This window comes from Pelophylax lessonae (genome assembly GCF_965119305.1).
Source record: "Pelophylax lessonae genome assembly, chromosome: 5".
Taxonomy (NCBI): domain Eukaryota; kingdom Metazoa; phylum Chordata; class Amphibia; order Anura; family Ranidae; genus Pelophylax; species Pelophylax lessonae.
The window spans coordinates 238,687,377-238,831,555 of NC_138772.1; positions in this window are offsets into that span (position 1 = coordinate 238,687,377).

The following is a 144,179-nucleotide window of genomic DNA, read 5'->3' on the forward strand; positions in this document are numbered from 1 at the left end:
CAGGGCGATGCTCGAATGAAGAGCATACTGAGGAGGAGGAGGAATTTGATTGCGAATCCGAGGAGTAATCAGTTCCATTCTGATTAGATGGTCTCCCTGGGTTCCCTACTATCTTCTTTGGAAATTTGTTTCCATTGTGCCACTTGTATGCTCGGCCCTCCCCAAACGCATTCTTATCCCTCCAGAATGTTTTATCTTTCTTTTGAAGAATGGTTTCACCGTATTTTTCCAAATGTCTCTTTAGATTAGTTTCATAGTTAGTATATTCATTATGAGTTTTAAGGTGACTTAACTGTGTGTATATACTTTTCACTTCCTCGTCTAGTTTGTTCAGTTGTACTCGATACTCTCCCTGCAAAAGTTTAACCAAACTCTTAGAACACTTATTAAGTTCATTATCCCATTCCTTTTTCAAGGTAGGGGATATTTGGTCCAAAATCGGGAAAATTTGGATCCTAAGACCCATTGGATTGATGTTCTCCTTGATATATTTATCAAAGAATTTAGCATGTAGATGCAATGATGTCTTATTCTCCAAATTTTTTGTTAGATTAGAAAATAAACAGAAAAGATCTGTTTCGACTCGCTCCTTCTGGTGGTAGTCCTGTTGGATGCTGGACATAAGAGCATCCCAATCATCCCCCAAGAGGTCTCCCATTGTGGGGGAGAAAGAAAAAAAACCCCAGACACCACCCACACCAAACCCCCCAAAAACAACCTCACTACCGAAAGTTTTAGGATGGAAAGGCACTCATCCAAACGTATACGGGAGAAAGAAGTAACCCTCCTATAATTCCAATAATTCAAAAAATTCCATTAAATGTTCCCCCTCGTTGGTTCACCAATAGTTTCACCAATATATCGTGGAAGAGTTATTAACATTTTTTATACAAATATCATGAAAAAAGAAAGAAAAAAGGGGGGGGGAGAAGGAAAAGAAACAGGGCTCACCACCTCATCATCTGAGAAAAAGGCGAGGAAAGGGTGTGTTGTCCACCCAAAATAACATTACAGATACTGTCTCAGATCATGGGTGGCCTATGATTGCCATCATCCCGAATAAACCATGTTTTTCTCCTCTTGGTTTGGGATTTTTCGGGCAATTAGTTAAACTTTAAAAAGATATATAAAATATTTGAATATTTATTGAAAAAATATTTTAAAAATAATTTTTACAAATCACATGAACACATCAATGTGCATAGGTGATACTCACGACCACCATAATAGACAGATACAATCATAAAATCAATTGAAACAAAAAGAAAATAAACAGAATGTGTAGGGTATGAAGGGAAGGAGAAGGGACACAATACATCTCCATAAGGGGAGAACACCCCCTAGGGAGGAGGGAATCCAACGCGTTTCGAATAATTTCAAATGAACTTGTAGTTCAATTCTTCCTCAGGGAAATATTGTTGTCCCATTTCTGTGAAAAAGGAAAAAGAATCACGTGATTCATATACATACAATATGGCTTCAAGTGTGAATCTTCCATTTACAGGCACATGTTTATAACATTGTAAGCACCAACCATTTTATGTGTAGTTCTTCATACTGATCTGTTCATATGAAACATAGAATCCAAAGATATCTTCTCCAAAATTATTTGCAGAACCTCTTTGTCATATAAGGAAATATATGGGGGAAGAGAAATGGAAATCACCACCATAAAGTACACGGAGTCCTGTCCCAGTAGGACCACAGGGTAAAGATTTATCCAAACATATACGGTGCCTTAAAAGAAAAAACAAAAAAGCAAAATATGGTATGTCGGTATGTATCCAAAAGAAAAAATCTTCACTGTCCCAGAAAGAGAGAATGATAATCATCTCCCCAGGACTAATGAGCTCTCAAAGATAGGCAACAAAATTTAGAATTTAAATATAAATATAAATATAAAGAAAGAATGGATAAAATCCAACCAATGTATGTGTAATATGTATTAATTGGATACTCACAAAAGATCAGATATGTGGTGGAGTATTCCATTCAGTCGGAGTATATTTCCACTGATACAGCTTCAGAGGAAAAAGATTTACTCAAAAATAGCCAGAACCAATGGTAAAAAGGCACAAAACAAAAAAATTGATCAAACAAATTCCATCTCCAAGGACATCCATAGAGTTTCAACAGGAATTGAGAAGTTTGCTACCTCTCCTTGTGAGAGGCAAGGGAGAATGGCGCTGATAGTGGTCCTCGGCGTCTCCCTATACTGCCCATGCACGGTGGAAAACTGCGCTGGGTACCTCCCTCTACATGACGGCGACCCGGAAGTCCTCATCTGTGGTGAGACGGACCGGAAGTAAACAAACGGCACTCCGGAAATGACGCCAGAGATTTCCCCGTACAGTCATACACCAGGGAGATCAGAGGAAACTAAATGCCGCCGACACAGAAGGGGCGGGTCCGATGTAAGGGGCAAAACAACTCTGCCACTGTGCCTGGCCATCGCCAAAAGCCCGCCACATGTACAATGATGTAGATGGGTGGGCTTGTCTGTGCCGGACCGGGACATGGCACCATGTATTTCCTGAAAAAACCAACAGAGGTATGCAAATGGAGAAAGTAAAGGGAGAGAACAAACGATAAGTACCAGACAGATGAGTCCGATTTTGCACACAGGGAATAATAAGCAGAAATTAAGTTTACCTCTGCATTCCCAGTTTGTAAGCATATATAGAGCATAACATATACAGTATATATTCCATCTTGGTTATCATAAAATAGATTGATAAATGGATGATACCAGATGGGTATGGTTGGTGCTATATAAGTCACAAACATATGCCCATAAGGATCCCCAACAATGGATGAGCCATAGAAAAAGAAAAAAGGTACATAGATATTAATGTTGTTAAAGAACAATGGGTGGGTATCTAGTATCCCCTAGGAAGATCCATCCTAGCCAAAAGATACATAACATCAAAAGACATACAGTGCTGACACTGCGGCCACTGCAAATCTACAAAGACCTGGCCGTCCCTCTAAACTTTCAGCTCATACAAGGAGAAGACTGATCAGAGATGCAGCCTAGAGGCCCATGATCACTCTGGATGAACTGCAGAGATCTACAGCTGAGGTGGGAGACTCTGTCCATAGGACAACAATCAGTCGTATACTGCACCAATCTGGCCTTTATGGAAGAGTGGCAAGAAGAAAGCCATTTCTTAAAGATATCCATAAAAGTGTCGTTTAAAGTTTGCCACAAGCCACCTGGGAGACACACCAAACGTGGAAGAAGGTGCTCTGGTCAGATGAAACCAAAATCGAACTTTTTGGCAACAATGCAAAATGTTATGTTTGGCATTAAAGCAACACAGCTCATCAATCTGAACACACCATCCCCACTGTCAAACATGGTGGTGGCAGCATCATGGTTTGGGCCTGCTTTTCTTCAGCAGGGACAGGGAAGATGGTTAAAATTGATGGGAAGATGGATGGAGCCAAATACAGGACCATTCTGGAAGAAAACCTGATGGAGTCTGCAAAAGACCTGAGACTGGGACGGAGATTTGTCTTCCAACAAGACAATGATCCAAAACATAAAGCAAAATCTACAATGGAATGGTTCACAAAAACATATCCAGGTGTTAGAATGGCCAAGTCAAAGTCCAGACCTGAATCCAATTGAGAATCTGTGGAAAGAACTGAAAACTGCTGTTCACAAACGCTCTCCATCCAACCTCACTGAGCTCGAGCTGTTTTGCAAGGAGGAATGGGCCAAAATTTCAGTCTCTCGATGTGCAAAACTGATAGAGACATACTCCAAGCGACTTACAGCTGTAATCAAAGCAAAAGGTGGAGCTACAAAGTATTAACTTAACCACTTTACCACCGGAGGATTTTGCTGTCTTCCGTCCAGGCCACTTTTTGCGATTCGGCGCTGTGCGACTTCAACTGACAATTGCGCGGTCGTGCGACGCCGTACCCAAACAAAATTTACGTCCTTTTTTTCCCACAAACAGAGCTTTCTTTTGGTGGTATTTGATCACCTGTGCGATTTTTACTTTTTGCGCTATAAACAAAAAAAGAGTGTTTATTTTGAAAAAAAATGGATTTTTGTAAAATCTTACCGTAAAATCCTTTTCTCTTAGCTCATTGACAGACGTAGTCCTCGGTGATACACCACCTTCGGGTTATGTTGCCTCCACAGGAGCAGGACTAGACAGGAAATTAAAAAGCTCTGGCCACACCCTAGGGGCAGTCCCAGAGGGTATATCCTCTCTCTCTCTGCCTCAGCAAATCAGTTATGTGAAAAAGCAGTCTTTAGAGATTTTAACCCAACCCAACTCAAAAACAGAGGGGCGGGGACTACGTCTGTCAATGAGCTAAGAGAAAAGGATTTTACGGTAAGATTTTACAAAAATCCATTTTTCTCTAGCGCTCATTGACAGACGTAGTCCTCGGTGATACACCACCTTCGGGACGTCCCAGAGCAGTATCACAAATGAGGGGTGGGAAAATGGAAATCAAATCCCAATCTAGAAGGCCCAACCGGTGCCAACTAGAAGTTTACAAAGCTCATCCTTAATGATGAGACTCAACAAAAAAGAGAAAAAATTTTTTTTTTTTTTTTTCAAACAGAAAAAAACCCTCGAGGTAGACCACCGGTCTCCTCAAATTGCGGCCTGCAAAACCTTGCGGCCAAATGAGGCATCCGCCGATGCCGTCACATCAATTTTATAGAATTTTGTAAAGGTATGTACCGACGACCAGGTGGCCGCCTTACATACCTGGACCACTGACGCCTGATGGCGAAAGGCCCAGGAAGTACTGAGCGCTCGAGTGGAGTGCGCCCTAACAGGGAACGGAGGACTCTGACCCTTAATAGAATAAGCCTGTACCACCGTTTGTCTAATCCATTTGGCAATGGTCGCGGCAGATGCAGGCAAACCCTTTCTGGGGCCATCCGTGATCACAAAAAGTGAATCCGTCTTACGGAATGATTCCGTAGCTTTCAGGTATACCCTGATTGCCCGAACCACATCTAAGGAATGCAACGCATGTTCCCGATGATGCTTGGGCTGAGGACACAAGGAAGGTAGTACAATATCTTCATTCAGATGAAAATCTGAAACCACCTTAGGAAGAAAAGATGGCTTAGGATGAAGTACTACCTTATCCCTATGAATCACTAGGTATGGGGACTGGCATGATAATGCAGCCAGTTCTGACACCCTGCGAGCAGAAGTAATAGCCACCAAGAAGGCCACCTTCTGGGATAAAGTAAGCAAGGGAATCTCCCTGATGTTTTCAAAGGGAGGTTTCTGTAGAACCGACAAAACCAAATTAAGATCCCAGGGCGGTAAGGGCGCGCGGACTGGAGGAGCCAGGTGCCGCACCCCCTGGATGAAATTCCGCACCAAGGACTTGGTAGCTAAAGGTTTCTGAAAGAAGATTGCTAATGCTGAAACTTGACCCTTGATGGTGCTCAAGGCTAGCTTCTGCTCAACCCCTTGTTGCAAAAAGGCCAATATTCGAGTCACCGAATAGGTACGTGGAGGAAATCCTAAAGATTCGCACCACGCAATATAAGTCTTCCATGTGTGATAATAGACCTTGCTGGAAGTCGCTTTCCTTGCTTTAATAAGGGTAGGAATGACTGAAGTAGACAAACCTCTGTCCTTCAGTACTTGGGTCTCAATGGCCAGGCCATTAAACCCAGCGACTGTAAAGCATGATGGTAAATTGGTCCTTGAGACCACAGACACTCCCTGAGACGAAGTTCCCACGGAACGTCTGCGACTAGCATGTCCAAGTCGGCCAGGCCGGCTTGAGGAGGCCAGCCTAGAATTTCTAGGACCACTGGCGCTGATAGAATCTGAACCAGGCGTCCCTAGAGGTATCTGGCCCCGACCATCCGAGAAAGTCTGGTCGTTTTCTGTTCCCACACATTTATCAGATACCGGATTGTTATCAGGAAGGGTGATCTTTTCTGGTTGAACCTCAGGGACCGAAGTCACCCGACTAGAGGCTACTTGGCCTATCTGGTCAACCAGATCCGATTCCTGTGAGGTATAGGGACTAATCTTAGGAAAAGGTAAAGGAAAAGATCTATTCAGGGAACGGTAACTACCGCTTCCTGTAGTACTTAAATGTTGGAAGGGAAGAATCGCACCGGTAGTAGTGGTTGAAGCTCGATCTAATGTCCTGAATACCGGTGAAAACGTCCCCCCACCCTGAAACCGGGTGGGGGCACACCTTCAGGCTGTGTACTCCTTTGCTTCGGGTTTGGCTGGGTTGGTCCTCTGCTTGTCCGACCAGCCCTTCTTGAACCCTCCTGGAGGAGTCTTGCCTTTCCCGCTAGTACCAGCCGGGCGCCCTTTATGGGCGGTAAAGAAAGGTCCTCGCTTGTTGCGAGGTCCCTTAGCTTTAGCAGCCTGTGGCAAAAAAGTGCTCTTGCCCCCAGTGGCATCCTTGATGATTTCATCTAGGTTGGCCCCAAATAGACGATTCCCCTGAAAAGGGAGATTTGTCAAGGTCTTTTTGGAACCTAGGTCAGCTGACCAGCATTTTAACCACAGCACACGTCTGAGGATCACCGCTGACATAGATGCATGCCCTAATAAGGGAGTAGTGTCCAAGGCTGCGTCACAGATAAACTGTAGCCCTTGTATAATCTGTTCCATCAAATCAGATGTCTCCTGGGGAATATCTTTTCCCCTAAGGTCTTGGCGTACCATTTTCGCCCATTCCGTAAGTGTCTGGGAAACTAGACCAATAACAATTACTGGTCTAAATGCTGACCCTATCAGAGAGAAGATGGTGCGGGACTCTGCTTCCATCTTTCGATCCACCGGATCCTTAAAGGACGAAGTGTCCTCCACTGGGATAACCGTGGCTTTATTCAGCCTGGAAATAGGTGGATCCACCACTGGTGGTACCGTCCATTTCTTAATGATGGATTCCTCAAACGGATAGCGTCTAGCAATACGCTTGGAAATAGTAAAGGTACGTTTAGAATGCTCCCATTCTCCTTTAATCTGATTACCGAAACATTTGGGTACAGGAAAAACCTTCACCGTTTTGATGGGCTTATTAGTACCAAAAGGAATCTCTGTTTCAGTTGCCTCTGCCGGTAAAGCCTCAAGTTTTAAGGTTTCCTGCACTGCCACAACTAGTGCGTCCACCAATGCTTCTTCCTGAATTATAGCAGAAGAAGCGTCCTCCTCACTGTCTGAGGGGGCTTTACCTGGGATAACAGCCTTTGCAGAGGAACCTGCAACTGCAGTGACCATCTCTGAATTAGAGTCAGAGGTGTCAGATAGTATAGGGGTAGGCGGGGGTCGCTTCCTTGACCCCCGTCCCTGACAGGCCGCCTCCACCCGAGCCACCATAGACTCCAAAATTGCTGTAAATGACTCTACACTCTGTGCACCGGCGGGTCCCGTGGCCCCCTCGAGGGAAACAGGTGGGGGAATATGTGTGGCAGGGTCCATGATAATTCCAGTCACTTCCTGGATAATATAATTCAAAAATAAAAAACTTTTTTTTTTTTTTTCAGACCCCCAGCGCCACAAAAAGCCCCTTAGTGTTACCTGCTAGGGATCCCTATCGAGAGAGAGAGAGAGAGAGAGAGAGAGACCCCCAGGCTCACCACTTGATGCTCAGAGTTTAACTGCAACAGGTTACAGCGCTGTCTTGACAAACAGGAAGTCTTTTGGCTGGCTGCCCAGGAAGAAAGGAGGCGGCTCCGCCCCTCTGCACGCCTTCCGGCGCCTCCCCTAGCTCCACGAGGTGTTTGGATCACCTCAAACATGGCCGCCCCCATGCTGGAGACACGAGGCTACGCCAAAATGGCGGCTCGTGCGATCCAGCAAAAAAAATGGCGGCGGCCTGTACTGAATAGCGGTGTGCTGCAGGGCACACAACACTCTCTCTGCATGGGGATTTGGCGTGGTTGGCGGTACCGGCCCTGGCGGACCGCATGGCCATTCGGGAGGCCTGCTAATAGCTGGAGATCTGATTAGGAAGGCAGTCTACATGCCCGTGGCTTCTGACTGGTAGGTAGCTTATTCTTATCACCGTAAGATTCCCAGAATGCCACAGATTATAATCTTTTTAACATGTATACAATTAGATTGTTAGCTCCCAAACCAAGCCTCCTGGCTTTTTGCACATAAAATCACACTCAAAGTAGGAGGATCTGTGTCATTTATAGGATAGAGAGGGACTCTATCTTACCATACAGAGAGGGGCCCGCGTTCACCACAAGACCCGTCAGGGGAAAAGGGGGAACATACTACTCACCATACCGGAACCAGGCGGGCACCAACTCTTGACAGTACCCCTCTCCACCGGGGCGGGAGGGCTGTCGACCGATATGGACGCCGTGACTCATGGTCTTTGGCGTTTCAGCGAGACGTTTAACTCGCGGGGTCAGTCCTTTAATGGGACTTTGTCGCGGCCGACCCAGCGCGGAGCTATGGCCTGCACGCGCTCGTAGGCTGAACTGGGGTGACCACCGGATCTCAACATCCAGCCCGTCGCCCAGTTCAGCTTTCTTGCTTGAAGATCTCACAGGAACACTGGAGAAAAAAAGCTGTCTAAAAAATCCTTTAAGAAAAAAATCTTGCCAGGACCTAAGATCCCAGCAAGGTATCTAGGTCCTTACTCCTAACTAGACAGAAAATAACTGATTTGCTGAGGCAGAGAGAGAGAGGATATACCCTCTGGGACTGCCCCTAGGGTGTGGCCAGAGCTTTTTAATTTCCTGTCTAGTCCTGCTCCTGTGGAGGCAACATAACCCGAAGGTGGTGTATCACCGAGGACTACGTCTGTCAATGAGCGCTAGAGAAATAACAATATTTTTAACATTTTTTTATATGAAATTCCCCCCAAAAAAGATATAAAAACCAATTTTTTTAAAAATTTTTGGCCAATTTGTTTTCTGCTACCTATGTTTGGTAAAAAAAATCGCAATAAGCGTATTTTGATTGGTTTGCGCAAAAGTTATTGCGTTTATTAACAAAGGGAAAGATTTCTGTCATTTTTGGTGTTTTTTTTTTTAACGCGTAATGGCGGCGATCTGCGATTTTTTTTGTGGGACTGCGACATTGCGGCGGACAGATCGGACCCATGACTGACATTTTTGACACTTTTGGGGGTACCAGTGACATTACTGCAGTAATCAGTGCTATATATATGCACTGTTACTGTAAAAATGACACTGGCAGGGAAGGGGTTAATTTTATTGGAGAGGGAGGGGTTAATGTATGCCTGGTGCTTACTGACGTGTAGGGGGGAGGGAGGTGACTGAGTGAGTCATGGACAGATCGGATGTCCAGCTATGCTGAACAGTCCGATCTGTCAGTCCCTGTCACTATGGAGATCCGCCCGCTGTGTTTACACACAGCGGGCGGATCTCCAGACTCGATCCCCAACGATCGGGTAAGAGCAGCGGCAATCGCCGCTGCTCCTCCCCTGGCCCGACTCCCGCTGTGAATGAAAACAGCGGGAGCGAGCCTCCGGCGGCGCGCAAGCGCCGCCCAGAAGGGGGAGTGTCTGACGACGTAGTACTACGTCGTCAGACGATAACGAGCCACTCTGCCGCAGTAATATTACTGTGAGCAGTCGTAAAGTGGTTAAGGGGGCTGAATAATTTTGCACGCCCAATTTTTCAGTTTTTTATTTATTAAAAAAGTTTGAAATATCCAATACATTTCGTTCCACTTCATGAGTATGTCCCACTTGTTGTTGATTCTTCACAACAAATTACAGTTTTATATCTTTATGTTTGAAGCCTGAAATGTGGCAAAAGGTCGAAAAGTTCAAGGGGGCCGAATATTTTCGCAAGGCACTGTACCTGTCCCTATACTGAAAAGACAGTAATAGACCCTATACCGACATTGCAGCCCTTTAAATGACTTTTTTGGACATTAACAGAGCGATTTGTGTCACTGCTGACGATCTCTAACTGCCCCTACAGCACAGACTGGATACCTGTCCCTATACTGAAGAGACTGTAATAGACCCAATACTTAAATTGCAGCCCTTTAAATTACTTTTGTGGACATTAACAGAGCGATTTGTGTCACTGCAGATGACGATCTCTAACTGCCCCTAAAGCAACCACTGGATACCTCTCCCTAAACTCAAAAGATACTTGTAGACCTATACCAAAATACCATCCCTGAAAAGGACTTTTGTGGATCTTCACAGAGCTATTTGTGTCTAGCAAACTCTCCCTCATGAGCACAGCAGACCTCTCCCTACACTGGCAGAAAGCAGAATGTGAAATGGCCGACAGCTCAGGTCTATTTATAGGGTAGGGGGCATGTCCATGTGCTGAAATGTTTCAATTGGCTGTCCCGTTCCACCTGACGGCTGTGTCATGGGTCAAAGTTCTCCCCAATGTAAACTAATATGGCCACCGCGAACGACGCCATGTGTTCGCAAATTTGGCGGGTAGCGAAAAAGCAAAATTTGCTGCAAACCGACCGCCGGGCAAACCGCAAGGCCATCTCTAGTCTCTGCCCTGTGTTGATTTCTCTCAGTTTCCTCTTTATCGGCTACCGTTGGACAGAACCAAAGGTCCCATCTGGGGTGCCAAATGTTTTGGATAGGGACCAAAACAGTCTGAGATTATATCTGCCCCTCTCCTAATTTCAGAATATAGTTATGTGCGCACAGAGAATAAATCAAACGCTGACACAGTTGTCAGAGTAGTTTGTTTCTGTATTTATTTGTTCCTCTTTTGTCTTTATAAAGACTCAAGAAATTAATTCCAGGAAATAGTCATATATGATACGTATAAGGTGGTGATTGGATGATTGGAGTATCTGCAGTATGTGTCTAGGCTTTTCTTCCAGGACATGACAAGGTCTTCTATTTTGAGTGAAGTCTCTCTCTGGAGGTGCCATCTTGGATCCATGAAGGGAGGGGTGATCTAGCTGCATTTTGAGTAAGGTAGTAAATCTCAGCAATAACATATGTATATAAGGCATGCATCATAAGGTGAAATAGGCATTTCACTATAACCATTATTAACCATTATTACATCCATTACACTCCTGAGTACCCCTACCCAAAGACACCCCCAAAGAAGATGTCGTGTCTGTAGCAGGCGCGGATTTAAGCGTGACACCAGCTATTATTGTCCCACCTGTCCTGACCAACCTGGTCTCTGCAGGGTACAGCATGACACAGTGTAGGGCACACTAACACAGGGAAGATGTTCGATTGCTATCAACGTTTTGAGAGACCCTAAGCTGGAAAGTTGCAGTTCACAAAAAAAAGTGCAAAAAAAAAAGTGTAAAAAAAAAATGAAAAAAAGTAAAAAAACCCCCCAAAAAAATATAAAATAAAAAAGCCAAAAACAGTGGTCGTCTCAGTTATTTTTATGTTCTTCTACTCTTCCTACTGTACTTTTACTGTACTTTGTTTTTCATTCTTTTGTTAACCTGTTTCCCTTGCAGGTACTCGTCGGCTGCCGCACTGATTTTATATATTGTGACACAAACAGCGTTTGCGCTCAGCATATATGTATACCTCTGATGGCAGCGCTGTGGTAGGTTGATTTCACCACTGCAGTTAAAATACCTTTAACTGCATTGTCATGTATACCCGCCATTAAGAAGTGGGTTTGGATGTTTGGGAGGTTAATGGTGTGTATACTACATATTTTTCCTGCAGAGATTTCTGTTAGGTTCTCTTTTTTTCGTTCAGCCCACAGGCAAACAAGGACCAGCAATGTACGGACGGATCAGGCTGGTGGATCTGCTCCCTGTTCTGCCTGGCAGAGTCTTCACCCATGGTGGCAGTGATGGTACACTATTCGGCTCTTTTACGAACGCCATGCTCCTCTCTCCTACATGTGTCTCCCACACAGTCACACCCGAAGGAGGGGATATTAATAGGGTCCCCTTGGTCACTCCTGATTGGCTGGATGTTCCCGCTGTCTCCACCCTTTCGTCATATTGGGCGATTACTCGTTCTGCTAGGCAGGTCTGCATGTGGCGTGCTTTCCCGCGCGGTGCTGTAACTCTTCCCCTGCCATGCTCTTCTACTTTAGCCCACAGGGAAGTAGCTGCTAACTGGATCATGTCACTTGCCAGACATGCATCCACTCTTCTCAATTGCACTAGGGCCACAGCTGCGCCTTCCTTCACTGAAGCCAGCTATCCCTCCTTGCTTGTCAAGAGTAATATCCCGCTGTCGGTCGCACGGTCGATAGTTCTATTCCTAGCTATACATGTGCAATTTTCATCTTCCATACTGTCTCCGAAGCTAGCCCCACTGCCCCTCTCAGCATGGCCGACTATGATCCTCACAGTATTGGTGCAATTACTATACAGAATAAATGTCCCGCTGTCTAATGCACGGTCAACATCAGTATGCACATACACCCGGGCCCCTGGCACCTCTCTTCCCTTGCCCCTGGCCTCCATCTTCACCGCCCCCACTGGGACCACCGGCGTCCTCTTTTCTGCTCCCACTGGGGCCCCTGATGCAATCTTCACCATCCCCAATGGGACCTCTTCCTGTTAAGCAGTTGCAGCATTTATGCACTGTTACACTTTTTCCCCCTGCTCTCCATGTTCTGACAGCAGAGTACATTTCATAGTCCGTATCAAAGGCTCTCCTCAGATTGCAGGTTTTACTTGAGCATTTGCGTTGCCACAAGCAACCTTCCATATGCACTTCTAGCTTCATCCTACTCTCCCTGCCTCCCGCAGATCCGGCCCCACACTTGGCGTGACACTTGAACAACAGTTATGGGCACACAAATGGACTTTTTCCAACTTTTTCTTCTGCCATTGCCAGGGGCAACTGGCCCAGTAACCAATGGCAAAATACCAGATGAGCCCCCAAATGTAGCAGGATTTCCAGGCATTGGGCCTGTTGTGGTTCTGCCATTGTTACCGGTAACACTTCCAATACATTTAAGTTGAAAACCCAAGTGTGAGAGCTGAGACAATGACAATTCCGGCATCTTTGGTTTGTTTTGTTTATTTTGTGATGGGGATGGGAGAAGGGAATGAGTGGGATACTCCTCTGGCTCAACTAGGTTTAACTGGGACACTGTAGAAAAATGCCTGTTAGCGCTGTCCTGACGCCAGCTGAATGCCGACCAATGCTTCCTGGCGCTTGAAAATACTGTTTGCTGAACTGTGCTGAAACTTCGACTAACTCCTTGATTAACTCAGAAGATCCAGGACTGTAGTAACACTTGACTCTTGACACTCTGTCTAGCTCAAAAGTCCTGCGAATGGCTCCCTCCAGCCCTTCACTGACTGTGGTAGCTCCTTGTAACTGCTTGTCCTGCTGCAACTCTTAACACTGTACACTGCACGCTGTACACTGTACACTTAGCTCTCCAGGGCCCAACCGCTGGCGCCCCCTCTACCACTTCAGGGCCCTCTGACTAGACACCCCCTTTACACTAGCTGGCTCCTGGATCCCTGGGACCTTCACCAGAGTGCTACCCTCTACACTAGGCAGACCCTCGGGGGCAATTCACAGTACTAACGAAATTGGAATGCTTTCCTGGAACTGAACTCCTCTATCGCCACTGGTCCTCGGCACACCGGATCCTCTCTGCAGCTCAGCTCAGCTCTCTCTCTCGACTCTCAGGCAGCCACCCGAGACACCCGATCCTTCTGACAGGAGGAGAGACAGCCGTACCCTCCCTCCTGGGTCTCTGCTTCCCGCCAAAGACGCTGCCTGCGTCATGCGTTCCCCTCAGACTTATACCCACTCCCAGAATCCTGTGCGGCAGAGTCTCCCTTTCTGTTGCCACTGATTGGGTTTCCTCCACTGCCCAATGAGAACCCTTCTCATGGAGGCAGTGGGGAGACTCCCCAGCCTCAATAGCAACACCTAGGAGACATGACAGCCCAGCTGAAAATCATGGCCCTGCTGTTAGGCAGCCAAGGCCCACTATACTTTGCCTAGCACCTACCTTGTAGGGTGCTACACATATACTGACAAAACATACACACACACAAAAATTACATGTATACTGTCATTACATGCAGAAGAAAAAAAAATAGGTAATAGTCCTGCCCTCTGCACATTGCCTCCTCTTGAACCCTGCACGTAGCCTCCTCCTGAACCCTGAACCCTGCACGTAGCCTCCTCCTGATCCCTGAACCCTGCACGTGGCATCCTCCTGAACCCTGAACCCTGCACGTGGCACCAACATACAGGGGGCACACTAACCACCAATATGCAGGGCCACTGGTTACCAGTCCACGGGAGACATAATACATCAAGTAAAACATCTACAATGCAACTAAAAAAATCTCAAAAGCAATAAGAGAATCTTGTTAGCTGGTTCCCTCATATAACGTGCAACAATAAAAAGAAAAAAAAATGCAGCACTGCCCTACACTTCATCTATAAAATTGTACAATGGACTTAAAAGTGCAATGGTAACTAGAGATGGCCTTGCGGTTCGCCCAGCGGTCGGTTCGCGGCAAATTTTGCTTGTTCACTACCCGCCAATTTTGCGAACACATGGCATTGTTTGCGGCGGCCATATTAGTTTACATTGGGGAGAACTTTGACCCATGACAAAGCCGTCAGGTGGAAGGGGACAGCCAATTGAAACATTTCAGCACATGGACATGCCCGCTACCTTATAAATAGACCAGAGCAGGCGGCCATTTCACATTCTACTTTTTGTCAGCGTATAGTGTTGAGCGAACACGGACTGTATTATTCGTGTTCGTACCGAATAATTGGATTTTTGTTACCCGAACACGAACACGGACACTTTACTGTATATTCGGGTAAAAATCCGTGTTCGGTCGTTTTATTTCCGGGTTTTGCATGCTTTGGCGCTCTTTTCATGGCGGGCTTTCAACAGCCAATCAACAATCGTTTAACTGGTGTGCCTTAAGCCATCCCAGCCATGCCTGCAAATGTCTCAGTAGCTGTGATTGGCCGTCTGAAGCATGTGACCAAGTCTTTATAAGTTCGAGGCAGCCGCAGCGGCGTCATTATGCTGCTTAGATCAGGGACAGAGCACACATCAACGTGCTGGCTGCTGATTAGGGAAAGATAGGCAGGAAAAAACCATTTGTGTCCGGATAGAATTGAGGGACAGGTCGGAGTGTTTAGGCAGAGCGAGTTGTAGGCATTTTAGGGATAGAGTCTGCTGAATTATAGGGTCAGTGTGTTCTACAAACTACAATCGATATTGCTGTGTGGGGTGGGGTCTGCACTTAGTTCTCCTGATCTACGATCTCTTCTCAATCCTGTTAGGGACAGAGTCTGCTGAATTTTAGGGAAAGTGTGTTCTACAAACTACAATCGATATTGCTGTGTGGTGTGGGATAGGAGATAGGCAGGTGTCAGTGATCCACATCCATTTTTCTGTGTGTGGGCTGCAGTGAACACAATCTCTTTGGGGTGCAGTGAACACAATCCTTTTGGAGTGCAGTGAACAAAATCTTTGTGGGGTGCAGTGAACAAAACCTTTGTGGGGGTACAGTGAACACAATCTTTGTGGGGTGCAGTGAAGACAATCCTTGTGGGGTGCAGTGAACAAAATCTTTGGGGGGTACAGTGAACACAATCTTTGTGGGGTGCAGAGAAGACAATCCTTGTGGGGTGCAGTGAACAAAATCTTTGGGGGGGTACAGTGAACACAATCTTTGTGGGGTGCAGTGAACAAAACCTTTGTGGGGTGCAGTGAACACAATCTTTGTGGGGTGCAGTGAAGACAATCCTTGTGGGGTGCAGTGAACACAATCCTTGTGGGGTGCAGTGAACAAAATCTTTGGGGGGTGCAGTGAACACAATCTTTGTGGGGTGCAGTGAACAAAACCTTTGTGGGGTACAGTGAACACAATCTTTGTGGGGTGCAGTGAACAAAACCTTTGTGGGGTACAGTGAACACAATCTTTGTGGGGTGCAGTGAAGACAATCCTTTTGGAGTGCAGTGAACACAATCTTTGTGGGGTGCAGTGAACACAATCTTTGTGGGGTGCAGTGAACAAAATCTTTGTGGGGTGCAGTGAACACAATCTTTGTGGGGTGCAGTGAACACAATCTTTGTGGGGTGCAGTGAACAAAACCTTTGTGGGGTGCAGTGAACAAAACCTTTGTGGGGTGCAGTGAACACAGCCTTTGTGGGGTACAGTGAACACAATCTTTGTGGGGTGCAGTGAACAAAACCTTTGTGGGGTACAGTGAACACAATCTTTGTGGGGTACAGTGAACACAATCTTTGTGGGGTGCAGTGAACAAAACCTTTGTGGGGTACAGTGAACACAATCCTTGTGGGGTGCAGTGAAGACAATCCTTTTGGAGTGCAGTGAACAAAATCTTTGTGGGGTACAGTGAACACAATCTTTGTGGGGTGCAGTGAACAAAATCTTTGTGGGGTACAGTGAACACAATCTTTGTGGGGTGCAGTGAAGACAATCCTTGTGGGGTGCAGTGAAGACAATCCTTGTGGGGTGCAGTGAACAAAATCTTTGGGGGGTGCAGTGAACAAAATCTTTGGGGGGTGCAGTGAACACAATCTTTGTGGGGTGCAGTGAACAAAACCTTTGTGGGGTACAGTGAACACAATCTTTGTGGGGTGCAGTGAACAAAACCTTTGTGGGGTACAGTGAACACAATCTTTGTGGGGTGCAGTGAAGACAATCCTTTTGGAGTGCAGTGAACACAATCTTTGTGGGGTGCAGTGAACACAATCTTTGTGGGGTGCAGTGAACAAAACCTTTGTGGGGTACAGTGAACACAATCTTTGTGGGGTGCAGTGAACACAATCTTTGTGGGGTGCAGTGAACACAATCTTTGTGGGGTGCAGTGAACAAAACCTTTGTGGGGTGCAGTGAACACAACCTTTGTGGGGTACAGTGAACACAATCTTTGTGGGGTGCAGTGAACAAAACCTTTGTGGGGTACAGTGAACACAATCTTTGTGGGGTACAGTGAACACAATCTTTGTGGGGTGCAGTGAACAAAACCTTTGTGGGGTACAGTGAACACAATCCTTGTGGGGTGCAGTGAAGACAATCCTTTTGGAGTGCAGTGAACAAAATCTTTGTGGGGTACAGTGAACACAATCTTTGTGGGGTGCAGTGAACAAAATCTTTGTGGGGTACAGTGAACACAATCTTTGTGGGGTGCAGTGAAGACAATCCTTGTGGGGTGCAGTGAAGACAATCCTTGTGGGGTGCAGTGAACAAAATCTTTGGGGGGTGCAGTGAACACAATCTTTGTGGGGTGCAGTGAACAAAACCTTTGTGGGGTACAGTGAACACAATCTTTGTGGGGTGCAGTGAACAAAACCTTTGTGGGGTACAGTGAACACAATCTTTGTGGGGTGCAGTGAAGACAATCCTTTTGGAGTGCAGTGAACACAATCTTTGTGGGGTACAGTGAACACAATCTTTGTGGGGTGCAGTGAACAAAACCTTTGTGGGGTACAGTGAACACAATCTTTGTGGGGTGCAGTGAACACAATCTTTGTGGGGTGCAGTGAACAAAACCTTTGTGGGGTGCAGTGAACACAACCTTTGTGGGGTACAGTGAACACAATCTTTGTGGGGTGCAGTGAACAAAACCTTTGTGGGGTACAGTGAACACAATCTTTGTGGGGTACAGTGAACACAATCTTTGTGGGGTGCAGTGAACAAAACCTTTGTGGGGTACAGTGAACACAATCTTTGTGGGGTGCAGTGAACACAATCTTTGTGGGGTGCAGTGAACAAAACCTTTGTGGGGTGCAGTGAACACAACCTTTGTGGGGTACAGTGAACAATCTTTGTGGGGTGCAGTGAACAAAACCTTTGTGGGGTACAGTGAACACAATCTTTGTGGGGTACAGTGAACACAATCTTTGTGGGGTGCAGTGAACAAAACCTTTGTGGGGTACAGTGAACACAATCTTTGTGGGGTGCAGTGAAGACAATCCTTTTGGAGTGCAGTGAACAAAATCTTTGTGGGGTACAGTGAACACAATCTTTGTGGGGTGCAGTGAACAAAATCTTTGTGGGGTACAGTGAACACAATCTTTGTGGGGTGCAGTGAAGACAATCCTTGTGGGGTGCAGTGAAGACAATCCTTGTGGGGTGCAGTGAACAAAATCTTTGGGGGGTACAGTGAACACAATCTTTGTGGGGTGCAGTGAACAAAACCTTTGTGGGGTACAGTGAACACAATCTTTGTGGGGTGCAGTGAACAAAACCTTTGTGGGGTACAGTGAACACAATCTTTGTGGGGTGCAGTGAAGACAATCCTTTTGGAGTGCAGTGAACACAATCTTTGTGGGGTACAGTGAACAAAACCTTTGTGGGGTACAGTGAACACAATCTTTGTGGGGTGCAGAGAAGACAATCCTTTTGGGGTGCAGTGAACACAATCTTTGTGGGGTACAGTGAACACAATCTTTGTGGGGTGCAGTGAACAAAACCTTTGTGGGGTGCAGTGAACAAAACCTTTGTGGGGTGCAGTGAACACAATCTTTGTGGGGTGCAGTGAACAAAACCTTTGTGGGGTACAGTGAACACAATCTTTGTGGGGTACAGTGAACACAATCTTTGTGGGGTACAGTGAACACAATCTCATACTTCTGAAGCTTTGAGGGTGCTGCCTGTTCTATACTCCTCCTCCTCCTCTTCCTCATCCATCCTTTTAGGTGTACAAACAATAGTAATTGGGGCCTAGTGTGCTTCTGTACGTGTGAAAAACATACACTTTTTTTTGATCATATTTCCTATTCCGCTATTCAATAAAAACCTTTGGGGCTCAATTAAATTGCGGAATAGTCTGTGTCTGTACGTGTGAGATCCACCTTTCCAAGTTTTTGGGGTTCATCTCATACTTCTGAAGCTTTGAGGGTGCTGCCTGTTCTATACTCCTCCTCCTCCTCTTCCTCATCCATCCTTTTAGGTGTACAAACAATAGTAATTGGGGCCTAGTGGGCTTCTGTACGTGTGAAAAACATACACTTTTTTTTGATCATATTTCCTATTCCGCTATTCAATAAAAACCTTTGGGGCTCAATTAAATTGCGGAATAGTCTGTGTCGGTACGTGTGAGATCCACCTTTCCAAGTTTTTGGGGTTCATCTCATACTTCTGAAGCTTTGAGGGTGCTGCCTGTTCTATACTCCTCCTCCTCCTCCTCCTCATCCATCCTTTTAGGTGTACAAACAATAGTAATTGGGGCCTAGTGTGCTTCTGTACGTGTGAAAAACATACACTTTTTTTTGATCATATTTCCTATTCCGCTATTCAATAAAAACCTTTGGGGCTCAATTAAATTGCGGAATTTGCGGAATAGTCTGTGTCGGTACGTGTGAGATCCACCTTTCCAAGTTTTTGGGGTTCATCTCATACTTCTGAAGCTTTGAGGGTGCTGCCTGTTCTATACTCCTCCTCCTCCTCCTCCTCTTCCTCATCCATCCTTTTAGGTGTACAAACAATAGTAATTGGGCCTAGTGTGCTTCTGTACGTGTGAAAAACATACACTTTTTTTTGATCATATTTCCTATTCCGCTATTCAATAAAAACCTTTGTGGCTCAATTAAATTGCGGAATAGTCTGTGTCGGTACGTGTGAGATCCACCTTTCCAAGTTTTTGGGGTTCATCTCATACTTCTGAAGATTTGAGGGTGCTGCCTGTTCCATACTCCTCTTCCTCATCCTCCCTTTAGGGTAGGAAAAAATTTAATCGGGCCTAGTCTGTGTTTGTACGTGTGAGATACACAGTTTTTTATCCTATTCCGCTATTCAATACACACCCTTTTGGTGTAAAAAACATTAAATTGCGGCATAGTTTGCATATTTGACTGTGAGATACACCCGTGCGATACTGTTGTTCTTTTGTTCCGCTATTCAATAAAGACCTTTCTAGGGCAAGATCTTAAATTTCAGAAATATGAGGAGAGCGTGAAATAGGGGCCGTGGCCTGGGTCGTGGTGGTGCTGCTGCTAGAGCTCCTGTTGCAAGGAGAGGACGTGGTCGATCTGTGCCAGCTACACGCACAAGTGAAACACCTTCCAAGTGTGAGTAGGCGACAGAACCTGCATCAGTATTTGGTAGGGCATCATACGCCCCTAGAAGTGATGAGTAGTGTTGAGCGAACACGGACTGTATTATTCGTGTTCGTACCGAATAATTGGATTTTTTGTACCCGAACACGGACACGGACACTTTACTGTATGTTCGGGTAAAAATCCGTGTTCGGTCGTTTTATTTCCGGGTTTTGCATGCTTTGGCGCTCTTTTCATGGCGGGCTTTCAACAGCCAATCAACAATCGTTTAACTGGTGTGCCTTAAGCCATCCCAGCCATGCCTGCAAATGTCTCAGTAGCTGTGATTGGCCGTCTGAAGCATGTGACCAAGTCTTTATAAGTTCGAGGCAGCCGCAGCGGCGTCATTATGCTGCTTAGATTCAGGGACAGAGCACACATCAACGTGCTGGCTGCTGATTAGGGAAAGATAGGCAGGAAAAAAACATTTGTGTCCGGATAGAATTGAGGGACAGGTCGGAGTGTTTAGGCAGGGCGAGTTGTAGGCATTTTAGGGATAGAGTCTGCTGAATTATATAGGGTCAGTGTCTTCTACAAACTACAATCGATATTGCTGTGTGGGGGGTGGGGTCTGCACTCAATCCTGATCTACGATCTCTTCTCAATCCTGTTAGGGACAGAGTCTGCTGAATTTTAGGGAAACTGTGTTCTACAAACTACAATCGATATTGCTGTGTGGTGTGGGATTGGAGATAGGCAGGTGTCAGTGATCCACATCCATTTTTCTGTGTGTGAGCTGCAGTGAACACAATCTTTTTGGGCTGCAGTGAACACAATCTTTTTGGGCTGCAGTGAACACAATCTTTTTGGGCTGCAGTGAACACAATCTTTTTGGGCTGCAGTGAACACAATCTTTTTGGGGTGCAGTGAACAAAATCTTTTTGGGGTGCAGTGAACACAATCCTTTTTGGTGTGCAGTGAACACAATCTTTGTGGGGTGCAGTGAACAAAATCCTTTGTGGGGTGCAGTGAACACAATCTTTTTGGGGTGCAGTGAACAAAATCCTTTTTGGGGTGCAGTGAACAACATCCTTTTTGGGGTGCAGTGAACACAATCTTTTTGGGGTGCAGTGAACAAAATCCTTTGTGGGGTGCAGTGAACACAATCTTTTTGGGGTGCAGTGAACACAATCTTTTTGGGGTGGAGTGAACAACATCCTTTTTGGGGTGCAGTGAACAAAATCCTTTTTGGGGTGCAGTGAACAAAATCATTTTTGGGGTGCAGTGAACACAATCTTTTTGGGGTGCAGTGAACACAATCTTTGTGGGGTGCAGTGAACACAATCTTTTTGGGGTGGAGTGAACAACATCCTTTTTGGGGTGCAGTGAACAACATCCTTTTTGGGGTGCAGTGAACACAATCTTTTTGGGGTGCAGTGAACACAATCTTTGTGGGGTACAGTGAACAGAATCTTTGTGGGGTGCAGTGAACACAATCTTTGGGGGGTACAGTGAACACAATCTTTGTGAGGTGCAGTGAACACAATCTTTGTGGGGTGCAGTGAACACAATCATTGTGGGGTGCAGTGAACTCAATCTTTGTGGGGTACAGTGAACACAATCTCATACTGAAGGTTTGAGGGTGCTGCCTGTTCCATACTCCCCCTACTCCTCATCTAGCCTTTTAGGGGTACAAACAATAGTAATTGGGGCCTAGTGTGGTTGTGTACGTGTGATATACATACACTTTTTTGGGATCATATTTTCTATTCCGCTATTTAATCAAAAACCTTTGGGGATCAGTTAAATTGGGGGATAGTCTGTGTTGGTACGTGTGAGAGAGATCCACCTTTCCAAGTTGTTGGGGTTCATCTCATACTTCTGAAGGTTTGAGGGTGCTGCCTGTTCCATACTCCCCCTACTCCTAGCCTTTTAGGGGTACAAACAATAGTAATTGGGGCCTAGTGTGGTTGTGTACGTGTGATATACATACACTTTTTTGGGATCATATTTTCTATTCCGCTATTTAATCAAAAACCTTTGGGGATCAGTTAAATTGGGGGATAGTCTGTGTTGGTACGTGTGAGAGAGATCCACCTTTCCAAGTTGTTGGGGTTCATCTCATACTTCTGAAGGTTTGAGGGTGCTGCCTGTTCCATACTCCCCCTACTCCTAGCCTTTTAGGGGTACAAACAATAGTAATTGGGGCCTAGTGTGGTTGTGTACGTGTGATATACATACACTTTTTTGGGATCATATTTTCTATTCCGCTATTTAATCAAAAACCTTTGGGGATCAGTTAAATTGGGGGATAGTCTGTGTTGGTACGTGTGAGAGAGATCCACCTTTCCAAGTTGTTGGGGTTCATCTCATACTTCTGAAGGTTTGAGGGTGCTGCCTGTTCCATACTCCCCCTACTCCTAGCCTTTTAGGGGTACAAACAATAGTAATTGGGGCCTAGTGTGGTTGTGTACGTGTGATATACATACACTTTTTTGGGATCATATTTTCTATTCCGCTATTTAATCAAAAACCTTTGGGGATCAGTTAAATTGGGGGATAGTCTGTGTTGGTACGTGTGAGAGAGATCCACCTTTCCAAGTTGTTGGGGTTCATCTCATACTTCTGAAGGTTTGAGGGTGCTGCCTGTTCCATACTCCCCCTACTCCTAGCCTTTTAGGGGTACAAACAATAGTAATTGGGGCCTAGTGTGGTTGTGTACGTGTGATATACATACACTTTTTTGGGATCATATTTTCTATTCCGCTATTTAATCAAAAACCTTTGGGGATCAGTTAAATTGGGGGATAGTCTGTGTTGGTACGTGTGAGAGAGATCCACCTTTCCAAGTTGTTGGGGTTCATCTCATACTTCTGAAGGTTTGAGGGTGCTGCCTGTTCCATACTCCCCCTACTCCTAGCCTTTTAGGGGTACAAACAATAGTAATTGGGGCCTAGTGTGGTTGTGTACGTGTGATATACATACACTTTTTTGGGATCATATTTTCTATTCCGCTATTTAATCAAAAACCTTTGGGGATCAGTTAAATTGGGGGATAGTCTGTGTTGGTACGTGTGAGAGAGATCCACCTTTCCAAGTTGTTGGGGTTCATCTCATACTTCTGAAGGTTTGAGGGTGCTGCCTGTTCCATACTCCCCCTACTCCTAGCCTTTTAGGGGTACAAACAATAGTAATTGGGGCCTAGTGTGGTTGTGTACGTGTGATATACATACACTTTTTTGGGATCATATTTTCTATTCCGCTATTTAATCAAAAACCTTTGGGGATCAGTTAAATTGGGGGATAGTCTGTGTTGGTACGTGTGAGAGAGATCCACCTTTCCAAGTTGTTGAGGTTCATCTCATACTTCTGAAGGTTTGAGGGTGCTGCCTGTTCCATACTCCCCCTACTCCTAGCCTTTTAGGGGTACAAACAATAGTAATTGGGGCCTAGTGTGGTTGTGTACGTGTGATATACATACACTTTTTTGGGATCATATTTTCTATTCCGCTATTTAATCAAAAACCTTTGGGGATCAGTTAAATTGGGGGATAGTCTGTGTTGGTACGTGTGAGAGAGATCCACCTTTCCAAGTTGTTGGGGTTCATCTCATACTTCTGAAGGTTTGAGGGTGCTGCCTGTTCCATACTCCCCCTACTCCTAGCCTTTTAGGGGTACAAACAATAGTAATTGGGGCCTAGTGTGGTTGTGTACGTGTGATATACATACACTTTTTTGGGATCATATTTTCTATTCCGCTATTTAATCAAAAACCTTTGGGGATCAGTTAAATTGGGGGATAGTCTGTGTTGGTACGTGTGAGAGAGATCCACCTTTCCAAGTTGTTGGGGTTCATCTCATACTTCTGAAGGTTTGAGGGTGCTGCCTGTTCCATACTCCCCCTACTCCTAGCCTTTTAGGGGTACAAACAATAGTAATTGGGGCCTAGTGTGGTTGTGTACGTGTGATATACATACACTTTTTTGGGATCATATTTTCTATTCCGCTATTTAATCAAAAACCTTTGGGGATCAGTTAAATTGGGGGATAGTCTGTGTTGGTACGTGTGAGAGAGATCCACCTTTCCAAGTTGTTGGGGTTCATCTCATACTTCTGAAGGTTTGAGGGTGCTGCCTGTTCCATACTCCCCCTACTCCTAGCCTTTTAGGGGTACAAACAATAGTAATTGGGGCCTAGTGTGGTTGTGTACGTGTGATATACATACACTTTTTTGGGATCATATTTTCTATTCCGCTATTTAATCAAAAACCTTTGGGGATCAGTTAAATTGGGGGATAGTCTGTGTTGGTACGTGTGAGAGAGATCCACCTTTCCAAGTTGTTGGGGTTCATCTCATACTTCTGAAGGTTTGAGGGTGCTGCCTGTTCCATACTCCCCCTACTCCTAGCCTTTTAGGGGTACAAACAATAGTAATTGGGGCCTAGTGTGGTTGTGTACGTGTGATATACATACACTTTTTTGGGATCATATTTTCTATTCCGCTATTTAATCAAAAACCTTTGGGGATCAGTTAAATTGGGGGATAGTCTGTGTTGGTACGTGTGAGAGAGATCCACCTTTCCAAGTTGTTGGGGTTCATCTCATACTTCTGAAGGTTTGAGGGTGCTGCCTGTTCCATACTCCCCCTACTCCTAGCCTTTTAGGGGTACAAACAATAGTAATTGGGGCCTAGTGTGGTTGTGTACGTGTGATATACATACACTTTTTTGGGATCATATTTTCTATTCCGCTATTTAATCAAAAACCTTTGGGGATCAGTTAAATTGGGGGATAGTCTGTGTTGGTACGTGTGAGAGAGATCCACCTTTCCAAGTTGTTGGGGTTCATCTCATACTTCTGAAGGTTTGAGGGTGCTGCCTGTTCCATACCCCCCCTACTCCTCATCTAGCCTTTTAGGGGTACAAACAATAGTAATTGGGGCCTAGTGTGGTTGTGTACGTGCGAGATACATACACTTTTTTTGATCATATTTCCTATTCCGCTATTCAATAAAAACCTTTGAGGATCAATTGAATTGCGGGATAGTCTGTGTCGGTACGTGTGAGAGAGATCCACCTTTCCAAGTTGTTGGGGTTCATCTCATACTTCTGAAGGTTTGAGGGTGCTGCCTGTTCCATACCCCCCCTACTCCTCATCTAGCCTTTTAGGGGTACAAACAATAGTAATTGGGGCCTAGTGTGGTTGTGTACGTGCGAGATACATACACTTTTTTTGATCATATTTCCTATTCCGCTATTCAATAAAAACCTTTGAGGATCAATTGAATTGCGGGATAGTCTGTGTCGGTACGTGTGAGAGAGATCCACCTTTCCAAGTTGTTGGGGTTCATCTCATACTTCTGAAGGTTTGAGGGTGCTGCCTGTTCCATACCCCCCCTACTCCTCATCTAGCCTTTTAGGGGTACAAACAATAGTAATTGGGGCCTAGTGTGGTTGTGTACGTGCGAGATACATACACTTTTTTTGATCATATTTCCTATTCCGCTATTCAATAAAAACCTTTGAGGATCAATTGAATTGCGGGATAGTCTGTGTCGGTACGTGTGAGAGAGATCCACCTTTCCAAGTTGTTGGGGTTCATCTCATACTTCTGAAGGTTTGAGGGTGCTGCCTGTTCCATACCCCCCCTACTCCTCATCTAGCCTTTTAGGGGTACAAACAATAGTAATTGGGGCCTAGTGTGGTTGTGTACGTGCGAGATACATACACTTTTTTTGATCATATTTCCTATTCCGCTATTCAATAAAAACCTTTGAGGATCAATTGAATTGCGGGATAGTCTGTGTCGGTACGTGTGAGAGAGATCCACCTTTCCAAGTTGTTGGGGTTCATCTCATACTTCTGAAGGTTTGAGGGTGCTGCCTGTTCCATACCCCCCCTACTCCTCATCTAGCCTTTTAGGGGTACAAACAATAGTAATTGGGGCCTAGTGTGGTTGTGTACGTGCGAGATACATACACTTTTTTTGATCATATTTCCTATTCCGCTATTCAATAAAAACCTTTGAGGATCAATTGAATTGCGGGATAGTCTGTGTCGGTACGTGTGAGAGAGATCCACCTTTCCAAGTTGTTGGGGTTCATCTCATACTTCTGAAGGTTTGAGGGTGCTGCCTGTTCCATACCCCCCCTACTCCTCATCTAGCCTTTTAGGGGTACAAACAATAGTAATTGGGGCCTAGTGTGGTTGTGTACGTGTGATATACATACACTTTTTTTGGATCATATTTTCTATTCCGCTATTCAATAAAAACCTTTCTAGGGCAAGATCTTAAATTACAGAAATATGAGGAGACCGTCAAATAAGGGCCGTGGCCTGGGTCGTGGTGCTGCTGGTAGAGCTCCTGTTGCAAGGAGAGGACATGGTCGATCTGTGCCAGCTACACGCACAAGTGAAACACCTTCCTCAAGTGTGAGTAGGCGACAGAACCTGCATCAGTATTTGGTAGGGCATCAAACGCCCCTAGAAGTGATGAGGCCAGAACAAGTTGAGGCGATAGTAGATTGGTTTGCTGCTGACAGTGCCTCCAGTTCCTTCACATTGTCTCCCACCCAGTCTACTGCAGAAAGGTCAGAGTTGGCACCTGCAGCCAATGTCCAACCGTCTTTCACCTCACCCCCTTGCAAATCAGGCCAGCAGTCTGAGCCCCAAGCCATACAACAGTCTCTTATTCTTTTTGAGGACTCTGTCAGCAGGGTTTCCCAGGGCCATCCACCTAGCCCTGCCCCAGAAGTGGAAGAGATTGAGTGCAGCGATGCCCAACCACTTATTTCTCAAGATGAGTACATGCAAGGATCATCGCAGCACGTCTCCGATGATGACGAAACGCAGGTGCCAACTGCTGCGGCGTTCAGCATTGTGGAGACCGACAAGGAGGGCAGGGGTGAAGACTGGGTGGAAGATGATGTGGAGGACGATGAGGTCCTCGACCCCACATGGAATGAACGTCATGCAGGTGAACTGAGTAGTTTGGAGGAAGAGGCGGTGGTCGCACAGAGCCACCAGCACAGCAGAAGAGGGAGCAGGGTGCAGAAGCGGAGCGGCCGTGCCCTAGACACTACGCCCGCTACTGCCCAACGCAGCAAGGGAACGAGCGCACCAAAGTCAGCTCAAAGGAGTTCTCTAGCGTGGAAGTTCTTTAGAAAATGTGCTGATGACAGGACACGAGTGGTTTGCACCCTGTGCAATCAGAGCTTGAAGCGAGGCATGAACCTTCTCAACCTGAGCACAACCTGCATGATCAGGCATCTAAGTGCAAAGCACGAGCTGCAGTGGAGTACACACCTTCAAAACCAAGAAACGTCTCTGGCTCATCCTGCTTCCTCTTCTGCTGTAGTCTCGGCCGCTCCAGCCACATCTGTAGTGATACCGGCACCTGCCACCCCGCAAACAGACGATCTGTCAGCAACACCACCACCTGGGTCACCAACAACCATCTCCACAATGTCCCGTGGAAGCGTTCAGCTTTCCATCTCCCAAACACTTGAGAGGAAGAGGAAGTACCCCCCTACCCACCCGCGATCCCTGGCCCTGAATGCCAGCATTTCAAAATTATTGGCCTTTGAAATGCTGTCATTCCGTCTGGTGGAGACGCACAGTTTTAAAAACCTTATGTCGGTGGCTGTCCCACAGTACGTCGTGCCCAGCCGCCACTACTTTTCCAGGCAAGCCATCCCTTCCCTGCACAACCAAGTGGGGGAAAAAATCAGGTGTGCACTGCGCAACGCCATCTGTGCCAAGGTCCACCTAACTACGGATACGTGGACCAGTAAGCACGGTCAGGGGCGTTATATCTCCCTAACGGCACACTGGGTAAATGCAGTGGCGGATGGGCCTGAGGCGGATAGCAATTTGGCGCATGTCCTTCCACCACCGAGGATTGCAGGGCGCTTCAGTTTGCCTCCTGTTCCTAACTCCTCCTACTCCGCTTCCTCATCCTCTACCGCCTCCTCATCCGGACAGCGTAACACCTTCACCACCAACTTCAGCACGGCCAGGGGTAAACGACAGCAGGCAGTTTTACAACTTGCCTGTTTGGGGGACAAACCACACACCGCGCAGGAGTTGTGGAGGAGCATGGAACAGCAGACAAATGAGTGGTTGCTGCCAGCGAGCCTCAAGCCCGGCCTGGTGGTGTGCGATAACGGGCGAAATCTCATAGCAGCTCTGGGCCTAGCCGGTTTGACGCACATCCCTTGCCTGGCGCATGTGCTGAATTTGGTGGTGCAGAGGTTCCTTAAAAACTACCCCGATATGTCAGAGCTGCTGCAGAAAGTGCGGGCCGTTTGTGCGCACTTTCGGCGTTCTCACCCTGCTGCTGCTCGCCTGGCAGCGCTGCAGCGTAACTTCGGCCTTCCCGCTCACCGCCTCATATGTGACGTGCCCACAAGGTGGAACTCCACCTTGCACATGCTGGAAAGACTGTGCGAGCAGCAGCAGGCCATAGTGGAGTTTCAGCTGCAGCACGCACGCGTGAGTCGCTCTGCGGAACAGCACCACTTCACCACCAATAACTGGGCCTCCATGCGAGACCTGTGTGCCTTGTTGCGCTGTTTTGAGTACTCCACCAACATGGCCAGTGGCAATGACGCCGTTCTCAGCTTAACTATCCCACTTCTATGCCTCCTTGAAAAAACAATTCGGGCGATGATGGAAGAGGATGTGGCACAGGATGAGGAGGAGGAGGAGGATGAAGAGGTAACATTTCCAAGGCTTTCAGGGCAGTCATTCGCAAGGGGCTCCGAGGGTGGGTTCCTGCACACGCAAACGCCAGGGACGCAATTGTCCAGCAGGGGCACAGTTCTGGAGGATGAGGAGGATGAGGAGGAGGAGGAGGAGCTGGAGGAGGAGATGGAACCATGTTCACAGCAGGGTGTCACCCAGGCCAGCTCATGGCCATCACTGGTGCGTGGCTGGGGGGATACAGAGGACACGGACCATACACCTCCCACAGAGGACAGCCTTTCGTTGCCTCTGGGCAGCCTGGCACACATGAGCGATTACATGCTGCAGTGTCTCCACAACGACCGCCGAGTTGCCCACATTCTAACTTGTGCTGATTACTGGGTGGCCACGCTGCTGGATCCCCGTTACAAGGACAACGTACCGTCCTTAATTCACTCACTGGAGCGCGATCGCAAGATGCGCGAGTACAAGCGCACGCTGGTAGACGCCATGCTGCTGGCATTCCCATCTGACAGCGGGGCCACAGTGGAAGCACAAGGCAGAGGAGGAGGAGGAGGAGGTCGCCAACGCAACCAGGGCACCGCCAGCACCTCAGAAGGCAGGGTTAGCATGGCCGAAATGTGGAAAAGCTTTGTCAGCACGCCACAACAAACAGCAGCACCAGCAGCTCAGATGGAACGTCTTAGCAGGAGGCAGCATTTTACCAACATGGTGGAGCAGTATGTGTGCACACGCCTACATGTAGTGAATGACGGGTCTGCCCCCTTCAACTTCTGGGTCTCCAAATTGGGCACATGGCCTGAGCTTGCCCTTTACGCCTTGGAGGTGCTGGCGTGCCCTGCAGCCAGTGTATTATCTGAACGGGTATTTAGCACGGCTGGGGGCGTTATAACAGACAAGCGCAGCCGCCTGTCCAGAGACAATGTGGACAAGCTCACGTTCATTAAAATGAACCAGGCATGGATCCCACGGGACTTTTCCGTACCTTGTGCAGAATAGCAATGGATACCGACCTTACCCACCCATTGTTCCATTTTTGCTCTTTCTCACTCTTTTGGGGTGTACCCTCATTTAAAATTTGTGAAAAGAAGCAGTGTTGGCTACCTCGTCCTCCTCCTCAGGGCCAGATTAATGTAGGGGCTATTGGAGCTGCAGCTCCAGGCCCCTACCTTTTATATAGGCCCCGGGTTGGCCATATTCACTGTTACCGCTCTTCTGTCACTTGTAAACACAGAAGTCTGGCTTCTATGCTCGCTTCCCCAGGCAGCACCCTCAGAACCTCCCCACACAGCGTGAAGGCCGGACAAGGAGGGACAGTTGGCGATGCATGGATGTGTTTATGGGCTTCAGAGACAGCATCCCATGTTGAATTAGGCATGCATGGCTGCACCCTTCCTCCTCTGGGTGCATGGCAAGGCACGGCCCTAAGGCCCTTCAAAATCCTCAGCACCAAGCCCATGATGCTGTTAATCCGGCCCTGGTCCTCCTCCACCGCCGCTTCCACCTACACCGCCCATAGGTGTGCGCAGCCTATTGCATTAAGGTGTGCACCCCAAAGTTGAAATACACATGCATGTGTTTGCCAGCAGGGAGAGTAATGTATCGGGGCCATGTACCTGTAGGCAAGGAGAAATAGAGCAGAGCAGGTCCCAGGGAGATCTTTCCCATCTCCTCACTGGCAATGCTATGTGCCCTAGGTGATTAGGGTGTGCCCAGGCACACCCAGCACACCCTGTGCGCACGCCTATGTCACCGCCACATCCACCACCACCTCAACCTCCCTCCTACTCCATATGGGCCTCGTCCTTCAGAGATGAAGAAGAACATTGTTTTATTTTTCTGTTTTTTTTTGTTGTTTTAAGTTATTTCCCTATCCACATTTGTTTGCAGAGCACTTGCCATGCTCTTAATTACGTTTTGCTGCCATTTGCAGCACTCTAGCCCTTTCCTTTGGTGTTTTAGAGCCATTTTAGTGCCTTAAAGTTCGGGTCCCCATTGACTTCAATGGGGTTCGGTGTCCGGGAAAAGTTCGGTAAAAGTCCGGGACACGGACCCGGACTTTTTTTTAAAGTTCGGCCGAACCCGTCGAACACGGACATCTAGGTGTCCGCTCAACCCTATCCAGGATATTAGCTACCTTTATTAGATTCTTTCACTCACTTTGCTGTGGTTCTGCACTGTGGTTATAGCATCATATTGAGGAGATACACCCTGTATGCAGTATAACACACGTCTATTGGTTTTGATTTACCCTTTATTTTTTCTATTTAGTAGAACTTTTGTATATTTGTTTAGCACACCCGCTTTTTCATTTTATTTCATTATTCCTTATTTTGGATCTAAGGTCGCAGCTTTACATATCACCTATTTTTATCAGCGCACTTTTCAAACTTGACACATGTTAGTGACTGACCACCAATCTCCCACCAACCTTCCTACTATCCAGCGGGTGGGGGTGACTTGGTTACAGACTCTTCGAGTAGAATGATGGAATTTATACAATACTTTTCCTCACTCTATGCACCCATTCTGCCTTATGACCCTGCTGCTTCGGGCTTTCTATTGGGGAACCTAACTCTCCTGGTCCTTACTGAGAATGATAGGAATTTTCTAAAAGCCAAGATTGCGTTCCTAGAGATCGAGGCTGCTATATGTGCCTTTCCCCCACATATGGCCCCTGGACCAGAAGTGTTTCCAGCAGACTTCTGTAAGTCATATGCAGAGTTGTTAGCCCCTAGACTTAGGAGGGTCTGTTGATCTAAACAGCGTGCAAACTGTGTACTGTCCTCAATGCTTGAAACCTGCTTGGTCCTTCTTCCCAAGCTAGGTAAGGACCCAACTGAGTGCTCCTCTTTTCGCCCAATTGCTCTATTGAACACTGACCTTAAGATTCTTACTAAGGTATTAGGAACCCGGTTAGCAAAAATTATCCCCTCATTAGTTACCATACACCAGACCAGCTTTATGCCTGGAAAATCTGCAGACACTAACCTGAGAAGGGTTTTCAGACCAAGATCACATAAGATCTCCAGCTTCCAAATAAGGGTCCACCGACAAGAGTCTTAGTCTTTATCGATATAGAGAAGGCTTTCAACAGTCGCTTTGCAGTATATGCACAAGATCCTGGAGCGAATGGGTTTTGGACCCTTCTTTAGAAAGTGGATTGTAATGCTCTGGGGCAACCACCGGGTGGCAATCAGGCTTGGACTCGGTTTCCCCCTTTTTTGACAAAGGTAGGGGCACTCCCCGTCTAGGCAAGGGTGCCCCCTATATCAAAATGTATGCCAACAATTTGATCTGGTTTCTCAGGGATACGAGGCCTTCCATGCATTAAGTACTGTGAATCCTAAACAAATTTGCCTCCCATTTGGGCCTTAAAGTCAACTGGGCCAAATCTTCTATCTTGCTACTGGATGAGGGCGCCAGGGGGGCAGCAGATCTCAGCCTACCACTGCGTTGGGTCTCCTTCCTTCCCTACTTGGGTGTCCAAATTAGAGAGAGTTCAGGCCTGGAAAAAGCTCCCACTCTAATAGGCAGAATAGATTTTCTTAAAATGAAAGCCCTCCCAGTTATTCTTTAGTTTTTGCGTCATGCTCCGGTCTGGGTGCCCAAATCCTACTTCAAGAAGCTGGATGGTGTCATCAGCTCTTTCCTTTGGCCCCCCTCACCTCAACCTATCAGGCTCAGAGTGCTGCAGGAACCTTGGGGTCAGTGGGGTTTAGCTTTACCGAATTGGCAGAAACACTATCTTGCTGGCCAAATGGCGTTAGCCCGCTGTTGGCTCTTGGCAGACAATGGGGACTCTGCTATGGTGCTAGAGGCGTCGATTTTGGGATCCTATGAAAGCCTATGATTAGCCCTGTTTATAGGTCTTAAGTCCACCCTTCCACTTACAATAACCATAAAGGCCACCATTAGAGCCTGGGAAACCACTGTAATGTTAACGTGTCCTACTCAAATGGGAATATCACTCTCCGTTATGGATGAATCTGTGGCTTCCTCACCTTCGTGGTTTTCCTGACCCTATGATGTGGGCAACCAAAAGGTATTGAAACAGTCAGTGACATTTTTAGGAAATCCCTACCTTGGATCAACAAAATGAAACATGATCTTCCAAACTCTTACTACTTTCGATATCTTCAATTACGACATGTGTATCAGGTACAATTCCGTGACATGGAAATAGTGAGACTCAGCCTTCAACCCTCCTAAGTGTATTATCAGATGAGGACCTGTCTAAGACATTATCTGTTGCCTACAAGGAAATGTTTAAACACCACCCCTCGTGGTGACAAGATGCCGGGAGCACTTGGTTTCTGAGGTGCCTGATACAGTGCTTTGCGAAAGTATTCGGCCCCCTTGAACTTTGCGACCTTTTGCCACAATTCAGGCTTCAAACAAAGATAAAAAAATGTAATTTTTTGTGAAGAATCAACAACAAGTGGGACACAATCGTGAAGTGTAACGAAATTTATTGGATATTTCAAACTGTGTTAAATAAAAAAATGAAAATTATTCAGCCCCTTTACTTTCAGTGCAGCAAACTCTCCCCAGAAGTTCAGTGAGGATCTCTGAATGATCCAATGTTGACCCAAATGACTAATGATGATAAATAGAATCCTCCTGTGTGTAATCAAGTCTCCGTATAAATGCACCTGCACTGTGTTAGTCTCAAAGGTCCGTTTAAAGCGCAGAGAGCATCATGAAGAACAAGGAACACACCAGGCAGGTCCGAGATACTGTTGTGGAGAAGTTTAAAGCCGGATTTGGATACAAAAAGATTTCCCAAGCTTTAAACATCCCAAGGAGCACTGTGCAAGTGATAATATTGAAATGGAAGGAGTATCAGACAACTGCAAATCTACAAAGACCTGGCCATCCCTCTAAACTTTCAGCTCATACAAGGAGAAGACTGATCAGAGATGCAGCCAAGAGGCCCATGATCACTCTGGATAAACTGCAGAGATCTACAGCTGAGGTGGCAGACTCTGTCCATAGGACAACAATCAGTCGTATACTGCACAAATCTGGCCTTCATGGAAGAGTGGCAAGAAGAAAGCCATTTCTTAAAGATATCCATAAAAAGTGTTGATTAAAGTTTGCCGCAAGCCACCTGGGAGACACACCAAACATGTGGAAGAAGGTGCTCTGGTGTAACGCTCCTGCGTTTTTATTATAGGCTGGATTTGCAGCTGCAAAATCTCCACTCAGTAGTCATGTAGAGATGTGTTGAATACCAGATCCAACTCTCCAGGACTCATCACCGTGGGCATGTCAGCTTCAACATACAGATATATAAACACTCAATGAGATGTTCCTGGAGTGATAGGATGTATATGATAGTATGAAGGTGATGTGCTGAAGGGACAGGTGTGAACAGTGACAAGGATGGTAATCACTTGATAGGTTTTGTATAGGAGAGTTCAAGATGGTATTTAGGAATGCAGATAGGTTAGTATCGAGTATGCTAACAGGTGGTGAGGACAGCAGATGACAAATACAGGATAGACTAACCCAGTGCAAGGATAGATAGTAGTAGACAGGAGAGCTAGCAATCTATGCAGCAGTGCAGATGATAGATGGTAGTAGGCTCAAGAGCTAGCAATCTATGTAACAGTGCAGATGATAGGATAGTATGGATAGGTGGTAACAGTCCTTAATGTGCATAGGTAGATAGTGCAATAAGGTTATGGAGGGTTCCCCTGCGGGGTACTTATCACTTGTAATGTTAGTAGTTTAGTGAGGTCCAGTAGATAAGGAATGGTCCGGTAGCGAGATACAGGGATCAGTAGCGAGGTTCCGGTCTGCTCAAGGTAAAGGGAATAGCTGGAGGTTCCGATCGAGAGACAGGCTTGAAAGCATGTGGATAACAAGGCAGGTTGAACGAACAATGTGAGTGAGACTGCCGGCGGTTGAAATAGCCGCTCTGCGGCGCTCAGCAGTGACATCATCGTTCTTAAAGGTATATGCGTACCACCTGAAGAGAAAGGTGGGACGCATTACAGAGAAAAGTGATTAAGGGTACCGGAGGTACCGGAGTCTTACATCTGGTCAGATGAAACCAAAATCGAACTTTTTGGCAACAATGCAAAACGTTATATTTGGCGTAAAAGCAACACAGCTCATCACCCTGAACACACCATCCCCACTGTCAAACATGGTGGTGGCAGAATCATAGCTTGGGCCTGCTTTTCTTCAGCAGGGACAGGGAAGATGTGGTTTTAAAACCGTACGTATATCTCTGTTAGTTTACATAGAGAAGTAATCACTGCTCACTGTAATTGTTTATGTTGGTCCTGCGTGGCCCATTGTAAGGTGGCACTGGTCTTGTGGCCACCACTACTATGTTTTAGCACTTTTAAATTCTTATTAAAAATATTTTTTTATTAACTACGGTACATTAAATTACAAACTACGGTACATTAAATTATCCATAGGCAACACTTTAAAAGCCTTTACGGCTTACCAGTTTGCCATTACTGTACCAAAATCTACTTTCATAGGGCTCTCATGGAAGTTCAAATAATAATAATTTATAGAAAAAAAATTGACTGATGCAGTTATAGTTTAACAAACATTTTATTACAAGAGTAGAAAATTATAAAGGCACAAAGTACAGATAAAAACAGTGGTATATCTATTAAAACCATAACACAACTCCCAAAAAATACATGGATACATCCTAGAGTATAAATCAAAATATCAGAAAGCTTGTACCAAACAATATTTACAGATAGCAAGGATGTAATAGTTGTGGTGGTATTCTCTCACAAAAAGCAGCAGTACATTAAATAGCGTTGTGAGTTAACAGGATATGTGTAGGATAGCAGATACCAGGTCATCCACTTTTTCCATGGGAATTATATTTACATATCATCCAGATTGCATTCTGGGAGGGCTCAATGAAGACTTATATTCCTGGGAATGTAGCACATCAGGCTTTTGAAACCAACAATATAATGCTGTTATCCAAGAAACTTGAATACTCCAAAAATTGAGAAAGGCCCGAGGTGGGTTAAACCTGTGGTCTGTCAGAGAAAAATGTCCACATGTGCACTTTAACAGGGACCTCAAAGAGAACATATAGATAGTTGGTGCATCATCATCCAGTTTCCAGGTAGGTTTAACCTGTTAGTAGTACACGGCTGTCTGCTTGCAGACTTCTGCAGGAACTACATAGACCTTATGTGCATGGTTTAGATGCAGGGCCGGTGCTAGACTATTTTACGCCCTAGGCGAGACCAGCTACTTGCGCCCCCCCGCCCCCCAAAAAAAAGAAAAGAAAAAGGGAAGGGTTTAAAAAATCCTCTATGTCATATTCAGTGACCCTGATCTGATGGTTCCTCCATGTAATTCTTTCATACCCAGTGACCCCCATATTCCTCCATGTCACACCCGGGGACCCTGATGTCCCCCTATGTCACACCCAGGGACCCTGTTTCCCCATGTCACATTCTGGGACCCCAATATTCCTCCACGTTGTGCTGTCATACCCACTGACCCCGATATTCCTCCATGTCACACCCAGGGACCCCTGTGTTCCTACATGTTGTGCTGTTATAGCCAGTGACCCCAATGTTCCTCTATGTCATACCAGGGGCCCCTGATGCTCCTCCATGTCATACCCGGATACCCTGATGTTTTTCCATGTCACACCTGGGGACCCCGATGTTCCTCCATGTCACACCTGGGGACCTCAATCCCCCATGGCATACCAAGGGGTCACAATTCCTCATTGCACACCTGGTGACCCGGAACCTCTGTTACACTCGTGACCCCTATCCCCCATGTCATACCTTTATGACTCTGATTCCCCATGGCACACCTGGTGACCCCAATTCTCTTTCACACCAGGGATCCTCCATGTCACACCCAGGGACCCTGATCCCCTGTTCTGGGGACACTCACTGGGCAGTATGAAGAGAGTGGCCCGCACTCTGCCCTCCTTCACTGTGATCCTGCTAAATTCCTTCTCCCAGGATGCTCCTCTCCTGGACCACAGTGCACACCAGAGCTCCAACTGGCTCCTGGTGGAGGGAGAAGCAGCAGTCAGAGAGCGCCGCACATCCTTCATCACCAACCTCCTCAGACCATTCTGGTACCTCGTCGCTTCTGCTCCAGTAAAGGTGCCGCCCTCCAGTGCCGAGCTCCGGCTCAGGTTCAGCTCTCCTCCGCTCCCTGCTTAATACTGACCCAGGGAAATGAACGGCTGCCCACCAGCTCAGTGTAGAGAGTCACGTCCTGCCCAGGGTTTAGGCCGCTCAGCTCCAGATGAAGAGGATCATTATGCAGGCAGCACTCTGGTGGGCTCCCTTCCTGCGTCTTGGGCCCCCCCCAACAATGGTGGAAATCCAGGGCCTGGTAGTTCCGCCATTGCCCCAGACACCTGGCATCTTCCTCTGTCCCTTCTTCATCCCCCACTGCCACACCTCCCCTCAGCTCCCAAGGATCATTCATGATGGAGAGAGAATGCTGACTCGTGGCTGCGCCCTAGGCGGCTGCCTAGTTTGCCTAGTGGAAGCACCGGCCCTGTTTAGATGCATGGCTCATAAGGTTGGTGCATGATGATCCAGTCTCTAGGTGTATTTAAACTGACATTTGTAATGTACAAATGTTAAAATCAGGCTTCTACAGTGACCACCGGGACCTTATATGCATGGCTTAGATGTCCCGAAAGATACAGGATAGTCTACTCACTCAAGTAGAAATTCAAACAACAAAGACTTCAAACCAGATGTAAAAGGCAAAAATCCATCCATCATACAGAAATTTGAAGAGCACCACCACTGGATCAAATGGGAGAAGAGAGAGATGTCTAACCAATTTTGCTGGTGATCCAACTTCCTCAGAGACTGCCTAGCTCACAATCCTATACCACATCCCTAAATACTAGACCAGGTGTCAAAGATGGTGTCCAAAGAAGCCAGGAGCACCAAAAATGTCTCACATCCCCTTATTTCCTGCAAATCAGAATATTCCACTAGCTCTCTCATCTCCTCTGATTGGGAAAAGCCCACCAAAGGCACGTCAGCAGTGTGACGTCATTAAGAGCAGCATGACGCAAAAAATATAAAAAAATCATAGCACATAAAAATGTCCTGATGCATGTGCGTGAATGGCCCAATGACAGAAACATGGTGGCACATTGACTACTTCCCCTGGTGGCTAAAAAAAGGGGTTACATAGTTACATAGTTAGTCAAGTTGAAAAAAAGCCCATCCGGTTCAACCAAAAAAAAAAAAAAAAAACAGTATTGAAAACCCAACCATACAATCCCATATACACAATCCTATACCCGAAGTTGAACCAGAGGAAGGAAAAAAAACCCCCAGCAAAGCATGATCCAATTTGCTACAGCAGGGGAAAAAAACTCCTTCCTGATCCCCCGAGAGGCAATTGGGTATTCCCTGGATCAACTTTACCTAAAAAAAATTTTAGTACCCATTTATATTATGTACACCTAAGAATCCAGGCCTTTTTTAAAGCAATCTAGTGAGGTAGCCAGAACCAACTCTGGAGTAGGGCTGCGAATCTTCACTTACCTCACGATTCGATGCGATTACGATTATTAGGGTCGCGATTCGATACGATTCGATTCCGCAATGCATCACGATTACTGCCCAATGCCCATGCCCAGCCCACTGCCCAATGGTTTTCAAAACCTTATAAAAAAAAAAAAAAACAATCAAGCAGTCACAAATTAAAGAATCATTTTTATTTTCATTTGCTTTTAAAGGACGCTTCCTTGGACCCTGTCATGGCCTGCAAGCCCTGCATACTCATAGTGCACTTTCACTGCAAACATATAGGAAGGTCTGAAAATGAAAATAGCATAGCAAAGACAGACAACAACACTAGTATTTACTAGAAGTAACAGTAAAAATAGTAAAAACTGTAGTAGTGCAGTTTACTGCTTCATAAAAGAAAATATAAGGTCTACCACCTTTTAAAGTACAACTAAAGGCAAAACTTTTTTTTAATTTTGGATAGAGGAAAGGAGATGTATTAGAGTGTATTAGGGTGTCCAAACTATGGCCGTGGCCTCCAGCTGTTCAGGAACTACAATTCCCATGAGGCATCTATGACATTCACATCACACAGTCAGACATAACTAGGCATGATTGGAATTGTAGTTCCTGAACATCTGCCAGCTGGAGGGCCATAGTTAGACTCCATAGCAATAAAACACTGACAGATGTTCTAATACAGCTGTCTCTGTTTTCCCACGCTGGAGAGATTCACCCCCTCTATTTGTCCTGTGTTTTTATGATTATCATTGAAAGTAAAATGAAAACCCCCCAAATTCTGTGGGATTTCCATTTTCCCTTCACTTTCAGTTTGGGACAAAAACTGAGGGTAAATTTCTACAATGGGGGCAACATGGCAAAAATAAACCTTACCCTTGCTCTATCCAAAATTAAAAAAGTTTTGCCTATAGTTGTACTTTAAAGCCAAGATAGAAGCCAGCCAGCCAGCCAGCCAAGCTAATAATCTTGGGAAAATGGTCATCATAAATTCCCACAAAACATTATATATAAATCCTTTATGTCATGTTGGGGGTTTGCTATAGGCCACCCAACCAAAGGGCGGAGGTAGAGCTGGAATTTATATCACTGTTGGGTAAAGTGGCAAAACTGGGATCAGTCATCATTTTGGGGGACTTCAATTATCCTGACATTGACTGGGAAGAGGGGACTACACATTCACAGAAGGCCCGTCTATTCATGGAAACCTTACAAGACAACTACATGTCACAGTTGGTGAATTCTCCTACTAGAGAAAATGCAGTCCTGGATCTACTGATCACCAATGACCCAGACCTAATCTCGGAGGTGGGAGTCCAGGACAACCTGGGCTCTAGCGATCACAGGATGATCACATTTAGCGTAAATAACAATATAACAAGGCAAGTGGGGAACATAAGAACCCTAAACTTCAGAAGGGCAAACTTTTCAAAATTGTGCTCAATGATGGAAAGGGTAAACTGGGACCAAACCCTGGGAACACTGACCACGGAGGAAAAATGGGAATGCTTCAGGAACATATTAAACAAATGCATCTTGCTGTGCATTCCTATGGGAAATATATTTAGAAGAGACAAAGCCAAACCTGGCTGGCTAAACCGTAATGTTAAAAAACGTATTAGGGGGAAAAAAATGGCCTTCAAGAAATATAAATCAGAGGGCACAGTATCGGCTTTCGAGCAATACAAGGAGGCAAATAAGAAAAGTAAATACGAAATCAAAATGGCTAAAATCAACTTTGAGAGACAAATAGTGGAGGATAGTAAAAAGTATCCAAAGAAATTCTTTAAATATATCAACAGCAAAAAAGCTAGTGCAGAGCATATTGCACACATAATTAACGATGATGGGAGGATGTTACAGAGGACACTGAAAAAGCAACTGTGCTGAACGCTTTTTTCTCGTCAGTCTTTACACAGGAAAAGGAGGGGTACACTGACCATGACTGTATGGTTAGTAGTAATACACAGGACTTGCCGCTATGGCTAACAGAGGGTAAAATCAGGGAAAGGCTGGATAAAATGAACACAAATAAATCACCAGGCCTGGATGGCGTACATCCGAGAGTACTCAATGAACTCAGTAAGATTATATTTAGACCACTGTTCCTGATCTTTGCTGACAGTATTATGACAGGAAATGTACCAGGGGATTGGAGGAAAGCTAACGGGATACCGATATTCAAAAAAGGGCAGAGGCATGTCCCGGGAAATTATAGGCCTGTTAGTCTGACATCAATAGTAGGTAAACTTCTGGAGGGGATGATGAGGGACTATATCATAGAGTTTGCTAAAGACAACATCATCAGCAGTAATCAGCACCGGTTTACAAATGGGCGTTCTTGTCAGACCAATCTCTTAACATTCTACGAGGAAGTGAGCTGTGAGCTACATAGGGGGAGACCAGTGGATGTGGTGTACCTGGATTTCGCTAAGGCGTTTGATACAGTTCCCCACAAGCGCTTAATTAATAAAATAAGGTCTGCAGGCATCGACCGCAGGGTTTGCTCTTGGATACGGAACTGGCTAAAAGGGCATGTCCAAAGGGTGGTAGTAAACAGCGCATACTCAGACTGGTCTGAGGTGGTAAGCGGGGTCCCCCAAGGCTCAGTCCTGGGACCAACCCTGTTCAATTTATTCATAAACAGCATTGAGGACGGGATCAGTAGTTCTATATCAGTTTTTGCAGATGACACAAAATTGGGCAGAGCAATAGACTACTAGACGTACATCTCAAGGATCAGAACATTCAGGGGTATGCGAGATGATTACAGCCACACACACCTACACGGGTTGAACTGGATGGACTATTGTCTTTATTCAACCTCACCTACTATGTAACTATGTAATAGCTGCACAGCATGAAGCAGATATCCTACAGAATGACCTGGACAAAATAACAGAGTGGGCAACGACATGGCAAATGAGGTTTAATGTGGAGAAGTGTAAGGTTTTGCACTTGGGGACTAAAAACATAAAAGCACAAAACACTTTAGGGGGGGGGGGACCCTTGGGGGAATCAAAAATGGAGAAAGATCTGGGAGTCTTGGTAGAGGATAGACTAGGCAATAGCATGCAATTTATATTAAAAAAGAATAGCGCGCAAATGCAAAAGAAATTACTACCAAATCTGAAGAGAGTCCATAAATAAAAATGGGGGTTTGGTCCCACCATATGGCCATATCGTGCTCAAGCCCACTACTGCGTCAAAGTACCCCATTATCAGTGGGTCCTACACTATCCATGAAAAAGAGATGAATCCAGCCCTTCTAACCCTTGGAGATAACACTCCTTGCTGGGGAAGATGTGCAAATGCACTACAGGGGACTCCTCCTATATCCACTTGATGGTGGACACTGATTGAGTACAGGTGTGCGTGGGGGGTGGGGAGGGCTGCTCAACCCCGATAGTCTGGTCAGACCGAATACATAATAAACAGGCAAAAAATTTGGGGGGGCATACCCATGTATTTCCAAAGCTGCTGCAGCTATGAACCAAAAGACATGTATATTAAAAAAGAATAGCGCGCAAATGCAAAAGAAATTACTACCAAATCTGAAGAGAGTCCATAAATAAAAATGGGGGTTTGGTCCCACCGCTTTAGAAATACATGGGTATGCTCCCCCAAATTTTTTGCCTGTTTATTATGTATTCGGTCTGACCAGACTATCGAGGTTGAGCAACCCTCCCCACCCCCCCACACACACCTGTACTCAATCAGTGTCCACCATCAATTGGATATAGGAGGAGTCCCCTGTAGTGCATTTGCACATCCTTCCCAGCAAGGAGTATTATCTCCAAGGGTTAGAATGGCTGGATTCATCTCTTTTTCATGGATAGTGTAGGACCCACTGATAATGGGGTACTTTGACGCAGTAGTGGGCTTGAGCACGATATGGCCATATGGTGGGACCAAACCCCCATTTTTATTTATGGATTGTCTTCAGATTTGGTAGTTATTTCTTTTGCATTTGCGCACTATTCTTTTTTAATAGCATGCAATGTCAAGCGGCAGCTGCCAAAGCCAGCAGAATATTAGCATGCATAAAGAAAGGGATGTATTCCAGAGATAAAACTATAATCCTTCCACTTTATAAAACTCTGGCCCGCCCACATCTGGAGTATTCTGTCCAGTTCTGGTCGCCAGTCCTCAGGAGGGATGTGTTGGAGCTGGAGAGAGTCCAGAGAAGGGCAACTAAACTTATTAGGGGATTGGAGGACCTTAATTATGAAGAGCGTCTGCAATCGCTTGATTTATTCTCCCTGGAGAAGAGACGCCTGAGAGGGGACATGATTGCAATTTATAAATATCTCAATGGTGATCTCCATAGAAAAAAAGCTATTCAATCGGAGGGATTGCATGAGGACTCGAGGGCATACAATGCGATTAGAGGAGAAGCGTTTTAACCTCAGGCAACGTGGGGGGTTCTTTACCGTTAGGGCTACAAGATTGTGGAATTCTCTACCACAAGAGGTGGTTTCTGCGGGAAGTATGGTGGCTTTCAAAAGACTCTTAGACATACATCTCAAAGTTTAGAACATTCAGGGGTATGTGAGATGAGTACGGCCACACACACCTACACAGGTTGAACTGGATGGACTATTGTCTTTATTCAACCTCACCTACTATGTAACCATGTAATATATGCATTGCAATAAATTCCAGGTGTGCCATAACCTGTCCTCTACAAAACAGAGCACTTCCTGACTAGTAGCAAACATCAAGGTGAACCTGGCAATAGTGCACTGCTACATAACTTCCATGTTCACCGTGATGTTTGTTTCCCCCTGCAACTGCCAGTCAACTCAAGTGAGTTGATGGCTGCTAGAGGGGAGTTATAAATATAAGCTTTAAGCTTATCAATTCACTTATGTCACTTTACAGAAAACGTTACCTGTCCTGCAGACAGTCTCTGTCTCTACCACGATTAAACCCAACTGAAGCCAAGCCAAGCCACCATTAGAGGAAGGAAAACCCTTGACAGATTAAATCATCAACTGAAGCTTAAACCTTGAGTAAATCTTTATGGGATCACAAAACACACAAAACGATTGTCTGCATCAGAATCATGAGAAAGGTTTGGTATTGGCACTGGTACAACTCAAGGCATATGAGGTTAGGTCAGGTTGGTGTGTATTTGTGATCCAGTAAAGATTTAATCAAGGTTTTACGCTTCAATGTATGATTTTTTAAGGATGTTCCTTCCTGTACCGTGGCTGGCTTGCCTTCAGTTGTCTAGAATAGATACACTTTTACCTTTTAGTATTTGTTTGGTTGAGGGAACCCCTACACTTGCTATTGCTACAGAGTACAACAGACAGACATGCATTGCAATAAATTCCAGGTGTGCCATAACCTGTCCTCTACAAAACAGAGCACTTCCTGACTAGTAGCAGCAAACATCCAGGTGAACTTGGCAATAGTGCACTGCTGCATAACTTCCATGTTCACCGTGATGTTTGTTTCCGCCTGCAACTGCCAGTCAACTCAAGTGAGTTGATGGCTGCTAGAGGGGAGTTATATAAAATATAAGCTTTAAGCTTATCAATTCACTTATGTGAATGGACCATTTTTGAAAACAAGCCATTCTCCATCTCTCCAGTGCCAGAAAAGCTGTAAAAAATATAAAATGTTCCAGGTTCACTGTAATTGTGTTTGCCCCTGCCATTGCCAGTCAACTAAACACACAGTGTGTGTGTGTGTCGTGACAACTCAAAAGCTTATACGCAGCTCTAGCATCAACTCAGTACACACTGTGTGTGTGTGTGTGTGTTGAGTTATTGCTAGAGCTGCGTTATAAGCTCTTGAGTTGTCACGACACTCAGTCAGTCACGTTACAGAAAGAAAACTTTACCTGAACTGCACTCTGCCGCGTCAATTACATCTGTAACTGAAGCCAAGCTAGCCAACAAGCCACCATTAGAGGAAGGAAAATCCTTGAGAGAATAAATTGTCAACTGAAGCTTAACCTTGAGGAAATCCTTATGCTGTCACATTCACAAACCCACAAATATAGTAATATTAAACAAGAATACAAAATTGGTGTATTTATTTGTGATTCAATAAGATAAGATTTACTCAAAGTTAAGCTTCATTGAACAAGTTATTTCTCTCAATGATTTTCCTTCTAATGCTGGCACCGTGGCTTGGTGTCAGTTGTCTAGAAGAAAATACACTTTAATATGATTTATTTGGTTGAGTGTTAAATGAACCCCTAGACACTTTTAGTGTGAAGCAACGGATTATGGATTGGCAATGGACATTGGACAGGACAATCTTCAAAAACAAACCATCAGTGCTATAAAACAACACTGGTGTGACTGGCAGACTGAATTAGTAATTACTAATTCATTAAAAACATGAATTCGGAATTATTGCAGTGCTTAGCATTTGGGAACATGTAGGTTTTTCTGTAAGAACACTAGCTGATCCACATGCTCAGGTTTAAAACTGCTTCTTTTTGCAGTTATAACATCTCCTGCAGTAGAGAAAACCCGCTCTGCAGATACACTTGTACCTGGGATACACAAGTATTGCTTTAACAGCTGAGAGAGGAGGGGAAATATGACCTCATGCTCACGCCACCATTTCAAAGGGTCCTCAGTGAGAGGCAGAGGTGGGGGCTTTACAATATTTTTCCATTTAGTCTTCTGCCTTGGCATAGGGGGTCTTAGGTTCTATTGCACCATCAGTGAAAGACTGCCCCAGCAAAGTCATGAGCAGCGATGTTGTGCCCCTTTTTTTGGGAGGAGAATGGCTGTCCTCAATGGGTGTTTCTTCTTCCACAGTTGCTTTTTCCCTAGGCACTTCATCCACATGTGTCCTATTAGATGTAATCTGTGTTTGAACAAAAGATAATAGTATAAGAAGAGCTGAACTGCCTAAGAGTGTGATTCATTCTGATGAGGTGTGGGAAACCGCACGGTAATCCATACAGTTCCACTTCCCACACCGCATCAGTGAATCAGGGCTTATTACAAAACACAATGTAGCTGAGCTTCTAGCTGTCTGGGAGGAAACATGATGAAATTCTAATTACCTCCAAAGATGCAACCTCCTCAGTCACTCCTCGGTATATCTCCGATCTCTCCTCCTCTGTAAGAATAAAAGGCAGTCCTTTAAAGCGAGGATCCAGTGCAGAGGCTGTATGAAGGATCTTCTTCTCTGCCTCAGTGCTGTACCCCTTCAGGAGATCTGTTTTAATGGCATTCTTGATCTCATGGGTCATGGGTGTGTCTCCCATGGTTTCTGTCATGCTCTGGAGCAGTTGTGCATTTAGAGGGGCAATGAGAGACACTGTTGGGTTGCGCTCTTCTGACATCAGCAAGGTTGCATCCTTCATTGGCTTTAATGCACTTACAGCGTCCTCTGCATTTGACACATCTGTTTCATTGAGAGTGCAGAGATCAGACTCTCCTTTTCTGAGGAAATTTACCAACTTGAGCTGCAACTATCATGTTCGCCACGTTGTCGGTCACAAGCACTACAGATTTATCAGACAGCTGCCATTCTTCCACGACATGAGACAGTAGCTCTGCTAGATGAGCACCTGTGTGAGACTCATGTGACAAGACCTGCCAGTTCTTAGTAACGTAATGTGCTGTTATTGTAACATAGGACTCCATTGTGACTGAAGTCCATGAATCGCACGTTATTGCAACTCGACTGGCTTGGTTCATTGACGCAAGTACCTTAGCTTTGGTGTCGTGGTAGAGTGCAGGTATAACATTTTCTGTAAAGTGACTGCGTGACGGGATCTTATAAACGTGGCTCTAGCGTCTTCAAAAGGTAGCGAAACCCGGGGTTGTCCACAACAGAGTAAGGCCGTAGGTCCTTGGCGATGAAAGCTGGCACAGCTTTGGTTAGTTTCTTCCCTTTTTCAGAGTTGGGCGGATAAGTTGACAGTATGGCATCAATTCTTGGCTGATCTGGGTCTAGTAGTCTTTCCTTGGCAGTGGTAGCACTACTAGTGGTGACAGGTGTTACTAACTCAGAGTGAAAACGGCTAACGTGGTTTCTCAAGTTCGTAATATTCCCTAGGTATTTAATTTTTGTGTGACAGGCTTTACACACAGCGTGTGTCTTGTCCAACTCACGCTTCCCTGTGTGTTCGTAAAATCCGAAATGTGCCCAGATGTTTGCTCTTAAAATGCTAGGTGCATTTTTTATCTCTCGATCTTTTTCTCCTTCTGCCATTACCATACTACCACGTATGTGATGGAGACGGATGACGTAAGTTGCCAAACTCTGTCAGTGTTTAAAAAAAAAAGCACTTGTAAACTAAGCCGCAACAAGCAAGCAACATCTTTCATAAAATATTACTGTGTGTCTGTCTGTCAGTCCCTTTTATACATGCACTGAGCCAGAGACCCCCCTTCCCCCACAGCTGCCTGACTGACAGTGACACTGACAGAGACCCCCCTCCCCCCACAGCTGAGCTGACACACTGAAAGAGACCTTCCTTCCCACACCTTCCCCAATCCCCCACAGCACTGACAGAGCCCCCCCTTCCCCAGACCCCCACAGCTGACACTGACAGAGACACCACCCCCACTGACACTGACAGTTTGAGACCCCCCTACCAACGCAGAACACTACCCCCGACCAACCGTCCCCTGTCCCAGGTCCTCCCCATCACAGACATCCGCCCCAGAGATACAGAGAGACCCCCACGATTAATACAATTAGTAGTTCGGACTTAACATACCTGCTGTGTGACTGTGTGGGTTGTTGTGCACTGCATTTCAGAGGAGGACAGGTGCTCTGCTCTCTGGGCTCCAGTGGCTGGCTGGCGTGTGGCGTGGCGGCTGGGCCTGGGATGACCACGGTGAGGGGGGAGGTGCTGGCTGGCTGCGATGGGGATGCTTGGGGCTCCAGGTCCTAGATGGCTGCAACACTCGGGGCTCCTGTATGGACTGGAGTGTGGACTGGCTTGGCTGGCTTCTTGGCTGCAAGGCCGCAGGTGGGACGCCGATACACGCGGGGGATGTTCTTGCTGTGCCTCGGCCCGGGTCAAAGAGAGGGAAGAGGAGGGGCAGAGCCTTTTTATTAAGCTCCCGCACTAATCCACCAATCAGCTGTGTTCTTGTGACTTCCCGCACTAATCCACCAATCAGCTGTGTTCTTGTGACTTTTTTTCTCCCAGGCGCGATAGGGCATGGCCGCAGCTGATGACGTCATTTCCTAATCGATGTTGACGGCTCCCCGAATCGATGCAGAATCGCCGATTATATTCCGCAGGCCTACTCTGGAGGGAGTCTATTCCACATTTTCACAGCTCTTACTGTGAAGAAACCTTTCCGTATTTGGAGACAAAATCTGTTTTCTTCTAGACGTAGAGAGTGCCCCCTTGTCCTCTGTGTTGACCTTAAAGTGAACAACTCAACACCAAGTTCACTATATGGACCCCTTATGTATTTATACATGTTGATCATATCTCCCCTTAATTTCCTCTTCTCAAGAGAGAATAAATTCAGTTCTTCTAATCTTTTCTCATAGCTGAGGTCCTCCATGCCTCTTATCAGTTTGGTTGGCCTTCTCTGCACTTTCTCCAGTTCCCCGATATCCTTTTTAAGAACCGGTGCCCAAAACTGAACTGCATATTCCAGATGAGGTCTTACTAATGATCTGTTCAGGGGCAAAATTATATCTCTCTCTCTCTGGAGTCCATGCCTCTGTTAATACAAGAAAGGACTTTGCTTGCTTTGGAAACTTTGCAGCTTGACATTGCATGCTAATATTAAGCCTATGATCTACCAGAACAACCAGATCCTTCTCCGCTATGGATTCCCCCAGTTCTACTCCACCTAGTATGTATGATGCATGCATATTCTTAGCCCCCAAGTGCATAACTTTACATTAATCAACCTCATTTGCCACATAGTTGCTCAATGAAAGAGTGCATTGAGGTCAGCTTGTAAGTTGGAGACATCCTGTAAAGAAGTTATTCCACTGCAAAGCTTGGTGTCATCTGCAAAGACTGAAATGCTACTTTTAATCCCAGTCTCTATATCATTTATAAAGATATTAAAAAGTAAGGGTCCCAAAACTGAACCTTGGGGTACACCACTGATAACTTAGACCATTCAGAGTAAGAATCATTAACCACTACTCTCTGAATTCTATTTTTAAGCCAATTTTCTATCCAATTTCAAACCGATCTTTCCAAGTCAGTAGACTTTACCTTACACATTAGCCGTGTGGGGGGGAACTGTGTCAAACGCTTTTGCAAAATCCAAGTATACTATGTCCACAGCCACCCCTCTGTCCAAGGTTTTACTTACCTCCTCATAAAAAGAAATCAGGTTTGTTTGACAACTTCTGTCTTTCATGAATCCATGCTGTCTGTTACTTAAAATATTTTTTTCCAGTAAGAACTCATCTATGTGGTCTTTTATTAAACTCTCCAATATCTTCCCAACTATAGAAGTTAAACTAACAGGTCTGTAGTTACTTGGCAAAGATTTTGATCCCTTTTTAAATATAGGCACCACATTGGCCTACACCAATCCAGTGGTACTATTTCAGTCCTTAACGAGTCCCTAAAAATGAGAAACAAAGGCTTAGAAATTACAGCGCTTAATTCTTTTAGGATGCGTGGGTGGATGCCATCTGGTCCAGGCGCTTTATCCACCCTTATTCTGTCTAAATATTTCTGGACCATATCACTTTTGAGCCATTGTGGATCATTTGGGACTGTGTCAATACCGTCCTCATTATGGTCGTGAGCTCCCCCATGCTCCTTTGTATATACAGAGCTGAAGAAAGTATTTAATAAAATTTGCCTCCTCTTTGTCCCCAGTCACCCACTCCTGATTATTTTGTAAAGGGCCTACATGCTCAGACCTAACCTTTTTACTGTTAATATATTTGAAGAATTTTTTGGGGTTTGTCCTACTATCTTTTGCAATCTGTCGTCCATTTTGAATTTTTGTGTCCCTGATTTCTTTTTTACATATTCTGTTATATTCTTTGTAACAATTAACCACTTTACCACCGGAGGATTTTGCTGTCTTCCGTCCAGGCCACTTTTTGCGATTCGGCGCTGTGCGACTTCAACTGACAATTGCGCGGTCGTGCGACGCCGTACCCAAACAAAATTTACGTCCTTTTTTTCCCACAAACAGATTTCTTTTGGTGGTATTTGATCACCTGTGCGATTTTTACTTTTTGCGCTATAAACAAAAAAAGATCGTTTATTTTGAAAAAATAACAATATTTTTAACATTTTTTTAAATGAAATTCCCCCCAAAAAAGATGTAAAAACCAATTTTTTTAAAAATTTTTGGCCAATTTGTTTTCTGCTACCTATGTTTGGTTAAAAAAAAATCGCAATAAGCGTATTTTGATTGGTTTGCGCAAAAGTTATTGCATTAAATAACAAAGGGAAAGATTTCTGTCATTTTTGGTGTTTTTTTTTAACGTGTAATGGCGGCGATCTGCGATTTTTTTTGCGGGACTGCGACATTGCGGCCGACAGATCGGAACCCTTGACTGACATTTTTGACACTTTTGGGGGTACCAGTGACATTACTGCAGTAATCAGTGCTATATATATGCACTGTTACTGTAAAAATGACACTGGCAGGGAAGGGGTTAATTTTATTGGAGAGGGAGGGGTTAATGTATGCCTGGTGCTTACTGACGTGTGGGGGGGGAGGTGACTGAGTGAGTCATGGACAGATCGGATGTCCAGCTATGCTGAACAGTCCGATCTGTCACTCCCTGTCACTATGGAGATCCGCCCGCTTGTGTTTACACAGGTGGGCGGATCTCCACACTAGATCCCCGGCGATCGGGGCAGAGCAGCGGCGATCGCCGCTGCTCCTCCCCTGGCCCGACTCCCACTGTGAATGAAAACAGCGGGAGCGAGCCTCCGGCGGCGCGCAAGCGCCGCCCAGAAGGGGGAGTGTCTGATGACGTAGTACTACGCCGTCAGACGATAACGAGCCACTCTGCCGCAGTAATATTACTGTGGGCGGAGGTAAAGTGGTTAAACAATGATAGTATTCCCTAATTTTTATATTTTTTAAAAGCTCTTTTCTTTTTTATCTATAGCTTTTTTTAACTTTTGCCATGAGGCACATAAGTTTAACCACTTGCCGACTGCCTAACACCGATCTACGTCGGCAGTCAGCCCCTCACAGGCAAAGTGACGTAGGGCTACGTCACTAGCTTGTGAGGGTCTAGGGAGCGAGCGCGCGCCCCCGGAGGCGCGCTCCCGCGTGGTCACGGACCCCCCCGTGCGTGTGACCGGCGGACCCGAAGTCCGCCGGTCACTCGGCGATCGGCGGGGGGAGAGGGAGAATGTCAGGCAGCTTGTGTAAACAAGCTGCCTGTCATTCTCCTTGCTGTTAGGATACTGATCACTCGGATCTAGTATGTAGATCCGTTGATCAGTGTCCATACAGCTCAAGCCCCAGCCAATCACAGTAGAAAGCACGCCCCTAGGGATACACATAGTCCCTCCCTCCCAAATAAAGTTAACCCCTTCACTACCAGTGTATTTTTACAGTAACAGTGCATATATATAGCACTGATTACTGTAGAAATGTCACTGGTAACCCCAAAAGTGTCAAAAATGTCAGTCAAGGGTCCGATCTGTCCGCCCCAATGTCGCAGTACCGCAAAAAAAAAAATCGCAGATCGCCGCCATTACACGTTAAAAAAAAAAAACAATAAAAATGACAGAAATCTTTCCCTTTGTTAGTAAACGTGATAACTTTTGCGCAAACCAATCAAAATACGCTTCTTGCGTTTTTACCAAACATAGGTAGCATAAAACAAATTGGCCGAAAAAGTAAAAAAAAATTTGATTTTTAAATTTTTTTTTGGGGAATTTCATATAAAAAAATGTGAAAAATATTGCTATTTTTGCAAAATTGACGCTCTTTTTTTGTTTATAGCGCGTGATCAAAAAATCGCACAGGTGATCAAATACCACCAAAAGAAAGCTCTGTTTGTGGGAAAAAAAGGACGCCAAATTCGTTTAGGTACAGCGTCGCACGACCGCGCAATTGTCCGTTAAAGTCACGCAGTGCCGAATCGCAAAATACCCCCTGGTCGGAATGGGGGTAAAATCTTCCGGGGCTTAAGTGGTTAAAATGCTAAAAATAAAACCTATTACCCATGGGAATATTCTTTGCAGTGAGTTTACATAGTCTTTCTGAAAAATTCCCATTTCTGTTCTGTGCTCATCGATGGCAATATTCCCTCCCAGTCTAAATCCTGGAGAGCAGCCCTCATCCTTGGAAAATGTGCTCTTAAAGTTAAGTGTTTTTGTATTTCCTGTATGCATTTTTTGCTTACAGCGAACATTAAATGAAATCATGTTATGGTTTCTGCTACCCAGATGTTCTTTTTTAATAAGCTCTGCAGAGTTTGAGATTATCAGGTCCAACAGAGCATCATTTCTAGTGGGGGCCTCAATAAACTGCACCATAAAATTGTAATAGTTTTATACATTTTTGCCCTTTAACTGTTCCAGCAGTGCTATTACTCCAGTCAATGTCTGGGTAGTTAAAATCCCCCATTATTAACACTGTCCCAGCCCTTGCAGCCCTTTCCATCTGTGCCAGGAGCTCCACTTCCTCATTAATACTGGGCGGTCTGTAACAACTCCAATAATAATCTTTGTTTTACGCACACCCATGTACATTTCAACCCATACTTCAGATTCAGCACACTCTCCATCAACTAGGTCCTTTTTCACACTCACTTTGAGATCACTTTTCACATAGAGACAGACACCACCACCCCTCCGTTTTACCCTGTCTTTTCGAAAGAGAGCGTAGCCAGGTATATTAATAGCCCAGTCATGTGAAGAATGAAGCCAAGATTCAGCAATACCAATTAAGTCATAGTTCTCCTCGTGCACCAGAGCTTCCAACTCATCTATTATTTTGTTCAGGTCTGCTTGTAAGGTTTCCACATCCTGCATAGAAGATATTGGCATGCTTAGTTTTGTATCTTCTGCAAATACAGAGATTGTGCTGGCTATCTGCTCCTCTAGATCATTTATGAATAAATTAAACAGGATTGGTCCCAGGACAGAACCTTGGGGGACCCCACTTTCCACACCCGCCCAATCCGGGTACTCCCCATTTATCACCACCCTCTAGACTCTCCCCTAGAGCCAGTTCTCTATCCAGGTACTCACCCTATGGTCCATACCTATGTACCTTGGTTTGTACAGTAAGCGTTTGTGGGGGACTGTCAAATGCCTTTGCAAAGTCCAGATACACCACATTCACAGGCTTTCCTTTGTCTTGATGGCAACTCACTTCATCGTAGAAGGTTAATAGATTGGTCTGGCAAGAACAATTTTTCATGAATCCATGCTGATTACTACTAATAATACCGTTTTCATTACTAAAGTCCTGTATATAGTCCCTTAAAACCCCATCCAAAATCTTGCAGACTACAGATGTTAGGTAGACAGGGTTATAGTTACCTGGGATATATCTCGGCCCTTTTTTAAATATTGGTACCAGGTTGGCTTTTTTTCCAATCAGCTGTCACCATACCCGTCTGTAGAATCTTAAAGATCAAGAATACATGCGTTTATATGCCCACCTATACAGATGTCCACACATAAGCACTTCACATTGTTTCTTACAGGAATGGACTAAAACATGGACTTCATTAAACCTGGGTGGTGTGTTGCACATAGCTCCCAAGTCCACTTAGATTTACGTTGTAAAATCTTTGTCATATTTTTCTTTATGCGTGTTCTCAGGGACCCTCTCCATCACCCAAATCTTCAATCCATCAATTTTGTCAAGTTTCTATACGAAAACGTCTAACTATCCCGGACATCCGATTAGGTTTGTATATCACAGGGATGGTCATTGAGTCTTTTCCAGACCATGCAGCGAGTCTTCCCTATATAGAAAGATCCACATGCACAGGTCAGGATATAGACCACACCTATGGTATCTCAAGTAACATTCCCAAAACACCTGATTTTCTATCTTGTGGAAAATGTCAAAATACTGACTCTTTGTAAAAATAATCAAAGTTCCCACATTTAGATACACTAAACTGTGACCTGTGCCATTTTTCCTTTGCCTGTACAGAACTGTGTACTAATCCATGCTTTAACCACAGATGTACTGCTACAATGCGGCCCTCCTGTGCAGAATCGCATATATATATATATATATATATATATATATATATATATATATATATATATATATACGCACTTCGGCCTAGAAACCGATCAGAAAGCGCCAGGCACTGGATGTCCGCTGGCTGAGTAAAATTCATCACTTGCCTGGGTAAAAGCAGCACACATAGTACAATAAAACACTGGCTGGGCCCACAGTTAATCCTTTGAGCGCCCTAGATGTTTAACCCCCTTCCCAGCCAGTGTGTCATAAGTACAGTAACAGTGCATTTTTTAGCACTGATCACTATATTAGTGTCACTGGTTCCCACAAAGTATTTAAAGTGTCAGTTAGCGTCAGATTGTCTGTTGCAATATCGCAGTCCCGCTAACAGTCACTGATCGCCGCCAATACTAGTATAAAAAAAAAAAAAACTCCAGTATATATACAATAGTTTGTAGATGCTATAACTTTTGTGCAAACCAATCAATATACGCTTACTGGGATTTTTTTTTAACCAAAAATTTGTAGCAGAATATATATTGGCCCAAATTTATGAAGAAATTAGATTTTTTAAATTTTTTTATTAGATAGGTTTTATTGCAGAAAGTAAAAAAAATGTTTTTTTTAAAATTGTCGGCTTGCTTTTTTTGCTTTTGTTTATAGCACAAGTGGTGATCGAACACGACCAAAAGAAAGCTCTATTTGTGGGGGGAAAAATTGTAAACATTTTATTTGGGTACAGTGTTGCTTGACCGCGCAATCGTCAGTTAAAGTAACGCAGTGTCGGATCTCAAAAAATGGACTGGTCATTAAGGGGAGTAAGGCTGGCCATACACTATACAATTTTCTTGTTCAACTTTCCTTTAGATTTACCAAAACCATGTAATATAGGGTCAAACCTAAACACTTTCAATTTGTATGCAGTCAGGCAGGCCCTTGCACTACATAGTTTAAGGTAAATCTAAAGGAAATTGAATAAGAAAATTGTATAGTGTATGGCCAGCCTAAATCTTCCGAAGGTCAAGCAGTTAAGGAATGGGCCCTGTCCTAAAACTGGAGGTTTTTCTGGAACAAACTCCAGTTGTACACCATCCGTCTACATATGCCCATGCTTTTGGCATAGGTTTAAAACATCTTGGGAAGAGGTGGCATACTATATGCAAAAACATGTCTAAATATCCTGGAAACATTGCCAACCTTATGACAGGTCATCCCTGTTGTTTTCCATGACCCTCATATAAGCTCTGAACCACCATTTACATTTTTATCCCCTCAAAAATCTCTCCTTTCAAAATCATCAGGTAGAGTGCAATTTCTTTTAACACTCAGATATTGAACCACTAGGATCCCTTTGATTAGGGGCTTTGGATGGAAACGGTCAGTCCTCAAAAGATTGTTGGAGGATGTAGGTTTCGTAAAGCGCTTGTAGTGAGTTAACTATTACCCGTATTTTGAATCACAGGGTGAAAAAATATAATAGGTCTAGCACAAGTATACAGTACATAGGTTTCAAATTAAACTTATTTTGTCCCAATAAGTCCACAAACCTCCCAACATTCTGTTGGTACATTGCCAGAGGATGTGGGTGTTGTTGATATACCTGAACTAACCAATAATGTTGGTCAGATATCCCAACAGGGCTTTATCCCCAGCCACTGAACTTTCCAACTCTGAGATAAAAATTAGCATAGGCCAGTGCACACTTCGTGCCCATTGCCACGTATTGTTTGACAATAGCACTTGTCAAACATAAATGTATTGTTTTCCAAAAGAAGCTTGAGTAGACCAACAAAGCTCATATGTGCAAACAGAGTTCTATACCTAGATTTGAGTGTTCCTCTAAAACCTGTTTATGGGAGATAAAGTAATAAAATGCCTCTACATCTAATGTAATTAAAACATCACCTAGGGGGCGTGGCTTGCAGCCGTTGTGAATGGACGGCTGACTTCAGAGCTCTGCAAGACAGCAGGGATTTTTAAGCAGCAAAAGGGACCATCCAAATGGGGCATAGACAGGATCCATCCAAATTGGAGAGGATCGAATATGGTGAGGGAACTGTCACGCAGAGAAACATACTGGATTTACCTGACACATGTCCTCCATCCCAGGGGCCTGAACATCGATCTTGATGTAAACTGTTTCATCAGTGATTATTGATGACAGTTTATGTGTAGTGATTCATGGGCTGACAGGTACTCATATAATTTAGAACCATCGTATTATCAATGTGAGCGCCTTGCATCGCTTTGCGTTGTTACCAGTTTGATAGGATGAGTATTATCAGAGATACCTCCATACGTTTGGGCGATTCTATGTGCTATGCAGCACAGGATGGGAGGTTATACATTGGATAGTATCTAGATTTTATTTAATATTTAATTTTTATTCATGAATATATGCTCATCGTAAGGATGGGATACATATATATGTTTTTACTGTATATTTTATGGATGGGTTTTATGTACTTCTATATGCAATCTCATACCATTGCACATTTACTTTTTTATGTGTTATTTACTTTTATATGTATTATTCTTGTCCGACATTGATTCCCTTTTGTCAATATGTTGGAACATATGCAAGGCAGAATCTAGGTTTTAGGATAATATAAGTATGTGAAATCGGCGGCATATCAATATTGTAGTAACTATGATTCATTGGCTTGTTCACACATGTATAGTAGGGCAGTGCGGTGTGACCAAAAGATTAAAGCTATTACCATAGACTGATATTGGTAAAAGAAACTAGCCACCGATTTCACATCAATACACATGGAATGATGCTAGCACCGGATTGCATAAGATTCATATGAGTCGGTAGCAATATTGGCGATATGTTCCCTGTATGAGGCAGCAATACCGGAAGGGACCAGCAAACCCGTAGTACTAGCATGATAAATAGGAATTCTTAGTGTTAGGAGATTCAATATGTATTGGTTCCTCCGCTAATGGCTTACCGTGACAGCTGCAGCGGTGCTGAAGCGGTTAATGCCGAGTGGAGAGACTAGATAAAAGGGAGTGACGTGACCGCGCAAGCACGCCCTCCGTTGAAGTCTTCTGACGAAACGTACGTCAGGGCGGTGACTTGCGCGGTCACCCAGGCAACAGGACGCCGTCTAACCTCGAGGAGCGGTAACTTCCGGGACGCCACACAGCGAGCGGGAGACCGACAAGCGGCTGGACGGTAACTGTAATGCCGATGCTATTGACAAGCTGTTGATGTTTTGTGCCATTGCGAGTGTAATGGGAGAGGGTTTTTATTAATAAAGGTGCATTTGTTATCAAACGTTATTGCCCTATGTGCATCTTTCTTACTCCCTTACACGCTTGGAAGGTTTGAGGACATTTCGGCTGAGAAGCAGTGTGATTAAAGATAGAGTTCGGTGACGATTCATGGGAGATTCACCATCTGATTACATGCTTTATGTACAGTGAGTTCTGGTAAGAGCATAACCTTTGGGATTTGCACGTCGTGAGGTGGAGGCATAATCCAAGCAACTGTACACTGATTTTGGTGTGTGTTGTTCCTTTCCATGACCCCACTGGAATCTTAGTTGGTGATGGACTCTGGCACCTATATGGACTCTAATACGCTGCACACTGTTGAATGATGTTAGCTCTGTCAATGCAGAGTTTATGTTTATTTTATTGTATTGCATCTTATGATTGTGATTTTAATGGTTAGCGCTGCTTGTGTTTATTAACCTGGTTGATATGCACCTTATTTACAAAGGGACCATCCAGCCTTGGGAACTACATCAGCGGAAAGCAGGATATCTCCCTGGCCACTTGAGCTATGTCCCAGAGAAACAAGGACACACATGGCCCGCAAAAACTCATGGCCTTCTTCCCCCCCCGCTGCGGCATGGCCAAGATGGCGCCGACTGCTCCACTCCCCCGGCCTCATGATCCCCAAAGGAGAGGGATGCACTCCACTCTGCTGACAGGCACGTTTATAACAATCAAGGAGGCACACTACAGTATACCAGCCCCAATCTGGCAAGCCCTGGCAAGCAAAATTTTCATGTGCAGTATCAATCACAGCAGCACTCAGAAAACAGGTTTGCTTTTGAATCCCAGGATGACACTTGGGAATTGCCTGATTCCATCACTGCCCAAATAGTCCAGGTTGTGGACAGAACCAGAGCAGACCTCTGAAAATTCAGAATCCAGCCGAACTCCCGCAGAGTTTGTATTGTGATCTCCAGGTTCTTCACCAGAGCAGAGGGAGATTCCGGTCATATGAGATCGTCCGAATAACCCAGTACCGCAATCCCGCATTGGCGTAGCAAGGCTAGCACCGGAGCAAACGCTTTTGTGAGGACCTGAGGAACGGAGGTGAGACCAAAGGGTTACACCACAAACTGATAATGCTCCTCTCCCACAGCAAAGTAAAGAAAACGGTGGTGACTGGCACATATTGGAATGTGAAGATAGGCATCCTTGATATCTATAGAGGCGAGGACATCCCCCTGATGCAGGGATGGCACCACTGTTCTAATGCACTCCATTCTGAACTTCTGGACTCCATTCTGAACTTCTGTACCCGCACAAAGCAGTTTAGCGCTTTGAGGTCCAGGATTGGACGTGCTTTGCCTTCGACGATCTTGGGGCTGTAAACAGGTTTGAGTAAATCCCTAAAAACATTCCGAAGCCGGACCCGGGACAATCACTCAGTGAAGGAACAGGTCTTGTAGCACCCCAAACAAACCCTGTAACCAGTCTGGGGACAGGCGCAGGCTGGAAGGAAAAAACCTTGCCGGGGGACAAGAGCGAAACTCGATCTTGTAGCTGGACCGAATTACTTTATGAACACACTTGTCTTGTACCAGGGAAGTCCACGGGTCCGGAAACCAGCAAAGATGTCACCCCACCCCTGATACAGGTGAGGGTGCACCTTCATGCAGAAGAAGTCTTGTCCGCGGAGTCCTCTGGAGAAGCCCGCTCTCGGCTTGCCAGACTAGGTTTGTTTGGATCCACCAAAGGAGGCCCTGAAAGACTTTCACCCCTTGTCAGTCGACCCTAAGGGACGAAAAAACTTATGAGCAGAGAAGGAAGGTCCACCTCTATGATGATTTTCCTTGCCCTTAGTAGCCTGCAGAAGAAAGGTATTCTTCCCCCCTGTGAGACCTTTAATGATGTCATTCAGGGTAGCTCCAAACAGGCGATCTCCTTGAAAGGGAGGATCAGTCAAGGCCTTTTTAGAAGTCTGGTCCGCCATCAGGGGAGTCGCATCCAAAAAGGCATCACAAATGGCGACACAGCCCCTGGACTAGTTGGTCTGTCAGCTCAGCAAAGGCAGGGTGAGCTGTTCTCCCTCCATGTAATGGGGTAGAAGCTTAGCCCACTTGGTCAGAGTTTGCGACACCAGGGCAATGGTAAATACCGGCCTCATTGTCGAACCAGCTAAGGTGTACATAGTGCCGGCCACAGCCTCCGCCTTTTGGTCAGCCGGGTCCTTAAAGGCTGGGGACTCCAATCCGAATCATGGTTGCCTTGTTTAATCTGGAAACTGGAGGGTCCACCACCGGTGGCACAGTCAACTTCCTAAGAAGGGACTCCTCATAGGGGTAACACCTAGTAAAACGCTTAGGAACCCCACAGGGACGCTTTGGTCGTCCCCACTCTTTAGCGGCAATTCTGTAAAAAAAAAAGGGGGAAAGGAAACACCTTTGCCGCTCAGGATGGCTTATGAGTGCCAAAGGGTACCTGCGTCCTCCATCTTCAGGGTCTCACACAGAGATACAATCAGTACATCCACCAGCGCCTTTTCATGCACGGTGGCAGACGTGGAGGAATCATCTTCACTATCAGAGAATTCCAGGCGGGTGGTCACAGACCCAGAACAGTGACCCACGTTCGTAGCGGCAGAATCAGATTCAGGATCTGATGAGACAAATGGGGAGTGGGGCGCTTTTTGGCACCCTGTCTCCTGCAAGCCGTCTCGACCCGGGACACAAGGGACTCCAGAGGACCGCCGTCAGTTAATGGATGGATGGTTGGGACCCGGAGGGCCCAGCAGCCTCAGAGAGGGGAACAGGTGGGGAAACGTGCTCCAAAGACTCCATGAGTCACCAAGGGGACCCCACAAAAAAAGTGTAACACTGCGCTGGCAGCACCACTCGGTCACCAAGTACAAGGCAAAGAGCATTCCTCTGGAGAGAGGGAGAGGACCCCATCAGACTCACCACCCGCCGACACAGGCACCTGCAACCACCAGGAGAATCTGCACATGCGGTGATCAGGAAGCTAAATGACTCTGGAGTCATCACCATGGCAAACCACAAGAAAATGGCCGCCGGACTACACAAATATTGCCCGTCGTGTATACCAGGTACAATCCCCCCCCCCACAATCGATCGTCCGATCGTCGGCGGCGCCCCCCCCCCCCCCCCGCGGCCCCATCACCAGTTAGCGCCCTGCCCCCACCCCAGGAAAAAGGCTGGACCACCCAAAAAAACTGATCCCCAGCGTATGTGGAGGGGAGGGGGGCAGGATGAGGGAATTGACAGGGGAGGGGTGCCTGCAGAAAGGAGGGGAACCAGGGGGTCCGACCATCCTAGGGAGGGACCCACATCCACCCCAAAACCCTCCAGGGTTAGAAGGGGGACAGCTACTCACCATACCAGGAACCAGGTGGGCACTGCTCTAGACAGATCCTCCTCTCCATCGAAATAGGGGGCTGTGAGCCAGGAGGAAAGCTGCGACTCATGCATAGGTTGTATGCGACCTCGTAAGATGTTCAACTCGCAGGTCCAGCCTCATCCAGTGTGGCTATGTCGAGAGCCGTCCTAGCGCAGAGTTTAGGCCTGCACGCTCTTGCTGGGCAGACTGCGGTGACCACTGGATCCAGATTATCCAGCCCGTTGCCCAGTCCTTACTCCTGACTAGGCAGAAATAAACTGAGCGACTATTGCAGGAAGAGGGAGTATACCCCCTGGGACTGCCCATGGGTGTAGCCAGAAGTTTTTTCTGCCTAGTGTCCTACTCCTGTAGGGGCAGCATAACCCAATGGTCAATAACGACAGGAGCTGTGTCCGTCAATGAATGAAAGAAATATAGTTTTGCTTTTGCTGCATCATGTAGAAACTGAGAAATAGACAGTTAACAGTTTACGGGCAATAACGTATTTAAACATGTTTATGTTGATGTAGCACCCTCCTAGATAGCAAACTATATTTTACCTGCCTAGCACCTATGTCTGCTTATCAGGGGAGCCTGATCAGTAGTTAGGCCTGCTCAGTGTGTGATTCGTGTGGGCTCAGGGAGTGTCCCCACTGTATCAAATGAGGAGGTTCGTTGGACAGTGGTGGAATTCTGGCCAATGACGCACAGGCTTTTGTAACTGTCTCAGTGGGTTGGCACAGAGAGGTGCATCCTGGAATAGGGTATAAAAGCCAAGAGCACATAAGCCAGGGGGTCTTTGGGCGGGAAGCCAAGTCCCAGAAGGAGGGTGATGGCTGTCTCCTCATCTGAAGCTGTGGAAGGTAGTCCCAGGCAGTCAGCCTGGTGTACCAGAAAGTGTGGCTGAACTCAGAGGTCCAGTGAAGGCTGACTGGTGGAGTTTGAAGGCAACAGTGACTCCAGAGGAACTTGCCCAGGGGTCTGCCAGAAAGGGGACCACTCCAGAGGCTAAATTCAGCCGGCGGGTGTCAGCACACATTCAGTGAGTAAAGGGGATGCCAGTTTCAGAACTCTGAAGAGAATATTTACACAGGAACATTTAAAGTATCTTCACTTAGGGGGGACATGATAGCAATTTATAAATATCTTAATGGGGATCCCAGCTTAGAAAAAAAGCTGTTCATTCGAAGGGATTGCATGAGGACTCGAGGGCATACAATGCGATTAGAGGAGAAGCGTTTTAACCTCAGGCAACGTGGGGGGTTCTTTACTGTTAGGGCTACAAGATTGTGGAATTCTCTACCACAAGAGGTGGTTTCTGCGGGTAGTATGGTGGCTTTCAAAAGACTCTTAGACTTACATCTCAAGGATCAGAACATTCAGGGCTATGCGAGATGATTACAGCCACACACACCTACACAGGTTGAACTGGATGGACTATTGTCTTTATTCAACCTCACCTACTATGTAACTATGTAACTTAGTGGCAAGGTGAAGCAGCGGCCTTGCCACATTCTATAGTTGGCTGTATCCCACTCATCCCTTCTCCTATCCGAGTTCTCAATAAAACCACAAAAACAACATCCCCTGGACTGATTATCGACTGAGCCAAGAACATTAATTGCTGTTTATCTGCTGTCATTTGCTAAGGGTAACCCAGGGGAATCCAGAAAGTGTAATTCTCAGTAGTCCTCTAGGGGGCAGTGCCATTTGGTTCAACATAACATAAAGGGTGTTTTGCGCTGACTTCCATTTGTATTCAATGTCCAGTGCATCAAGCTGCAGTGTCCAACAGTAGTCAGCAAGCATTGACGGATTCCAGTTGCCTTAATATTGTTTTTCTATTGTAGCAATGTCCTGGTGAAACTGTTCACCGTGTTGGTCACTGACAGAACTGAGATTCGCAAGGAGGAAGTCCAAGTGTGAGTGGAGGAAATTAATCTTAAGTGACATGTTGCACTTCATTGTTTTGTGTGCTTGAGAAGTTGGTCTAAGGTACATTCCTCTGGTGCTTTGAGAACTGGAAGACTGTCTTCATGTGGAACAGGTATCATTGCTGAAGGCAGATTAGGGTATTCAATTGACTTCCTGTTTTTGGCAGAGAAACCAGACACATCAGTCAAACAGAAGTAACAGTCCGTCACATGGACTCTGTTCTCGCCATATCCTTGGTACAGCAAACAGTATTGTCTTTCGAGTGCCTCCAAATCAAGCTCTCAGACAGACAGCACACGTCGCACAACAAAAGTGAGACGCCCATTCCTAGTCTTGATCACCAATTTTACAGATGATACGCTTTACAAGCAGATGATATGCTTTCTTCACAAGAGCAGTCATTGAGCGTCTTTGATGAACAAGTGTGTACTCGCCACAAATATAGCAGAATGTATCGTGGTTCTTACATCATTGACAAGACATATTGACCGACCCAAATCAGTGTTGCTAACTGCCAGTAAATTTACAGGCAGCCCGTAAAAACAGGGCATTTTTTCCTGCCCGTAAAAGCCCTTAAGAGGAGAAAGCTGCCAGTAAAAAAAATGGTTCCAGAGCGACGAACAGAACCGCGCATGCGCGGTGTGTGCCTCAGAGTCACTCGGACATCTCCGGCGGTCAATCCAGTGCGACTGCGCCCTCCCGGCTGTGGCCCGCCCCAAATTTTCCCACCAGTGCCGCCACACACAATCGGACAGCAAATGAGACCTGCGCTCCGCCCCGCTCCGAAGCTTCCCGCCAGTGCCGCACACCACCCCCACAGCCTATAAAATAGGCAGGAGCCGAGCAGCCTGGTGCTGGAAGGAGGGATGGATGGGGACATGCCGGTCGCGAGGAGAGGAGACGCCCGGACGGACGCAGGAGACCTGGAGTGGAGGTGTCAGGTTGCACCCCTGCCTCCACCATCCTCCACATGGCGTTCTAGGACTAGAGCCAGGTGCCTATGCGGTGTGTTTTCAGGTGAGGTTTCCTTCCACTATCTCTTTTGCTGCCATTTCGTTTCTTTCCTTCTTTGGGTCCTTTCATGATGTTTCACCTCCCCTGCATCCCTTTAGTTTTTTCACCCTTTCTGAGGCTCATCCTTCCTGGTCTCTCTCACCCACTCCCAAGTGGATTCACTAATCACCATATGTTTTAATCATCACTCATCACTATTTATTTTGGGTTTCTCATACATTATTTTTATTTTTTCCACCCTGGTCCCCCTTCTTTCACCACACCCCATTCACTTTTTATGTATCACCAAGTGGATATAGTATCTTACCCTTCAAATCTAATTTTGAACTGCATACAATACAATCTATATTTCTAGAGGCAACTGGTCCCTGCTTCATACAATATTTGCTTGGACTGACTCATTATGCAGTTTATTATACTATTTTATTATACAATTATACTTATCCTGATCCCTTGGATATCACTTAGTGATACAAACAATGTAATTATATACTCCATTGAGATACATATTCATTTATTTTCAGCCCATACTTTGCCATTAAGCAGAAGCTTCATTCTCCACAATCTTGATTCCTCACCTGTCTCCCCAACGTGTTCGCCATTGGTTCATGTCCTGTCAGCTCCCGGGTTAGACCATGGCAGCCCCCGCATCGTGAGAGCACGCATCCACCATCTATCTTTGGGTCATGTGTGAGTGTGATCTTTTTCATTTCTGTTCATGTACAGATGTTACAATATCACACTCCTCAATCATATATAGTAACATGTTTACTGTCTCATTCATTTTTAGACAATTTATCTCATATATACTCCTGATGAGTGAGCTTACTGAAGACTCACGAAACGCGTCGAGTTACTACAATATATGAGTGCAACCCATATTTTTATCGACATTGTTATTCATGTGTATTGTTGATGCCATTATGCAGCATGCCCATTGCGTTGTTATTTTATTGTTGTTATCATTCATATGCAACTACATCATTAAAATTTGTCATTTTTTTTTACCATCTTTGTACTATGGTCACTGAATGTATATACCTCATTTAAAGTCCCACCCCAAGGACACCCTTTTTCTTTTTTCAGTATGAACCGGGATGGAGGTATTTACATGGAACCACGCGAGACCATTTCTTTTGCTTACTTTTAAGAGGAGAAAGCTACCAGTAAAAAAAATGGTTCCAGAGCGACGAACAGAACCGCGCATGCGCGGTGTGTGCCTCAGTCACTCGGACATCTCCGGCGGTCAATCCAGTGCGACTGCGCCCGCCCGGCTGTGGCCCACCCCAAATTTTCCCACCAGTGCCGCCACACACAATCAGACAGCAAATGAGACCTGCGCTCCGCCCCGAAGCTTCCCGCCAGTGCCGCACACTGCCCCCACAGCCTATAAAATAGGCAGGAGCCGAGCAGCCTGGTGCTGGAAGGAGGGATGGATGGGGACATGCCGGTCGCGAGGAGAGGAGACGCCCGGACGGACGCAGGAGACCTGGAGTGGAGGTGTCGGCTGGCTGGACTGAGGAGGACCTGGCTGAGGCAGCTGAGCTAGCCTGGAAGAGGCCATCACTGCATTTATTTCATCAAGGTGAGAGAAGCCAGCGGAGGGAGGAGGACTGTCCATGACCATGTCCAGAAATTTGTAGGCAGCAGAGAGAGCAGGCTATGTCAGTCAGCGGCGAGAGAGAGAGACTGTCACAGTCACACAGTGTGACAGTCACTCGTCTCAGTCAGTGTGTGTGTGTCCCAATTTTTTGGTTACAGGCAGCACAGTTACTAGTGAGTGTGTCAGTCAGTCACAGTGTCACTTTTTTTGGTTACCTCCCCCCAGGCCAGAGCTGACTAGGCCCAGGACTGTAGCACAGTGTTAGCGAGTGTCAGTGTCACAATTTATAGGTATCCCCCCACAGGCCAGAACTGACTAGGCCCAGCAGCACAGAGTTACTAGTGAGTGTGTCAGTGTCACAATTTTTTGGTTATCCCCCAGGCCAGGGCGGACTAGGCCCAGCACAGAGTTCTTAAGTAGCACTACTAACTAGGCTAGCCTGTACTGTAGCCTAGCCAGAGAGGGCCCCCCCCCCCCCCAGTGTGGTGTGGGGAGTGGTGGTGATTGGTGAATAACAGTCACTTTTTTTAACCCAGCCTTGGTTACCAGGGCCAGCACAGAGTTAATGTAGCCTTATTAGCCAGAGAGGGTATCCCCAGCCCCCCGGTGTGGGGTGAATGAACAGTCACTTTTTTAACCCAGCCTGAGCCCTTACCCAGTCCCAGGCCAGAGAGCAGCCCGGCCAGGACAGAGTTACCAACAGCTACCTAACCGTAATAACCTTCCTCATCACCTATGAGTCACTCACTTTGCATTTGTGCACCCCACTGTTTAGAAAAAAAAAAATAGTATGTGCTTTTTTTGGTCCGTCTTATTGGACCAGCCTGCTCCTTCCAGGCTCCAGCCATCTGTCTTGGACCAGCCAAGCCCTGCTCCTTCCAGCCATCTGTCTTGGACCAGCCTGCTCTGCCCCTTTCAGCCATCTGTCTTGGACCAGCCTGCCCTGCTCCATTCACCCATCTGTCTTGGACCAGCCTGCTCCTTACAGCCATCCATCTTGAACCACCAAGTTCAAGGGCTACCTGCCTGCAAATACCACAGCTACATATCACAGTAAGTACACCTTGTTTTGTGTGTTTTTTTATCATTAGGCCAGGTGCTATATGCTCATTTAAGGTTTTTTTCCTCCTGGTTTTATATAGGTACATTTTGCTAGACTATCCATCTTGGACCAGCCTGCTCCTTCCAGCCATCTGTCTTCTTGGACCAGCTTACTCCTTCCAGCTATCTGTCTTCTTGGACCAGCCTGCTCCTTCCAGCCATCAGTCTTCTTGGACCAGCCTGCTCCTTTCAGCCATCTGTCTTCATGGACCAGCCTGCTCCTCCTTCCAGCAATCAGACGGTCTTGGACCACCAAATTCATGCCCTGAGCAAAGGGCTACCTGCCTGCAAATACCACAGCTACATCTTACCTTACAGTAAGTAAACCTTGTTTTGAGGGTTTTGTTATCATTAGGTCAGGTGCTATATGTTCATCTAAGGTTTTGTTCCTCCTGGTATATAGGTACATTTTTCTAGACTATCCGTCTTGGACCAGCCTGCTTCTTCCAGCCATCCGTCGTCTTTGACCAGCTTGCGCCTTCCAGCCATCCGTCTTCTTGGCCCAGCCTGCACCTTCCAGCTATCTGTTTTCATGGACCAGCCTGCTCCTTCCAGCCATCCGTCTTGTTGGACCAGCCTGCTCCTCCTTCCAGCAATCAGACAGTCTTGGACCACGAGTTCATGCCCTACATCTTTATGGCAAGTACACTATTTCATTTTGGTTTTGTTTTTTAGCATTTAGTTGCTATTGCTATGTCTCATTTCAGGTTTTCTCCATGTTTTCTATAGGTTAATTTTTCTGAACTCACATCCACCACTGTGACCTCTGTCCTCTGCTATTGACTCCAAAGCTATCTTCTGGTAAGTACATGCCTATTGAAGACTCTTTAAATTTGGTTTTCACACCAAGCAATTTTTGTTGGAGGTTTTTTTTCTTTCTCTCCCCTAGAATTCAACATATTGAGAAGATGGCCGGCTATGGCTGTACAGCTGACACCACCACCAGATTAGAGAAAATGATCGCTTAAACTGAGTCTTTTTTGGATTATACAAACCCCCACCCACATTTTAAGGAAAATGGGCAACACAGACGTGCTTTTTTTTTTTGACACCTTGCCTCCTAGTCCTACCTACAGAACTTCACATGTTGTGATGCCTCTCTCAGTGCGATTAACAGTGCTATTAAACTTTAGCTAAGTTTCGGTGATCTGTTGGCATGAACAGCTTTTGGTTGGTTTCCTCAGCCAGGCATCTGCAGCACACAGGGAAGTTTTTATGTGCTATCTGCCCATTGTGTTGGTCAGGTTGCACTGTCTGTACTCTGCAGTTTCTCTTTAGACATGGAAGAGGCACCACCTCATGCAAAGAAACCTCACAAAGTTAGGCTTTGTTCCTTTGTTGCTTCTTGGCAGACAGATGTTCAGTTCAAATACTGGTTAAGAGTAGATGCTGAATCAAAACAAAATGCAAGGTGGCTGTGGTGCAAAAAAGTGTTTGGCAATGACTGCATACGTCACGAACACCACCATATCCAATGCTAGTGTTCAAAACACAAAGCTATTGCTGCAGCTAGGCAAGCCAGCACTGGCATTGTTAGTTTTGCAAAAAACTGAATTTTTGTAAAATCTTACCTGTAAAATTCCTTTCTCTGAGTCCTACGACAGTCACCACCACCTCAAAGTCATCACTGTTAGGTATTGACTTCCTCTCCGGAGGAGTAGCTAGGCATAAAGACTTAGTCAAAAGAACAAAGGCATTTGCATATACACACCCATGGGGGCTGTCCCATCTGGTCAATACCCCCCTGCAGTGACCACTCCCAACTCAGTTTGGTAGCATAGCAGTAGGTAATAAGAACACAACCCAAAAAGAGGGGCGGGGACTGTCGGATGACTCAGAGAAAGGAATTTTACAGGTAAGATTTTACAAAAATTCCGTTTTCTCTTACGTCCTCCGACAGTCGTTGCCTCTAAGTCATCACTGTTGGGATGTCCCAAAGCAGTATAGACATGAGGGGTGGGAGACGCAACCGTAGAAAAGGCAACGCAGTACCCACATCAGAGAAAGGAACCTTACATGCACAGTAAGAGAACCTGCTGGGCAACAGAAAACAATGCTCAACAAGAGCAACAGCCCAGGAAAGCAAACACCAAGAGCCAGGGACCCATAAAAAAAAAAAAACAAGGGTCCTTCATGGCACTGCCGCACTGAGAACCTTGCGGCCAAAGGAGGCATCAGCTGACGCCAGAACATCTACTTTGTAGAATTGGGAAAAAGTGTGCAACGATGACCAAGTCTCAGCCTTGCACACCTAGGCCACCGAGGCCCGATGCCAATAGGCCCAGGACGCACTCACAGATCTGGTAGAGTGCGCCTTAACAGGGAAGGGTGGAACCCGTTCCTTCAAAGCATAAGCCTGTTCAATGGTCTGTCTGATCCATTTGGCAATAGTCGTTGCAGACGCAGCCTTGCCCTTCCGAGGTCCCTCAGGAAGGACAAAGAGGGAATCCGTCATCCGAAAGGATTCCGTAGACGACAGGTAAACCCTGATCGCCCTGACCACATACAAGGAATGCAGAGCAACCTCCTTAGGATGCTTCGGCTTCGTACGAAGCGAAGGCAGGACAATGTCCTCATTAATGTGGAACTCAGAGATCACCTTAGGAAGGAAGGAGGGATGCGGACGCAAAACCACCTTATCCTTGTGAATCACCAAGTACGGAGAACAGCAAGACAACACCGCCAGTTCCGATACCTTGCCGTGATCGGCACCAAAAAGGCAACCTTCTTAGACAGCAGAGGTAACGATATCTCCCGTATGTTTTCAAAGGGAGCATGCTGCAACACGGACAGAACCAAGTTCAAGTCCCATGGAGGTAAGGGCTCCTTCCTGGGAGGAGCCAATTGTCGCACACCTTGAATGAAGGTGCGAACCAGGGAATGAGATGCCACAGGGCGTTGGAAAAGAATAGCCAGTGCGGACACCTGGCCTTTTATCGTGGCCAGCGCCAGGCGCTGGTCCACCCCAGACTGGAGGAAGGCCAACACTCTCGACACCGAGTACGAGCGAGGGGAGAACCCCCTGGACTCCCACCAGGCGAAATAAGCCTTCCAGGTACGGTAATACACCTTACCAGAAGAGGTTTTTCTAGCCTTGACAAGGGTAGGGATGACCTCAGGGGAGAGACCCCTATCCCTTAGGACCTGGGTCTCAACAGCCAGGCCGTTAAAGCCAGCGACTGTAAAGCAGGATGGAAGATCGGACCCTGTGACAGGAGATCTTCCCACATCGGCAGCCGCCACGGAGGCGCCACTGCCAGGTGACCAACGTCGGCGTACCAGGACCGGCGTGGCCAGTCCGGCGCCACCAGAATCACCAGGTGCGGTTCCGAGGCTAACCTGCGGATGAACCTGGACAGCAACCGAATCGGAGGAAAGGCATACATCAGACGATACTGATGCCAAGGGGCCACCAACGCATCCGAGGCATCTGCCAGAGGATCGCGCGTTCTTGCCACAAACCTTTCCACCTTGTGGTTCAGCCGAGACGTGAACAGATCCACATCCGGGGATCCCCACTTCGCACACAGCATTTGGAAGACCTCCGGGTGTAGGGACCATTGCCCCTGGTCCAGGGTCTGGCGGCTCAGATAGTCGGCCTGCCAATTCTCCCCACCCGGAATGTGAACTGCTGAAATCGCGGGGAGAAATGAGTCTCGGCCCAAGACAAAATGTCGGTCACCTCCCGAGCACTCCTGGTGCCCCCTTGGTGGTTGATGTAAGCCACCGCGGTAGCATTGTCTGTCTGTACCCGAACAGGACGGCCCCAAAGTCGGTCTGACCACTGGAAGAGACAGAGCTTTATCGCTCTCAATTCCAGCACATTGATCGGGAGGAAGGACTCATCCTCTGACCAAGTGCCCTGGGCTGACAGGTTGCCCAGGACTCCACCCCAGCCCGACAGGCTGGCATCCGTGGTAATCACCGTCCACAACAACAGACGGAAGGATTGCCCTCCGACACCGCCGGGGACTGGAGCAACCACAGAAGAACCAATCTGGTCTGATGACTCAAAGACACTCAGATCCAGGGACTGAGGAAGTCTGTCCCACCTGGCCAGGATCTCCGCCTGGAGAGCCCGCGTGTGGAACTGAGCAAAGGGCATCACCGAAACCATCAACCCCAGGCCCCGCATACAGGTCCTGAGTGATGAGGACGGATTGTCCCTGAGGGATCTGACCTCGTCCTGTAAGGTCCGGAGCTTGTCCTCCGGCAAGAACACTTTCGCCTGAGCAGAGTCCAGAATCATACCCAGATAGGGAAGGCGAACCGATGGAGACGTCGAATTCTGAACGTTGATTGTCCATCCGAACTCCTGTAGCGTCTGCACCGTGGTGGACAGATCACGCAGTAGGTCCTGGCTTTCACTCGATCTCAGAAGAAGATCATCTAGGTACCCCAAGACCGCAATGCCCTGTGCCCTCAACAGGCCCAGAACCCGCGCCTCCAGAATAGGACGTACTTTGCCCTCCTTCCTGGGCACAGTAAGCAGATTTGAATAAAATCCTCGAAACCTGTCCCAATGAGGTACCGGGACAATCACCCCCTGAGCTTGGTGCAGGTCCTGCAGATGCCCAGGAGGCAAATGAAGATTTGAGGCAAAAAATCTGTTCCCTGGCCGGGATAGGAATTCGATCTTGTACCCTGATCGAACGATTTCCTGAACCCACCTGTCCGAAATCCGGAGCAGCCAAGGTTGGGAGGAAACCGCACAAACGTCCCCCCACCCCGGAATCAGGTGAGGGCGCCCCTTCAGGCGTAGTCGGATTGACCGCCAAGCCGGCATTGCCCGACTTCTGCTTGCCCGCCCAGGGCTCCTTCTGGCTACCATGGCCCTTGAAGGGCTTGCCCTTTGATTGGTTTCGAAAGGCACGAAAGGACCCCTGAGTGGATCGAGACGCAGAACCCTGCTTGCCACGACAGGACTTGTTATTCGGGTTCTGGGGCAGCAAAGTGCTCTTGCCCCCTGTAACGCCTTTTACCAGGGTATCCAACGCCTCGCCAAAAAGGCGAGAACCAGCATAAGGAAAATCAGCAACTGTTTTCCGCGAGGACTGGTCAGCCGACCAGCTCTTCAGCCAGATCAGTCGACGGTTAAGCACCGAGACACTAGATAGGCGTGCTTCCAAAGGGGCCTCATTTAAGGCCACATCACACAAATACATGATTCCTTGGTGAATTTTATCCACCATATCCAGCCGGGCAGGTGGAACAGCATCAGACACGAGGTTGCTCCTAAGCACCTTAGTCCAATCAGCCACTGCCTGAGCCATCAAAACGGACACGAAAATGGGTTTGAGCAACGAGCCCGCCACCGTATAGGAATGGCGGGCTAGAGACTCCAACCGCCGGTCCGTGGGATCCTGAAAAACCGGGGTATCCTCTGAAGGAACCAAGGTAGCCTCGTTCAATACGGCCACAGTGTGCATTATTGAAGGCAACAGAAAATTGCATTAGACTTGTCAGTAAAAGCAAAAAAAGGAAGAGACCACTGTGGTACTCAGCAGAAGTGGCCCAAATCATTAAAAATAAAAAGCTAGCATTTTGTAATTATAATAAAACCCAGAGCAATGAAGATAATGAAATCTACAAGATTAGGCAGAAAGAGGCCAAGCAAGTAATAAGAACTTCTAAAGCGCAGGCAGAAGAAAAACTAGCTCAGTCTATGAAAAAGGGGGATAAGACATTCTTCAGATATATAAATGAAAAAAGGAAATTAAAACAAGGAATAACTAAATTAAAAACAAAGGACGGAAGTTATGTAGAAGAGAATAAAGGGCTAGCCGACTGCCTTAATGAATACTTCTGTTCAGTTTTTACAGAAGAAAAAGAAGGAGAAGGACCTCCACTTGAAAGGATGACTAATGAATCGTTTGATGCATGTGTCTTTACAGAGGAAGACGTTCTAAGATTGCTGTCTAAAGTGAAGACAAATAAGTCACAGGGTCCTGATGAGATACACCCAAAATTATTAAAAGAGCTTAGTGGTGAGCTGGCAAAACCATTAACAGATTTATTTAACCAATCATTAGTAACAGGAGTCGTCCCGGAAGATTGGAAATTGGCAAATGTCGTGCCCATTCACAAGAAGGGTAGTAGGGAGGAATCGAGCAACTATAGACCAGTGAGTCGGACATCAATAGTAGGCAAATTAATGGAAACCCTATTAAAGGATAGGATTGTGGAACATCTTCAATCCCATGGATTGCAAGATGGAAAACAACATGGGTTTACTTCAGGGAGATCATGTCAAACAAATCTTATAGATTTTTTTGACTGGGTGACTAAAATAATAGACGGTGGAGGTGCAGTAGCCATTGCATATCTAGATTTTAGTAAGGCTTTTGACACTGTCCCACATAGAAGACTTATCAATAAACTGCAGTCATTGAGCATGGACTCCCATATTGTTGAGTGGATTAGGCAGTGGCTGAGTGACAGACAACAGAGGGTTGTAGTCAATGGAGAACATTCAGAACAAGGTCATGTTACCAGTGGGGTACCTTAGGGATCTGTCCTGGGACCAATTTTGTTTAATATCTTCATAAGTGATATTGCAAAAGGCCTCGATGGTAAGGTTTGTCTTTTTGCTGATGACACAAAGACAGGTTCCATTTTGGTTAAGAATGTCATTGGCAAGTGTCTCAAAGAGGAGTTGTGCAAAAGGCTTGCATATTGTCACTTTTTATTACTAATTGTTGAAACTACTGCCATAACAACCAAAAAATTGGCAATGGTTGTCATTTATTTTGATGAGGAAGCTGGTAGAACCCAATACCAGTTCGACCGCCTCCTTGATCTCACTGAAGCAACTGCTGATGCTATTTTTGAGAAGATTAAACAATCTTTTCTGGAAGATGGTAAACCCCTAAAAAATGTAATGGCTCTTGGTACAGATGGTGCAAGTGTCATGATTGGTCCTAAAAACTCTGTACTATCCCGCTTCAAAGTAGAGCAGCCTTATATCTTTCACATTCACTGTACCTGTCATGTTGCTGCCCTGTGTGCTGCAGCTGCCTATAAAGCCATACCAAAAACTGTGAGCAACTTTGCAGAGACATACATAGCCACTTTGCACATAGTTGTAAATGTTTACAGTTGTTTAAGGAATTTGTAGAAGCAGATTGTCTAAAGATTCTACAGCTTTGTTCTACCAGATGGCTTTCAATGCTTGATTGCGTCAACCGCATTTTGAATCAATATGATGCCTTGTTATTTTCAGTCAAGTGATGATACTGATCACTTAGTAACTGTGGACAGAATAAGCATTAAGGTACAGGATCCTAGCACTAAGTGCTACTTTTTGTTTCTTCAAGCAGTTTTGCCACACTTCACACAATTCAATAAAATATTCCAGAGCAATTCACCTAGGTTACCTGACTTGTACTTTAAGTACTGCCAACTGCTGAAAAGTCTCATGGGCTACTTGATTAAGCCAGACTTGTTGGTTTCCATTCAAAATGATGCACTGATTCAGTTTGACCACACTAATAGTGCAAACTTCAAATTGACAGATGGCATATTTATTGGATACCAAACAAGGGGACATTTATCTACAGTAGATGACTTGGCAGCTGTTTAACAGTTTATGGTGCAAGTAACCACATTTTACACAAGAGCTGTAACTGTAATTAAAAACCAGATGCCCATTGGAAACTGAATCATTCAGCTGTTGGCTTTACTAAAACCATTAAACAGGTCTACTGTAAATTCTGAAGATATTATAGAACTTGCCAAGCATTTTCCACAAATTGTTCCCCGGTCTGAGTTTGATGCACTGAATTTATTGAATACCAAGTGACAGATTTTAGTGATGATCCTGAGACTCACACTTCTGATTCTTTTTGGCACATGGTAGGACAAAGCTGTAGATGCAGACAGTCTGTCTCTGTCTGTCTGTATGCAGACAGATGTCTGTAGATGCAGACAGTCTAAAGGTACCAAAATTCCCAACTCTGGTTAAATTTGCAAAAATTCTGCTTTCCCTGCCCCATGGGACAGCGGGGTAGAACGTGTGTTTTTATCTGTAAAGTTACTGGAAACTGATCACAAACTTTCCACTCCAATGTTGGAAGGACTGCGGTCAGTAAAAAGTGGCCCAGGAAAGATTACTCAATGCATGATTGAAAAGGTTGATGTCACAATGTATGACCACAAGGTTGACACTTTAAACCATAAACATATGCCACTGGGTATGTCTTCTGCTGTTACTGGTAAGGACAAAGATGTGGTGGTGGTGGAAGAAGAATGACTGACTGCAGAAGAAGATCCACTTGATGTCTTTCAGACCTCATTTTAGAAAACGGGAATATTCTGTTCTGTGTTTTTTTTCCAAACATGGATTACTGTTTACATTGTAAAAATTATGGGGATAACTGTCTCCACAAGAGCTGCTAAATGTGTCTTTGCAAAAAAGTAACTGATTGCTTTTCAAAGCAGTTATCTGTCACTGTTAAGAACGTTCGCACTTTGTTAAATGTGTCAAATTTAAAAAATTGCAGTTGTCAGTGGAACAGGAGGTGAAGGAAAACCTTCACATGGGGACACCTGTTCCATTGTCCACTGCTGTAAGGTAGAAAAGTACATTCTTTTTTGCTATTTTGTAAAAATGCATTATTTTTGCCAGTTGATAGGTTAAAGACTGTTTATTGCTGCCTGTGACCCAGACTAGGGAGATTCAGTCTATTTTTGTCCCGTTTACTTCCATCCCCAAAAGCTGGGTCTACTGCCACAATCAGTGTAAGAGGGGATGTTACTGGGCCAGTGGGGAGCCCTAGTAACATCCCCCTTACACTGGTTGTCAGTGGGGAGCCCCAGTGACATCCCCTTGTACACTGGTTGTCAAAAGGGAGCCCCAGTAGAGGGCCTCTTACTAAGGGGGCTGTTACTGGGGCTATTGACAACCAGTGTAACTAAGAAGGGAGGTTACTGGGGCTCCCCACTAACAACCAGTGTATGGGATGGGGAAGACTCTACATTAAAATTACCTCTTACATCAAAGGGGGCCTTGCATCTGTCTTAACTCAACAAAATGGGATTTTAACAGGGGTGTGCGATGTGATGCGTGTGATTATTTTCTATAACCACCACTGCAGGTGACAAAAATGATGGGCCATTATATCAACCCGCTATGGCTCTTACTATATCAAAAATAACAAATATTCTTTTTCCCTAAAATCTCCCCCAAATGACACTGTTAATTGCATATTGTATTTGTTTGCAGCATAAATACTGAAATTTGCACTTAATAAAAGGATTTTTGTACGTTTTTGAAAATGCCAGTAAAAATTTGCTCTGCCAGTAAATTTTGGGTGTTGTGTCAGTGATTTTTAATGTGATGGGTTGGCAACACTAACCCCAATCGTCTTGTAAAACATCTAACTTGTTACAGCGCTACTGAGGCAATGCTATATTTTGAAACAATTTGTACACACTATAAGGTCTTCGTTATCTCCATAGAGCAGCATCTGCAAGCCACTTTTATAGCCTGCTGAGACCATGACATGCTGGCTCCAGGCCTGCCCAGGCTGCATAATTCCACAGAACAGCTTCCAACCTGGCCTGAGTTCATGTGTGGACATCCCCAGACTGCACTAAACATTGTTCATAGGTCTCTTAAAGAAACAACAATGTTTGGACACAAATATAAGAAAAAAACATGACCAAACTGAAGATTTCAATGAAACGGTATGTGATAGGCAAATTTGGATGTGATTTAAAATGCAACATGTATATGCACTTCCTAAGTGAATCAAAAAATATTACCAAGCACAAGCAAAGTCTGAAACCTTCCTCAATGTCCTTTATAAAGATTTAGGTGAATACACAAATATAAGTGGATCATATATTGATAGCATAAATTAAAATCCTGGTTCCTAGGTATACACTGATACAGTGATTAACTACTTCTAGACAGGAAGGTATTACGCTCTTAATGACCAGGCCATTTATTTGCAATACGGCACTGCGTTACTTTAACTGACAATTGCACGGTGTTGCAAAGCTATACCCAAATTAAATTGATGTCCTTTTTTTCTCCCAAATACAGCTTTCTTTTGGAGGTATTTGATCACCTCTGCAATTTTAATTTTTCCGCTATATAGAAAAAAAAAAAACGCCAATTTTGAAAAAAAAAAATATATATATTTTTTACTTTCCCAATAAGTGTATATTGATTGGTTTGCGCAAAAGTTATAGCCCAAGAGGCACTCAGCTCTCTAGTAGAATGCGCCTTCACAGGGAATTCCCCTTGATCCAATACCTGGCGACTGGAACATTGGCTTCTGCCAAAACCAGAATCTCGGCCACCTCCCTCTTAGTGCCCCCTTGATGATTGATGTAAGCCACAGCCATGGCATTTTCTGACTGTATCCAAACGGGAGAGCCGTATAGCCAACTCGTCCTATGCATAGCTTGATCGCTCTTAGCTCCAGGATATTGATCTGCAAGTAGGACTCCTCTGGGTACAAAGTTTCCCTAGCACTCCACCCCAGCCCGACAGGCTGGCGTCCGTGGTCACCACCATCCAGAACAACGGTAGGAAAGGCTTGCCCTGGCCCAGAACAGGTGACTGGATCCACCAGGATAGAGCCGACTTTGTGAGATGGCTCAAACAAATCTTCTGGTCCCATGACGGAGGATCTCTGTTCCACTTTGCCAGAATCTCCTTCTGCAAAGGTCTCGAGTCAAACTGAGCAAACGGGACTGCTTCGAAGGTCGACACCATCAAGCCCAGAGCCCTCATGCAAGTCAGCAAGGAAGTCTGATTGGTTTCCATCAGCAACTGGATCGCCCTTTGCAGTTTCTGAAGCTTGCCAGAGCAGAGTGAAGAGTCAGCCTCAGATATGTGACCCGTACAGATGGCCCCAGAGTAGATTTCTGGAAATTGACCCGATTTCCTGAAGGGTCTAAACCGTAATGGAGATGTTGCCCAACAGATCCGAATAGGAGACTGTGGGATATCTGGACGATCTCCTGTTGTGAGCAATCTAGATACCTCACTGATGTAACAAGGCCAGCACAGGGGCCAGGACCTTGGTAAATACTGTGGGAGTGGAGGCGAGACCAAAGGATAACGCCACAAATTGATAATGCTCCTCTGCCACCGCAAGGCGAAGGAATCGCTGATGTCCCTCGAATATGGGGACATGGAGATAAGCATCCTTGATATCTATGGAGGCCATAAAATCCCCCTGGTTCAAGGATGCCACCACTGACCGAATGGACTTCATTCTAAACATCTGCACCCGCACAAAGCAGTTCAGAGCCTTGAGATCCAGGATGGGACGCACCTTGCCCTCCTTTCTGGATACCGTGAACAGGTTTGAATATAAACTGGTTGCCAGGCTTTCCAGAGCTGCTGAAATTGTGGCCATCGACTGATCCAGAATGTCCGGGTGGCACACATAGCGAGTCTGAGGGTGAATTCACAGTCTGGGACTCCATATTTAAAGTCTTAAAAAGTGGAGTACTGTCGCGTTAAGCAGCGCTGATCGCAGTTCCCACCACCGATCGCAACGGTCTGCAGAGTCCCCATTTAAACTACACTAACAGCAGAGTGTACAGGGATATGCCCACAAAGACCCCAGTACTGTACCACCTCCAGAGAAAAAACCCTCCTGATTGTCCTCAGCAGCATGGAGAAGAGACAGGAAATTACCTAGGCCAGCAGCAGGAAGCAGACACACAGGAAGTGATGTAAAAGGTCACACTGCTCAGTGCAGTACAGAGGACTACACAAACATGGTTGCCAATACATTGCAATAGGAAGCTCAGGGAAAATGGCTGCTCCATACATGTCAATTTGAGAATTCAGTACATTGCCCAACACTTAAGACTTGCCATGCAGCCAGGGACCGACACCATGAAGGTCTCAAGGATCCAAAACAGGACCAAGCAAGCCACAAGGTACCATGCTACTCCCTTAGGGTGCCGGGCACCCCAGTCACATAGGAAAATGGAAAAAGAGGAAGATAGGCACACAGGCCGGGTACCGGGCAGGCCAGGGGGATCTTTTAGGAGGCATAGGTCCCATTATGCCCAGGAGAGTACCCACATCCCCTCAAGGCCACCAGGAGCAAGGTAGGGGTCACATTTACTCACCATACCATGGACCAGGTGGGGTCCGCTCCGGGCAGACCTCCTCCCACCCAAAGTGGGGGTGCTGCCAGCCAAGGGGTACGCTGCGACTCTGGGCATTTCAGGTCGTTGGGTCCCGGCAAGGCATCAGCTTGCAGGCTCGTCCCCATCCGGAAAAGGGCACCGTCGTGGCGAGGCCTAGGGCGGGACTATAAGCTGCTCATGCTCGTAGGCTAGGCTGGGGGGGACCAAAAATATCTAAATTATCCAGTGAAAAGCCCCAGCCGGCATTGCTTGTAGATCACCAGGAGAAATCCCCTGACACTAGCTAGCAAGTGAGTAAAGAGAAATAAAATAAAAATATTCTGAAAAGAAGAAAACTGAGACCGGAGTCCCAGCAGGAAACCTAGGTCCTACTTCTTCTCCAGGCAGAAACAAATTGGTTTGCTGAGCTGAGTGTGGGTGTGTTATGCCTGTGGGGACAGCCCCGTGGGCGTGTACATGTAAAAGTTTTGAACTGCCTAGTCTACTCCTGCAGGGGGCAGCATAACCATTCAGCTGTTGCAAATCAGGCTGTGTCTGTCGATGGACGATAGAGGAATCAAATTTTTTTTATCAGTTTAGGCCAATTTGTATTTTGCTACATATTTTTGGTAAAAAAAAAATCCCATAAAGCATATTTTAATTGGTTTGCGCAAAAGTTATAGCATTTACCAACTGTGGGATAGATTTTTGGACTTTTTTTTTGTTTTTATCAGTAATGGCGGCGATCAGCGTTTTTTTTAGTGGGACTGCGACATTGTGGCAGGCAGATCAGACCACTGACACTTTTGAGGGGACCAGTGACATTACTACAGTAATCAGTGCTAAAAATATGCACTGTTACTGTTCTGACACTGGCAGGGAAGGGGTTAACACCAGGGGCAATCAAAGGGTTAAATTTGTGCCTATGCTTTCTAACAGTGTGGGGGATGTACTTACTAGTTCAACAGAGATCTGTGTTCCTAAATAGTTACAAGATCCCCGTGTTCATCTGACATTTTTGATACTTTTTGGGGACCAGTGACATTAATACAGTAATCAGTGCTAAATAATATGCACCGTTACTGTATAAATGACACTGGCAGGGAAGGGGTTAATACTGGGGGTGATCAAGGAGTTAAATGTAAGCCTAAATGTGCTTGCTAACTGGGGGGGACAGGCACACAGAGATCGGTGTTTCAGCTTGGCTTGTGCCTGTGTGACAGGAGAGCCGCCTGCTTTGATGGCTCTCCTGTCAGTTTCTCTAAAGATTACGGGAGGCTGGCAGCAATCAAGCCTGCTCCCGCGGTGTCTGGCTGCCGGTGTCTAAGCACAGCGGAAGCGCGGCTTCATTGCCCCCGAGGCCGCGTGCACATAATCACGAAGATCTACATGTTTATGCGCAGCCGAGCCACCCTGCCGCAGTAAATCTGCATGGGGCAGTCAGCAAGTGGTTAATGGCTGTATGTTGAGTTATTTTGAGGGGACAGCAAATTTACACTAGTTATACAAGCTGTACACTCACTACTTTACATTGTAGCAAAGTGTCATTTCTTCAGTGTTGTCACATGAAAAGATATAAAATATTTACAAAAATGTGAGGGGTGTACTCACTTTTGTGAGATGCTGTGTGTATACACACACACACACATATATATATATATATATATATATATATATATATATATATATATATATATATATATATATATATATATATATATATATAAATATATATATATATATATATAAATATATATATATATATATTTGGTTTTCTACTCTACTAGGGATAACATTCTCCAATGGGATGATACATTACAGCACACCACTCCCCCGCATTTGTTAATTTTTTATTAAAAATCAAGGTAGAAAACATTTTTAAAATCCATTAGTATTCTAATAAAAGAAGAATCGCAAATTAAAAAAAAAAAAGAAAAGATAAAAAATGCCATAACACTTATGCATCCATAGACACCAGCAAGTTATGCTCCTGCTCCATACTCTCAGGAAGAATGAAAGCTGCATCAGTCTGTCACATTCCATATCCAAGTTAGGGAGAGGTGGTGCAGTGCAATCTGGAGCCGGTGAACAGAAAAAAAAAAAAAAAAAGAAAGTGTAAGAAACAGTGAAGCGTACAAATTTAACATTCTACTTCAGAACTCAAATAAGACTAGACCTAAATAATTTATCTAGAGAGGTGTAGCAATATTTTCAGGCATTGGGCCTGATATGGTTCTGCCATTGTTACTGGTAATACTTCCAACACATTTAAGTTGAAAACCCAAGTGTGAGATTGGGGACCATGACCATTCTGGCATCTTTGGTTTGTTTTGTTTATTTTGTGATAGGGATGGGAGAAGGGAATGAGTGGGATACTCCTCTGGCTCAACTAGGTTCAACTGGGACACTGTACAGAAAAAATGCCTGTTAGCGCTGTCTTGATGCCAGCCAACGCTCCCTGGCGCTTGAAAATCCTGTTCTGCTGAAACTTTAATTTTAATCCTCAGATTAACTCAGAAGATCCAGGACTGTAAGACATTTGATTCCTGACACACTGTTTAGCTCAAAAGTCCAGTAAACAGCTACCTCCAGCCCTTCACTGACCGAGGTAGCTCCTTGTAACTGCTTGTGCTGCTGCAACTCTTAACACTGTACACTTAACTCTTCAGGGTCCAACCGCTGGCATTTACTCTACACTTCAGGGTCCTCTTCACTAGGCACCCCCTATAACACTTCAGGGTCCTCTTCACTAGGCACCACCCTTGACACTAGCTGGCTCCGGGATCCCTGGGACCTTCACCGGAGTGGTCCCCTCTACACTTCAGGCAGACCCTCAGGGGCAATTCACAGTACTCACGAACTTGATATGCTTTCCTGGAACTGAACCCCTCTATCTCCACTGATCCTCTGCACACAGGATCCTCTCTGCAGCTCAGCTCAGCTCTCTCTCTGGACTCTCAGGCAGCCACCCGAGACACCCGATCCTTCTGACAGGAGGAGAGACAGCCGTACCCTCCCTCCTGGGGAGTATATCACAGGGATGGTCATTGAGTCTTTTCCAGACCATGCAGCGAGTCTTCCCTATATAGAAAGATCCACATGCACAGGTCAGGATATAGACCACACCTATGGTATCTCAAGTAACATTCCCAAAACACCTGATTTTCTATCTTGTGGAAAATGTCAAAATACTGACTCTTTGTAAAAATAATCAAAGTTCCCACATTTAGATACACTAAACTGTGACCTGTGCCATTTTTCCTTTGCCTGTACAGAACTGTGTACTAATACATGCTTTAACCACAGATGTACTGCTACAATGCGGCCCTCCTGTGCAGAATCGCATATATATATATATATATATATATCTATATCTATATATATCTATATCTATATCTATATCTATATCTATATCTATATCTATATATATATCTATATCTATATATCTATATCTATATCTATATATATATATATATATATATATGCACTTCGGCCTAGAAACCGATCAGAAAGCGCCAGGCACTGGATGTCCGCTGGCTGAGTAAAATTCATCACTTGCCTGGGTAAAAGCAGCACACATAGTACAATAAAACACTGGCTGGGCCCACAGTTAATCCTTTGAGCGCCCTAGATGTTTAACCCCCTTCCCAGCCAGTGTGTCATAAGTACAGTAACAGTGCATTTTTTAGCACTGATCACTGTATTAGTGTCACTGGTTCCCACAAAGTATTTAAAGTGTCAGTTAGCGTCAGATTGTCTGTTGCAATATCGCAGTCCCGCTAACAGTCACTGATCGCCGCCAATACTAGTATAGAAAAAAAAAAACTCCAGTATATATACAATAGTTTGTAGATGATATAACTTTTGTGCAAACCAATCAATATACGCTTACTGGGATTTTTTTTTAACCAAAAATTTGTAGCAGAATATATATTGGCCCAAATTTATGAAGAAATTAGATTTTTTAAATTTTTTTATTAGATAGGTTTTATTGCAGAAAGTAAAAAAAATGTTTTTTTTAAAATTGTCGGCTTGCTTTTTTTGCTTTTGTTTATAGCACAAGTGGTGATCGAACACGACCAAAAGAAAGCTCTATTTGTGGGGGGAAAAATTGTAAACATTTTATTTGGGTACAGTGTTGCTTGACCGCGCAATCGTCAGTTAAAGTAATGGATCTCAAAAAATGGACTGTATAGTGTATGGCCAGCCTTACTCCCCTTAATGACCAATTTTCTTGTTCAACTTTCCTTTAGATTTACCAAAACCATGTAATATAGGGTCAAACCTAAACACTTTCAATTTGTATGCAGTCAGGCAGGCCCTTGCACTACATAGTTTAAGGTAAATCTAAAGGAAATTGAATAAGAAAATTGTATAGTGTATGGCCAGCCTAAATCTTCCGAAGGTCAAGCAGTTAAGGAATGGGCCCTGTCCTAAAACTGGAGGTTTTTCTGGAACAAACTCCAGTTGTACACCATCCGTCTACATATGCCCATGCTTTTGGCATAGGTTTAAAACATCTTGGGAAGAGGTGGCATACTATATGCAAAAACATGTCTAAATATCCTGGAAACATTGCCAACCTTATGACAGGTCATCCCTGTTGTTTTCCATGACCCTCATATAAGCTCTGAACCACCATTTACATTTTTATCCCCTCAAAAATCTCTCCTTTCAAAATCATCAGGTAGAGTGCAATTTCTTTTAACACTCAGATATTGAACCACTAGGATCCCTTTGATTAGGGGCTTTGGATGGAAACGGTCAGTCCTCAAAAGATTGTTGGAGGATGTAGGTTTCGTAAAGCGCTTGTAGTGAGTTAACTATTACCCGTATTTTGAATCACAGGGTGAAAAAATATAATAGGTCTAGCACAAGTATACAGTACATAGGTTTCAAATTAAACTTATTTTGTCCCAATAAGTCCACAAACCTCCCAACATTCTGTTGGTACATTGCCAGAGGATGTGGGTGTTGTTGATATACCTGAACTAACCAATAATGTTGGTCAGATATCCCAACAGGGCTTTATCCCCAGCCACTGAACTTTCCAACTCTGAGATAAAAATTAGCATAGGCCAGTGCACACTTCGTGCCCATTGCCACGTATTGTTTGACAATAGCACTTGTCAAACATAAATGTATTGTTTTCCAAAAGAAGCTTGAGTAGACCAACAAAGCTCATATGTGCAAACAGAGTTCTATACCTAGATTTGAGTGTTCCTCTAAAACCTGTTTATGGGAGATAAAGGAATAAAATGCCTCTACATCTAATGTAATTAAAACATCACCTAGGGGGCGTGGCTTGCAGCCGTTGTGAATGGACGGCTGACTTCAGAGCTCTGCAAGACAGCAGGGATTTTTAAGCAGCAAAAGGGACCATCCAAATGGGGCATAGACAGGATCCATCCAAATTGGAGAGGATCGAATATGGTGAGGGAACTGTCACGCAGAGAAACATACTGGATTTACCTGACACATGTCCTCCATCCCAGGGGCCTGAACATCGATCTTGATGTAAACTGTTTCATCAGTGATTATTGATGACAGTTTATGTGTAGTGATTCATGGGCTGACAGGTACTCATATAATTTAGAACCATCGTATTATCAATGTGAGCGCCTTGCATCGCTTTGCGTTGTTACCAGTTTGATAGGATGAGTATTATCAGAGATACCTCCATACATTTGGGCGATTCTATGTGCTATGCAGCACAGGATGGGAGGTTATACATTGGATAGTATCTAGATTTTATTTAATATTTAATTTTTATTCATGAATATATGCTCATCGTAAGGATGGGATACATATATATGTTTTTACTGTATATTTTATGGATGGGTTTTATGTACTTCTATATGCAATCTCATACCATTGCACATTTACTTTTATATGTGTTATTTACTTTTATATGTATTATTCTTGTCCGACATTGATTCCCTTTTGTCAATATGTTGGAACATATGCAAGGCAGAATCTAGGTTTTAGGATAATATAAGTATGTGAAATCGGCGGCATATCAATATTGTAGTAACTATGATTCATTGGCTTGTTCACACATGTATAGTAGGGCAGTGCGGTGTGACCAAAAGATTAAAGCTATTACCATAGACTGATATTGGTAAAAGAAACTAGCCACCGATTTCACATCAATACACATGGAATGATGCTAGCACCGGATTGCATAAGATTCATATGAGTCGGTAGCAATATTGGCGATATGTTCCCTGTATGAGGCAGCAATACCGGAAGGGACCAGCAAACCCGTAGTACTAGCATGATAAATAGGAATTCTTAGTGTTAGGAGATTCAATATGTATTGGTTCCTCCGCTAATGGCTTACCGTGACAGCTGCAGCGGTGCTGAAGCGGTTAATGCCGAGTGGAGAGACTAGATAAAAGGGAGTGACGTGACCGCGCAAGCACGCCCTCCGTTGAAGTCTTCTGACGAAACGTACGTCAGGGCGGTGACTTGCGCGGTCACCCAGGCAACAGGACGCCGTCTAACCTCGAGGAGCGGTAACTTCCGGGACGCCACACAGCGAGCGGGAGACCGACAAGCGGCTGGACGGTAACTGTAATGCCGATGCTATTGACAAGCTGTTGATGTTTTGTGCCATTGCGAGTGTAATGGGAGAGGGTTTTTATTAATAAAGGTGCATTTGTTATCAAACGTTATTGCCCTATGTGCATCTTTCTTACTCCCTTACACGCTTGGAAGGTTTGAGGACATTTCGGCTGAGAAGCAGTGTGATTAAAGATAGAGTTCGGTGACGATTCATGGGAGATTCACCATCTGATTACATGCTTTATGTACAGTGAGTTCTGGTAAGAGCATAACCTTTGGGATTTGCACGTCGTGAGGTGGAGGCATAATCCAAGCAACTGTACACTGATTTTGGTGTGTGTTGTTCCTTTCCATGACCCCACTGGAATCTTAGTTGGTGATGGACTCTGGCACCTATATGGACTCTAATACGCTACACACTGTTGAATTATGTTAGCTCTGTCAATGCAGAGTTTATGTTTATTTTATTGTATTGCATCTTATGATTGTGATTTTAATGGTTAGCGCTGCTTGTGTTTATTAACCTGGTTGATATGCACCTTATTTACAAAGGGACCATCCAGCCTTGGGAACTACATCAGCGGAAAGCAGGATATCTCCCTGGCCACTTGAGCTATGTCCCAGAGAAACAAGGACACACATGGCCCGCAAAAACTCATGGCCTTCTTCCCCCCCGCTGCGGCATGGCCAAGATGGCGCCGACTGCTCCACTCCCCTGGCCTCATGATCCCCAAAGGAGAGGGATGCACTCCACTCTGCTGACAGGCACGTTTATAACAATCAAGGAGGCACACTACAGTATACCAGCCCCAATCTGGCAAGCCCTGGCAAGCAAAATTTTCATGTGCAGTATCAATCACAGCAGCACTCAGAAAACAGGTTTGCTTTTGAATCCCAGGATGACACTTGGGAATTGCCTGACTCCATCACTGCCCAAATAGTCCAGGTTGTGGACAGAACCAGAGCAGACCTCTGAAAATTCAGAATCCAGCCGAACTCCCGCAGAGTTTGTATTGTGATCTCCAGGTTCTTCACCAGAGCAGAGGGAGATTCCGGTCATATGAGATCGTCCGAATAACCCAGTACCGCAATCCCGCATTGGCGTAGCAAGGCTAGCACCGGAGCAAACGCTTTTGTGAGGACCTGAGGAACGGAGGTGAGACCAAAGGGTTACACCACAAACTGATAATGCTCCTCTCCCACAGCAAAGTAAAGAAAACGGTGGTGACTGGCACATATTGGAATGTGAAGATAGGCATCCTTGATATCTATAGAGGCGAGGACATCCCCCTGATGCAGGGATGGCACCACTGTTCTAATGCACTCCATTCTGAACTTCTGGACTCCATTCTGAACTTCTGTACCCGCACAAAGCAGTTTAGCGCTTTGAGGTCCAGGATTGGACGTGCTTTGCCTTCGACGATCTTGGGGCTGTGAACAGGTTTGAGTAAATCCCTAAAAACATTCCGAAGCCGGACCCGGGACAATCACTCAGTGAAGGAACAGGTCTTGTAGCACCCCAAACAAACCCTGTAACCAGTCTGGGGACAGGCGCAGGCTGGAAGGAAAAAACCTTGCCGGGGGACAAGAGCGAAACTCGATCTTGTAGCTGGACCGAATTACTTTATGAACACACTTGTCTTGTACCAGGGAAGTCCACGGGTCCGGAAACCAGCAAAGATGTCACCCCACCCCTGATACAGGTGAGGGTGCACCTTCATGCAGAAGAAGTCTTGTCCGCGGAGTCCTCTGGAGAAGCCCGCTCTCGGCTTGCCAGACTAGGTTTGTTTGGATCCACCAAAGGAGGCCCTGAAAGACTTTCACCCCTTGTCAGTCGACCCTAAGGGACGAAAAAACTTATGAGCAGAGAAGGAAGGTCCACCTCTATGATGATTTTCCTTGCCCTTAGTAGCCTGCAGAAGAAAGGTATTCTTCCCCCCTGTGAGACCTTTAATGATGTCATTCAGGGTAGCTCCAAACAGGCGATCTCCTTGAAAGGGAGGATCAGTCAAGGCCTTTTTAGAAGTCTGGTCCGCCATCAGGGGAGTCGCATCCAAAAAGGCATCACAAATGGCGACACAGTCCCTGGACTAGTTGGTCTGTCAGCTCAGCAAAGGCAGGGTGAGCTGTTCTCCCTCCATGTAATGGGGTAGAAGCTTAGTCCACTTGGTCAGAGTTTGCGACACCAGGGCAATGGTAAATACCGGCCTCATTGTCGAACCAGCTAAGGTGTACATAGTGCCGGCCACAGCCTCCGCCTTTTGGTCAGCCGGGTCCTTAAAGGCTGGGGACTCCAATCCGAATCATGGTTGCCTTGTTTAATCTGGAAACTGGAGGGTCCACCACCGGTGGCACAGTCAACTTCCTAAGAAGGGACTCCTCATAGGGGTAACACCTAGTAAAACGCTTAGGAACCCCACAGGGACGCTTTGGTCGTCCCCACTCTTTAGCGGCAATTCTGTAAAAAAAAAGGGGGAAAGGAAACACCTTTGCCGCTCAGGATGGCTTATGAGTGCCAAAGGGTACCTGCGTCCTCCATCTTCAGGGTCTCACACAGAGATACAATCAGTACATCCACCAGCGCCTTTTCATGCACGGTGGCAGACGTGGAGGAATCATCTTCACTATCAGAGAATTCCAGGCGGGTGGTCACAGACCCAGAACAGTGACCCACGTTCGTAGCGGCAGAATCAGATTCAGGATCTGATGAGACAAATGGGGAGTGGGGCGCTTTTTGGCACCCTGTCTCCTGCAAGCCGTCTCGACCCGGGACACAAGGGACTCCAGAGGACCGCCGTCAGTTAATGGATGGATGGTTGGGACCCGGAGGGCCCAGCAGCCTCAGAGAGGGGAACAGGTGGGGAAACGTGCTCCAAAGACTCCATGAGTCACCAAGGGGACCCCACAAAAAAAGTGTAACACTGCGCTGGCAGCACCACTCGGTCACCAAGTACAAGGCAAAGAGCATTCCTCTGGAGAGAGGGAGAGGACCCCATCAGACTCACCACCCGCCGACACAGGCACCTGCAACCACCAGGAGAATCTGCACATGCGGTGATCAGGAAGCTAAATGACTCTGGAGTCATCACCATGGCAAACCACAAGAAAATGGCCGCCGGACTACACAAATATTGCCCGTCGTGTATACCAGGTACAATCCCCCCCCCACAATCGATCGTCCGATCGTCGGCGGCGCCCCCCCCCCGCGGCCCCATCACCAGTTAGCGCCCTGCCCCCACCCCAGGAAAAAGGCTGGACCACCCAAAAAAACTGATCCCCAGCGTATGTGGAGGGGAGGGGGGCAGGATGAGGGAATTGACAGGGGAGGGGTGCCTGCAGAAAGGAGGGGAACCCGGGGGTCCGACCATCCTAGGGAGGGACCCACATCCACCCCAAAACCCTCCAGGGTTAGAAGGGGGACAGCTACTCACCATACCAGGAACCAGGTGGGCACTGCTCTAGACAGATCCTCCTCTCCATCGAAATAGGGGGCTGTGAGCCAGGAGGAAAGCTGCGACTCATGCATAGGTTGTATGCGACCTCGTAAGATGTTCAACTCGCAGGTCCAGCCTCATCCAGTGTGGCTATGTCGAGAGCCGTCCTAGCGCAGAGTTTAGGCCTGCACGCTCTTGCTGGGCAGACTGCGGTGACCACTGGATCCAGATTATCCAGCCCGTTGCCCAGTCCTTACTCCTGACTAGGCAGAAATAAACTGAGCGACTATTGCAGGAAGAGGGAGTATACCCCCTGGGACTGCCCATGGGTGTAGCCAGAAGTTTTTTCTGCCTAGTGTCCTACTCCTGTAGGGGCAGCATAACCCAATGGTCAATAACGACAGGAGCTGTGTCCGTCAATGAATGAAAGAAATATAGTTTTGCTTTTGCTGCATCATGTAGAAACTCTGAGAAATAGACAGTTAACAGTTTACGGGCAATAACGTATTTAAACATGTTTATGTTGATGTAGCACCCTCCTAGATAGCAAACTATATTTTACCTGCCTAGCACCTATGTCTGCTTATCAGGGGAGCCTGATCAGTAGTTAGGCCTGCTCAGTGTGTGATTCGTGTGGGCTCAGGGAGTGTCCCCACTGTATCAAATGAGGAGGTTCGTTGGACAGTGGTGGAATTCTGGCCAATGACGCACAGGCTTTTGTAACTGTCTCAGTGGGTTGGCACAGAGAGGTGCATCCTGGAATAGGGTATAAAAGCCAAGAGCACATAAGCCAGGGGGTCTTTGGGCGGGAAGCCAAGTCCCAGAAGGAGGGTGATGGCTGTCTCCTCATCTGAAGCTGTGGAAGGTAGTCCCAGGCAGTCAGCCTGGTGTACCAGAAAGTGTGGCTGAACTCAGAGGTCCAGTGAAGGCTGACTGGTGGAGTTTGAAGGCAACAGTGACTCCAGAGGAACTTGCCCAGGGGTCTGCCAGAAAGGGGACCACTCCAGAGGCTAAATTCAGCCGGCGGGTGTCAGCACACATTCAGTGAGTAAAGGGGATGCCAGTTTCAGAACTCTGAAGAGAATATTTACACAGGAACATTTAAAGTATCTTCACTTAGGGGGGACATGATAGCAATTTATAAATATCTTAATGGGGATCCCAGCTTAGAAAAAAAGCTGTTCATTCGAAGGGATTGCATGAGGACTCGAGGGCATACAATGCGATTAGAGGAGAAGCGTTTTAACCTCAGGCAACGTGGGGGGTTCTTTACTGTTAGGGCTACAAGATTGTGGAATTCTCTACCACAAGAGGTGGTTTCTGCGGGTAGTATGGTGGCTTTCAAAAGACTCTTAGACTTACATCTCAAGGATCAGAACATTCAGGGCTATGTGAGATGATTACAGCCACACACACCTACACAGGTTGAACTGGATGGACTATTGTCTTTATTCAACCTCACCTACTATGTAACTATGTAACTTAGTGGCAAGGTGAAGCAGCGGCCTTGCCACATTCTATAGTTGGCTGTATCCCACTCATCCCTTCTCCTATCCGAGTTCTCAATAAAACCACAAAAACAACATCCCCTGGACTGATTATCGACTGAGCCAAGAACATTAATTGCTGTTTATCTGCTGTCATTTGCTAAGGGTAACCCAGGGGAATCCAGAAAGTGTAATTCTCAGTAGTCCTCTAGGGGGCAGTGCCATTTGGTTCAACATAACATAAAGGGTGTTTTGCGCTGACTTCCATTTGTATTCAATGTCCAGTGCATCAAGCTGCAGTGTCCAACAGTAGTCAGCAAGCATTGACGGATTCCAGTTGCCTTAATATTGTTTTTCTATTGTAGCAATGTCCTGGTGAAACTGTTCACCGTGTTGGTCACTGACAGAACTGAGATTCGCAAGGAGGAAGTCCAAGTGTGAGTGGAGGAAATTAATCTTAAGTGACATGTTGCACTTCATTGTTTTGTGTGCTTGAGAAGTTGGTCTAAGGTACATTCCTCTGGTGCTTTGAGAACTGGAAGACTGTCTTCATGTGGAACAGGTATCATTGCTGAAGGCAGATTAGGGTATTCAATTGACTTCCTGTTTTTGGCAGAGAAACCAGACACATCAGTCAAACAGAAGTAACAGTCCGTCACATGGACTCTGTTCTCGCCATATCCTTGGTACAGCAAACAGTATTGTCTTTCGAGTGCCTCCAAATCAAGCTCTCAGACAGACAGCACACGTCGCACAACAAAAGTGAGACGCCCATTCCTAGTCTTGATCACCAATTTTACAGATGATACGCTTTACAAGCAGATGATATGCTTTCTTCACAAGAGCAGTCATTGAGCGTCTTTGATGAACAAGTGTGTACTCGCCACAAATATAGCAGAATGTATCGCGGTTCTTACATCATTGACAAGACATATTGACCGACCCAAATCAGTGTTGCTAACTGCCAGTAAATTTACAGGCAGCCCGTAAAAACAGGGCATTTTTTCCTGCCCGTAAAAGCCCTTAAGAGGTGAAAGCTGCCAGTAAAAAAAATGGTTCCAGAGCGACGAACAGAACCGCGCATGCGCGGTGTGTGCCTCAGAGTCACTCGGACATCTCCGGCGGTCAATCCAGTGCGACTGCGCCCTCCCGGCTGTGGCCCGCCCCAAATTTTCCCACCAGTGCCGCCACACACAATCGGACAGCAAATGAGACCTGCGCTCCGCCCCGCTCCGAAGCTTCCCGCCAGTGCCGCACACCACCCCCACAGCCTATAAAATAGGCAGGAGCCGAGCAGCCTGGTGCTGGAAGGAGGGATGGATGGGGACATGCCGGTCGCGAGGAGAGGAGACGCCCGGACGGACGCAGGAGACCTGGAGTGGAGGTGTCAGGTTGCACCCCTGCCTCCACCATCCTCCACATGGCGTTCTAGGACTAGAGCCAGGTGCCTATGCGGTGTGTTTTCAGGTGAGGTTTCCTTCCACTATCTCTTTTGCTGCCATTTCGTTTCTTTCCTTCTTTGGGTCCTTTCATGATGTTTCACCTCCCCTGCATCCCTTTAGTTTTTTCACCCTTTCTGAGGCTCATCCTTCCTGGTCTCTCTCACCCACTCCCAAGTGGATTCACTAATCACCATATGTTTTAATCATCACTCATCACTATTTATTTTGGGTTTCTCATACATTATTTTTATTTTTTCCACCCTGGTCCCCCTTCTTTCACCACACCCCATTCACTTTTTATGTATCACCAAGTGGATATAGTATCTTACCCTTCAAATCTAATTTTGAACTGCATACAATACAATCTATATTTCTAGAGGCAACTGGTCCCTGCTTCATACAATATTTGCTTGGACTGACTCATTATGCAGTTTATTATACAATTATACTTATCTTGATCCTTCTATATTTCTAGAGGCAACTGGTCCCTGCTTCATACAATATTTGCTTGGACTGACTCATTATGCAGTTTATTATACTATTTTATTATACAATTATACTTATCCTGATCCCTTGGATATCACTTAGTGATACAAACAATGTAATTATATACTCCATTGAGATACATATTCATTTATTTTCAGCCCATACTTTGCCATTAAGCAGAAGCTTCATTCTCCACAATCTTGATTCCTCACCTGTCTCCCCAACGTGTTCGCCATTGGTTCATGTCCTGTCAGCTCCCGGGTTAGACCATGGCAGCCCCCGCATCGTGAGAGCACGCATCCACCATCTATCTTTGGGTCATGTGTGAGTGTGATCTTTTTCATTTCTGTTCATGTACAGATGTTACAATATCACACTCCTCAATCATATATAGTAACATGTTTACTGTCTCATTCATTTTTAGACAATTTATCTCATATATACTCCTGATGAGTGAGCTTACTGAAGACTCACGAAACGCGTCGAGTTACTACAATATATGAGTGCAACCCATATTTTTATCGACATTGTTATTCATGTGTATTGTTGATGCCATTATGCAGCATGCCCATTGCGTTGTTATTTTATTGTTGTTATCATTCATATGCAACTACATCATTAAAATTTGTCATTTTTTTTACCATCTTTGTACTATGGTCACTGAATGTATATACCTCATTTAAAGTCCCACCCCAAGGACACCCTTTTTCTTTTTTCAGTATGAACCGGGATGGAGGTATTTACATGGAACCACGCGAGACCATTTCTTTTGCTTACTTTTAAGAGGAGAAAGCTACCAGTAAAAAAAATGGTTCCAGAGCGACGAACAGAACCGCGCATGCGCGGTGTGTGCCTCAGTCACTCGGACATCTCCGGCGGTCAATCCAGTGCGACTGCGCCCGCCCGGCTGTGGCCCGCCCCAAATTTTCCCACCAGTGCCGCCACACACAATCAGACAGCAAATGAGACCTGCGCTCCGCCCCGAAGCTTCCCGCCAGTGCCGCACACTGCCCCCACAGCCTATAAAATAGGCAGGAGCCGAGCAGCCTGGTGCTAGAAGGAGGGATGGATGGGGACATGCCGGTCGCGAGGAGAGGAGACGCCCGGACGGACGCAGGAGACCTGGAGTGGAGGTGTCGGCTGGCTGGACTGAGGAGGACCTGGCTGAGGCCGCTGAGCTAGCCTGGAAGAGGCCATCACTGCATTTATTTCATCAAGGTGAGAGAAGCCAGCGGAGGGAGGAGGACTGTCCATGACCATGTCCAGAAATTTGTAGGCAGCAGAGAGAGCAGGCTATGTCAGTCAGCGGAGAGAGAGAGAGACTGTCACAGTCACACAGTGTGACAGTCACTCGTCTCAGTCAGTGTGTGTGTGTCCCAATTTTTTGGTTACAGGCAGCACAGTTACTAGTGAGTGTGTCAGTCAGTCACAGTGTCACTTTTTTTGGTTACCTCCCCCCAGGCCAGAGCTGACTAGGCCCAGGACTGTAGCACAGTGTTAGCGAGTGTCAGTGTCACAATTTATAGGTATCCCCCCACAGGCCAGAACTGACTAGGCCCAGCAGCACAGAGTTACTAGTGAGTGTGTCAGTGTCACAATTTTTTGGTTATCCCCCAGGCCAGGGCGGACTAGGCCCAGCACAGAGTTCTTAAGTAGCACTACTAACTAGGCTAGCCTGTACTGTAGCCTAGCCAGAGAGGGCCCCCCCCCCCAGTGTGGTGTGGGGAGTGGTGGTGATTGGTGAATAACAGTCACTTTTTTTAACCCAGCCTTGGTTACCAGGGCCAGCACAGAGTTAATGTAGCCTTATTAGCCAGAGAGGGTATCCCCAGCCCCCCGGTGTGGGGTGAATGAACAGTCACTTTTTTAACCCAGCCTGAGCCCTTACCCAGTCCCAGGCCAGAGAGCAGCCCGGCCAGGACAGAGTTACCAACAGCTACCTAACCGTAATAACCTTCCTCATCACCTATGAGTCACTCACTTTGCATTTGTGCACCCCACTGTTTAGAAAAAAAAAAATAGTATGTGCTTTTTTTGGTCCGTCTTATTGGACCAGCCTGCTCCTTCCAGGCTCCAGCCATCTGTCTTGGACCAGCCAAGCCCTGCTCCTTCCAGCCATCTGTCTTGGACCAGCCTGCTCTGCCCCTTTCAGCCATCTGTCTTGGACCAGCCTGCCCTGCTCCATTCACCCATCTGTCTTGGACCAGCCTGCTCCTTACAGCCATCCATCTTGAACCACCAAGTTCAAGGGCTACCTGCCTGCAAATACCACAGCTACATATCACAGTAAGTACACCTTGTTTTGTGTGTTTTTTTATCATTAGGCCAGGTGCTATATGCTCATTTAAGGTTTTTTTTCCTCCTGGTTTTATATAGGTACATTTTGCTAGACTATCCGTCTTGGACCAGCTTACTCCTTCCAGCTATCTGTCTTCTTGGACCAGCCTGCTCCTTCCAGCCATCAGTCTTCTTGGACCAGCCTGCTCCTTTCAGCCATCTGTCTTCATGGACCAGCCTGCTCCTCCTTCCAGCAATCAGACGGTCTTGGACCACCAAATTCATGCCCTGAGCAAAGGGCTACCTGCCTGCAAATACCACAGCTACATCTTACCTTACAGTAAGTAAACCTTGTTTTGAGGGTTTTGTTATCATTAGGTCAGGTGCTATATGTTCATCTAAGGTTTTGCTCCTCCTGGTATATAGGTACATTTTTCTAGACTATCCGTCTTGGACCAGCCTGCTTCTTCCAGCCATCCGTCGTCTTTGACCAGCTTGCGCCTTCCAGCCATCCGTCTTCTTGGCCCAGCCTGCACCTTCCAGCTATCTGTTTTCATGGACCAGCCTGCTCCTTCCAGCCATCCGTCTTCTTGGACCAGCCTGCTCCTCCTTCCAGCAATCAGACAGTCTTGGACCACGAGTTCATGCCCTACATCTTTATGGCAAGTACACTATTTCATTTTGGTTTTGTTTTTTAGCATTTAGTTGCTATTGCTATGTCTCATTTCAGGTTTTCTCCATGTTTTCTATAGGTTAATTTTTCTGAACTCACATCCACCACTGTGACCTCTGTCCTCTGCTATTGACTCCAAAGCTATCTTCTGGTAAGTACATGCCTATTGACGACTCTTTAAATTTGGTTTTCACACCAAGCAATTTTTGTTGGAGGTTTTTTTTCTTTCTCTCCCCTAGAATTCAACATATTGAGAAGATGGCCGGCTATGGCTGTACAGCTGACACCACCACCAGATTAGAGAAAATGATCGCTTAAACTGAGTCTTTTTTGGATTATACAAACCCCCACACACATTTTAAGGAAAATGGGCAACACAGACGTGCTTTTTTTTTTTGACACCTTGCCTCCTAGTCCTACCTACAGAACTTCACATGTTGTGATGCCTCTCTCAGTGCGATTAACAGTGCTATTAAACTTTAGCTAAGTTTCGGTGATCTGTTGGCATGAACAGCTTTTGGTTGGTTTCCTCAGCCAGGCATCTGCAGCACACAGGGAAGTTTTTATGTGCTATCTGCCCATTGTGTTGGTCAGGTTGCACTGTCTGTACTCTGCAGTTTCTCTTTAGACATGGAAGAGGCACCACCTCATGCAAAGAAACCTCACAAAGTTAGGCTTTGTTCCTTTGTTGCTTCTTGGCAGACAGATGTTCAGTTCAAATACTGGTTAAGAGTAGATGCTGAATCAAAACAAAATGCAAGGTGGCTGTGGTGCAAAAAAGTGTTTGGCAATGACTGCATACGTCACGAACACCACCATATCCAATGCTAGTGTTCAAAACACAAAGCTATTGCTGCAGCTAGGCAAGCCAGCACTGGCATTGTTAGTTTTGCAAAAAACTGAATTTTTGTAAAATCTTACCTGTAAAATTCCTTTCTCTGAGTCCTACGACAGTCACCACCACCTCAAAGTCATCACTGTTAGGTATTGACTTCCTCTCCGGAGGAGTAGCTAGGCATAAAGACTTAGTCAAAAGAACAAAGGCATTTGCATATACACACCCATGGGGGCTGTCCCATCTGGTCAATACCCCCCTGCAGTGACCACTCCCAACTCAGTTTGGTAGCATAGCAGTAGGTAATAAGAACACAACCCAAAAAGAGGGGCGGGGACTGTCGGAGGACTCAGAGAAAGGAATTTTACAGGTAAGATTTTACAAAAATTCAGTTTTCTCTTACGTCCTCCGACAGTCGTTGCCTCTAAGTCATCACTGTTGGGATGTCCCAAAGCAGTATAGACATGAGGGGTGGGAGACGCAACCGTAGAAAAGGCAACGCAGTACCCACATCAGAGAAAGGAACCTTACATGCACAGTAAGAGAACCTGCTGGGCAACAGAAAACAATGCTCAACAAGAGCAACAGCCCAGGAAAGCAAACACCAAGAGCCAGGGACCCATAAAAAAAAAAAACAAGGGTCCTTCATGGCACTGCCGCACTGAGAACCTTGCGGCCAAAGGAGGCATCAGCTGACGCCAGAACATCTACTTTGTAGAATTGGGAAAAAGTGTGCAACGATGACCAAGTCTCAGCCTTGCACACCTAGGCCACCGAGGCCCGATGCCAATAGGCCCAGGACGCACTCACAGATCTGGTAGAGTGCGCCTTAACAGGGAAGGGTGGAACCCGTTCCTTCAAAGCATAAGCCTGTTCAATGGTCTGTCTGATCCATTTGGCAATAGTCGTTGCAGACGCAGCCTTGCCCTTCCGAGGTCCCTCAGGAAGGACAAAGAGAGAATCCGTCATCCGAAAGGATTCCGTAGACGACAGGTAAACCCTGATCGCCCTGACCACATACAAGGAATGCAGAGCAACCTCCTTAGGATGCTTCGGCTTCGTACGAAGCGAAGGCAGGACAATGTCCTCATTAATGTGGAACTCAGAGATCACCTTAGGAAGGAAGGAGGGATGCGGACGCAAAACCACCTTATCCTTGTGAATCACCAAGTACGGAGAACAGCAAGACAACACCGCCAGTTCCGATACTTTGCGAGCCAAAGTGATCGGCACCAAAAAGGCAACCTTCTTAGACAGCAGAGGTAACGATATCTCCCGTATGTTTTCAAAGGGAGCATGCTGCAACACGGACAGAACCAAGTTCAAGTCCCATGGAGGTAAGGGCTCCTTCCTGGGAGGAGCCAATTGTCGCACACCTTGAATGAAGGTGCGAACCAGGGAATGAGATGCCACAGGGCGTTGGAAAAGAATAGCCAGTGCGGACACCTGGCCTTTTATCGTGGCCAGCGCCAGGCGCTGGTCCACCCCAGACTGGAGGAAGGCCAACACTCTCGACACCGAGTACGAGCGAGGGGAGAACCCCCTGGACTCCCACCAGGCGAAATAAGCCTTCCAGGTACGGTAATACACCTTACCAGAAGAGGTTTTTCTAGCCTTGACAAGGGTAGGGATGACCTCAGGGGAGAGACCCCTATCCCTTAGGACCTGGGTCTCAACAGCCAGGCCGTTAAAGCCAGCGACTGTAAAGCAGGATGGAAGATCGGACCCTGTGACAGGAGATCTTCCCACATCGGCAGCCGCCACGGAGGCGCCACTGCCAGGTGACCAACGTCGGCGTACCAGGACCGGCGTGGCCAGTCCGGCGCCACCAGAATCACCAGGTGCGGTTCCGAGGCTAACCTGCGGATGAACCTGGACAGCAACCGAATCGGAGGAAAGGCATACATCAGACGATACTGATGCCAAGGGGCCACCAACGCATCCGAGGCATCTGCCAGAGGATCGCGCGTTCTTGCCACGAACCTTTCCACCTTGTGGTTCAGCCGAGACGTGAACAGATCCACATCCGGGGATCCCCACTTCGCACACAGCATTTGGAAGACCTCCGGGTGTAGGGACCATTGCCCCTGGTCCAGGGTCTGGCGGCTCAGATAGTCGGCCTGCCAATTCTCCCCACCCGGAATGTGAACTGCTGAAATCGCGGGGAGACATGAGTCTCGGCCCAAGACAAAATGTCGGTCACCTCCCGAGCACTCCTGGTGCCCCCTTGGTGGTTGATGTAAGCCACCGCGGTAGCATTGTCTGTCTGTACCCGAACAGGACGGCCCCAAAGTCGGTCTGACCACTGGAAGAGACAGAGCTTTATCGCTCTCAATTCCAGCACATTGATCGGGCGGAAGGACTCATCCTCTGACCAAGTGCCCTGGGCTGACAGGTTGCCCAGGACTCCACCCCAGCCCGACAGGCTGGCATCCGTGGTAATCACCGTCCACAACAACAGACGGAAGGATTGCCCTCCGACACCGCCGGGGACTGGAGCAACCACAGAAGAACCAATCTGGTCTGATGACTCAAAGACACTCAGATCCAGGGACTGAGGAAGTCTGTCCCACCTGGCCAGGATCTCCGCCTGGAGAGCCCGCGTGTGGAACTGAGCAAAGGGCATCACCGAAACCATCAACCCCAGGCCCCGCATACAGGTCCTGAGTGATGAGGACAGATTGTCCCTGAGGGATCTGACCTCGTCCTGTAAGGTCCGGAGCTTGTCCTCCGGCAAGAACACTTTCGCCTGAGCAGAGTCCAGAATCATACCCAGATAGGGAAGGCGAACCGATGGAGACAACGTCGAATTCTGAACGTTGATTGTTCATCCGAACTCCTGTAGCATCTGCACCGTGGTGGACAGATCACGCAGTAGGTCCTGGCTTTCACTCGATCTCAGAAGAAGATCATCTAGGTACCCCAAGACCGCAATGCCCTGTGCCCTCAACAGGCCCAGAACCCGCACCTCCAGAATAGGACGTACTTTGCCCTCCTTCCTGGGCACAGTAAGCAGATTTGAATAAAATCCTCGAAACCTGTCCCAATGAGGTACCGGGACAATCACCCCCTGAGCTTGGTGCAGGTCCTGCAGATGCCCAGGAGGCAAATGAAGATTTGAGGCAAAAAATCTGTTCCCTGGCCGGGATAGGAATTCGATCTTGTACCCTGATCGAACGATTTCCTGAACCCACCTGTCCGAAATCCGGAGCAGCCAAGGTTGGGAGGAAACCGCACAAACGTCCCCCCACCCCGGAATCAGGTGAGGGCGCCCCTTCAGGCGTAGTCGGATTGACCGCCGAGCCGGCATTGCCCGACTTCTGCTTGCCCGCCCAGGGCTCCTTCTGGCTACCATGGCCCTTGAAGGGCTTGCCCTTTGATTGGTTTCGAAAGGCACGAAAGGACCCCTGAGTGGATCGAGACGCAGAACCCTGCTTGCCACGACAGGACTTGTTATTCGGGTTCTGGGGCAGCAAAGTGCTCTTGCCCCCTGTAACGCCTTTTACCAGGGTATCCAACGCCTCGCCAAAAAGGCGAGAACCAGCATAAGGAAAATCAGCAACTGTTTTCCGCGAGGACTGGTCAGCCGACCAGCTCTTCAGCCAGATCAGTCGACGGTTAAGCACCGAGACACTAGATAGGCGTGCTTCCAAAGGGGCCTCATTTAAGGCCACATCACACAAATACATGATTCCTTGGTGAATTTTATCCACCATATCCAGCCGGGCAGGTGGAACAGCATCAGACACGAGGTTGCTCCTAAGCACCTTAGTCCAATCAGCCACTGCCTGAGCCATCAAAACGGACACGAAAATGGGTTTGAGCAACGAGCCCGCCACCGTATAGGAATGGCGGGCTAGAGACTCCAACCGCCGGTCCGTGGGATCCTGAAAAACCGGGGTATCCTCTGAAGGAACCAAGGTAGCCTCGTTCAATACGGCCACAGTGTGCATTATTGAAGGCAACAGAAAATTGCATTAGACTTGTCAGTAAAAGCAAAAAAAGGAAGAGACCACTGTGGTACTCAGCAGAAGTGGCCCAAATCATTAAAAATAAAAAGCTAGCATTTTGTAATTATAATAAAACCCAGAGCAATGAAGATAATGAAATCTACAAGATTAGGCAGAAAGAGGCCAAGCAAGTAATAAGAACTTCTAAAGCGCAGGCAGAAGAAAAACTAGCTCAGTCTATGAAAAAGGGGGATAAGACATTCTTCAGATATATAAATGAAAAAAGGAAATTAAAACAAGGAATAACTAAATTAAAAACAAAGGACGGAAGTTATGTAGAAGAGAATAAAGGGCTAGCCGACTGCCTTAATGAATACTTCTGTTCAGTTTTTACAGAAGAAAAAGAAGGAGAAGGACCTCCACTTGAAAGGATGACTAATGAATCGTTTGATGCATGTGTCTTTACAGAGGAAGACGTTCTAAGATTGCTGTCTAAAGTGAAGACAAATAAGTCACAGGGTCCTGATGAGATACACCCAAAATTATTAAAAGAGCTTAGTGGTGAGCTGGCAAAACCATTAACAGATTTATTTAACCAATCATTAGTAACAGGAGTCGTCCCGGAAGATTGGAAATTGGCAAATGTCGTGCCCATTCACAAGAAGGGTAGTAGGGAGGAATCGAGCAACTATAGACCAGTGAGTCGGACATCAATAGTAGGCAAATTAATGGAAACCCTATTAAAGGATAGGATTGTGGAACATCTTCAATCCCATGGATTGCAAGATGGAAAACAACATGGGTTTACTTCAGGGAGATCATGTCAAACAAATCTTATAGATTTTTTTGACTGGGTGACTAAAATAATAGACGGTGGAGGTGCAGTAGCCATTGCATATCTAGATTTTAGTAAGGCTTTTGACACTGTCCCACATAGAAGACTTATCAATAAACTGCAGTCATTGAGCATGGACTCCCATATTGTTGAGTGGATTAGGCAGTGGCTGAGTGACAGACAACAGAGGGTTGTAGTCAATGGAGAACATTCAGAACAAGGTCATGTTACCAGTGGGGTACCTTAGGGATCTGTCCTGGGACCAATTTTGTTTAATATCTTCATAAGTGATATTGCAAAAGGCCTCGATGGTAAGGTTTGTCTTTTTGCTGATGACACAAAGACAGGTTCCATTTTGGTTAAGAATGTCATTGGCAAGTGTCTCAAAGAGGAGTTGTGCAAAAGGCTTGCATATTGTCACTTTTTATTACTAATTGTTGAAACTACTGCCATAACAACCAAAAAATTGGCAATGGTTGTCATTTATTTTGATGAGGAAGCTGGTAGAACCCAATACCAGTTCGACCGCCTCCTTGATCTCACTGAAGCAACTGCTGATGCTATTTTTGAGAAGATTAAACAATCTTTTCTGGAAGATGGTAAACCCCTAAAAAATGTAATGGCTCTTGGTACAGATGGTGCAAGTGTCATGATTGGTCCTAAAAACTCTGTACTATCCCGCTTCAAAGTAGAGCAGCCTTATATCTTTCACATTCACTGTACCTGTCATGTTGCTGCCCTGTGTGCTGCAGCTGCCTATAAAGCCATACCAAAAACTGTGAGCAACTTTGCAGAGACATACATAGCCACTTTGCACATAGTTGTAAATGTTTACAGTTGTATCAGGAATTTGTAGAAGCAGATTGTCTAAAGATTCTACAGCTTTGTTCTACCAGATGGCTTTCAATGCTTGATTGCGTCAACCGCATTTTGAATCAATATGATGCCTTATTATTATTTAAGTGATGATACTGATCACTTAGTAACTGTGGACAGAATAAGCATTAAGGTACAGGATCCTAGCACTAAGTGCTACTTTTTGTTTCTTCAAGCAGTTTTGCCACACTTCACACAATTCAATAAAATATTCCAGAGCAATTCACCTAGGTTACCTGACTTGTACTTTAAGTACTGCCAACTGCTGAAAAGTCTCATGGGCTACTTGATTAAGCCAGACTTGTTGGTTTCCATTCAAAATGATGCACTGATTCAGTTTGACCACACTAATAGTGCAAACTTCAAATTGACAGATGGCATATTTATTGGATACCAAACAAGGGGACATTTATCTACAGTAGATGACTTGGCAGCTGTTTAACAGTTTATGGTGCAAGTAACCACATTTTACACAAGAGCTGTAACTGTAATTAAAAACCAGATGCCCATTGGAAACCGAATCATTCAGCTGTTGGCTTTACTAAAACCATTAAACAGGTCTACTGTAAATTCTGAAGATATTATAGAACTTGCCAAGCATTTTCCACAAATTGTTCCCCGGTCTGAGTTTGATGCACTGAATTTATTGAATACCAAGTGACAGATTTTAGTGATGATCCTGAGACTCACACTTCTGATTCTTTTTGGCACATGGTAGGACAAAGCTGTAGATGCAGACAGTCTGTCTCTGTCTGTCTGTATGCAGACAGATGTCTGTAGATGCAGACAGTCTAAAGGTACCAAAATTCCCAACTCTGGTTAAATTTGCAAAAATTCTGCTTTCCCTGCCCCATGGGACAGCGGGGTAGAACGTGTGTTTTTATCTGTAAAGTTACTGGAAACTGATCACAAACTTTCCACTCCAATGTTGGAAGGACTGCGGTCAGTAAAAAGTGGCCCAGGAAAGATTACTCAATGCATGATTGAAAAGGTTGATGTCACAATGTATGACCACAAGGTTGACACTTTAAACCATAAACATAAGCCACTGGGTATGTCTTCTGCTGTTACTGGTAAGGACAAAGATGTGGTGGTGGTGGAAGAAGAATGACTGACTGCAGAAGAAGATCCACTTGATGTCTTTCAGACCTCATTTTAGAAAACGGGAATATTCTGTTCTGTGTTTTTTTTCCAAACATGGATTACTGTTTACATTGTAAAAATTATGGGGATAACTGTCTCCACAAGAGCTGCTAAATGTGTCTTTGCAAAAAAGTAACTGATTGCTTTTCAAAGCAGTTATCTGTCACTGTTAACCACTTGCCGACCGCCGCACGACTATCTACGGCGGCGGTCAGCCCCTCACAGGCAAAGTGACGTAGGTCTACGTCGCTCGCCTGTGAGGGTTTAGGGAGCGAGCGCGCGCCGCCGGAGGCGCGCTCCCGCTCCCGCGTGGTCACGGACCCCCCCGCGCGTGTGACCGGCGGACCCGATCGCCGCCGGCCACTCTGCGATCGGCGGGGGAGAGGGAGAAAGTCAGGCAGCTTGTGTAAACAAGCTGCCTGTCATTCTCCTCTCTGTATGAGAGCTGATCACATGGATCTACTATGTAGATCCATTGATCACTCTGCATACAGTTGAAGCCACAGCCAATCACAGTTAGAATCACGCCCCTAGGGACACACACAGCCCCTCCCTCTCAAATAAAGTTAACCCCTTCACTACCAGTGTATTTTTACAGTAACAGTGCATATATATAGCACTGATTACTGTAGAAATGTCACTGGTAACCCCAAAAGTGTCAAAAATGTCAGTCAAGGGTCCGATCTTTCCGCCGCAATGTCGCAGTACCGCAAAAAAAATCGCAGATCGCCGCCATTACGCGTTAAAAAAAAAAACAACAAAAATGACAAAAATCTTTCCCTTTGTTAGTAAACGCAATAACTTTTGCGCAAACCAATCAAAATACGCTTTTTGCGATTTTTTTTACCAAACATAGGTAGCAGAAAACAAATTGGCCGAAAATGTTAAAAAATTTTGATTTTTACATTTTTTTTGGGGGGAATTTCATATAAAAAAAAGGGAAAAATATTGCTATTTTTGCAAAATTTACGCTCTTTTTTTGTTTATAGCGCGTGATCAAAAAATCGCACAGGTGATCAAATACCGCCAAAAGAAAGCTCTGTTTGTGGGAAAAAAAGGACGCCAAATTCGTTTAGGTACAGCGTCGCACGACCGCGCAATTGTCCGTTAAAGTCACGCAGTGCCGAATCGCAAAATACCCTCTGGTCGTTTAGCAGCCAAATCCTCCGGGGCTTAAGTGGTTAAGAACGTTCGCACTTTGTTAAATGTGTCAAATTTAAAAAATTGCAGTTGTCAGTGGAACAGGAGGTGAAGGAAAACCTTCACATGGGGACACCTGTTCCATTGTCCACTGCTGTAAGGTAGAAAAGTACATTCTTTTTTGCTATTTTGTAAAAATGCATTATTTTTGCCAGTTGATAGGTTAAAGACTGTTTATTGCTGCCTGTGACCCAGACTAGGGAGATTCAGTCTATTTTTGTCCCGTTTACTTCCATCCCCAAAAGCTGGGTCTACTGCCACAATCAGTGTAAGAGGGGATGTTACTGGGCCAGTGGGGAGCCCTAGTAACATCCCCCTTACACTGGTTGTCAGTGGGGAGCCCCAGTGACATCCCCTTGTACACTGGTTGTCAAAAGGGAGCCCCAGTAGAGGGCCTCTTACTAAGGGGGCTGTTACTGGGGCTATTGACAACCAGTGTAACTAAGAAGGGAGGTTACTGGGGCTCCCCACTAACAACCAGTGTATGGGATGGGGAAGACTCTACATTAAAATTACCTCTTACATCAAAGGGGGCCTTGCATCTGTCTTAACTCAACAAAATGGGATTTTAACAGGGGTGTGCGATGTGATGCGTGTGATTATTTTCTATAACCACCACTGCAGGTGACAAAAATGATGGGCCATTATATCAACCCGCTATGGCTCTTACTATATCAAAAATAACAAATATTCTTTTTCCCTAAAATCTCCCCCAAATGACACTGTTAATTGCATATTGTATTTGTTTGCAGCATAAATACTGAAATTTGCACTTAATAAAAGGATTTTTGTAAGTTTTTGAAAATGCCAGTAAAAATTTGCTCTGCCAGTAAATTTTGGGTGTTGTGTCAGTGATTTTTAATGTGATGGGTTGGCAACACTAACCCCAATCGTCTTGTAAAACATCTAACTTGTTACAGCGCTACTGAGGCAATGCTATATTTTGAAACAATTTGTACACACTATAAGGTCTTCGTTATCTCCATAGAGCAGCATCTGCAAGCCACTTTTATAGCCTGCTGAGACCATGACATGCTGGCTCCAGGCCTGCCCAGGCTGCATAATTCCACAGAACAGCTTCCAACCTGGCCTGAGTTCATGTGTGGACATCCCCAGACTGCACTAAACATTGTTCATAGGTCTCTTAAAGAAACAACAATGTTTGGACACAAATATAAGAAAAAAACATGACCAAACTGAAGATTTCAATGAAACGGTATGTGATAGGCAAATTTGGATGTGATTTAAAATGCAACATGTATATGCACTTCCTAAGTGAATCAAAAAATATTACCAAGCACAAGCAAAGTCTGAAACCTTCCTCAATGTCCTTTATAAAGATTTAGGTGAATACACAAATATAAGTGGATCATATATTGATAGCATAAATTAAAATCCTGGTTCCTAGGTATACACTGATACAGTGATTAACTACTTCTAGACAGGAAGGTATTACGCTCTTAATGACCAGGCCATTTATTTGCAATACGGCACTGCGTTACTTTAACTGACAATTGCACGGTGTTGCAAAGCTATACCCAAATTAAATTGATGTCCTTTTTTTCTCCCAAATACAGCTTTCTTTTGGAGGTATTTGATCACCTCTGCAATTTTAATTTTTCCGCTATATAGAAAAAAAAAAAACGCCAATTTTGAAAAAAAAAAAAAATATATATTTTTTACTTTCCCAATAAGTGTATATTGATTGGTTTGCGCAAAAGTTATAGCCAAAGAGGCACTCAGCTCTCTAGTAGAATGCGCCTTCACAGGTAATTCCCCTTGATCCAATACCTGGCGACTGGAACATTGGCTTCTGCCAAAACCAGAATCTCGGCCACCTCCCTCTTAGTGCCCCCTTGATGATTGATGTAAGCCACAGCCATGGCATTTTCTGACTGTATCCAAACGGGAGAGCCGTATAGCCAACTCGTCCTATGCATAGCTTGATCGCTCTTAGCTCCAGGATATTGATCTGCAAGTAGGACTCCTCTGGGTACAAAGTTTCCCTAGCACTCCACCCCAGCCCGACAGGCTGGCGTCCGTGGTCACCACCATCCAGAACAACGGTAGGAAAGGCTTGCCCTGGCCCAGAACAGGTGACTGGATCCACCAGGATAGAGCCGACTTTGTGAGATGGCTCAAACAAATCTTCTGGTCCCATGACGGAGGATCTCTGTTCCACTTTGCCAAGTCTCCTTCTGCAAAGGTCTCGAGTCAAACTGAGCAAACGGGACTGCTTCGAAGGTCGACACCATCAAGCCCAGAGCCCTCATGCAAGTCAGCAAGGAAGTCTGATTGGTTTCCATCAGCAACTGGATCGCCCTTTGCAGTTTCTGAAGCTTGCCAGAGCAGAGTGAAGAGTCAGCCTCAGATATGTGACCCGTACAGATGGCCCCAGAGTAGATTTCTGGAAATTGACCCGATTTCCTGAAGGGTCTAAACCGTAATGGAGATGTTGCCCAACAGATCCGAATAGGAGACTGTGGGATATCTGGACGATCTCCTGTTGTGAGCAATCTAGATACCTCACTGATGTAACAAGGCCAGCACAGGGGCCAGGACCTTGGTAAATACTGTGGGAGTGGAGGCGAGACCAAAGGATAACGCCACAAATTGATAATGCTCCTCTGCCACCGCAAGGCGAAGGAATCGCTCATGTCCCTCGAATATGGGGACATGGAGATAAGCATCCTTGATATCTATGGAGGCCATAAAATCCCCCTGGTTCAAGGATGCCACCACTGACCGAATGGACTTCATTCTAAACATCTGCACCCGCACAAAGCAGTTCAGGGCCTTGAGATCCAGGATGGGACGCACCTTGCCCTCCTTTCTGGATACCGTGAACAGGTTTGAATATAAACTGGTTGCCAGGCTTTCCAGAGCTGCTGAAATTGTGGCCATCGACTGATCCAGAATGTCCGGGTGGCGCACATAGCGAGTCTGAGGGTGAATTCACAGTCTGGGACTCCATATTTAAAGTCTTAAAAAGTGGAGTACTGTCGCGTTAAGCAGCGCTGATCGCAGTTCCCACCACCGTTTGCAACGGTCTGCAGAGTCCCCATTTAAACTACACTAACAGCAGAGTGTACAGGGATATGCCCACAAAGACCCCAGTACTGTACCACCTCCAGAGAAAAAACCCTCCTGATTGTCCTCAGCAGCATGGAGAAGAGACAGGAAATTACCTCGGCCAGCAGCAGGAAGCAGACGCACAGGAAGTGATGTAAAAGGTCACACTGCTCAGTGCAGTACAGAGGACTACACAAACATGGTTGCCAATACATTGCAATAGGAAGCTCAGGGAAAATGGCTGCTCCATACATGTCAATTTGAGAATTCAGTACATTGCCCAACACTTAAGACTTGCCATGCAGCCAGGGACCGACACCATGAAGGTCTCAAGGATCCAAAACAGGACCAAGCAAGCCACAAGGTACCATGCTACTCCCTTAGGGTGCCGGGCACCCCAGTCACATAGGAAAATGGAAAAAGAGGGAGATAGGCACACAGGCCGGGTACCGGGCAGGCCAGGGGGATCTTTTAGGAGGCATAGGTCCCATTATGCCCAGGAGAGTACCCACATCCCCTCAAGGCCACCAGGAGCAAGGTAGGGGTCACATTTACTCACCATACCATGGACCAGGTGGGGTCCGCTCCGGGCAGACCTCCTCCCACCCAAAGTGGGGGTGCTGCCAGCCAAGGGGTACGCTGCGACTCTGGGCATTTCAGGTCGTTGGGTCCCGGCAAGGCATCAGCTTGCAGGCTCGTCCCCATCCGGAAAAGGGCACCGTCGTGGCGAGGCCTAGGGCGGGACTATAAGCTGCTCATGCTCGTAGGCTAGGCTGGGGGGGACCAAAAATATCTAAATTATCCAGTGAAAAGCCCCAGCCGGCATTGCTTGTAGATCACCAGGAGAAATCCCCTGACACTAGCTAGCAAGTGAGTAAAGAGAAATAAAATAAAAATATTCTGAAAAGAAGAAAACTGAGACCGGAGTCCCAGCAGGAAACCTAGGTCCTACTTCTTCTCCAGGCAGAAACAAATCGGTTTGCTGAGCTGAGTGTGGGTGTGTTATGCCTGTGGGGACAGCCCCGTGGGCGTGTACATGTAAAAGTTTTGAACTGCCTAGTCTACTCCTGCAGGGGGCAGCATAACCATTCAGCTGTTGCAAATCAGGCTGTGTCTGTCGATGGACGATAGAGGAATCAAATTTTTTTTATCAGTTTAGGCCAATTTGTATTTTGCTACATATTTTTGGTAAAAAAAAAATCCCATAAAGCATATTTTAATTGGTTTGCGCAAAAGTTATAGCATTTACCAACTGTGGGATAGATTTTTGGACTTTTTTTTTTGTTTTTATCAGTAATGGCGGCGATCAGCGTTTTTTTTTAGTGGGACTGCGACATTGTGGCAGGCAGATCAGACCACTGACACTTTTGAGGGGACCAGTGACATTACTACAGTAATCAGTGCTAAAAATATGCACTGTTACTGTTCTGACACTGGCAGGGAAGGGGTTAACACCAGGGGCAATCAAAGGGTTAAATTTGTGCCTATGCTTTCTAACAGTGTGGGGGATGTACTTACTAGTTCAACAGAGATCTGTGTTCCTAAATAGTTACAAGATCCCCGTGTTCATCTGACATTTTTGATACTTTTTGGGGACCAGTGACATTAATACAGTAATCAGTGCTAAATAATATGCACCGTTACTGTATAAATGACACTGGCAGGGAAGGGGTTAATACTGGGGGTGATCAAGGAGTTAAATGTAAGCCTAAATGTGCTTGCTAACTGGGGGGGACAGGCACACAGAGATCGGTGTTTCAGCTTGGCTTGTGCCTGTGTGACAGGAGAGCCGCCTGCTTTGATGGCTCTCCTGTCAGTTTCTCTAAAGATTACGGGAGGCTGGCAGCAATCAAGCCTGCTCCCGCGGTGTCTGGCTGCCGGTGTCTAAGCACAGCGGAAGCGCGGCTTCATTGTCCCCGAGGCCGCGTGCACATAATCACGAAGATCTACATGTTTATGCGCAGCCGAGCCACCCTGCCGCAGTAAATCTGCATGGGGCAGTCAGCAAGTGGTTAATGGCTGTATGTTGAGTTATTTTGAGGGGACAGCAAATTTACACTGTTATACAAGCTGTACACTCACTACTTTACATTGTAGCAAAGTGTCATTTCTTCAGTGTTGTCACATGAAAAGATATAAAATATTTACAAAAATGTGAGGGGTGTACTCACTTTTGTGAGATGCTGTGTGTATACACACACACACATATATATATATATATATATACATATATATATATATATATATATATATATATATATATATAAATATATATATATATATATATATATTTGGTTTTCTACTCTACTAGGGATAACATTCTCCAATGGGATGATACATTACAGCACACCACTCCCCCGCATTTGTTAATTTTTTATTAAAAATCAAGGTAGAAAACATTTTTAAAATCCATTAGTATTCTAATAAAAGAAGAATCGCAAATTAAAAAAAAAAACGAAAGATAAAAAATGCCATAACACTTATGCATCCATAGACACCAGCAAGTTATGCTCCTGCTCCATACTCTCAGGAAGAATGAAAGCTGCATCAGTCTGTCACATTCCATATCCAAGTTAGGGAGAGGTGGTGCAGTGCAATCTGGAGCCGGTGAACAGAAAAAAAAAAAAAAAAAAGAAAGTGTAAGAAACAGTGAAGCGTACAAATTTAACATTCTACTTCAGAACTCAAATAAGACTAGACCTAAATAATTTATCTAGAGAGGTGTAGCAATATTTTCAGGCATTGGGCCTGATATGGTTCTGCCATTGTTACTGGTAATACTTCCAACACATTTAAGTTGAAAACCCAAGTGTGAGATTGGGGACCATGACCATTCTGGCATCTTTGGTTTGTTTTGTTTATTTTGTGATAGGGATGGGAGAAGGGAATGAGTGGGATACTCCTCTGGCTCAACTAGGTTCAACTGGGACACTGTACAGAAAAAATGCCTGTTAGCGCTGTCTTGATGCCAGCCAACGCTCCCTGGCGCTTGAAAATCCTGTTCTGCTGAAACTTTAATTTTAATCCTCAGATTAACTCAGAAGATCCAGGACTGTAAGACATTTGATTCCTGACACACTGTTTAGCTCAAAAGTCCAGTAAACAGCTACCTCCAGCCCTTCACTGACCGAGGTAGCTCCTTGTAACTGCTTGTGCTGCTGCAACTCTTAACACTGTACACTTAACTCTTCAGGGTCCAACCGCTGGCATTTACTCTACACTTCAGGGTCCTCTTCATTAGGCACCCCCTATAACACTTCAGGGTCCTCTTCACTAGGCACCACCCTTGACACTAGCTGGCTCCGGGATCCCTGGGACCTTCACCGGAGTGGTCCCCTCTACACTTCAGGCAGACCCTCAGGGGCAATTCACAGTACTCACGAACTTGATATGCTTTCCTGGAACTGAACCCCTCTATCTCCACTGATCCTCTGCACACAGGATCCTCTCTGCAGCTCAGCTCAGCTCTCTCTCTGGACTCTCAGGCAGCCACCCGAGACACCCGATCCTTCTGACAGGAGGAGAGACAGCCGTACCCTCCCTCCTGGGACTCAGAGGAACGCACAATGCAGCGTCTTTGGCGGGAAGCAAACTTATACCCACTCCCAGAATCCTGTGCGGCATAATCTGCCTTCTGGGGTAGATACAGGCCTTAATGAGCCACTGATTGGGTTTCTCCACTGCCCAATGAGAATCCTCTCATGGAGCCAGGGGGACTCCCCTCTCAGCAGCCACACCTGGGAGACATGACAGCCCAGCTGAAAATAATGGCATTGCTGTAAGGCAGCCAAGGCCCATTATGCTTTTACTTAGCACCTACCTTGTAAACACAATAAACTAGTAGAATTTCAAATTGACAAAGTAAGATTTCCAAATATAATTAATGAGGTTCACAAACAGCAGTACAAAGTGCATGGTTTATCTTTCACAATTATTTATGTATTATACATGTATTCTCCGATTTGACCACAGTTCAATAGGACACTTCCACTTCCTGAATACACAGCAATGTTGCTTTTATCGTACATTAAAGATTGTAATTAAAAAAACTCCAGATAGCCGCACTCCTGTAACCATGTAACCATCTTTATTATAAAAAATGTAGATAAAATCTCAGCTATCACAACAGCAGTGAGGGGAAAAGACAATGCATTTTGCGCTTACCTGGGCTAAAACACTAAAGATTGTGTTGATTATGTTATAGCATTTAGATCAAATCTAGACAATACAAATACTGAATATAGAAAATAAATTAAAACAGTTTAGAAACTTGATATGCTTTCTTAAAAATAAAATAGAAAAATCACATAAAAATGATTGATTCAACTTAAATATTTGTTCAGAAAGTTCATGATGCTAGTCATTAGTAGTATCAATCCCATTAGTCCAAGATCTTAAACATAATGCTTAGAAAGTTTTCTTGTGCTGGTTTCTCCTTTTGCATGCCATACTACTCTTCCACTAAATTAATCAGAAAAATGCTTTCTGCTCTTCAGTTGTTTAAATAAAAAAATAAAAATCAGGACCAACCATTTGAACAAATTGCTAATCAGTTGCAGAATGTTAAATTGTGCTTTAAGCAACAAAATGAACCTCACTAAAAATGTTACAATTTGGGCTTGCACCAGTTTGTGGCTTTAAAGCATAAAATAACTTGAAGAACAGTATTGTACTGAATTAATGAAGTATATGCCTAATGCCAGATCATGGTATCTGACATTTTTAATACCCAGTATAGTTCTAAAACAAAGGTTCACCTCAACCATACTGGGCATTTGAAGAATGTGTGAAGATGTAAAAATTATATCCTTTAGGAAGATTTTAACAATCCTTCAATTAAAAAAAAAAAAAACTAAAATGAGCATCACTAGAGGTGTACTGTTCTTACTCTATTAGAGGGCCAATTTCACTTGTTAAGAACAAAAATTGCCCCTTCCAGATAATCCATTTTATGTCTGACTGCATACTGCAAGGAACTTCACTTATATTACCAGCTTAAGTTTAGTGGAACTTCCAGCAATAAAACCGGTCATAAGGTGTCAAATAAGCTCTATGCTTGCAGAGCTTCCAATCGATAAACTGGACTAATGAACTATATAGCAGGGCTCACAGACCCAACAATGTATTCAATCTTTGAGTCAAACTTTCTATGCAAAGCAACTGGACATCAATGGTTGCAGTGTTCCACTCTAAATAAGAGAAAGAGCGGTGCCGATCTAAGTGCAGCATAAAGGTGAAGAAACAATTTAATTAGGCTAAAAAACACTCACATCTGCCACAATGGTACAAGCACCCCCGGGGCCAGTCTCAGCAACATTGTATGGTCTTTTTAGGGGTAGGCGGGCTTAGGCTCTGTGTCTCCCTGCCTCTATAAAGCCTCAACCGTAATGGCCCCCCAGGAGGTCTGATAAAGGAGCACGCATGCTCCGTACGCGCACCAGCCAGGACACACCCACCGCTGCCACTTGAGTCGGAAGGTGACAACAGCCCTCCTCCTCTCCTCCCAGAGCCTGGAGCCCCGGAGTCCACCGGCGTGGTCAGAATGCAATGCAAGAGGACCCAGGACCTCTGCCTGACACCAGGACTCAGTAACACAGCATGCACTACACATGCTTGTACTATTGTGGAAAGTGTGAGTGTTTTTTATCCTAATAAATTGTTTCTTCACCTTTATGCTGCACATAGACCGGCGTTGCTCTTTCTCCTCCTGTCTCCATACTACAGAGCGCTTCATACTCTGTGCGCTGGCAGCAGACCTCCTAAAGTGCACCCCTAGTGCAATTTGCACCTGCTATTATGGACTTTATACCATGAACCGCATATGGACTGCCACTTGTTGATACTTGTTGTCACTTGATGTCATATTTCTCCCTGTACCCACTTATACATCATATACAGTCCGACTCATCGGCTGCCTTCCTCCCTTAGCGCTCACTATCCCCTTTTTCCACTCTAAATAACTAGCTATATGAAATGCTCGTTTAATACAAACTATAGCAGCAAACTTAAAACCCATTTTATAAAAGGGGTGATGAACCAAAAAAATTAATAAAAATTTGCAAAGGACTGTATGTACATAAAGAAAATCTTAAAATAGGAATAAATCAGGCATTGAACTAAAACAATTTGTAAGTTCCTAAAGAACGCATACAAACAAGTTTTCACAAAAAAACAATCACTTTACCATAACACCTTAGGAGTGACATGAGTGGGTACAGTAGTTCGAGCTTTCCTCCAATTTAGCATAAAAAGCACCATCTTACCATTATACATAAAATTACCATTTAAAAGAATAAAACTTTTAATTGATTAAAAAAAAAATCAGTGCAGAAACAGGTTAAAATATAGTATATTCAAAAAGGAATGCAAGAACAAAAAATGTATGTGTTTTGCAAGTCTTCTCTCAAATAATTAAAAAAAAATCACAAATCACAAACCACAAACGGAAATAAATATTCACAAAAGATATTCTAACATAGAACATAGTGCAAAATGGTTTATAGGCATCAAATTCTCCCAAAAAAAGTAAGTGAAATTTGCCAGCATGCTCACTCAGTGGAAGTCTGCAAAAAAGGTAATTACAAGTTGCATAGGTGGAAACTGATGTGAAAACCGCTTTAAATATCACAAGGACATGCAACTTTGCAAAATTACAAACTTATTAACATAAGTTAATTAAATGCCCACACATGAAAAAATTGCAAATAAATTCACACTGACAGGATATTGGACATGCATACAGACTCTGCTTTGATTTATAGTCACCTACTGCTGATTAATATTGTCAATCATCTGCTAATGTTAATTGGAAAGTTTTCTACTGTTTGTTTTGGTCTCTTCCAGTTGCTACGTTTATTGTGGTAATTTCTTCTAGTTCCAACAGATTGTTTTGCACTCCCAGCGTAGTTTACTTCTTGCCCATCAGTTAGGATATGACTATTCCTGAGTCCACAGAGATGTTGCTTGAAATTTTAAAAAAAGAGAAAAAAAGTTAAAAAGGTTACACTTGCAATATGCACACTGCTGGACATAACTTTTTACAAACTTCTTTTAAAGCAATGCATTCCTGGCCATGCACCCAAACAATGTCACATTGGAAGAAGCACCTTGTGTTCATGCAGCTGCTGTGTCCCAATGGACATCAACAGAACTACCTACATGGGGATGCACCAACACTTGTGCATCTTCATGCAGGGAAAGACAGGCATGCGCTTTGGTACACCACATTTGAACGAGGCCTTAGGAAATATCTTACTAAATTTATTCATTTTCCCCAAATCAAATTACACAGAGGACAGCCCAACTGCGTCCCGGAATACTTATCCATCCCTGAATAGATGTAAAATACTTAGATGCTGTCTGCATTGCCAGACACATCTTTTTCATTGACCAAAACAGTTGTTGATCCTGACGATCGCTATATTCTTGTAACTGGCATCGTAGATAACGCCATCTACACTTTTATATCCTATTACGCTCCGAATAAAGGACAGGCACATTTTTTTGCCGCTATGCTTCACAAGCTCACGCCCCTTTTTGATGGTTTTGTGGTTTTGGGCAGAGATTCCAATATTGCCCTTGATCGCTCTGTAGATCATTCCCAGCCAGGTACCTCCCAAATGAAATGCCTGCCCAAACAAAGCACCGCAATAGCTCGCTCCCTATACTCCTCTGACCTCACGGATATTTGGAGGGAACTTAATCCGAAAACTAAAGACTATACACATTACTCTGCCCCACATCGCATCTACTGCAGAATTGACCATTTTCATCAAGACATCCATGATTCCTTTAGCATTAAAATCTAAAATTAGGGAGACTGCACTCTCGGACCACGCAATGGTTAAACTTATTCTCACTAGAGCACCACTTTCTGACCGAATGTTCCGATGGCGCCTTAATGACACCATCCTGAACGATCCCACTCGATGTACACTCATCACTAACTCTATTTACTAGAGTACCTTAGTAACAATGATACGGAAGATATTTCACCCGAATCCCTGTGGGCTGCTCATAAGACGACAATCCGGGGGAAACTCATCCAAATATCCTCTCAGCTCAAGCGTGAACGCAAACAGCACGTAGCTGCCTTGACTAGTGCTTTTCTTGCTGCATCTAAACAACATAAAGCTAACCCCTCGGCAGACTCTCTTACTAGCTTGGACTCGTCCCGCCTAGCTCTAAACTTAGCGCTTACAACTGAAGCTGAAAAGCATCTTTGGTGGACGGGTAGACAAGATAGGCCCTAGGTTAGCCTCTAAACTGACCCCCAGATTCCACGCCACCTCCATCCCTAAAATACGGACAACACAAGGCAACCTATCCCAACATCCTCAGAAAGTGATGGCAACTTTCCAAGACTTCTATTCCAGACTCTACTCGGCCCCTGAGACGACTCCCACAAACCTAGACGGCTTTTTGAACAATGTTAATCTCCCCTCCTTATCCGCGGAACACTCCCAACTTCATGGAGAAACCTATCTGTGGACGAAATACAGACAGTCTTTAAATCCCTGAAACTTACCTCAGCCCCTGGACCCGACGGCTTTCCCAACCCATATTATAAAAAATTTGGCACCATCCTCGCCCCACATATGGCTCATTTTTTCAATTCACTCCGTGATGGCCACAACTTGGGCCCCGACCTGAACTCAGCCACTATTTCGCTTATTCCAAAACCAGGCAAAGACTCGAGCGACGTTGCTAACTATCGCCCCATCTCCTTAATTAACAACGACCTCAAGATTCTTACCAAAGTATTGGCTACCAGAATGTCCTCCTTTATTGCCAGCTATATCCATATGGATCAGGCTGGCTTCATACCTTTCACCACATCACAGTATGTATATCGACATCCTCATTTAATCCATTAGGACCCAGTGTGTAATTTATGAATCCAAAAAAGTTTCCCTCTTGCACAGTCTGAGGAATTTCTCATCATCAATGAGATGAGTAGGCAAAAATTCAATGGTATAAACTCTCAAGTCAGAAATATTCTTGTTGTGCTGTTGACAGAAATGTTGAGGGATGCTGTGTTTGGTGCAGCCCTTTTGGATAAACCTGCGGTGCTCATCTATCCTCTTCCTTAATGTGCGTTTCGTTCAGGGCCGGACTGGCCGACTGGGGCCGCTTTAAGATTGGGGCCGCTTTAAGATTCATTTGGCCGCTTTAAGACGCGGCCGCTTTAAGACGTGGCCGCTATTGGGACCGCGCCGCGGCCGCGCTGTGACGGCCGCTGCAGCCCCGCCCCGGTGAAGTCTTTCCAACGTGACGTCAGCCGCTATGAGCGGCATGACATCACATCTGGCGGGAGCGGGAGCCGGCGGTGGATCATGTGACCCAGGCTCAGCAAGACGGACCGTCACGGCGCCGAGAGTCCCACACCACATCCAGTACTGTCTGGCAGTACACACACAGACGGCAGCAGCATGATCGACGGACCAAGTTAGTAATAAAAATCAGCAGCAGTGCAATTATTGGTCCCATCCTCCGACCTCCACCAGACCACCACTGCCCCCTGGCCCCTACTGATCTCGCCACCCCTGCCACTGATTCCCCCCACCACCCCTGCCACTGATGCCACCACCCCTGCCACTGATCCCCCCCCACCACCCCTGCCACTGATGCCACCACCCCTGCCAATGATCCCCCCCACCACCCCTGCCACTGATGCCACCACCCCTGCCACTGATCCACCCCTGCCACTGATCCCCCCCACCACCCCTGCCACTGATGCCACCACCCCTGCCACTGATCCCCCCCCCACCACCCCTGCCACTGATGCCACCACCCCTGCTACTGATCCCCATCCCCCTCACCACCACCACTGCCACCAATCCCATCCTCCCCACCACCCCTGCTACTGATCCCCATCCCCTTCACCACCACCACTGCCACCGATCCCATCCCCCCCCACCACCCCTGCCACTGATCCCATCCCCCCCCCACCACCCCTGCTACTGATCCCCCCCACCACCCCTGCCACTGATGCCACCACCCCTGCCACTGATCCCCATCCCCCTCACCACTGCCACCGACCCCACCCCCCTCATCACCACCACCGCTGCCACCCCCTCACCGCCACCCCCTCACCACCACCCCCACTGCCACCAAATCCACCCCCCTCATCACCACCATCGCTGCCACCCCCTCACCACCACCCCTGCTGCCACCGATCCCACCCCCCTCACCATCACCGCTGCCACTTATCCCACCCCCCTCACCATCACCACCGCTTCCACTGATTCCACCCCCCTCACCACCACCCCTGCTGCCACTCATCCCACCCCCCTCATCATGTCTGCAACCTCTGACCTCTCCTGTACCATGTCCACACAGCCTCTGACCTCTCCTGTATCATGTCCGCACAGCCTCTGACATCTCTTGTACCATGTCCACACAGCCCCTGACATCTCCTGTACCATGTCCGCACAGCCCCTGACCTCTCCTGCACCATGTCCTCACAGCCCCTGACCTCTCCTGTACCATGTCCGCACAGCCTCTGACCTCTCCTGTACCATGTCCGCACAGCCTCTGACATCTCCTGTACCATGTCCGCACAGCCTCTGACATCTCCTGTATCATGTCCGCACAGCCCCTGACATCTCCTGTATCATGTCCACACAGCCTCTGACATCTCCTGTATCATGTCCGCACAGCCCCTGACCTCTCCTGTACCATGTCCGCACAGCCCCTGACATCTCCTGTACCATGTCCGCACAGCCCCTGACATCTCCTGTACCATGTCCGCACAGCCTCTGACATCTCCTGTACCATGTCCGCACAGCCCCTGACATCTCCTGTACCATGTCCACACAGCCTCTGACATCTCCTGTACCATGTCCACACAGCCTCTGACCTCTCCTGTATCATGTCCGCACAGCCTCTGACATCTCCTGTATCATGTCCGCACAGCCTCTGACCTCTCCTGTACCATGTCCGCACAGCCCCTGACCTCTCCTGTACCATGTCCGCACAGCCTCTGACATCTCCTGTACCATGTCCGCACAGCCCCTGACATCTCCTGTACCATGTCCGCACATCCCCTGACATCTCCTGTATCATGTCCACACAGCCTCTGACATCTCCTGTACCATGTCCACACAGCCTCTGACCTCTCTTGTACCATGTCCGCACAGCCCCTGACATCTCCTGTATCATGTCCACACAGCCTCTGACATCTCCTGTACCATGTCCGCACAGCCCCTGACATCTCCTGTATCATGTCCGCACAGCCCCTGACATCTCCTGTATCATGTCCGCACAGCCTCTGATCTCTCCTGTATCATGTCCGCACAGCCTCTGACCTCTCCTGTATCATGTCCGCACATCCTCTGACATCTCCTGTATCATGCCCGCACAGCCCCTGACATCTCCTGTATCATGTCCGCACAGCCCCTGACATCTCCTGTACCATGTCCGCACAGCCCCTGACATCTCCTGTACCATGTCCGCACAGCCCCTGACATCTCCTGTACCATGTCCGCACATCCTCTGACATCTCCTGTATCATGCCCGCACAGCCCCTGACATCTCCTGTATCATGTCCGCACATCCTCTGACATCTCCTGTATCATGCCCGCACAGCCCCTGACATCTCCTGTATCATGTCCGCACAGCCCCTGACATCTCCTGTACCATGTCCGCACAGCCTCTGACATCTCCTGTACCATGTCCGCACATCCTCTGACATCTCCTGTATCATGCCCGCACAGCCCCTGACATCTCCTGTACCATGTCCGCACAGCCCCTGACATCTCCTGTACCATGTCCGCACAGCCCCTGACATCTCCTGTACCATGTCCGCACAGCCTCTGACATCTCCTGTACCATGTCCGCACATCCTCTGACATCTCCTGTATCATGCCTGCACTTTTACCACTTTTAACTATAATTTGCTCTTTTATATATAAAGCCCTGCTTTTATATCTATCTTATGTATGATAGTACACTCTTCAAATTTGCTTTAAAATGCATGGTTTTCCCTTTTATGAACAAGAAAATAATGGCGTTATGGTGTTGGGCCGGTATAATAATGCTATGGGGCTGGTATGACATTTTTTCCAGGGCTGAATTTTATTCCCAGTCCGGCCCTGGTTTCGTTTCCCCAAAATACAACAAATTACAAGGACATTGTAGGATGTATATTAAAAATTTACTCGAACAGGTTATAAAACGGACAGATGATATAACTGACATTATGTAGAAAAGTGGACTGGCCATGTTCAACAAATTGGCAGGTGAGACACCTGCATTTCTTGCACTGGTAAATCCCCACTCTATTGTCAAAATAAAATATATGGGAGGCCCATAGTCAACGGCATAGACTCCATGACGTCTCGGTTGGGCCAATTTATCGATGTGTACCTTCAGCCACTACTAGTGTCTACTAAAGCTTAAAGGACACAAAACATATCATCCAAATCCTACAAGATTTGCCGTGTACCCCCGCCTCTATCTTAGTAACAGCGGACGTAGGTTCGCTGTATACTATTATAGATCATGATGAGGCGGAGGCGGCAGTTAAATAGGCCTTTTCATCTTCTAATCTACCAAGGAAATTGAGAAGTTTCCTTTTGAGCAGTTTGTATTTCTGCCTTTCTAGGAACTATTTTTGGTATGATAAAACTTTTTACTTATAGAACAGGGGCGTGGCCATGGGCCACTGGGAGGAGGAGATTGTGTTCCGTGACCGCCCCCCTGAGTTAGTGTGTTACAGGAGATACATAGATGACCTGTCCCTGGTATGGAACGGTGAACCAGATGGTCTAAAGTCATTTATAAATAAGCTTAATAGTAACAACAAGAACATTGTTCTCTCGTGGACCACTAGCCCTGTTAGTGTAGTGTTTCTTGATCTTGTCATATCAAAAGGTACCAGTGAGTTTACCATCAGTAATTTTTTCAAGCCGACAAATAGGAACTCTTATATTCCCCTGGACAGCTGTCATCATGCCTCTTGGCTTTGCAACATTCCAAAGGGGCAATTTGTAAGGCTAAGGCTCAATTGCTCCTTTGAGGCCGATTTTGTCACACAAGCTAATGTACTTTCTGAACAGTTTGCACAAATAGGTTACAATAAATGTAAACTTGAGAAGGATATATTAACTGTCCAAATGGTCGACAGAAATACGTTGTTGTCCAGTTGTTCCAAACGTGAAGCCCCTAATGGGGAGGTTAGAATCATACTGGATTATAACATCCAACATAAAAAGGTAGAGAGGATCTTTAATAAGCATTGGCCCATTTTGTTGCAGGATAAGATTTTGGGGAAAAACCTGCCGGAGAGACCTCGATTTGTTTATAAAAGGGCCCCTACCCTTAGGAACATATTGGCCCCTGGGGTTGTGGACCCTCCAGTGGAAAGTCAAAATAAGATGTTCTCCCTTTCAGGGTTCTATGCATGCGGAAAATGTATTGTTTGCCGCACTGCTAAGAATAAGTTGAGACGGCATAAAGAATTTGTGGCTCAGGCCACAAAGGAGGAATACAAGATCAGCGACCTTATTACTTGCTCTACCACTGGAGTTGTCTACATGTTGGAGTTGCAATATGTGGGCAGGACCTCCAGAGCATTGCAGATTCGCTTAGCAGAGCACGTCAGGTGTATCAAGAAAGGAAAATCACCCCATTACCTTTATCAACATTTTAAAAATTTTCATAATAAAGACCCCAAAGACCTTAAGTTTTGGGGCATTGAAAAGGTAAAAAAACATTGGAAGGGAGGCAACTTTATTCGCCAATTAAGCAAAAGGGAATCTTTTTGGATTTTCAAAACGAAAGTTGCCGTCCCCCAAGGTTTGAACACCGATTTTGACCTGAATTGCTTTATATCAGATCGCTGACTGTTGGTAATATGTATTGTAATATGTATGGTCTCAATATATTTTATGAATGCTCTTTACCCAGTTTTATGATAAGTATTAATCATTCACTATTGTATATTTTTTAAAAAAAAATTTTAGATTTAAATGTATATTTTACATCATCATCTATTGTATTTTTATATATGTTTTTTATGTATATTTATCTTAAGTATCAGCGGGTGTACAATGTTCTTACGCTCCTTCAATTTATATGTTAAATACATTGGATGTCTATATGTATTCCAATGTAGCAGGATTGATTCCAGTTTTAAAAATAGGTGGTGTTAAGCCATTATGATTTGTGGCATAATATGTGCCCTCCTTTTTTTATTACAGGTTTGGCCTCTTTAATTATGGATGTAGCAGCCACTTCCTAGTTTAATAGCAGCCGTAGCCTGAATACTTCTGGGTTCCGGCGTCAGGGTTGCTATGGGAACCTCTTTTGCTGATTAGCCAATCAGCGGAAGAGGAGGACTATGTATGAGGTGACGATCAGCCAATCCCCATCACCGCTGAGGAAGCCTCCACCCACGGAGGCGATACGCGTGCGGGGGGAGGAGGAAGTGTCTGATGTAACCCGCTGATACCGAAGAGTCCGGCGAGGACCGAGCAGGTCTCATTGCTCCCGCCGGAGCCATCCAACCTATATGCTGTTACTATTTTGACTCCGAGTAAGAGGCCAATTTTTATCTTTGACTGCATTTAATAAAAGTTTATCAGGATTACACTATTGGGCGTTTTTTTCTCATGCTTTTCATGCACATGGAGGAGAATTAACCCGGAAGTGTCTGATGCATTGAGTCTGGAGGTTTTGCTTTTTGCCCGTGGAATGTGTTTCTTACTGCAGAAAACAGCAAAAGGGAACAAATTGACCCAACAAGTAGGTCAAGTTATGCCCTGAAGAAAAAGGGGGTTTAAATGTGCCTCTATAAGTCAATAGATATGCATATGTTTATAAATCAAAAACGCACATATATTTTGTTAAAAAGGTAATAAATCTTTATTCATACAAATAAAAAACAGTAAGTACGTCTTGTTATCTTATATAGATTAAGGGGATCAAATGACATTTACAGACATATGAGGGTATTGCTGGAACAGCAATACCCTCATATGTCTGTAAATGTCATTTGATCCCCTTAATCTATATAAGATAACAAGACGTACTTACTGTTTTTTATTTGTATGAAGATTTATTACCTTTTTAACAAAATATATGTGCGTTTTTGATTTATAAACATATGCATATCTATTGACTTATAGAGGCACATTTAACCACTTAAGCCCCGGAGGATTTTCCTGCTAAAAGACCAGGGGGTATTTTGCGATTCGGCACTGCGGGATTTTAACGGACAATTGCGCGGTCGTGCGACGCTGTACCTAAACGAATTTGACGTCCTTTTTTTCCCACAAACAGAGCTTTCTTTTGGTGGTATTTGATCACCTGCGCGATTTTTTGATCACGCGCTATAAACAAAAAAAGAGCGACAATTTTGCAAAAATAGCAATATTTTTCACATTTTTTTATATGAAATTCCCCCCCAAAAAAAATGTAAAAATCTAAATTTTTTAACATTTTCGGCCAATTTGTTTTATCCTACCTATGTTTGGTAAAAAAAAAAATTGCAAAAAGCGTATTTTTATTGGTTTGCGCAAAAGTTATCGCGTTTACTAACAAAGGGAAAGATTTTTGTCATTTTTGTTGTTTTTTTTTTTTTAACGCGTAATGGCGGCGATGTGCAATTTTTTTTGCGGTACTGCGACATTGCGGCGGACAGATCGGACCCTTGACTGACATTTTTGACACTTTTGGGGTTACCAGTGACATTTCTACAGTAATCAGTGCTATACATATGCACTGTTACTGTAAAAATACACTGGTAGTGAAGGGGTTAACTTTATTTGGGAGGGAGGGGCTGTGTGTGTCCCTAGGGGCGTGCTTGCTACTGTGATTGGCTGTGGCTTGAGCTGTAAGGACACTGATCAACGGATCTACATAGTAGATCAACGGATCTACATAGTAGATCCGTGTGATCAGTGTCTTTACACCGAGGAGAATGACAGGTGGCTTGTTTACACAAGCTGCCTGACATTTTACCTCTCCCCCGACGATCGCCGAGTGACCGGCGGACATCGGGTCCGCTGGTCACACGCGCGGGAGCGCGTCTCCGCGGGCGCGCGCGCTCGCTCCCCAGACCCTCCCAGGCTAGTGACGTTAATTAACGTCACTCTGCCTGGCAGGGGCTGACCGCCGCAGTAAATCTACTTGCGGCGGTCGGCAAGCAGTTAAACCCCCCTTTTCTTCAGGGCATAACTTGACCTACTTGTTGGGTCAATTTGTTCCCTTTTGCTGTTTTCTATATTACGTTTGGGGGAAGGTGCCAATAAATTTTCTGCTTACATAGGCCCCAACCTCCCCTTCTACACAAATTTTTCCCTGTGTTTCTTACTGCCTGTCATTTGAGATCTGAGGTGAGAGGCCACTTTGGAAGGTGGAGGGTTGTGTGTATTTTTCCCTTCTATCTGCACCTGGCTCCATATCGATTTTATATCAGGATTTACTGCACATCTATCTGGACCTATACCTGATTTATGAACTTTTTCATGGACTATTTATTGATATGAGAGTTTTTTGTTTTAGCGCTGCACTATCCGTCTTCACATCTATTGTCAAAATAACCACGTAAATTAGATCTAGGTCCATCTATATTCTTGACTTTGCTGGGCGCTATCTTGGTTTTAACTGGTCTGGCTCTCCTGAACACAATGTCCGGAGTTTCAGGTAGAGAAGGGCCCAGTTTGGATCTAAACGTAAGAGGTGCCAGTTTTTTTTTTTTTTTTAATTGACCTTACAGATGTTCCAGTACAGGCGGTCCCTGGGTTACAAACATCTGACTTACAAACGACTCCTACTTACAGACAGACAACAGGAAGTGAGGAGAAATCTAGCCCTACGAAGGGAAATTCTCTCCTGTAAGAGTTCTCATGGGAAAAAGGTGTCTCCACTTAGGCTTTATCACTAATCCTTGTTTCTACAACAACCCAAAATTTTCAAAATACAGTTGTCATCGGGACAGAAAGTGAGGTGAAATCTGAATGGTGCACAGACCGCAAAACAAATTGTAAAACAATTCTCCTGCACTCGAGTGAAAAAATGATGGGGGGAAAGAGGAATACTTCCAACGGACTTAGATGGGTATGACTAATGGTCTTACTGCCCCCTCAGGATCAAGGGTATCTGAAACCACCAGAAAACAACAAAAAAAGAAAGGGGCGCACTGACCTAGTGCATTACCACTAAAAATATTAAAATTATAAAAAGGTAAAACATTATACTCACAAAACAGATGTTTTCTATGCAATGCTGGATGGCATGCTGTGTACAGCATCAAAAACCGCTATGGCTAACTGACGCATTTCGAGGTAGAGCATTCCTTGGCTCTGAGGAAGGGGGCTCGCCCTCGAAACCCGTCAGATGGCCACATCGGTTTTTCATGCGGTACACAGCATGCCATCCAGCATTGCATAGTACCCTGGCTACCTTGGAAATCCGATGTTGAACATGTTGATATGTGCAATATTCACATCTGTTTTGTGAGTATAATGATTTACCCTTTATAAATTTAATAAATATTTTTAGTGGTAATGCACTAGGTCGGTGCGTCCCTTTCTTTTTTGTTGTTGCAAAACAAATTGTTCTTTTGGCTGGGGCTACACTTAAAAAAATGAAGCGGTTCGGACTTACAAATTAGAGTCAAGAACAAACCTACAGACCCTATCTTGTTTGTAACCCGGGGACCGCCTGTATCCGGAATTAAAGTTAGTGATAAACTTGACACTCTTGAGACCCTCTGTGTCTAGGCTTTCTTTCCTAGTAGGTTTGTCATGCAATAGATCTTCTTATGGGCATCCATAATCAAATCAACCGGATATTTATTTTCTATAAATATATACTGAACAAAATTATAAATGCAACACTTTAGTTTAGCCCCCCCATTCTTCATGAGCTGAACTCAATCTAAGACTTTTTCTATGTACACAAAAGGCCCATTTCTCTCAAATATTGTTCACAAATCTGTCTAAATCTGTGTTAGTGAGCACTTCTCCTTTGCGGAGATAATCCATCCACCTCACAGGTGTGGCATATCAAGATTCTGATTAGACAGCATGATTATTGCTCAGGTGTGCCTTAGGCTGGCTACCATAAAAGGCCACTCTAAAATGTGCAGTTTTATCACACAGCACAATGCCACAGATGTCGCATGTTTTGAAGGAGTGTGCAATAAGCATGCTGACTGTTGCCTGTGAATTGAATGTCCATTTCTCTACCGTAAGCCGTCTCCCGAGAATTTGGCAGTACATCCAACCGGTCTCACAACCGCAGACCACGTGTAACCACACCAGCCCAGGACTTCCATTTCCAAGATTGTCCGAGACCAGCCACCCGGACAGCTACTGCAACAATCGGTTTGCATAACCAAAGAATTTATGCACAAACTGTCAAACTGTCTCAGGGAAGCTCATCTGCATGCTCGTCCTCCTCATTGGGGTCTCGACCTGACTGCAGTTTGTTGTCGTAACTGACTTGAGTGGGCAAATGCTCAAATTCGATGGTGTCCGGCACTTTGGAGAGGTGTTCTCTTCATAAATGAATACCAGTTTTGTTAGATCTTTGAATTCAGCTCATGAAAAATGGGGGGCAAAAACAAGTGTTGCATTTATAATTTTGTGCAGTATATCTATAAAAACTTGACTGTGTTGTATAGTCCTCTACCTTAGAGCAGATTCTCCACAACCTACCAGACTGGTCCATTGGTATATTATTCTTCCACGAGGGAAGGTGGCAGCTATGGTAACGTAAATATGAATTGCCACTGGTTGGCTTGAAGGGGTTTCTCGTTAGTATCTAGCCACTGAAAGGATATGGATTTTTCTGAATAATTATTTTCTGCAGAAAGTAATAATTTACATGCATTTGCAATGCTTCATGGAACCAAGGCTGGAGAACTACCTAAAGTTTAAGATTGTGTTACGCTATGTATTCAGGAAATGGCTTGCATAGAAAAAAAGAGAAGTGTTGCTGGCTTAGCTTAATCGCCACTCATTTGTAATGGAAGAAAACAATCAGTCCTCTCAGTGAGCGAGGACTTAAAGCATTATATCCTCACTGAACTCACTGAGAGGAGGCGGGGCAGAGGCGGGGCAGAGTACGCAGTGCAGCTCATCTCCTGTGTAATAATGCAAGATTTCATGCCCTGAGATACATCCCAGCACACACTGCGAATCGCCAAATGACGTAATCGCCGACCGTACCCGGAAGTGAGAAGAGGATAAATAAAGCAGAAAATAAGGTATTTACTAGCAAAAAAAAAAAAAAATTTCCATTGGTAAAAGTCGTTTTAAAGGGGATTACATACATCTATGTAATCCAATTTATTAAAAATGGGTGGAACTCCACTTTAAATATTAATATGAGTATACAGGAGGAGGAGGCTCTAAAAACGAGAATTTCCCTTTGTGTGGAGAAAATCGGAACTGAAATATCTAGGAATTAAATTAACCTTTTCCCCGAGAAATTGTATAAAGCAAATTATATCCCACTATTAAAATGAAATAAGAACAGAAATCAATAAATTAGCAATACGAGTCCTGTCATGTATAGGAAGAATAAATATCATAAAGATGGCAATCCTACCAAAAATCTCTTATAAGTACCAAATGTTACCAATACCAATCCCTCAAATATATTTTAAAACCTTAAAATCTCTAGTAACAAAGTTCATATGGAAAAAAAAAACCTAGAATACAATACACAGTATTGCCTAAAAGAAAAATACAAGGAGGACTTGTGGTACTGGACTTTAAAAAATACTATCATGCGACAATATTGTCATGGGTTATGGAATGGGGTAAGATAAAAAGTGATAAAAGTTGAGTGAATGCACTTTAAGTAATTCAAAACTAGTAAAAATTATGTGGCTACCACCACAATATAGGAATTTTAACACAAGGACACATATAATGACACGTCAGGCACTTAAAATATGAGATTTAATACACAAAAAAGAAAAACTGAATTTTTGTAAAATCTTACCGTAAAATTCCTTTCTCTGAGTCCTCGGACAGTCGCCGCCCACTCATACAGTCTTCACCAATGGGGTACTGACTTAATCTCCACAGGAGTAACTAGGCATAAGACTTGTTAAAAAACAAAGCATTTACATAGACACACCCATGGGGGCTGTCCCACTGGTCCAATACCCCCCTGCAATCAGCCATCCCAACTCAGTTTGGTAGCAAGCAGTTAAGTGTATAAGAACCCCAAAAGAGGGGCGGGGCGGCGACTGTCGGAGGACTCAGAGAAAGGAATTTTACGGTAAGATTTTACAAAAATTCAGTTTTCTCTTACGTCCTCCGACAGTCGCCGCCCACTCATACAGTCTTCACCAATGGGGATGTCCCAAAGCAGTGTAGACATGAGGGGTGGGAAACGCAACCGTCCGAAAGGCAACGCAGTACCCACAACAGAGAAAAGAACCTTACGAGAACCACAAGGTGATCCCTTGGGTAACAAAAAAGCTCAACAGGAGCAACAACCCAGGAAAGCAAATAACCAAGGGGATAAACAACCGCAACAGCCAAGGACCCGCATGAAAACCAGGGTCCCTTTACGGTACTGCCGCACAGAGAACTTTGTGGCCAAAGGAGGCATCAGCTGATGCCATAACATCAATTTTGTAGAATTTTGAAAAGGTGTGCACTGACGACCAAGTCGCAGCCTTGCACACCTGGGCCACCGAAGCCTGATGCCGGAAGGCCCAGGACGCACTCACCGCTCTGGTAGAGTGTGCCTTGACAGGGAATGGCGGAACCCGTTCCCTAATCGAATAGGCCTGTCTATCCATTTTGAAATGGTCGCTGCAGACGCAGCCATACCCTTCCGAGGTCCCTCAGGAAGGACGAAAAGAGAATCCGATTTTCGAAAGGATTCAGTCGACAACAGGTAAACCCTGATCGCCCTGACAACATCCAAGGAATGCAAAGCAACCTCCTTAGGATGTTTAGGCTTCGCACAGAGTGAAGGCAAAACAATGTCCTCATTAAGGTGAAATCAGAAACCACCTTAGGGAGAAAGAATGGGTTAGGTCACAGGACCACCTTATCCCTATGATCCACCAGGTAAGGGGAGCGGCAAGACAAAGCCGCCAACTCCGACACTCTGCGAGCAGAAGTGATCGCCACAAGAAAGGCAACCTTTTTAGACAGCAGAGTCAACGAGATGTCCCTGATATTCTCAAACGGGGAACGTTGTAACACAGACAGAACCAAGTTCAAGTCCAATGGAGGTAAAGGCTCTCTCCGAGGAGGGGCCAAATGACGCACACCTTGAATGAAGGTGCGAATCAAGGAATTAGATGCCACAGGGCGCTGGAAAAGAACAGCCAGGGGAGATACCTGGCCCTTAATCTTGGCCAACGCAAGGCGCTGGTCCACACCAGACTGAAGGAAAGCCAACACTCTCGCCACAGAGTATGAACGAGGAGAGAAACCCCTGGAATCACACCAGGCAAAATAAGCTTTCCATGTACAGTAATAAACTTTACCAGATGAGGCTTTACTAGCCTTGATCAAGGTACGAATGACCTCTGAAGAGAGACCCCTGTCCTTCAAGACCTGGCTTTCAACAGCCATGCCGTTAAAGCCAGCGACTGTAAAGCAGAATGGAAGATCGGTCCCTGAGACAGTAGACCTTCTCGCATTGCCAGCCGCCAAGGAGGTTCGACTGCTAGGTGAACGATGTCCGCATACCAGGACTGGCGTGGCCAGTCCGGTGCCACCAGAATCACCAAGTTCGGTTCCGAGACCAACCTGCGAAGGAAACTGGACAACAGCTGAATCGGAGGAAAGGCATATTATCAGATGATACTGATGCCAAGGCACCACTAGCGCATCCGAGGCGTCTGCCCGAGGATCGCGCGTTCTTGCCACGAACCTTTACACCTTGTTGTTTAGTCGTGACGCGAACAGATCCACATCTGGGGATCCCCATTTCACACACAGCATTCGAAACACCTCCGGGTGCAGGGACCATTCCCCCTGGTCCAGGGTCTGGCGGCTCAGATAATCGGTCTGCCAATTCTCTACCCCCGGAATGTGAACTGCCGAAATCACCAGGACTTGAGTCTCGGCCCAAGTCAGAATTTCGGTCACTTCCTGGGCCGCCCAGGCACTCCTGGGTGATTGATGTAAGCCACCGCAGTGGCATTGTCCGTCTGCACCCGCACAGGACGACCCTGAAGACCATTGGAGCAGGCACAGCCTGATTGCTCTCAATTCCAGTATGTTTATGGGGAGGGAAGATTCCTCCACCAACCAAGTGCCCTGAGCAGACAGGTTGCCCAGGACGCCACCCCAGCCTGAAAGGCTGGCATCCGTGGTAATGACTGTCCACAGCAACGGCCGGAAGGATTTTCCCTCCGCCACCGCCGGGGACTGGAGCCACCACAACAGATCCGATCTTGTTTGGCGACTCAGAGACACGCTCAGGTCCAAGGACTGAGGCAGCCTGTCCGACCTGGCCAGGATCTCCGCCTGGAGAGACCGCGTTTGAAACTGTGCAAATGGTATTGCCTCGAAGGCCGACACCATCAATCCCAGGGACCGCATACAGGTCCTGATTGACGAGGATTCATTATCCCTGAGGGACCTGACCTCGTTCTGCAGGGTCCGGAGCTTGACCTCCGGCAGAAACACCTTTGCCTGAGCAGAGTCCAGAACCATTCCCAAATATGGGAGGCGAACCGAAGGAGAAAAGGTCGACTTCTGAAAGTTGATGGTCCATCCAAACTCCTGGAGCATCTGAACTGTAGTGGACAGATCGCGCAGCAGGCTCTGACTGGCACTCGATCTTAACAGGAGATCGTCCAGATATCCCAAGACCGCAATGCCCTGTGCCCTCAACAGGCCCAGAACAGGAGCCAGCACTTTGGTAAACACCCTTGAAGCCGAAGCGAGACCGAAATGTAACGCCACAAACTGATAATGGTCCTCCGCGATAGCGAATCGGAGGTACCTCTGATGACCCTCGAAAATGGGGACGTGTAAATACGCATCCTTCAGATCGATAGAGGCCAGGAATTCTCCTGGACTCAGGGAGGCCACCACCGAGCGAAGCGATTCCATGCAGAACTTTTGAACGCGCATGAAGCGGTTCAGAGCTTTTAAGTCCAGAATCGGACACACCCCACCCTCCTTTCTGGGCACAGTGAACAGATTTGAATAAAACCCTCAAAACCTGTCCCGATGAGGCACCGGGACGATTACCCCCTGGGCTAGAAGATCCTGTACCGCTCGATGCAGGTCTTGTAACCGCCCTGGGGTCAAATGAAGATTTGAGGGAAAGAATCTGTCCGCCGGCCGTGAAAGGAATTCGATCTTGTACCCCGATCGAATGTTTTCCTGAACCCACCTGTTCCGAATTCGGAGCAGCCAAGGTGGGAGGAAACCGTGCAAACATCCCCCCACCCCTGAAATGGGTGAGGGCGCCCCTTCAGGCAGAGGCGGACGGATTTTGGTTTGCCCGCCCAGGGCTTTCTCTGGCCACTTTGGCCCTTGAAAGGTTTCCCCTTGTTCTGTGTCTTGAAGGCACGAAAGGACCCCTGATTTGGTTTAAAGGAAGGGCCCCGCTTATCGCGGAAAAACTTACCCTTAGGGTTCTGGGGCAACTTTGCTTCTGCCCCCAGTGACCCCTTTCACCAATTCATCCAGGGATTCACCAAAAAAGGCGAGACCCCGCATAGGGGATGTCAGCCACCGTTTTCCTTGAAGTCTGGTCAGCCGACCAGCTTTTCAACCATATCAGGCGACGGTTAAGCACCGCGATACTAGACAGGCGCGCAGCTAATGGGGCCTCATTCAAGGCCGCATCGCACAAATACATGACCCCCTGATAAATCTGGTCCACCATCTCCACGGTAGCAGGGGGAGCAGAATCAGCCACGAGAGTGCGTCTAAGCATCTTCGTCCAATCTGCCACAGCCTGAGCTGCCATGACAGAGGCGAAAATAGATTTCAGCATGGAACAGGCTACCATGTAAGCATGGCGGGCAAGTGTTTCCATCCTCCTATCCGTAGGATCCCTAAATACCGGGTGATCTTCGGTGGGAACCAGAGTAGCCTTGTTCAATCTGGCCACAGTGTGATCCACTTGAGGAGCCACACACCAGCGCGAATCTGTAGGAGACGCGAAAGGGTAAAAAAGTTGAAACCTCTTTGGCACCACAAAAGTGCGTTTTAAACTGCGCCATTGCTCATTCACTGTAGCATGGAACTCAGCGGGGCAAGGGAAGACCTGCGCCGCCTTGCGGGTCCTGTGTGTACCAAAAGAGGACACAATGCCCGGAAGATTGGGCTCATCCTCTAAATGGAGTGTTTCTTTAATGGCAGAAATCAGTGCATCCATAGCTGCGCGTTCCTCGGGCGTCCCAGGGGGGGAATCATCCACCCCTGCAACCTCCGCCTCCCCCTCAGACAGAGAAGAGCGAGACCCTGAAAGGGGCACGCCACCCACGGCAACCAAGTCAGATTCAGGATCAGAAGAAAAGGAAATCCTTGGCCTTTTCCTATCCGCTCGTTCAGTCATCAGAATATCCACCTTTGACACCAAAGACGCCACTGCAGCAGACAAAGTAGTCAGGGTAGAAGATTCAGAGGAACCTGAATCACCCACCAAGGCTGGAGGGAATTTGCTGTCCTGAGATTCCATGTCAAAAGAAAAAGTTGTCTTTTTTTTTTGAAAAGTACTGGCCCTTAAAGCGCGCCGCGGACCCCCACAGCGCACCGCTACACTAACTGTGAACACTGATAGCCAGAAGAATTGCACAAGGAAAAAAAGGACAGCAGACAGACCCCACAGGAGTGTTACCACCGCAGCCGAGTTCTTCTGAGAGAAAGGAGGAAGTGATGTCACCGCAATAGACTGAACTGAGACTTTAGGCTAGGGAAAAATGGTTGCCAATAGAAAGTAATGGGAGGCTTTGGTAAAATGGCCGCCGACGTGCTCGGAACGAACGTTTTGCCACACACAAGATGGCGCCGCAAGGCGCCAAAAACACACCACCTGAAGAGGATATAAAAATAACTCACCCTAGGGCGGGACCACTGCCTGCAGTAACTTTCTCCCGAAGGATTGATCTGCAGCAGACAGTAAGTCCAGCCTATAGTGCTTGAGAAAAGTGGAATAACTGGACCAGGTAGCTGCCTTGCAGCCCAGGATGTAGCCACTGACCTGGTAGAATGGAGCAAAATACCTTCAGGAGGAGTCTCTCCTTGAGCTACATAAGCTACCTCAATTGCCCATTTGAGCCACCTTCCCAAGGTGCCCCCTTTGATGCCTTTTCACCCTTACGAGGTTCTGTGAAAATTATAAACGGGGCATTTGACGTTCTGAACTCTTTGGTGACAGACAGGTAGTGTATTAAGACACCTTCTCACATACGGGGAATGAAAGGCTTCTTCTTTAGAGTAAGCTGGTGTTGAAGCAAAGGTAGGCAGCACAGTTTCTTGAGTGCGGTGAAAGGATGTAGCTATTTTAGGGAGAAAAGCTGGATCCCTCCGAAGAACAATTAGGTCTGCAAAAATAATCAAAAAGGGGTCCAATAGACAGGGCCTGAATCTCACTCACTCTTCTGGCAGAAGTAATTGCCACCAAAAAATGTGTCTTCAAGACAAAATGTTTCAGAGATGACTCTGTTAAAGGTTCAAACGGAGCCTTAGTAAGTCCTTGTAAAACTAAAGATAGATTCCATTTGGGAAAATTTTTAATAGTCGTTGGCCTGCTTCTAGCTAAAGCATTAAAAAACCTTATAATTAAAGTCTCTTGTGATAAGGTCTTGTCAAAGAAAACTGAAAGAGCCGCCACCTGTGTCTTCAGGGTACTTGCAGCTAATCCTTTCTCCATTCCTTCATGGAGGAACAGAAACAGAAACTACAGTATATCTTTTACTTGAAATGTGTTAAAGGAACACCAGGAGTTATACTTTTTCCAAACTTTCATATAAATAGCCCTGTTCACCTTTTTCCTACTGGACATCAGTGTGGAAATTAGTTTTTCTGAAAGGCCTCTGGCCCTCAAGAGATCTTCCTCAGAAACCAAGCTGTCAACTGAAGCCGCTCTGGCTCTGGATGATTCAGGGTCCCTTGTAACAGAAGATCTTCCCTGAATGGGAGTTTCCAGGGTGGTTTCACTGCCAAATTCAGGAGAGTCACAAACCAAGGTCTTTTTGGCCAAAAGGGTGTGATCAGGATTAAACTGATTCCTCCCTGAACTTTCTGAGAACCAGAGGAATCAGATGGAAGGGGGGGAAACGCATAGCACAAGGGGAAGTCCCAAAGATGAGCAAATGCGTCTAGGCCCAGCGGTTGATTATCTCTGTGGAGGGAAAAGAATACTGGCACCTTGGTGTTTTGTTGGTTTGCAAACAGGTCAATCTGGGGATACCCCCCAAGTCTCTGGGATCATAAGGAAAATTTCCTGATTTAGACTCCACTCTGATTCCAGAACTTTCTTCCTGCTCAGAAGATCTGCCAGGATATTCTGGGAACCCTTCAGGTGAAATGCCGTCAAAGATGCCACATTCTGTTCTGCCCATTCCAGTAACTGCATGGTCAGCTCTAAGAGGCTTCTGCTTCTTGTTCCACCTTGCCTTGAGACATAGGCTACCGCCGTCATGTTGTCTGACAGGACTTGAACAAGCGGATCTCTTAGGTTTTGATGGAATGACACAAGAGCCAGAGATATGGCCTTTAGTTCTTGCCAATTTGAAGACTTCCTGGCCTCTGCCTTGGACCAAGTGCCTTTAACTGTCTGACCGTCCAGGTGGGCTCCCCACCCCCAAGCACTTGCGTCTGTGGTCAGTCTCTTGCTCAGAGGAAAGGACAAACCTAGGCCCTTCATCAGATTGGCTGGGTTTCGCCACCAACTTTTTACCCTTGCTGAGATTTTGATAGGTTTTTCTAGTGGCTCTAGGTGAGACCACTTTTGCAGGATCTCCATCTGCAGAGGGTGAGAGTGTAACCTGGCCCACTGTACTGCTGGAATAGACGAGGTGAGAAGGCCCAGGGTCACCATTGCTGTCTGAACTGGCAGTTTGAGGTTGGTTTGCAACTGAGCTACTGCAGACTGAACCTTTACCATTTTTTCTTGAGGCAGAAAAACGTTTTGGGGAACAGAATGGATATTGTACCCCAGAAACCGAATCTCCTGCGAAGCAGTCAGATTGGACTTCTCCAGGTTTAGGAGCCACCCTAGGCTCTCGAGATGTAACCAAGTGTCCTGAAGATTCTCTAGCATCCTTGCTTCGGAATCTGTGAAAAGGAGCAAGTCACCCAGATATGGAACCACAGAGATCCCCCTCAACCTCAGGGGTTCCAGGGCTTCTGCCATCACTTTGGTGAACACCCTGGGGGAGGATAATAGTCCGAAGGGGAGAGCTCTGAATTGAAGGTGCCGAATTGACTTTCCGAGATTGATGGCTAGTCTGAGAAACTTTTGGCTGGACCAAGCTATTGGGATATGTAGATAAGCATCCCTCGGAACTATAGTCATCATGAAACGACCTGGAGATAGCAGTTTTGTCACTGTTTAGATGGTGTACATCCGGAAATGCTTGTATCTTATTGATTTGTTCAAAACCTTGAGATTTAGGATCAAACAAAACTTTCCTGATGGTTTCTTTACCAAGAAGATGTGAGAATAAAATCCCCGGCCTTTTTGTTCCTTGGGGACCTGGATGACTACTTCTTGTTGCATCAGCTCCTGTAAAAGAGACATCATAGCCAAAGCCATCTCCTGATCCTTTGGAAGCGAGGTGACAAAGAACCTGCTTGAGGGAGTTCTTGAGAACCCCAGGTTGTATCCCGACGACACTGTTTCGGATGAAAGGACTCGCTGGTATTTGTTCCCATTGAGGGAGGAACAGACTTAACCTTCCTCCCACTGGAGGGGTACTGTCATTTAGCCTTAGAGGGCTGCTCTGAGGGCTTAAAAACGCACCCCCCCTGCCTTTGTTTTTTTTGACCAGACCATATGGACTTGTATCCTTGTTCTCTACCCCTGTGGGACTGTGGAAAAGAACGAAAATTACCCTTTGTGGGTTGTTTTTTCTTTGAGGGGGAAGGCCTTTTTATCTGCTGTCCTATTTAGGACAGATTCAAGTTCTAGGCAGAACAAAAGATCGCCTGAAAATGGTAGCCCACACAATTTTAACTTAGAGGCCGAGTCCCCAGTCCAAGTCTTTAGCCAAATTGCCCGCCTGGCAGAATTGAACAATGTTGAAGACCTTGCAGACATTTTAATTGACTCTGCCGAGGCATCAGCCATGTACTTTACTGCTTTGAGCAGCAGAAGAAAGGATTCTAATAAGTCCTTTCTGGCAGTTCCAGCTTCAAAGTGTGTTGTTAACTGTTCCAACCAGCATTCCGGGTTTCTAGCTACTACCGTGGATGCCATAGCTAGTTTCAGGCTGGATAAGGCAGAATCCCAAGCCTTTTTAAGGAGTAAATCCGCTCTTTTCTCCATGGGATCTTTTAGTACCCCCATGTCTTTAAAGGCTAGGTCTGTGCGGCGAGATACTTGGGAAAAAGCCGCATCCACTTTGGGTTTTTTGCTTCAGACCTGAGACTCCATCTTCAAAAGGAAACCTTCTAAGACTATTAGCACAAAAGGGAGCCTTTTCAGGATCTTTCCATTCCTTTTTCACCATCTCTGTAAGGGTCTTGTGTACAGGAAAGACTCTATGCTTAGTTTCATCCAGTCCCTCATACATTTTGTCATGAATTGACAGTTGCAATTTTTCCTCCTGGATGCCCAGGGTAGTATATATTGCCTTGAGTAGATCTTGCACTTCTTCTAAGGACAATTTATATTTGTAAGGCCTTTCCAAGTCTTCCTCTTCCTCTAAATCCTTGAGGGAGGGAAGTGTGCTCGCTCCTTCACCTTCTGAGTCACTACATCCTGCAGACTTTGAGGTGGATGCATAGGAGCTTGACAAAGCACTCTGCAGGGAGTCTGTGCAGGTGGGGCTTTAATTAACAAGGATTTGACTCTACTCAGTGTATCTGTCAGCTCTTTCACATAACAAAATAAATCCTTGCACTGCTGTGCAGATTCTTCTTTTACTAAGTCTGCAATACAGGTCTTGCATAATGGCTTAGGCCATGTATCCAGAGACTTGCAGGAAGGACACTTCCTTTTCCCTGAAGGGGACTTGGACTTAACCGTGGCTTTCCCCTGAAAACCAAACACAATTCCATCCCTATGGAGAACGTAGCGAGAGAGCAGTGAACCGATCAGATTAAAAAACACCACCACTGGCGTCCTCACTACCCGAGGACCGGAAGCACCAGCCCTTGACCCGGCACTTGACCCCACATTTTCAGCGGCCGGAACCACGCCGCCTGCCCTCGCCGGAGGTCCCGCCTACCGCGCCTGCGCCCTCACAAGCTGGGACCCAGAACCGACATGCCGGTAAAATTCAAATTAGAAAACCGGCCCAACTACTCACAAGCGGACCCCGGGCGCACAGACAGGACTCACCAGCAAGGCCCAGCTCCCCTGAACTATAGGAAGGCCAGCGACATCCTCGATACCCCCCCCCCCCCCGGGGAGGATTGGGACAGTCATTATTATCACAACCTACTAAGGTGACCACCTTTCCCCCCAACCTGGAGAGAGCGTAGCTACCCACAAGAGGTTCCTCGCAGTGCTTCCACCATGGAGGAGGAAACACAACTGAAGGCATGGTGGAAGAGGAGGGATTTAAAGACTGTAGTGTTTCCGGATTTTGGGTGGAGCTGCGCTCTCTCCAGGTGCTGGAGAAAAAAAAAAAGGGAAAGGAGGATCCTGACCCTTAATGGAATAGGCCTGCACCACCATCTGCCTTATCCATCTGGAAATGGTTGCAGCAGATGCAGCCAGGCCTTTACGAGGTCCATCCGGAAGGACAAATAGCGAGTCTGATCTCCTAAACATTTCAGTCACCCCTAGATACATCCTAATTGCCCGAACCACATCCAAGGAATGTAAGGCAATCTCCTTAGGGTGTTTAGGTTTATGGACAAAAGGATGGCAACACAATGTCTTCATTTAAATGTAAACAAGAAACGACCGCGTGGGAATCACTGATTCCAACACCCCTCTATCCTTCAGCACCTGGCTTTCAATAACCACACCGTTAAAGCCAGTGACTGCAAAGCAGGATGGAAGATCGGTCCTAGAGCCAGAAGATCTTCTCAGAGAGGGAGTCTCCAAGGAACATCCATGACCAACAGTACCAGATCTGAGTACCAAGACCGGCGAGGCCAGTCTGGGGCCACTAAGATGACCGGAAACCCTACTGCCTCAAATCTTTGCAGAAGTCTTGGCAGAACTTTTAGAGGAGGAAAGGAGTGTATCAGACGATTCTGGCTCCAAGAAGCCACCAAAGCATCTGTGGCGTTGGCCAGAGGATCCCTAGACCTTGCTACAAACCTCTGTACCTTCCTGTTGAGACCAGAGGCCAACAAGTCCACATCGGAGTTCCCCACTGTAGACACAGTTGATGAAACACCTCCGAGTGAAGTGACCATTCTCCTTGGTCCAACGCCTGCCGACTGAGGTAGTCCGTATGCCAATTTTCCACCCCTGGAATATGCACAGCAGAGAGGGTTGGAACAAAGTGTTCTGCCCACCTTAGAATGCCGGCAACTTCCCAGGCCGTAAGGACACTTTTTGTGCCCCCCTAGGTGATTAACATATGCACCGGCCGTGGGATTGTCCGATTGAATCCTGAGTGGGCACCCCAGCAGATGATCCGTCCAATGGGTCAGGCAAAGCCTGACTGCCCAAAGTTCCAGGCTATTGATCGGCAGTCTGGACTCCTCCAGTGTCCAAACACCCTGAACACAATCCATCCCCAAGACGCCTCCCACCCGGACCGGCTGGCATCCGTCGTGACCACCGTCCAGTACAGCGGAAGAAAGGATTTTCACTATCGAAGAGCCAGAGAGCGAAGCCACCAAATTAGGGACCCCGGCTCAACAGCATCAGATTATCTAGAGACTGTGGATCCTTGTGTCACTTGGAAAGAATATCCCTTTGCAGAGGTCTCGTATGGAACTGTGCAAATGGAACCGCCTCAAAAGGTGGAAACCATCAGGCCCAGCACTTGCATACAAGTCCTGAGAGATGACCTGCTGTTGGACAACAGGAGCCGAATCACATCCTGCAACTTCTGGAGTTTTTCCCCTGGAAGAAACACCCGGGCTGAGTCTGAGTCCAAGGTCAGGCTCAGGTAGTCCAGCTTGGTGGACGGAACCAGAGCAGATTTTTGGAAATTCAGTTTCCAACCGAAATCGTGCAAGGTTCACACAGTGATGTCCGGGTTATCCTTCAAGGCAGGAGACTCTGCTCGCAATAGGAGATCATTCAGGTACCGGAGTACCGCAATCCCCCACTGGCACAACACTGCTAACACCACGGCCAAAACTTTTATGAACATCCGAGGAGCTGAGGCTAGACCAAAGGGTAATGCCAGGAATTGATAATACTCCTCGCCCACGGCAAAACAAAGAAAACGCTGATGTCCAACATATATTGAGATATGAAGGTAATTGCCCTTGATATCTAGAGGCTAGAAGTTCCCCTTGATGAAGGGATGGCACTACCGTGCAAATTGAAACCATCCGGAAATTTTGTACCCACACAAAGCGGTTCAAGTCCTTGAGGTCCAGAATGAACTTTTAACTCCTTCCTGGGAACAGTAAAAATGGATTTTTGTAAAATCTTACCGTAAAATCCTTTTCTCTTAGCTCATCGACAGACGTAGTCCTCGGTGATACACCACCTTCGGGTTATGTTACCTCTGCAGGAGCAGGACTAGACAGGAAATTAAAAAGCTCTGGCCACACCCTAGGGGCAGTCCCAGAGGGTATATCCTCTCTCTCTCTGCCTCAGCAAATCAGTTATGTGAAAAAGCAGTGCTTAGAGAATTTAACCCAACCCAACTCCAAAACAGAGGGGCGGGGACTACGTCTGTCGATGAGCTAAGAGAAAAGGATTTTACGGTAAGATTTTACAAAAATCCATTTTTCTCTAGCGCTCATCGACAGACGTAGTCCTCGGTGATACACCACCTTCGGGACGTCCCAGAGCAGTATCACAACTGAGGGGTGGGAAAATGGAAATCAAATCCCAATCTAGAAGGCCCAACCGGTGCCAACTAGAAGTTTACAATGCTCATCCTTAATGATGAGACTCAACAAAAAAATTTTCAAACAGAAAAAAACCCTCGAGGTAGACCACCGGTCTCCTCAAATTGCGGCCTGCAAAACCTTGCGGCCAAATGAGGCATCCGCCGATGCCGTCACATCAATTTTATAGAATTTTGTAAAGGTATGTACCGACGACCAGGTGGCCGCCTTACATACCTGGACCACTGACGCCTGATGGCGAAAGGCCCAGGAAGTACTGAGCGCTCGAGTGGAGTGCGCCCTAACAGAGAACGGGAGGACTCTGACCCTTAATAGAATAAGCCTGTACCACCGTTTGTCTAATCCATTTGGCAATGGTTGCGGCAGATGCAGGCAAACCCTTTCTGGGGCCATCCGTGATCACAAAAAGTGAATCCGTCTTACGGAATGATTCCGTAGCTTTCAGGTATACCCTGATTGCCCGAACCACATCTAAGGAATGCAACGCATGTTCCCGATGATGCTTGGGCTGAGGACACAAGGAAGGTAGTACAATATCTTCATTCAGATGAAAATCTGAAACCACCTTAGGAAGAAAGGATGGCTTAGGATGAAGTACTACCTTATCCCTATGAATCACTAGGTATGGGGACTGGCATGATAATGCAGCCAGTTCTGACACCCTGCGAGCAGAAGTAATAGCCACCAAGAAGGCCACCTTCTGGGATAAAGTAAGCAAGGGAATCTCCCTGATGTTTTCAAAAGGAGGTTTCTGTAGAACCGACAAAACCAAATTAAGATCCCAGGGCGGTAAGGGCGCGCGGACTGGAGGAGCCAGGTGCCGCACCCCCTGGATGAAATTCCGCACCAAGGATTTGGTAGCTAACGGCTTCTGAAAGAAGATTGCTAATGCTGAAACTTGACCCTTGATGGTGCTCAAGGCTAGCTTCTGCTCAACCCCTTGTTGCAAAAAGGCCAATATTCGAGACACCGAATAGGTACGTGGAGGAAATCCTAAAGATTCGCACCACGCAATATAAGTCTTCCATGTGTGATAATAGACTTTGCTGGAAGTCGCTTTCCTTGCTTTAATAAGGGTAGGAATGACTGAAGTAGACAAACCTCTGTCCTTCAGTACTTGGGTCTCAATGGCCAGGCCATTTAAACCAGCGACTGTAAAGCACGAAGGTAACTTGGTCCTTGAGACCACAGACACTCCCTGAGACGAAGTTCCCACGGAACGTCTGCGACTAGCATGTCCAAGTCGGCCAGGCCGGCTTGGGGAGGCCAGCCTAGAATTTCTAGGACCACTGGCGCTGATTGGATCTGAACCAGGCGTCCCTAGAGCTATCTGGCCCCGACCATCCGAGGAAGTCTGGTCGTTTTCTGTTTCCACACATTTATCAGATACCTGATAGTTATCAGGAAGGGTGATCTTTTCTGGTTGAACCTCAGGGACCGAAGTCACCCGACTAGAGGCTACTTGGCCTATCTGGTCAACCAGATCCGATTCCTGTGAGGTATCGGGACTAATCTTAGGAAAGGGTAAAGGAAAAGATCTATTCAGGGAACGGTAATTACCGCTTCCTGTGGTACTTAAATGTTGGAAGGGAAGAATCGCACCGGTAGTAGTGGTTGATGCTCGATCTGATGTCCTGAATACCGGTGAAAACGTCCCCCCACCCTGAAACCGGGTGGGGGCGCACCTTCAGGCTGTGTACTACTTTGCTTCAGGTTTGGCTGGGTTGGTCCTCTGCTTGTCCGACCAGCCCTTCTTGAATCCTCCTGGAGGAGTCTTGCCTTTCCCGCTAGTACCAGCCGGGCGCCCTTTATGGGCGGTAAAGAAAGGTCCTCGCTTGTTGCGAGGTCCCTTAGCTTTTGCAGCCTGTGGCAAGAAAGTGCTCTTGCCCCCAGTGGCATCCTTAATGATTTCATCTAGGTTGGCCCCAAATAGACGATTCCCCTGAAAAGGGAGATTGGTCAAGGTCTTTTTGGAACCTAGGTCAGCTGACCAGCATTTTAACCACAGCACACGTCTGAGGATCACTGCTAACTTAGATGCATGCCCTAATAAGGGAGTTGTGTCCAAGGCTGCGTCACAGATAAACCGTAGCCCTTGTATGATCTGTTCCATCAAATCAGATGTCTCCTGGGGAATATCTTTTCCCCTAAGATCTTGGCGTACCATTTTCGCCCATTCCGTAAGTGTCTGGGAAACTAGACCAATAATTACTGGTCTAAATGCTGACCCTATCAGAGAAAAGATAGTGCGGGACTCTGCTTCTATCTTTCGATCCACCGGATCCTTAAAGGACGAAATGTCCTCCACTGGAATAACCGTGGCTTTATTCAGCCTGGAAATAGGCGGATCCACGACTGGTGGTACCGTCCATTTCTTAATGATGGATTCCTCAAACGGATAGCGTCTAGCAATACGCTTGGAAATAGTAAAGGTACGTTTAGAATGCTCCCATTCTCCTTTAATCTGATTACCAAAACATTTAGGTACCGGAAAAGCCTTCGCCATCTTGATGGGCTTATTAACAACTAGTGCGTCCACCAATGCTTCTTCCTGAATTATAGCAGGAGAAGAAGCGTCCTCCTCACTGTCTGAGGGGGCTTTACCTGGGATAACAGCCCTTGCAGAGGAACCTGCAACTGCCGTGACCATCTCTGAATCTGAGTCAGAGGTGTCAGATGGTATAGGGGTAGGCGGGGGTCGCTTCCTTGACCCCCGTCCCTGACAGGCCGCCTCCACCCGAGCCACCATAGACTCCAAAATTGCTGTAAATGACTCTATACTCTGTGCACCGGCGGGTCCCGAGGCCCCCTCGAGGGAAACAGGTGGGGGAATATGTGTGGCAGGGTCCATGATAACTCCAGTTACTTCCTGGATAATATAATTCAAAAGAAAAAAACTTTTTTTTTTTTTTTTCTGACCCCCAGCGCCACAAAAAGCCCCTTAGTGTTACCTGCTAGGGATCCCTATCGATCGAGAGAGAGAGAGAGAGAGATAGACCCCCAGGCTCACCACTTGATGCTCAGAGTTAAACTGCAACAGCTTACAGCGCTGTCTTGACAAACAGGAAGTCTTTTGGCTGGCTGCCCAGGAAGAAGGGAGGCGGCTCCGCCCCTCTGCACGCCTTCCGGCGCCTCCCCCAAGCTCCACGAGGTGTAGGATCACCTCAAACATGGCCGCCCCCATGCTGGAGACACGAGGCTACGCCAAAATGGCGGCTCGTGCGATCCAGCAAAAAAAATGGCGGCGGCCTGTGCTGACTAGCGGTGTGCTGCAGGCACACAACACTCTCTCTGCATGGGGATATGGCGTGGTTGGCGGTACCGGCCCTGGCGGACCGCATGGCCGTTCGGGAGGCCTGCTAATAGCTGGAGATCTGATTTGGAAGGCAGTCTACATGTCCGTGGCTTCTGACTGGTAGGTAGCTTATACTTAACCCATAAGATTCCCAGAATGCCACAGATTACATCTTTAAAACATGTATACAATAGATTGTTAGCTCCCAAACCAAGCCTCCTGGCTTTTTGCACACATAAAATCACACTCAAAGTAGGAGGATTTGTGACATGTTATAGGATAGAAAGAACTCTTTCTTACCATACAGAGAGGGGCCCGCGTTCACCACAAAACCCGTCAGGGAAAAAGGGGGAACATACTACTCACCATACCGGAACCAGGCGGGCACCAACTCCTGACAGTACCCCTCTCCACCGGGGCGGGAGGGCTGTCGACCAATACGGACGCCGTGACTCATGGTCTTTGGCGTTTCAGCGAGACGTTTAACTCGCGGGTTCAGTCCTTTTAATGGGACTTTGTCGCGGCCGACCCAGCGCGGAGCTATGGCCTGCACGCGCTCGTAGGCTGAACTGGGGTGACCACCGGATCTCAACATCCAGCCCGTCGCCCAGTTCAGCTTTCTTGCTTGAAGATCTCACAGGAACACTGGAGAAAAAAAAACTGTCTAAAAATCCTTTTAGAAAAAAATTCTTGCCAGGACCTAAGATCCCAGCAAGGTATCTAGGTCCTTACTCCTAACTAGACAGAAAATAACTGATTTGCTGAGGCAGAGAGAGAGAGGATATACCCTCTGGGACTGCCCCTAGGGTGTGGCCAGAGCTTTTTAATTTCCTGTCTAGTCCTGCTCCTGCGGAGGTAACATAACCCGAAGGTGGTGTATCACCGAGGACTACGTCTGTCGATGAGCGCTAGAGAAATAGGTTTTAGTAAAACCCCTGAAAGCGTTCCAAGTCGGGAACCGGTACAATGACCCCAGAAGTAAGTCCTGCACCACAATCTGGGGACAAACGCAGGTTGGAAGGAAAAAACCTCGGCGGAGAAGAAGACGGAAACTTGATCTTGTAACCGGAAAATCAGCTCGTGGATCCACCTGTCTTGAATCAAGGAGGTCCACGGGTCCAGAAAAAATATATACGGGTGAGGGCGGCCCTTCAGGCAGAAGAGGGCTTGTCTGAGGGTCTGAAGAGATCCGCTCTCGGCTTACCAGACCAGGGCCTCTTGAAACCTCCTGAGGGGGGTTTGAACGGATTTCGATCCTTTGTCCTGAGATCCTGAGGAATGAAAGGGCCACTTGTGAGCGGAGAAGAAAGGTCCAAGTTTACGACGAGCCTCCTTGCTCCTGGTAGTCTGTGAGAGAAGAGTATCCTTCCCCCCCGTAAGACCCTTAATGATCTCATTCATGGAAGCTCAGAACAGGCGATCTCCTACAAAGGGAAGATCAAACAGGACCTTCTTGGAAGCCTGGTCCGCAGACCAATGTTTGAGCCAAATCATGCGCCTCAGGGGCACTGCTGTTACAGATATCCTACAGACCAAAAGGAGCCGCATCCAGAGAGGCATCACAAATGAACTGCAACTCCTGGACCAACTGGTCCGCCAGCTCCGTGAGGTTAGGGGAAATCTGTTCCTACTCCAAATCCTGGCGCAAAAGCTTTTCCCATTCCGTTAAGGTCTGGGAGACCAAAGTTATGGTAAATACCGGTCTAAGGATGGAACCAGCCATGATAAAAATATATCAGACCAGAGATTCAGCGCTCTTGTCAAAAGGGTCTTTAAAAGACGGAGAATCCTTCACTGGGAGGCGGGTGGCTTTATTTAGCCCAGAAACCTGAGTCCACCACAGGTGGGACTGTCAGTTTTTTTCTTTTTTTTAAAAAGGGACTCTTCAAAAGGGTACCTACTTCTGAAAGGCTTTGGTACCCCCCCAACAGTGCATTTAGGTGAACTGACCCCACTGCCTGTCAAAATAGGCAGGAAAAGGAAACACCTTTGCCGCCTTAGAGGATTTGCAGGTACAGAAACGTACCGTGGGGGTCAGGGGGTGTTGGTATGGGGCGCTACCACCTTGTACAACAAATCAAATGGTGTATGTGGTCCCAAGAGAAAGTGCACTGTGCTCATTTAATGGCAGAAATGTGCAAATTATAGTATTATATCATATAAGGTGCTGCGTGCTTAAAGAAATGTTAAAGTGTGCAGATAGTGCAAAAAAGATGGTACTCTCAACAACACGTTATGCTGAGTGGATTGTACCGTCTGTGTGTCAATCATCGGATGTAAGCTAAGATGCGACCTTCTATCGATGGTCAGTGGGAAAGTGCCAAAGTGCAAATAAGTGAATAAACAATAAGTTAAGAACTTTTATTGTGACACCCCCTTGCAGGGGGAACAAACATCCGTGATTCATAAAAACAATATCAATAAAATGGAGTGGTAAGTGAGTTGCGCCCTTATAGCGCGTCCTGGGAGTGAAAAGTGCTAATACCAGAGGTAAAGCACTTACCAAGAACTCTCCCTTACTCCACGTCCAGCCTGGTTGGTTATTTCTCCCCTTTATCTGATGCCTGCAAAGCTTTGCTTTAGGATCGTTCACAGGTGTCGTTGCACATGCATCTAGGGAGTCAGTGTACAAAAACCAAGAAGGCTTCCATTGCGTAGTACAGTATTACATTGAGGGAAAAAAAGTAGCGACTCACTGTTAGGAAGTTCACCGTCAGCTTGTTTGGTGTGTTTCTGGCGTATGGCCGTGCGGTGCTTCCGTAAGGGAGAGTTCTTGGTAAGTGCTTTACCTCCGGTATTAGCACTTTTCACTCCCAGCACGCGCTATAAG